The sequence below is a fragment of the Leucopleurus acutus genome (genome assembly GCF_964270905.1).
Source record: "Leucopleurus acutus genome assembly, chromosome: 3".
NCBI lineage: Eukaryota > Metazoa > Chordata > Mammalia > Artiodactyla > Delphinidae > Leucopleurus > Leucopleurus acutus.
In genome coordinates this window covers 48,774,511-48,904,615 of record NC_139145.1, presented here as the reverse complement: position 1 = coordinate 48,904,615, position 130,105 = coordinate 48,774,511, and the positions used below count along the sequence as shown (strand labels likewise).

Sequence of the window (130,105 nt, the reverse complement as noted above, 5' to 3'; positions counted from 1 at the left end):
TTAATTAATTAATTAATTTTTGGCTGTGTTGGGTCTTCGTTGCTGCATGCAGGCTTCCTCTAGTTGCGGCGAGCGGGGGCTACTCTTCATTGTGGTGCACGGGCTTCTCATTGTGGTGGCTTCTCTTATTGCAGAGCACGGGCTCTAGGTGCGTGGGCTTCAGTAGTTGTGGCATGTGGGCTCAGTAGTTGTGGCTCACGGGCTCTAGAGTGCAGGCTCAGTAGTTGTGGTGTGTGGGCTTAGTTGATCCGCAGCATGTGGGATCTTCCCGGACCAGGGCTCGAACCAGTGTCCCCTGCGTTGGCAGGCGGATTCTTAACCACTGCGCCACCAGGGAAGTCCCAAAGATGCTTGTATTTATGTTTATACTTGGTCATGGTTTTTCTGTGTGCTTTGTCAGATTTTGGTATCAGAATCAGGATATCTTTGTATAAAAAGTAGGGAAGACTTTCTTTTCTCTCTAGGCCTGAGAAGAGTTTAAATAGCATCAGGCAGACTTGAAGGGTGGCAAGGAAATCCTGCTTTGCTCCTGAATCACCACACAGTCTCCAGAAACCGCCTCTTCAGTTCACAGCTGATTTATTACTTATAAAGAGAGGCTGTGGGGTTTCTAATTTTTTAAAATGTGTAATCCACTGGACACATTTTTCCCATTTTTACTTTAACCACCATCATTCAAAGGTCTCTCCTGGGCTCTCTACAAAGCAGTGAGGAGTGTTGGTGTGGAAAGTCTTCAGTCCTGAACCCATCTGTCACTACATGTTTGATCGTCAGCAAGTTATTCAATATTTCTAAGCCTATTTCCTTATCTGAAAATGAGAACAATGACAATACATACCTCATGGTTTCACTGTAAGGATTAAATGAGATAAGCACATGCAAAACACTTAAAAAGTGCTCACTGAGGAATGGAATGATTTTCTCTGATCCTTGATTCAAAAGCAAGCTCCCAAGGTTAAAGAATCAGTAGGGGGGTAGGGAGGGGGAAGCCTCTGTGTGTGTGTGTGTGTGTGTGTGTGTGTGTGTGTGTGTGTGTGTGTGTGTGTGTTTGTAAAAACCCAGTATCGAACAATTAAAAAATTTTAATACCCCCAACACTCACACAATTCTAATAGTTGGTATCTTTAGTGTTGCTGACAATTACTAATAAGTCTCCCCAGATTGCTTTTATTGCTTATATCCATGTTGCTAAATTTCTTTCTTTCTTTCCAAGATTTAACTTTAGCCAGACTGGTCTAAATGATAAGATTAACCTGATCATCTTACACAGTAGGGACTTGTCCTTGGAGAATGAGAGTGACCATTTTTTAATAACAGAGAAAACAATCTTAAACTTAGCAAGGTTGGGTGGGGTGACAGTTGAGCCAGGTGGAGGAGACAGGGTCAGAGAGAGGAAGACCACTTTGCCAAGCCTCTGAACCAATTGGTGGAAGTCCTTTGGGTCTTTTACATTTCTGATGTAGAAATGATGACCCAGCTCTCTGGCCAGGTAGGCTGTGGACCACTGCAGAGGCTATGAGTGTCCCATCTCCCAGCAGGTACTCTGCAGACTATGGGATCTGGGTGTGGAGCTTGTGTTCATGAAGTACCTTCTGGAATCCAGCAGGTAGAAAGTAACACACAAAAACAGGAGACCAGGACTTAGGAATTGGGGCAGACACGCCCCTCACCCCTCCGTAACTTCCCTAGGCTGCAAAGGGAGGATGATGGATAAAAATAAGCAGGAAAGGGCTGTTTAAAATGGTATCTTAAAACTGAGGCTGAAACAAGCATGGGTCACTTTCCAACACCATAGAGAGCGTAATAAGAAACATCCTTACCCCCCACTAAACTACAGATCTGCCTACAACATCTCATTTATCTATATGCCTTTCCCCAATTTTAGTGATTTTAGGGAGGAAGGAGGGAGCCATCACCACCAAGAAGGGTGAAGTGCTGTGTTGGGTTGAGGGGCTCCTGGCTGTCAGCCAAGGTCAGACATGACAAAAGGCACGGGAATGTCAAGGCAGCAGGATTGAGTGGAAGGACGGTCAGATTCAGTGTTGGGAGACCCAAGTTCTACTCAAAATCCAGCTCTAATGGTGCCACCGGTGGAAAGACATGCTCAGTACTCCAGAGCAGTTAGTGTCCCCCTGCCCTCAAACGGACCTATGATGGTATTAACTTAGTTGATGACCTGTCATTATTCCCCAGTGGAGAGCAGACTAGCTGGAGGACGGAGATTCTTTTCTCACTCATTAGTGTATCCCCTTTAGAGAAATGTATCCGTTAGCTTTTGCTGCATAAAAGCTTCCACATCTTATGGCTTAAAACTAAAAACATTTATTATTTCTCATAATTCTGTGGATCATCTGAGCAATATTTATGGTCCAGGCCAGCTTGACTGGGGCTGTATATAGTCTAGGATACTTCACTCACGTGTCTGGAAGTCGGCAGGCTGGCTGTTCTGGGAGATGGGGCTCAACTGGGATGATTCATTTCTGCTCCACATGGTCTCTCTTCCTCCGGCAGGCTAGCCCCGGCTTCTTCACTTGGTGCTCTTATCTACACAGAGCATCACGATGAAAGTTCCAATGCATTAGCCATCACGAAACCTCTGCTTGCGTCACATTTACTAATGTCCCATTGGCCAAAGCAAGTTACAAGGCCAAGACAAGTTTCTAGGGGTAGAGATATAGATTTCACTTCTTGATGGGAGCTGCAATGTCACATTGTCAAGAGGAATTTGTCGCCATTTTTGCAAACTATTACAAGAACTTTGACCTATGCTTGGCGTGTGGTAGAAAGAACGCTTGTTGCAAGAATCAAGAGGTTAAAGAAAAAAAAGAATCAAGAGATAAATAATGAAATAATCATTGTCCATCCCCACCCTACCGCCCCACCCCCCGCCACTGGCACATCCATTTCTGTGACGACTGTCCCTTGTTGAGATCTTTGAATTGGGCCAAAACTTTATCCAGTTGTTTAGAAAGTTTATTGCCCTTGACTTAAATATGGTGGTTCCTTTCTGTCTGAGAGTTGCAGCTCACCATGGACCTGTGGATCCTGTCCATCTTGACGCTGGAGCTGTGCACACCTTGCTGGATTATGGATTATGTCCCCACTCTTAATCTTTGCTCTTTAAACAGATCTGGAAAAGAGGACACCCTTTGTCTACCAAATCACCATCAGCCTTAGCTGGCTGCACCTCCTTCTGTCAGGTGCTGCCTCTTGGATGCCCCCTGGTGGCTTCCTCTTGCATAGCCCCACTCAAGGTGTGAAATTCATCGTGTGAATTGCCAAAAGCCCGAATGGAATCAAGAGCCTTCAGTGAGAGAGCTCTCAGTGTAGTGGAAAGCTAGAGACGGAAAGAAAATAAATTTAAAAAAAATTTTTTTAAATTATCATCTAGACCTTGTAGCTGGTGAGTCCGTGCTTGTTTCACTGTGACTTGACTCAGAGAAAGGTAAAGCAGCAAAATATAGATAATGCATATAGAAGAGATTTATATCATTAACTGTCAGGTGCTGGTGGGTAAGAAGCAGTGCCATTTTCACTGAATAAAAATGGTGGAGTTGGAAAAGGTGAGAGGGTCTTCTGACTGGATCAGCTCTTCCAGGGCCTGGTAGGTCCCCATCACAAAGCCCACGAAGCCCAGGATGCTGATCAGGGCGTCCTTGATGATGGTGATGGGACTCATGCCCTCTGAGTAGTAGGTGGTGATCTCCAGGAGGGGTGGGATGATGAGGGCCAGAGCACTGCTGCTCAGGGAGCCCACCAGAGAGAGGACCAGGTCCAGGCGGGGGATGAGAATGGCCAAGATGCCTGCGGGAGATGATACGGGATAGAAGGCTCTTCCCAGGCTTAGCCAAAATTTCAAAGTTTGTTTTAAAAATCTTTCTCTTAAAACATATACCAGTTGTTTCTCATACATTCAGTTACTTAAAGAAAAAGTTGAAACTCCTGTAATAACCCCCAATCACATTCACTAGAGGTTTATACATTAAAATTTTGGTGTGTCTCCTTTCAATCATTTTCAACCAATTATTGTTCAAATATATACATTCATATTGTTGGGGAGAAAAACCTTCCCTCTTCCCATTCAGGTTCAAGTGTTTGGGGGCCTGAGAATTTAACTGACAATTAGGCAATTAACAGGCGGAAAGACAAAGTTTATTTAGGGCTAGGGAGCCTTCAGATGAATTGGCTCTCCAAACAAAGAAGGGGAACTGGATGGGGGAGAATTAGCTTCCATGCAAGAACAAGTGGAATGTATGACATTCTCTGATAATTTAAGTAATTACTCAGTCTGTGATGATGGTTAGCCTTCTTTCTGATTGAAAATCTCCCAGAAAGGGGATTTATGGTGCCTGTACTTTTCAGAAGTTCCTGCTTAATTCAGCAAAGGAAGTTTAGATAAGGGTTTGCACCCCCTGTGGCTGCTTGTTCTAATGCTTTTAGCCTAAGATAATTTTTATGCCACAGAAGTACATTTCGAATCTCTACATGTTCAATGATTAAGCTCTTACTTAATAAATAACACTAAATAACAGTGCTGGGAACTGTCCAGCTGTTTGGAATGTGTCAATGTACAAAATAGACAAAAAAAAAAAAACCCTACCTTCGTGGAACTAACATTAATAAGTAACATGACTGCAAGAACCTCTTACTTGCAAACAATTAGAATGTGAAATTATTTCTACAAAGGGGTCTTCAGTGGGAACAAGATCACAGGGTCCCTCTAAAGCAGAATCTTCTCCAGGTTTTATATACATGTCAGAAAACATCTGACAAAGAAACACTAAAAGCTAAAATAAAGATTTTGAAATTATATATATAATATATACGTATATGTGATTATATAATTATATTTTATAATTATATAATTATAATATGTAATATATAATATATAATTATATGTTTAAATTTTTATATATAATTATATATTATTTACATATGTATATAGTTTTTTTTGTAGGCTGTTTTATAGGCCTGGGCTTTTACATTTTTTATTTTACCTGATGGACAATTTTCCTAGTTACAAAGAAAGCCCAGAAGGCTCCCCCAGGTCTCCTAGGATGGAGTGTGGTATAACAGAACAAAACAGGACTGGAAGGCAGGATTCTGGTTTCTCCCTGTGTGGCCTTGGGTAAGTCTCCACCCGTTGCTCAGTTTTTTCCCTCATCTGCCAAATGGAGACGGTAGCTATCCTTTTAGGTATTATGGTTCATACTGCAAATGGTGTTAAAGTTGTTTTTTGGTTTGTTTGTTTTTTTGCGGTACGCGGGCCTCTCACTGTTGTGGCCTCTCCGTTGCGGAGTACAGGCTCCGGACGCGCAGGCTCAGCGGCCACGGCTCACGGGCCCAGCTGCTCCGCGGCATGTGGGATCTTCCCTGGCCGGGGCACGAACCTGTATCCCCTGCATCGGCAGGTGGACTCTCAACCACTATGCCACCAAGGAAGCCCAGGTGTTAAAGTTTTAAATGAGTTAATTCGTGTAAAACACTCAGAAAAGTTACTTTTGTTATTATTTCATTATTACTTTATTATTATTACTTGTTTGCAAGTAACCGTTTGCATATGTACTGACTGGGGCAATGCATACAGAAGCTTAAGGAATTGTTATCTTCATATCTGGGGCAAATTCATTGATCTTTCTGGAGTCTCTAATATTCTGAAGGGTAGTGTCCCTGCCTCCTAGGAGAAATTGGGAACAAATAACTTCAAAGGAAGAAAATCAGTGTCCCATGATTTATATGGGCTGGTCTAGCACAGCAAGAATCACAATTAAAAGGAGGCTTAGGGACAGCTGGGCCATGGCAAACACAACACAGGAATCTCTATCATCTTCGCCTCCACTAAAATACTTACAGAAAGGGGCACCCTGGATCACAGGGCCTGGAGCACAAGGAGGGCTGCCGAGGGGGTGAGTGGGGACAGTTGAAGCCAACAGGTGAATACCAGCCCATCGGAGGCCAAGGCACTGCTGCCAATGGGGATGTGACCCTAGGTTTGCCAAATCATTTTATTTTTCCCCCCAAAATTAGAAATCTGCATTTGTATGTGAGACCTCTCCCACATTTTTAATGTTGGCCCAGATTTATACAACATTATGAGGGTGAAACAACATACCTCTGATGCCAGATTAGACTCACTGGCCACCATTTTCAACCTCTGTCCTGGAGGTGAAGGGTGATGGGCCTGGACTTGGGTTCAAATCCCACCTCTGGCACTTCCTGCCCAATTACTTATCACTCTCTGCTTCAGCTTTCTCATTTACAAAGTAGGGTTTATCACAGTCCTACCACATAAGAGTTCCTGCAAGGACTGAATAAAATACTATGAAATATGGCACAGAAAGAGCTTAGCACAGTGGCTGGCACATAGTAGGTGGTTAATAAAAGTCAGTTCTTATTGTGATTATTATTTGATAAGTTGTCACTCCCTCAAGCTGGACACCGGTAAATCTGTCTAATTAGGTACATGTAAGAATTAAGTTGCCCCTAAAGCATAAATGAAATGAATTACTACTTGGAAAGCCTTAGAATGGTCCCTGAAACACAGTTAGTATGCAATCAATGCTGGTTATCATGACTATTGTCTACCATCTGGCTGATTCCTGATAACCCTCAGGAAAACAGCAACGAGGTGCTCTGCCTCCTACTCACATGTCAGGCTGACCATGGCGAGGCGGATGAACAACTCCAGAGGCAGTGCCCAGCGCTTTAACACCTGGGAGGTGGCGAAGGGAATGATGATTTCTGCAGGGACGTAGAACTGCAGGGCGTAGGTGCACAGGATGCCAATTATGTAGAGGATCTTGACCAACTGGTACAGCCTGCAGGACAAACCAGAGCAGTGCTCTCAAGGCCAACGTGCTCTGACACCTGACCTCCTTGTTATTTTGTTTTTGCTTTTTTTTTTTTTTGGCCTCTCTGCAAGGTATGTGGGATCTTAGTTCCCCGACCAGGGATTGAAAGCCCCCTACATTGGAAGTGTGGAGTCTTAACCACTGGACTGCCAGGGAAGTCCCTGGCCTCCTTGTACATTAACCTCTGACCTTGGAACAGTCCCATGGGCAAATGTTTCCTTGTCTGAAAATGATGGGGAGGTACCTTCTATGAGAGGAAGTCACAGCAGAGCATGCAGTGGAAATAGAGTGAACCATCACAGATTCAAATGGAAACCGTTGAGAGGGTCATCTCTACATAAAAAGAATCTCAGGTATGGGTATATATAACACCTTCATAAACCATCATCACTTGATGCTGAATTTTAGATTTTAGGAAACAGAGCCTCAGGCCCGGTACCTTGCTCAGGGAGATACAAGTGATAAGGGGTGAAGACCAAAAAACCTGGGTCTGAAAGATCTGGTCTTCTGTAATCTCTTTTCTTAGGAATTCTCTGGATCCCCCTAAGCACCTGGCATGTAACAGGCTCTCAACAAATGCTTCCAGGTGGTTGAATGAACTGCAGAATCCCAAATCCTTGAGGGAAGAGGTAGTCTACACAGAGGATTGTGTGAGGGTTGGGGGATAAAAGGAGAGGCAGGGTTACTTGCAGGCCTCAGACTCGGGGCCGGAGAGCATGTGATGGGGGATGCTGAGTTTTATCGATGCCTTTTTTGACCAATGGAGATAAGGCTTTTTTCATTTAGCCCACTAATGTGGTAGATGCATCTGGCACGTTAAATAAACCTGTATGACTGTGTCTGTGTATATTTAGTCCATTCCTTAAAAAGGCAAACTTCCACATCTCTGTGTTTCTTGCTCACACTATTTCTGCTGCCTGGAACACCCTCTCTACTCCCTTTCCATCTGTGCAAACCCCACCTATTTTTAAAAATTCTCATCTTCAGAGGAGGTACTACATTGCAGATGCTTTCAGGCATGCCCAACTTAATCCACATGATAACTCTGCTTTTTAGAAGAGGAAACTGAACATCAGAGAAGTTAAATAAACCATCCATGACCATGAGCTAGGAGTTGGTGTAACTCGGTCTTGGATTCAGAGGTGCTGTCGTTGTCCTTGTTTGGACGGAGTTCTCATTGGACAGGGAGATTCCCTATTCTCCCATTCCAATGTACTTTCTTTCCTTGGGAGTCCCCAAGTCCTCTCCACTATTCTGGAGGGCTTCTTTTTCTGTTCTATGTTGTATTTGTGTACGTACACTATCCATTCCCCATTCCCATTGGACCATGAGCTGAGGAAGATAGTGAAGCTCAAAATCACAGTCTACTCACATCAGCACCCTCCACACCACGTGTCTAGACTGGCATCTGTGTGTAATTGGGATGCAGTAAATGATTGATGAATGATATTGATCAACTTGGGAAAGGAGCCCCATTTAGACAAATTAAGCCTCAGTGACCCTTAAAAAGACAGGCACCTGGTAATTAATGACATGCCTCAGTGTGGGAGAAAGTGCTGCACAGTGTGATAGGGGTTCATCTGTCTATTTAAATATCCAGTGTTGAAGTCTGGGTCAGCTAACTGTTATATGAATTGGGTCACTTGATATAAACATTTTCCAGATTCTAATGGTCTTCCCCAATTGGTTCCTGTTTTACTACTTTTTCATCCTAGCTACTCTGCAGGACTTGGTAGTGCAGCCTTAGTAAATGTAATTGGAGCCACCCACCGGCTCCACTCTCTGCCTCTTGCCCTTCTCTGTGCCCCTCCTTTCTCTCTTTAGGTGACCAAGGACTCTGACTTCTCCCCTCTCTTCCTAAATCATGTCCTTCCTCATACTAAGCTAGCTATCAAGGCCTCACTCAACATGGGAGGCTGTTGTTGAAGAAGAGCTCCCTGGACAGAGAATCCAGAGCCCACGGTTCCAGTGTCAGCTCTGCTTCTCCCTGTGGAGACCCTCCAGACCTCAGTTTACCTTCTGCGGAAAGGAGCAGAAAGTGACCTATATGTTCCTGTTCCCACTGGCCCTGAGTCCCTACCGCCTGAGAGCCCATAGAGTTACCAGCAGTTGGGCAGGTTAAGGGTTATGCTGGCCTTGATGTCATTTCCGAACCGCAGGTAGCCCAGAGTCCCGATGCTGATGTAGAGGGCAGTAACGATGGACATTCCCAAAGACAGGATGACTGGGAAGCGGCGGGCATCCTTCATCTTGTTTTCCAGGGGCAGAACCTACAGAAACGCCCAATGTAAGAAGAGAGGAGGAGAAAGAGGAACACAAGCATAAAGAAGAAAGGCATGCCCCTTCCGGGCGTATGTGCACAAAAGAATCGGAAGCAGGAACATGCACAGATATCTGTATACCCACGTTCATAGCAGCATTATTCACAGTAGCCAGAAGTTGGAGGCAAGCTGAGTGTCCACCGATGAAGGAATGGATAAACAAAATGTGGTCCATACATACAATGGAATATTATTCAGCCTTTCAAAGAAGGAAATCCTGACATATGCCCCAACATGGATGACTCTTGAAGACATTAAGCTAAGTGAAGTAAGCTAGTCACAAAATGACAGATACTATGTGATTCCACTTACATGAGGTAACTGGAGTAGTCAGATTCAGAGTCAGAAATTAGACTGGTGAGTCCCATGGGCTGGGGGGAGGAATAAATGGGGAATTATTGTTCAATGGGTACACGGTTTTGGTTTTGCAAGATGAAAAGAGATGGATGGTGATGATCTTTGTACAACAATATGAATGTACTTTATGTCACTGAACTGTACACTTAAAACTGGTTAAGATGGTAAATTTTATGTGAGGTATATTTCACCACAATTAAAAAAAAAAAAAATAAGAGGGACTTCCTCGTGGTCCAGTGGGTAAGACTCAGCGCTCCTCATGCAGCGGGCCCGGGGTTTGATCCCTGGTTGGGGAACTAGATCCCACATGCATGCTGGAACTAAGAGTCCGCATGCGGCAACTAAGAAGTCCATATGCCGCAATGAAGATCCTGCGTGATGCAACTAAGACCCAGCGCAGCCAAAATAAGTGAATAAATAATTAAAAAACAAAAAGAAAGGAAAGGAAGGCCTGCAGTCACAAGATGATCCCTGGACCGTTCAGAGCTGGAAGCACCCTGCAGGTTGACCAGACCAAGGAGCTCAACTCCCTGGGGCGGCCCGATCTGGCCAGCAGGTGCATTTTGTTTGGCCAGTCTTTCAGAGAACTGAATATGAATGCCTTTAAGCACAACATTCTTTCTCCACCTACCAGGCCCACCTCTCCCTCGCACACTGACATACACCTGGCTTCTCCACCCACGTTGTCTTCCAAAAGCACTTGAGTTTGAGGCTCCCAATTCTAGTGCACTTGCCCCTCTCTGTACGGATGGGAAGGCCAAGACTCAGGTTATGCAGTGGGCTGGCAGCAGCACTGGGACTAGAGCGCCCTGGCTCCCCAGAGGCACATTTCCCCACATACCATGTTCTCAGGATCCTTCTTCCCCAGATGCATATCTGGCTCTAAGAGAATCCAAACTGCGGCCAGCCTGCCTCTTGGGCCTGTTGGGCATCCCAAGGTCTCTTCTATCTTTGGTACCAACTCTTTGGCCTCATTTCATAATTTCCTCCTCAGACTTCTACTGACCGAGGGCCCACCCTCACCTTCCCCTTCTCCTTGATCCAGCCATGTGCTAAGCACACTTCATGCACCATTAGGGTGATCTGTGCCTCAGTTTCCTGATCTGAAAACTTACCTGTTAGAATCTTTTGGAGAAGTACATGAGCATTGAAATGGCGCACAGTAAGGACTTAGTAAATGTTAACTACAATTATTTTGTAATACTGCAAAGACCACAACTCTATGAAGCTGGTACTTGGTGTAATTCTTATTTTATAACAAGGCTCTGAAGATGATATAACTTACACCAAGCTATACAGCTTGGAAGTGGCAGAGGAAGGCTGCAAACCAGGGCTGTCCTCCAAAGTCCAAGTACTTCTACCCGATCTTGCCTAAACTCCCACAGCCCTGGGCTTGTTTATTACTCAGTGAGAACTTAGCACCTATTCCTTTGTATTGTTAAATCCTTCTCTGTCCTGTATGCACTTCCCCTCCCTCCCCATGTGAATGGCAGACGCTTGAGGGGAGTGCGTGTCTGGGACTTTCCACTTTCTTCTGGGTTAGGTGCACGTTCCTAGATGCAGCAGGTGCTTGGGAAAATGTCCAGGGGATTAGGTGAAGAGCAATCCAACGTGAGCTTTCCTACCCTGCAATACATTTTTGTTGCATAAATTCCCCAGGCTAAAGATGATCTTTTTACAAGGCCAGCTCATACTAAGTACAGTAAGTTCCCTACATAAGAGAGAGTTTCATTCTGAGAGCGCGTTCATAAGTCCAATTTGTTCATAGATCCAAGAGAGTTAGCCTAGGTACCCAACTAACACAATCGGCTATATAGTGCTGTACTATAATAAGTCTATAATACTTTTCACACAAATAATACATAAAAAACACACAAAAAATAAACATTTTTAATCTTACAGTACAGTACCTTGAAAAGTACAGTAGTACAGTACAGTACAACAGATGGCATACAGGGGCTGGTATGGAGTGAACAGGCAAGAAGAGTTACTTACTGGAGGAGGGAGAGGAGGTGGGAGATGTAGAGCTGAAGTATCGTCAGCAATAGGAGACAGAGGGCAAGCTGCACAGTTTCACTCCTTGCGTTCGCATCTTTGAAAGTTCCCAACTTGAAGGTTTGTATGTAGGAGATTTACTGTAACTGGCTTTCTCCCTCCGCCCCCCCCCACGCCTCCCCACAATCAAAGAGATTAAATGGCCATTCACGTAAAGTGGGAAGGTCTCTGGCTTGGGAGTGAATAGTACCAGCTGTAGCAGTTCCCAGCTGGTGACGCAGCTCAAGACCCTGTCCCTCTTTGGGGTGAGGCTCCTCTTCTGTAAAATTAGAGACTGGAATAGAAGGTTTCTAAAGGTAATTTGAACTCTGATACTAATAATCATTAGCACATAGTAGATGTTCATAAACACTTACTGAACATGTAGAATCATCATCTTATAGATGAAGAATTAAGGTTCAGAGATTAGCCTGTGACTAAAGTTAAGATTTCAGCACATTCTGCCTCAAAAGTCATTTGCTCAACCACTCTTCTTTTTGCCATGACTGTTCAAAATTCTATATATAAAGTGCTTCTGGTCCCATTAAGATGGTGTAAGCACATTGCACCATATCTCTCTCACTAATTAAAACTAAAAGCCCTGGACAGAATACATAAAGCAACTATCCATGGACTCTGAAAAGTATATAATAGAAGGTGAATTGCTCAAAACCAGTAAAAATGGCCATCATGGCAGTGAGCTTCCTGATTTTTTTTCTTCTTGTATCTCCTAGTTTAGACTCAAGGAGAGCCCAAATCCTAAAACTATGTAGTGGATGCAGAGAGAAAAAACTCAAAAAGAAACCCTCTTTCTGGCCAGAGGGACCTAAAATAGGGGACCCTGTGGGACAGAGAGCATGGAGAAAATCCCTATTATTCTGTTTCCTTTTTTACTTTCCAGGCCATACTCCCCAAGGCAAGTCTCAGTCACAAAGCAGCAATCTGTTGTATCAGGGACTGTGGTGGTTACGTAGGCACCTAAAAATCTGAGACAAGACAAACTCTTTCTCTTGGAGCAGAGGAACAGGGAAAGAGGACTTTGGGAGTCCAAAGAGTAAAGGGGGAATCGGATTGGCTACATAATTTGTGGGGCCCAGTGCAAAATGACAATGCAAGGCTACTTGGTCAAAGATCAAGAAATTCAAGATGATGAACACAGGGCATTAAACCAAGTGTGAAATCCTTTTAAAGGCAGGGGCCCATGTGACCACACAGTTTACATGCCCAGGAAGCCAGACCTGGAAGGAATCCCTATTGCTCTTTTCTTCTCTTTTTACTCTCAGTGGTCACCCTCGAGTTAGGCCCAGTCACAAGAAGTGTATAGGAGTATAAGGAGGCTAAAACCCTGGCTTTGTAGCCAGAGGACCAGAAAAAGAAGCTGCTGGGTGAATGTGCAGCACACTGGTGAGTGTGCAGGAAAACACGGAAAGGAGGGAGCCAGAGAAATTGATTCCTTTCATCCCTGTGAATGAAGTCTGGGCTTAGCCCTGAGCTGTACATGTATGGAACTGATGTGAAGCATCAAAGTAAAGGCTTTGAGAACTACTGTGTAGACAGACCACGGTCTGGCCCCTGGGTAGTATATAAGCAAGGTGAAGCCAAATATCACTTCAAAGTCTTTGAAAACTAATCTGATACTAAAACCATGGTCTACTGAAGGTATATCAGGACTTGTAGTTTGAATCTAATCAGATTGACTGCTCGCTAAAATACAAAAGTCAACATTCTCCAGAGGATTTTAACAGGCTCCAGAGTCTCATAAAATAATATTCAAAATGTGTAGGATACAGTCTAAAATTAATCAACATACAAGGAACCAGGAAAATCTCAACACTGCTCGAGGGAAAAGACAACAGATGCCAACCCTAAGATTACAGAAATTATGAAAATATCAGACAAAGACTTTAAAGCAAGTGTTATAACCATCCTCTGTGAAGTAAGGGAGAACACTGTTGAAACAAATGGGCAGATATAAGTTCTTGGCAACGAAGCTGAAGGAATAAGAACCAAAGAACCAAATGGAAATTTTAGAACTGAAAAACCCCACTGGAGAGGTCCAATGTAAATGACAGAACACAGTCAGTGAACTTGAAAATAGATCAATAGGAACTATTGAATCTGAACATAAAAGAGAAAAAACGATTTTAAAAAATGAATAGGGCCTCAGAAAATAGTGGGACATATATCAAAGTGTCTAACATTCAGGTCACTGGAGTCCCAGAAGGGGAAGAAAAAGAGATTGGTACAGAAAAACATTTTTGAAAAAGAAAACTTCCCAAATTGTAAAAGACATATATTTACAGATTCAAGAAATTAAGTGAATTTCAAACAGGACAAATTCAAAGAAAACTAATCCAGACAATACAACTGCTGAAAACCAAAGATTTTTAGAAAAGTATCTTGAAAGTAGCCAGATAAAAAACAACATCACATATAAGGGAACAATGATTCAAATAACTGCAGATTTCTCACCAGAACCACTGAGGGCAAAAGGAAGGGATACCATATTTTCAAAGTGCTAAAACTAGACTGCCAACCTAGAATTCTATATTGTGCAAAAACATCCTTCAGGAATAAAGGCAAAAAATAAAGATATTCTGAGATTTAAAAAAAATGAAAAAAATTTGTCACCAGTCTAAAAGAAATAATGATGGAGTTTGTTCACGTTGAAGGGAATGATGCCAGAGGGAAACTTGTGATTTCAGGAATAAGGAAAGAGCAACAGAAATGGTAGGTACCTGGATAGATACATTAGACTATTTTTCCCTTAGTAAGTTTATCAAAAGGGCCATGTGGCACTACTGAAAGCAAAAATTATAACATTTTTCTGATGGGGTTTTGATATATTTAGATGTATTGGGTTGGCTGAAAAGTTTGTTCGAGTTTTTCCTAAAAAAACCCGAACGAACTTTTTGGCCAAACCAGTAATACAGATGGTCATTACAACAAACAGGGGGGAAAGAAAAAAACCTCTACAACTATAAGATTTTTATAGTTTACTAGAAATGATAAAATATTAACTGTAAGTAAACTGTGAAAAGTTATATATGTATACTGTAATCCCTAGAGCAACCATGAAAAGTATTATATAAAGAGATATAGTCAAACCTCTGATGGGCAAACTAAAGTAGAATACTAAACAGTATTCAAAGAATCCAAAAGGAGGTAAAAAGAGAAAATGGGAAAGCAAAAGGAAGGGTAGAACAGAAAACAAATAATAAAATGCAGACCTAATAAACATAATAATTACATTAACTGCAAATGGTCTAACCACACCAATTAAAAGACAAAGATTGTGGTTGCCAGGGCTGGGAGCAGAGGGGAATGGAGACTGACTGCTTACTGGGCATAGGGTCTCTTTTTGGGATGATGAAAATGTTTTGGAATTAGACAGTGGTGATGAATGCACAATATTGTGAAGGCAATGAAAACCACTGAATTATATATTTTAAAATGGTTAAAATGGTGAATTTTATCTCAATAAAAAAATTAAAAGGATGGAAAAAAATGTATCACACAAATATTAATCAGGACAAAGTTGGAGCTCTAATATTACATGATTTTAAGGTAAAGCTTGTGTTATCAAGATATTTTGGTATCGTGAAAGGAAAGACACATTGATCAATGAATCAGTATAGGAAGTCCAGAAATTGACCCATATTCATATATCGATTAGCTTTTTAAAAGATGCAAAGGTAATTCAATGGAGAGTAGATAGTCTTTTCAACAAATGATGAAGGAATAATTGGCATCCTTAAAAAAACTGAACTTCAACCTATAAACACTTTTAACAGAAATTAACTCAGAATATATCATAGATCTAAATGTACAATGAAAACAAAACATTTAGAAGAAAATATAGGAGAAAAGTCTTCGTGACTTTGGAGTAGGCAAAGTGTTTTAGATAAAACTAAAGTTTTAGATAAACTAAGTAGGATCCATAAATGAAAAATTTTGATATGTTGAACTTCATCAAAATTAAAACTTTTTCTCTATGAAAGACAATGTTAAGAGAATGAAAAGACAAGCTACAGACTAGAGAAAATATTTGCAAATTACACATCTAATAAAGGATTTGCATTTGGCATATATAAAGAATTTTTAAAACTCAGCAATAAAAGACAACAACTCAGTTCTTTAAAAATTCGCAGATTTGAACAGACACTTATACCAAAGACGATATACAGATGTCAAATAAGCCCATACAAAGATGCTCAAAATCAATGGTCATTAGTAAAATGCAAATTAAATCACAATCAAATAGCACTACACACCTATTAGAATGGCTAAAATTTAAAAAAACACTAAAAACACAGATAAGAACCAGCAAAGAGGCAAAGGAATTCTAACACTCATACATCCGGTGGGAATGCAAAGTGGTATAGCAATTCTGGAAAACTTGGGCACTTTTCTATAAAGTTAAACATACATTAACATGTCACCTGACAAACCTACTCCTAGAGAAATGAAAACATATGTTCACACAAAACCCTGTACACAAATGCTTACAGTAGCATTACTCATAATCGTCAGAAACTAGAAACAACCTAAATGTCCTTAAACAGGGGATGGTTCAACACATTGTGGTACTGCTCATACAGTGGATGCTCAGCGGTAGAAAGCAGCAAGCTCCTGATGCATGCAACCACGTGGATGACTGTATATGCAGCTAAGTGAAAGAAGCCAAGCTTAAAAGGTTACATACTGTATGATCCCATGTGGATGGCATTCTGGAAAAAGTGCAACAATAGAGACAGAGAACAGAAGGTGGATGCCAGGGGTTAGCGGGAGTGGGGGAAGTTGACTACAAAAAGGGCAGCACAAGGGAGCTTTTTATGGTGGGGGAATTGTTCTGTGTTCTGATTGTGGTGCATCTATGACTCTGCACTTCTCAAAACTTAAAGAGATGTACACCAAATAAAAGTGAATTGTACTGTATATAAATTAAAAGTAAACTTAAAAAGCATAGAGGTACAAACTACTACTTGCAAAATAAATGAGTCACAGGTATGAAATGTACAGTACAGGGAAAACAGTCAATAACTATGTAATATCTTTGTATTGTGACATTTATCATAACTAGACTTACCATGGTGATCATTTTGAAAGCCATAGAAATATCGAAGTACTATATTGTAAGTAACAGGAACTAACATAGTGCTGTAGGTCAATTATAAATATAATTAACACTATTCTATATATGAAAGTTGAGTAAATCCTGAGTTTTCATCACAAGGAAAAAAATTTTTTTCTATTTCTTTAATTTTGTATCTATATGAGATGATGTATGTTCACTAACCTTATTGTGATAATCATTTCATGATATATGTAAGTCACATCATTATGCTGTACACCTTAAACTTATACAGTGCTATATGTCAATTATACCTCAATAAAACTGGAAGAAAAAAATTATACACAGCACTATCCTTCCTCAAGTGTGGAAGTAGAGACTATATAATAATCCATTGTAAATAAACTGTACTTTCCAGTTTAAAACTCCTTTATGTTTCATAAAAATCCTGTAATTTAAGTTGTACACCTCCATTTATCTTGATTTTTAAAGATTAATAAAGACATGTTGATATGAAGATAAATGTTTAACAAATGTACTGGGACAGGAATAAAACTCTCCCGACTGCTCTAACCTCTCTGCTATAACCTACTTTCTCCTGCTGGTCCAAAGTGAGGTCAGAGGTTAGTTTCTCCACCTGACCCAAGTGAGGTCAGAGGTTAGTTTCTCCCGTGCACACAGAGCCCAGAGCTCCCAGCTCCTGTTCAGAAGGCCACCCACAGCACCTTGGAAAGTCTACCCCAATTGAAACCTTACCACACCAATGCTTTCAAATGAAAAAACGGCTGTTCCGAAGAAGAGCGAGTAGGTCTTCCAATTTGCTACCAGTGGCAAGCGGCTGGGGTCTGGAATTCCCTATGGGGGAGAGAAATGTGGTAAAGACATTTTCTCTCAAAGCATGTTTGGGATCCCTTAAGAGAAGAGTATTCTGAGAGTAAAGCTGAATTATAAAAAAAATTGAATATCAAGCAATTCAGAAAACTTCACAAGGAAGTAGGCCACAATCAGAGTTGATTTTAACGCTTCCCAATAGCAAAGAGCCAGAGGAAAGAAAGATTAAGGTATTCTCAAAGTACTGAAGGATCAGGGATCTCACAGAGGGAGTCTGGTTTATCAGAATCCTCCAGAAGACAATCTTGCCCACCACAGGTCAGTACTAGCCTAAAGTGCCCAAGAACACTTTGAATGTACCAGTGGTTATAGACGTGGGAAATTGCTTTGACTATAGTTACAGTGATATTCTAGGGAGCCCAAAGTAATTCGTTACATATGAAAGTCCCCTTTTCTACTTCAATGAGCTGTAAACAGAAGAAGAAAAGTGTGTGGAATAAATATTTTATGTACCCTGTGACCTAGTATGTGAAAATAATGACAGAACAATTTCTCTAATTGAGCAACCTCTGGAATAGTCCAAAAATAAATCAGAGGCAGCTATTTCATTGGGAAATTCAATTTTGTATAATCTATCAATATTGCCTTAAGACTTATCTGTGGTTATCCTAAAATATTTGGCTCATCCCTTATTTTTACTAAATTCCATGGACAAAATAACGTTTTTTTCTTGTGACTGCTGAAAGAGGAAAACATCTGAAAGGTATTAGGCATGCCAAGGGTCTTCTGGATTTAAATTTCTACGTAGGTTTGTCCATTATAAAATGAAAATTAGAAAGGAGAGAAAAGTGGGAAACTGAGGGAAAATGAATATCCATACTCAACTTCAAAGACGTGTGATTTACATCATGATAGATTTGTCTGTGGTCTTTCAAGACTTTCTATTTATACCTCTGTGACTAAATATTAGTTGTTGTTGTTTTCTCTTGAGTTCCCTAGGGGTAATTTTGCAATTACTTGGAATTATAGCTTAGAGGATGTAAGACTAGTTCAATAAGGTTTAGCTGTGGTAGAAAATCCTGCTTTTTATCTGCCTTTTGCTGCTATCCAACCATTACAGGAATGGTCTGTAGTTAACCAATCAAGATATTTTCCTTGCAAAGCATAATTTTTTTCTAAAACCAGGATTTGACATAAAACGAGTATTGGAGAAGCAACATCAAAGAGGAGATACCCAGAAAAATGAGAGTGCGCAGAGACAGCTTTGTGGAAGAAATGTTACAGTAAAGTGGGCTCTAAGCTGAAGAGGGAAGTGCATATATATCTACCCTCAGGGCTGGCCCCAGGTGTCAGTCTATCACTGATAAAAGGCTCTGCCCACTAGAGGAGTGAGGAGTGTGGTGTGCTAACCTGGATGATGGACTGGGTGATGATGATCAAGCTGACCAGCATGGTGATGTTGGCCAACAGGGAGAAGATGGACAGGGCTCGGAGGTTTCTGACGAACACCAGAAGCACCAGGAAGGGCAGGAAGGCGAGCATGTAGAGTCTCGAGTCCATGGTGGGCGTCAGGATCACTGTCCTGTTGTAATGGCAGTTGTTGGTTGTGCTATTAACCGCTTCCACTACCTGGGAGACGAATGGGAAAAGCAAGGAGAAGATTCGATGAATTTTCTGGCCACATCATTAGCTCAGAGCCTGGCCCATAATCAGACCCCCTCACAAAGAGCTGGCATGTCTCACGTGCCAGGGTCTCAGAGTGAGTTAGAGTGACTTTAGGATTTCTTACTGCAAATCTTCTGCACCATACTTCCTCAAAAGAGGCTGCAGAAATAACTTTAATAAAAAACGAACTTAATGAACATAAATACCTAAACTTAGAGTGGCCATTCGTTAGCTTTTGGCAACGCAGAATCCATTCCTCCTGATTTTCATTTATTTTTGGTGCATTCTCTCTCACCTGAATACAACCTTGGTGGACTGTAAATCACAATCATGTGGCAGAGCCAAAGCACTGCCTTTGACTCAAGCACAGGCACTCACATCTCTCCCTGGAATATGAATCTAAATAACAAGCAAAGTGACACAAGGCAGACCTAGAAAAGGGTAAACAGTAATTACAATAGGGAATCCCTGAGGAGACTGCGCATCAATTCTATTGACATCCCCCTAGCTGCCCTGGTTCTTGTTCCTGTCCTTTTCTGAGACCCATTTTTTTTTTTTTTTTTAGTTTTCTCTGTCATTTTGGAAGTTAGCTAATATTCTTCCACTAAACTCATTTTCTGCTGAAGTTCCACTGAATCTGTTTCTTTTGCTTATAACCAAAAAAGCTCATCACTTACTGCTTCTTAATTGGACCAATACTGACATTTTGAGTGAGAGAACTCTTCCTTGTGAGCATCTGACCATTCATTGCAGGACATTTAGCATCTCTGGACGCCACCCAGTAAAAGGTATTAGCATCTCCGCGTCACTGCGACAAACAAGGAACACCCCCTGCACGCTGTACAAATACCTCCCAGCAAAGTGGGGGTAGGAGGGAGGGTACCACCCTCCTTTGGAATCAGCATGACTTAATGGCTACAGTCTTATTGTGCAAGCAACACAGTCCACTGCAGAACAATTAGCAACTAGATTTAAGCAAGAAGAAAATGTAAAATCAATGATAATCTCAGTACCTATGGGTTGCCATGGTAATGCCTTGCAATATATTCATCGGTACATTTTCTACGCAGTATCACAAATTACATGTATTACACACATCCTTTTTATTTTACAAGACTGAAATTATAGTATACACTCTTATTTTGAAATCTCCTTTCTGGGATTTCCCTGGTGGCGCAGTGGTTAAGTATCCGCCTGCCAATGCAGGGGACACGGGTTCGATCCCTGGTCCGGGAAGATACCACATGCTGTAGAGCAACTAAGCCCCTGTGCCACAACTACTAAGCCTGTGCTCTAGAGCCTGCGAGCTGCAACTACTGAGCCCATGTGCCACAACTACTGAAGCCTGCATGCCTAGAGCCCTGCTCCGCAACAAGAGAAGCCACCGCGATGAGAAGCCTGCACACCGCAACGAAGAGTAGCCCCTGCTCACCGCAACTTGAAAAAGACCATGCACAGCAACGAAGACCCAATGCAGCCAAAAATAAATTAATTTAAAAAATAATAAATCTCCTTTTCATTTAACACATCATGAATACTTAAATAAATCATTGTCTTGTTTTTTTCTGATTCCTCACTACAGTAGGAAAAATACTTGGAACATTAGCCAGGTATTCAAGGCCTTCCATAAATGGACCCATTCAACCATGAAAGCTCTTCCTCTCCCAAGGCCCACACCTTCTTCTACAACCACTTGTATTGCCTCTCCTGAGCAAGTCCCATACATTCTTGCCTTCAGGTGTTTATTCCTCCTCCCACCTTGGCTGCCACTACTTCTCCAACCTGCCCTTCAATGGCCAGCTCAGGTGCCTCTCTTCAAGGGGGGCTTCTCTTGCTCCAATGATCTCTCCTGCTCCCATACATTTCTGCCCCTTAGTTCACAATGAAGCATCCCCAACCTCAGGGTGTTAGTGGAGTCCTGACCCAACACCGACATATTATATTGATATTTAGCCTTTTATATGTCTTAGAGCACATCCCACTTAGTCTGCAAACTCCTTGAGACAGTGCTTACCTTGTCTCTAGACAGATGATTGATAAAGTTCTGCTAATGTCAGATTGATTTCCAAGCAGCAATCTGGCAATTAAGAGCCTTCAAATCAAATTCCTTGACCCAGTAATTTTACTTTAAAAATACATATACTAAAGTAATAAAGGGTTATACAAAGACTTGTACAGATTATAGTAGAAAAACAGAAAATATCAGATGATAAAAGACTAAGTCATCTGTATGATGGAAAATTATAAAACTATTAAAAATTACACTAAAAAATTTAAGGACATCTAAAAATGCTAATCAGTTAACACTCATTTAAAACCATCCATGAGTGGTGGGATTAAGAATAATTTTGTCTTATTTTGAGAAGCAGTATAGCATAGTGTTTAAAAACTTGAGCTGTGATGTTAAAAAGGCCTCTGTTTTTAACCTTTGTTCTGTGACCATATTTATATACATTATAGAGTTCATAACATCAGTTTTCTCATCTGCGAGATGGGAATAACCATAGTATCTACTCTGATAAGACCATGGAGAGAATTAAATGAGGGAAAACTTATAAAATGATCACTGCACCTGACACATAATAGAAGCTAATTCTGAATTCTTACTATTTTTTTCCTTCTTTTTAATTTTTTGTTTACATTTCCAAGTTTCTGGTATTACTATAAACAGAAAAAGAGCCCTGAAGAATAGTTTTCTTTTTTAAGCTTATTGATTAAGGATAGCCTCTGTTATTACCCACATTATTTTGCTCAAATTGCTCCAAGATAAATATTGGGTTAGATCAGAAGAATTTCTCGGGGACAAAAAAACTGTTGGGCTTCCCTGGTGGCGCAGTGGTTGAGAGTCCGCCTGCCGATGCAGGGGACACGGGTTCGTGCCCCGGTCCAGGAAGATCCCACATGCCGCGGAGCGGCTGAGCCCGTGAGCCATGGCCGCTGAGCCTGCGCATCCGGAGCCTGTGCTCCGCAACGGGAGAGGCCACAGCGGTGAGAGGCCCGCGTACAGCAAAAAAAAAAAACAAACAAAAAAAACTGTTAAACCAAGGAGATTAAACAGCTAAAGGTAGATACAGATGTCCCAAAGATTAGGTATTATTCAAAAAGACCTGTATCAGTTTAAGATGAGTTAAGGATGATTACGTACCAAGGCAGGACGATTGACAAAATCCAAGGTTACTTCCAGCTCAATTTTAAAGACCAACCTTGAGGACAGGTCCAGTTTTAGAGACAACTCTTGGACAAAGGGTACTGTGGATAAAGTAACCACTTACAGAAATCTGCAGATATGTGAACTGGGGGAAGCCTGGGTTCTTTGATAACACTCAGTTTAACTTTCTTCATTGGATGATGAGGATACTAGGGCCCAAAGAGAAGAAGCTATTTGTTGAACAACTAGAAAAAGAGGACCCTCCTTTTCCATGTTCTTTTCCCTCCCGCCTTCTCTAGAAGACTCTACCTGCTTTAAATTATCAGCCAGAAACACAATGTACACGCAGCAGAAGCCCATCTGGGTGACTATAAGAAAGAAGCTCACGATACGCCTGAAAGAGAGGAGAGAGAGAAAAAGAAAAAAACTTGTTATAAAAGAAGAGCTGGCTTGTCATTTCCATTTCTGTTCCCAGGGGTTGGTAACCCTCGACCAGCACCCTCGGTCCTGCTACCACAATCAACAATGGGGCAGTAGAAGGGATGTAACAATAGTTCTTTGAAAAACATGTTTCTCAACCACCTCCACACTCTCAACTCAGCAGTGGTAAAATTCTTCATCATCAGGAACCTTGCCCCATACCCAGCTCTGTGTTGATACTAACTGATGTAAGGCAATAGGCACAACTTATTAACAATCATTAAAATTTTTTCCTACCATGTGCCAGACACCATATTCGGCACTGAAGATACACAGACAAATAACACATGGTCTTTTCCTCTAGCGGTTTAGAGACTAGTGGGTGAGATGGATAAAAAATAATATGGCGGACTTCCCTGGTGGCGCAGTGGTTAAGAATCCACCTGGCAATGCAGGGGACATGGGTTCGATTCCTGGTCCGGGAAGATCCCACATGTCGTGGAGCAACAAATCCCACGCGCCACAACTATGGAGCCTGTGCTCTAGAGCCTGCGAGCCACAACTACTGAAGCCTGCACGCCTAGAGTCTGTGCTCCACAGCAAGAGAAGCCACCGCAGTGAGAAGCCCGTGCACTGCAACAAAGAGTAGCCCCCGCTCGCCGCAACTAGAGAAAGCCCGCATGCAGCAACGAAGACCCAGTGCTGCCAGAAATAAATAAGTTAAAAAAATAATAATATGGTACTAAGGGCCATGGTAAAAAGGGCATTTTATCCGAATTAAAGAGCAGACAGCCTTCTTAGAAAAAACCAATACCTGAGCGGGAGTCCCTTGGGAAGAGGAAGAAAGAGAGTGAGAGAAGAAAAAAAGGAATAAAGAGGAGGGGCAGATGGTGAAGAAGTAGTGAGGAAAAAGCATTTCAGCAGAGGGATTAGGCAGATTTCTCTAGCTGCCATGTGGAGAGTCCATTGGAGGGGGCAAGACTGAGGATGGGAAGACCAGATAATGGAGGTGAAAGATGGCAGCCACCTGGACAAAGACGTAGCTGTTAGGGTGAGAGAACTGAAAGCATTTTAAGAGATACTAGGGAACTAGAATTTACAGAACCTGGTGACTACCTACATCTAGGGGAAGGAAAAAGGAAGTGACTTAAGGTGAGTGACAAGTTTTTAGCTTGGACAACAAAATGAACTGGAAAACTCAGAAGGAAGAACAGGTTTTAGGGGAAGAGGAAGAAATGGCACATTCAGTACCTGTATTGTTGAGCTTGAGGTTCCTACAGGAGACATTCAGGAGACAACCACATATTGGGGTCTGGAAATGTTGATTTGTCAGTGATGGATAAAGCCTTGAGAAGGCAAATTAGTGTTGGAAAGTGTGCAGAGTGAGAAGAGAAGGCAGCATTCCAAACCCTAGAGAACACCAACATTTAAAGGGAGGACAGAAACAAAGAAGCCTGCAAAGCAATGACCAGAGAGGTAGGTGGGAAACTAGGATGAAAAGGGTTTAACAGAAGCTAAGTGAAGAGAGAATGTCTGAAGAAGAGAACAGTCAATTGTACCCACTGCTGCTGAGAGGTTCTCTAGGGCAAAGAACGTACAATAGGGAGGTCCTTTAGGACATTGGTGGCAAGGACTTCAGTAGAAGTATAGGACAGGAAAGCCAGGTGACCCATGAAGGAGGTGTGAATGGGGTGTATGGATGTAAAATTAGAGGGTGGGCTATTCTTTCATAAAGCTAGAGTGTGAGTTCCAGTCTTGAAGGTGCCCGTTTTGTTCATCGTAGTAAACCCACTGCCTAAAGCACTTCCTGACACACTGCAGGTATTCAGTAGATATCTGTTGAATAATCAGGTAATGAATATGAGACAGAGGACGGTATAAGGTCCAGGAGGCTTTATTAATTTATTTTATTATTTTTAAGATGGAGATACATGAACACATTTCAATGTTGAGAGGAAGAGCCCATAGTTCAAAAAAGAAGTTCAAGTTATAGGAGAGGAGATAATTAGTGGAGTGAAATTCCTAAATAGAGCAGGAAAATCTACCTTACATGCCCAACAATAAGTAGAAGGATCTGACGCATTGCGACAGGCAAAAGCCACCTCTCACAATTGGGAAAATACTAGAAATCATCCCATAGCCTTCCTAGTCTGCTCATAGGCTGAATTTATTAATTCAGTATGTGAATGGGCTTTGGGTCAAGAGACGTGCCAGACCCATGATGCTCATGAGCAAGGCACGCCTCAGGTAGTGCAGTTTGGGGTATCACAGTTCAAGAGAGACTTTGATAATCTAGAGGTGAGTAGAAAAGAGTAGACAGACAGGGTGGGGAGAGGTGGGAAAACAAAGACAAAAGGGTAGATTTAGTCCCAAGTACCAGGAGTCAGAAGGCGTTGACTGTTTCCATCATCTCCAAAAGCAAAAAAGTGGAGGATGCAGGAGGTAGACTTCAGCTCACCAAGGAACCCTCAACGTCTTGGTCTTTTTCTCTCTTTTCTTCTCACTATATACTCTCTCCCTAAGAGACCTCTTTTGTCCCCTGGCATCACAGCTGATGACTTCAGTGTCTCCTGCATGAAGACAGGTTCAAACCTATACATATAACTACCCACTTGACATCTCTGCTTGAATACGCGAAACAGAAGTCATCAGAAGCCTGAGTCAACCTCGACTCTTTCTTTCCTTTCCCCACAACCCCGGGGCCCAAATCATGACCAAATTCACTTTTCTCCATCCCCACTGCCACCAGCTTGGACCCAGCCATCACTGTCACCTGCCTGGACATTGTCAACAGCCTCTTCATGGGTCTAAGTCTATTCTTGCTCCCTTACAATCTCTTCTCCTTACAGAAGCCAGACAGATCTTCAGACAATGCAAATATGATTAAAACAGGAAAGCCTCTGATTAAAACCCTCCAATGGTTTCCTGGTTGCTTTTAAGAAAAGAACAAGACCTTAAAGAGGGTCTAAAATGTACAGCTTGTTTGGGCCCTTGGATCCTTCTTCAGCATCATCTCCCGATCTGCCCTCAAGCTACCTGGTCGTTCTTTACCCTGAAACTGTCACATACTCCTTCTTGCTTCAGGACCTCATAGCTTGCTCCTCTTCCTGGAAGGCCCTTCAGGCTCCCGCCCACTTTTCCCTAGGTAATTCCTCATTCCTAAGAATGCCTTCCTTCAGAACTCATCTCAACTGTTCCATCCTAGGAAGCCTACCTGCACCTACGTACATCTCCTTACCTACTTGGTAGCAACTAGTACTTCTTTCCTTCATGGTACTTATCCCAGTGGCTATTAAGTAACTGTGTCCTAAACTGTTTAAGGTCTGTGTTTCCCATTGGACTATGGATTCTGCACAGGCAAAGCTTTGTTTGCCTTGCTCCCCACAGTATTTCTAGGGCCTGGTACATAGTCGCAACTAGATAAATGTGGTTTAATAAAAAAGTGAATGATATTCAAGTTGCATAGCAAAGGAATGAGAACCCTGTATATACAAGGAGTGGGGCTGGATCAGGAAGACTGCCATTGAATCCCTTTCATGTGAAGTCCGGCGTTCTGTGTTACACGAGCCAACTGTCCAGGGAGGAGAGCATCCCTGACAGCCACATGTCTTCCCTACTTTGGGCAAAGCAAAAACAAGGTACCTTCCCCAGTGTGCGTGGTTCCGGAGCCAGGTGCTGGGGCTGGCTTCTAGTCCATGCATCACCGTATCCCCGTAGTCCATAAAGGGCTTGTTAAGTCTGCAGGAGAGACTGCATACAGTTACCAAGAGGCAGTTTAAATTAAGATAATATACTGAAAAGTCAGGAGACACATAGCAAGACAGAACCCAGCTAGAACGGAAAGAACACTGGGGCAGAAACCCAAGTTCTAGTTCAGGTTTTGACACCTGGTGGTATTTCCTCGGTGGCTTGTTTTCCTTACCTGTCAAGTGGGATGGTGACTATATAACATGGGTAATAATACACACCTCGCATGGGTACAGTAGTTCTCATATCCTTGATCCCATTGGATCCTCACGACAATTCTCTGAGGCAGGGTTAGGCATGGATTGTTTATGCCCAATTTACAGATGAGCCAAGCAGATAAGCACAATGGCCTGATTGAGATCACCTAATGAGTCATGTGGTAGAGCTGCATTTAGGTCCCTGCCTCAAATGCTTTTCTCTTTTTCTTGGCCTTGTTGGAAGAAATTAAGAAGTGAACTCTTGTTATATGTGGGATGCTTCTGGGATGTCCCTGAGAACCAAGTACCAAAGGAAGTGACAAGAGGATGGTGTTTTCCTCACCTGTGGCAGAAGCGCTGGGCACACCTGACCAAGATGTGCATGCAGTGGCAGGAGATGAAGCCCATGGCCAGCAAACTGAGAGGGCCCACCTGGAGGAAGGGCAAGGGGCAAGGGAAGAGAGAAGAGAATGGACTTGTGAATAACTCGGCCAGGAGAGATTTGGTAGTGCAGATAATATTCCGGACTCAAAGAATTTTCTAGCAAACTGGTTTGCAAACCCTTTTCAGCAGTAACAGCGATTCTTTCTTTTCTTTTTCCTTTCTTGAAGTATACTTGACTTACAATGTTATCTATTCTTGCAAAGATGCTCTCAAGTCTTACTCTGGGAAAGTGCAAAAGGCAATCACAATGGGGTATTGTGGAAGGAGTAAGGGCTCAGAATTGCGGTCCTTAGTGGCCTCTGAGGTGCCCCTGAGAGCGAGTGCTCTACAGAGCACAGCTGGAAAACTAGTCATAGTCCAACCCTTGCATTCCACAGGGGAGGAAGCTGAGGCCTGGACAGTGGACAACTGACTTGCTGAGGCCACTCAAAGTCTGTGGCAGGGTCAGAACTCAAACCTAGGCTAGATATCTAGACTCCAAGTCTGGACCAAGCTGCCTTTCCGAAAGATTGCTCACTGTAGGCTACTAAAAACCTTTAGAGGCTGTCCTCCTACCTCCTTGCTACCATCCAGTTGTACTGGCCCCACCTGTGGCAGCCCCTCTTACCAGGATGCCTGCATTCTTCATAGCCAGGGGTAGTCCCAGGACCCCTGTGCCTATGTTACCTTTCACCAGGTGAACCAAGGCCTGGAATGCTCTAAAGGAGAGGAAAAAGACATGAGCATATGGGTGTGCAGAGGTGAGGCGATCCAACAGGCATTCTGTCCCAGCGTGCCCACACCTGAGCTGAGCTGGATAGGTGGGCTCCTGGTTGTCTTTCAGTCTCCACGGCCTTTGCTGGCACTCTGGGTCTCGTGTAGGGTGACCAACCATCCCAGTTTGCCCAGAACTGTCCTGGTTTTATCAGCTAACACTCGATATATGCCATTAGAACACTTACTATATAACAGACATTATGCTAAGGATTACATGTATTATCTCATTTAATCCTCTTGTCAAGACAAAGAAGCAGGTTATTGCCCTTATTTTGCAGATGAGGAAACTGAGGAATAGAGATTTTTAAAAAATGACTTACCTAAGGATATATTGGGGAGCCAGAATTTGAACCCAGAACTGCCTCAGAGTCTTTGTTCTTCACCCAATTTTACTGGACTGCCTCCCGGAAAGGAGCCCAGAGAGATGGGTTAAAGGGACAGCCCCATTTCATAATTGAGGGAAATAAGGCTCAGAGAGGGCAGCGAACAGCGCAAGGTCATAATACTGGTAGCAGATATAGGACTGCACTCAGAGAAAAGGAGAAAGGGCAGGCAGCAAAGAGAAATCATTGTGACTAATGAAGAGGTCAAATGACTTGGTCCCCAGATGGGGTCTGTTGGGACAGGGTTGTTTAGGGTTTGGGCTCCAGAGGGATCTTTTTTTCCCTCAGGCCAGGACATCAAACTGGGGAATGGCAAGTCTCCTCCTACCTCCGGCAAAAACAAAACCCAACACTCAGACTTTTAAGACAGATGTGAAGGTGGTCCAGAAGACAAGGTCTAAGCCAGCCGGGGTAAAGTTCTAGGGAGGTATCCTCTCTGGTGGTGAATTAACTAAACAACCTACTTTTACACCTCTTTGTACCTGGACAAGGTTAAACTAAGATGAGTATCGGGTTAACATTTATAACTTGAGAAACCTTGGAAATTCCCCATGACAGCCTTCCAAGTGAAGAGACTTACTATGAAGAACAGCAGAGGTATTATGGAAGGAGCCTGGTCTCTGGGGTTGGACAAACCAGGGATTAAAACCCAAGGCTGCACTTCCCTGGTGGTCCAGTGGTTAAGACTCCACGCCTCTACTTCGGGGGCATGGGTTTGATCTATTACTTAACTAGCTGTGTTATCTTGGGCAACATGTCCACTTTGCTGAGCCTCTATGAATGTTAGGAGGAATATTTTTGGAAGAACTGCCTCAAACATTCAGGGATTAATATAAATGTTCTTTATATTAATCCCTGAATCCTCTAGCTTCCTGAGGACCTGCCCATTTATTTGTTAAGGGTTAAAGAGAAAAACTGTGGGAGAAAGAGGGTGGAGAGTCTCTGCGTCCCTTTCTCTCTCCCTGTGGGTGTCAACATCGCTGATTGAGCACTGCACCCCACGGCCCTCCAATGATGGACTTGTTTTGCAACTAGGGTCAAAGGGTCACTTGGAACTTTCTAACTAAAGGACTTAGGAGATCTGAATTTAACTTTGGGCCACTCAGACAACTTAATAATGTGGTGAGCTGTGCAAAGCACTGGGCTGGGAGGCAGGAGACCTGGGTTCTAGCCTTAACTCCTTTGGTGACTTCGGAACGTCACTGTAGTCACAGAAGTCGGCTTACGGGCACTAAGCTTGGGGGCTTCCTGCACAATTTGTCTTTGCAGCCACCCTGGGAAGGAGCCAACTGTTATCTCACAGGGGAGAAACTAGAGTACTACGTTCTATCACTTGCTCAGGCTGGTAAGTAGCTAAAGTGGGAATTCAAACCCCGGTGAGCTAACTCCATAGGTACCATGCTTACCCAACCTGTTTATTGCCTCCCTCCAAGCCAGGAGCTAGTTCTGACTTGCTTTCTTTCTTTGATTCTTAAGTAGCTAAAGTTGCCATCAAACCGTATCTTATTGGGTTGGCCGAAAATTTCGTTCGGGTTTTTCCATAAGATGTCACTATTCCAACCCAACCGTTCAGGACTGGTTCCCTCAAGGCCTCCGATGGAGAAATAGCCCACCTCAGCAGTGGACGGCCCCAAGGCCTGGAGATCTCACCCTCAGGATCCTGAATTCTTAGCAACCCTGGGGGACTAGTCCTGGGGCAAGTGAACCCGGCCACAACGTCAGTCATTGTGTCCATCCCTGAATGGTCCCACAGCGTGGCAGTGGGAGGAGCTTTGCCTGCCTCTTTCTCCCTCTTTGCTGCACACTCTCCCCCGACCCACACAACACTCAACCTTTCAGATGTAACTGCCACAGGCAACCTCCTTAAATTCACAATGTGTCCCCATTTTGCATATGGGGAAAACTGAGGCTTCAAGAAAGAAGGAGCAGACTCACACCTTGGATGCAAGTGACCTTTCTACTACACCGACAGGGTCAACATTTCCGTCATCAAGCTGCGGAACCTGACCACCACGCCAGCCAGTCGCCCCACCCATTTTCCTCAGTGAACTAGCCACGCTGCTTGAATGGTGGAGGCGAAGGGAGCTGGAGCTTGGCTTTCCTGCCAAAACTCTTTCAGTACACCCCTCCTTATCACGGTCTGAAAGCCTCATGAGTGACCCCCCCCCACTTCCCCCCAAACATACCCCAGGGAGGTGGAAGAAACTAGACTGTTCTACATACTGTGCTTTTGATGTTGTCACTGCAGTTGTCAATGGAAGTACAGGCCCGGGTAACTGCAGGAAGGAGGCAATGCTTGGTTGTCTGTGGTTTTAGCTCAAGTGTCACCTTCTCCACCAAGAGGCTGGGGATTCTGCCCCTCTCCCGGACATTACCAGGACTGGCCAGGAGCAAAACTGACTCTAGGGCTATACTTCAATTAAAAAGAAACAAACAGACAGACAGACAGACTCTAGGGCCAGCACTGGAGTCCAGCCCCCATCCTGCCAATGAGCCAGTGCGTGGCCTGGGGTAACTTGCCTTAGTTTCCCCACCTGCACATGTTGGGGGCTACATCACTCTATCCTAAGGGCTTTCTGACAGTCTCCCCTCCTGCCCCTTTAAGTTCTCAAGTTGACTCAGTCTCTGACTGTACCTTTTGCAGCTCTGGTTTCCCCAAGGCTGCATGATGGGTTGGGGGTCAGACACACTCGCCTCAGGGTTTTTGCCACTGCAAGCTTCCAGGCTGGAAGGCAGAACTGGGGATGGCAGTAAAGAGCACTCACGTTATGCCCTTGGTCGTTTCCAAGTCCGGCGACTCAGAAGGGCTTCCATCCAAGAAACTGGAATCCTTGTTCTGCAACTTCTTGGCACTTTCGGAAGAGGGCTTGAGGTCCAGTTTGAGGTCAACAGCTCCCTGGGGACCCCCGGCACTCTTTGTCATGGACATGGCTGTTCACAAAGAGAGGGCTCCCGGTGATGGTGGGGTCTGCACTGAGCAGGAAGGTGTCCAGTCAGGTGCAAACCCCAGCTCAGCGGCGGCTTGTGCCCTTAGCAGGCGCTGGCCAAGCGGGAACGAGGCCCCGCCCACCTCCGCCGGAGGGTGCGCCTCCTGCCCCGAAGAAGCCCAGTGGAAGAGGAGCAATGGCCAGGAGGAGGAGGAGAGGAGGGGAGGGCACTGCGGAGGGAGTCATCCCCGCTTACCTAGCAACAGTAACGGCAACAGCGACTACGACACAGATCATTTTGATAACTACTATTTATTAATCACTTCACTAAGGGATAGATGTTCTTCTAAGTGCTTTACCTATATTTTCTCACTTAGTCCTATAAATTAACTAATGAGGAAATCAGGCTCTGAACTAAAGGGACCTGCCTAAGGTCACATAGCTAAAAAAGTGACAGAGTAGGGACGAGAGCCCAACGCGTCAGGCTTTTTAGCCAACAACCTATTTCTACATCCAAGAGAATATCTATCCCGCCCTGCCACCTCCGTTGGGGCAGGGGCTCTGCTTCTCACTGGCTGCATGCCTGCTCTAAGGCAGCCTTCTGGGAGCTCCCTTTCTTAAGCTGGAAAAAAAGGAGCACTTACTCACCTCGAACTGCTTCTTAGCTTCTGTGAGGCTCCAGGGAGAGAGGAGTGGGGATTCTTTTGCAAAGGGACGGAGAGGCAGAGATTGTTCAACCCTTAGCCTAGTGCTGGCCTCAGGAGAGGGTGTGAGTTGCCTAAGGTCACATGTGGCAGTCAGGACAGAACTCTGCAGCTAAAGAAGGCTTTGGAGGTTTCCGTTCTCTGTCATTATCTCTGCTTCAGTGACAGATGAATGGGCCAAAATTTCCTCCTCCCTCAAAATCATAGCATTTACTCAAGCCACACCATTCCCCACGTCATCATCTCATGTGCCACGAGCTTTATTTAAATGGTCTCACAGCTAACTGGTAGCATTCAAGACAGATTTGTCTGGGCCCCTCCCTCACACGGGACCCTTTCCAAGGTCCTACATGCAATTTTGAATTTGTAATTTTGTGTTCTTTTTCTTAAAGAGGCGCTCTCCACCCCTTACTGCTACCCCCAATCCCCTTCCCAGTGGTATAAGCTTCAGACTCCACAAAGCCTGTCTACTTCTCTGGGTAGCACTGTTATTTTGTTTTTACAGATGTGGAAACTGAGGCTCAGGGAAGTAAAGAATAGCTTGCCCAAGGCCGCAGCAAATCCTCTGCAGAGCCCAAACTCTACCCTAGTCAGATCTTTCTATCTCTGAAGGCTGAGGCTTTGACCACTACACTGACCTATTGGTTTGAATCCTTGCCCCACTCTTCAAGTTTCTTGCCCTGAATCAACTGAAACACTCACTGTGGTTTGAGAAACATCCTCTATTCCCTTGTCCAGCACCATTTACGTGGCAGTATTCCTGGCCTGTGGGGCGGCAGAGATTCCATAATGTGATGTTAATCTCAGATCTCATCCACTGATAGTTCTTTATTCTTGTTCAGGCAACAAGATCAGTAAATAAGATTGTCTTGAGATGTTCAGATATAAGAATAGTTCTTGGGGGCTTCCTTGGTGGCACAGTGGTTGAGAGTCTGCCTGCAGATGCAGGGGACGCGGGTTCGTGCCCCGGTCCGGGAGGATTCCACATGCCGCGGAGCGGCTGGGCCCGTGAGCCATGGCCGCTGAGCCTGCACGTCCGGAGCCTGTGCTCCGCAACGGGAGAGGCCACAACAGTGAGAGGCCCGCGTACCGCAAAAGAAAAAAAAAAAAAAAGAATAGTTCTTGGGACTTCCCTGGTTGTCCAGTGGTTTGGACTTGGCGCTTTCACTGTGGTGGTGGCCCCAGGTTCAATTCCTGGTCAGGGAACTAAGATTCCACAAGCTATGTGGTGTGGCCAAAAAAAAAAAAAAATACTAGTTCTTGCTTTCCTCTCCAGGTTTGGAGAAGAACCCTGAGTTAATCTTCAAGCCTTTGGGAACAGGGCTGCTGGAATATCAGAATTTGGCTGGGGCCCTTCCCAGATATCATCACCTACAAGAAAACCTGCAGGGCACTGCCTGCAGACTTCCAACTTGTACCACCTGTCAGCAGGCAAGAGGGATTCTTCCAGGATGAGAGCCTCCAAAATAAGCCCATCTAACACTGGTCCAGGCATCTGTAGCTCTGGGTTCCACTACAGCTCTACCATTGTGATCCTGGGAAAGGTATTGCTCCCCTTTCCCCCTTGGTGAAATAGGTACTAGATTATAGAGGGCCTCCAAGGGACTGAGGACCCCAGGGCCTGTGCTTTTCATTCCCACTGGATGCTGAGACGCAGGTCCAGCTCCTCTTGGGTTGGGGCACATACAACTTACGTGAGGACAGCCTGAACTGCCTGACCTCTCCATAGAAGGTGGAACAAATGGGATTTAAGTAATGAGAATCTTTATGACCCTTTAAAGTAAACAGAGAACCTTGTGTTTTTTATTCTTTTATCGCAGTTTGGAAAGTTGGTGTGTTATCAGAATCACCTGGGGAGATAGTAAAGCACACAGAGACCCAGACTTATTGAAGTAGGGAGAATTCGAGCCTTTCTATTTTTACCAAGTTCCCCAGGTGGTTCTGATACTGGCCAGAGTTTGAGTTCCACTACTCTATGGACTAGGAAGAATTGCCCCTCTTTAATAGATTAGAGAACTGAGGCAGACAGCCGGGGAATGCTTTGCCTGAGGTTGTACTGAGTTGGCCAAAAAGTTCGGATTCCTGTAAGATGTTACGGAAAAACCTGAATGAACTTTTTGGCCAACCCAATATAATCTGGTGGAAATGAACACAAGTACTCTTTCGGGCTGGAAGTTAGGGACTTCAAAAACAACAATGAAACCAATACTCAGGTGGAATTTATTACCCCATCCTTGTTTCCTCAGCCACCTTTTCATAGCCTGTGGTTGTTTACTATGGCTCTCCTGTTGCCTAGATAAAAATGATAATACACTCACATGTGCCTAGCTCTAGACTAAGTGTGTTACATAAGGTAGGCACTCTTATTATCCTCATTAGATGAGGAAACCGAGGCTCAGAAAAGTTTACTTCACTTGCCTAAAGGCAGGGCTCTGATTTGAATCCAAGACTCTGAAGCTGTAGTTTAGTTATTCCCATGTTCCCTTATATCCGTAGTGCATAGTAGAAACTCTAGAATTAAAACAAAACAAAACCAAACCCTCCCATGTACATAGTTTATGTGGTTCAAGACTTTGGGGTTTCATGCATCAATCAAGTTTCCAAATGAATTTTAGGGCCTGCCATTCCAGTTCTGCAAGGATTAGGCCATTAGCCACTGCAGTCGCCCACTGACAGTTCACCCTGAAGGAAATTCAGGAAGCATTCTGTGCTTTGACTGGCTCTAGACAGTTAAAATGCATATCTAAAGAATAATTTCAATGAACTCAGATGCTTGCATCTTCCCATACAAAGAAAAACACTAAAATTGTTAGCTTGAGACGTGTGTTCTTTGTGATCATCTTTTGATGTTTGACTATGTGTTTTTTTGTTTTTCCAGCAAAAAAACTCATATGTCCTGGCGCCTCCCTTATCTCTTTGGATAAGATACCTCAGAGGTATCTGAGAGGCTGTCTCTTGGGCTACAGTCCTCAGTAAGGTCCCTGAATAAAACTTAACTCGCAACTTTTACGTTGTGCATTTTTTCTTTCAGTCAACAGTTTTGGTGACCATGAAAGGATTCAGAGAAGACTTTTCTCCTTTGAACTCTATGAGGATCCAGAGTCTTGGTACTAGCAGATGCCCCTCGTGCCTGTCTGCCTCGTCAGTGATTCCAGATGAATTTGGTTGGGTCTCTCCTGGGTCCTGGATCTCCCATTATTGGCTGATGATCCTAAGTTTTATTTGGTGGTGGATAAACCCCTCCCTGTGAGGAGTAGGTCTTCCTTGAACTTAGTTTCAAGAAGAGGTACCTGGGTTGCCCCAGTTGAAAAACACTGAGTAGGTTCAGACTGAGTGATTAGGTAGGAGACTGGCCTGTTATTTTCCCTCGAATTGGTTACTTTAATTGAGTTTGTCAGAATAAAAGTAAAAATGTTACATGAGAGTTTTCAGCTCTTAAGAAGAAAAGGGACATCTCCTCCTGGCCAGCAATGGCTTTCTCAGGCAACTGAGAAACTTGCAGGAGTGGTGGAGGCAAGTCCTCATACCAGGTAGCAGTCCCATAGGGAAACCCAGTTATTTAATTTAAAAAACTTGCTCCTCTGGGGAACCACGTATAAGAGCTGGCCACTCAGTGATCTGAGCAACCACGGCGGCCTTAGATTGCCAAAGGGAAAAGCCAAGACATGTAAAAGAGCTGAAACGACTCTAGGGTGACACCTAGAGGAGTTAAGCTCACAGACAGCACCTTGGCCCACCACACAATCATCTGTAGCAGTTCATCCTGACAAACCAACCCAGAATGGGAAACAAACATTTCAAAATAAAAAAAAAAGAAGCAACAGATTGCCAACCTCCAGCTAACACCCCAGCTTGGTTCATGTATGCTACCTGTGAAAATTATACTTACAAATGCTTACTTAATTGGGGAAAATATACTAAAGGAAACCTCAACCTAAAATGGCCAAATTGGGGCTCTTTTCACGTTTCAAAATTAATTTGTGTGTGTGTGTCTACAGTTAAAGAGCAGACTGAATGGAATGCTTATTTTGATTGGTATTTAAAAACTTCTGGAAGAGGAAATGATAAACTATGTTCTTTGTAGGAAACCAACCAAAAAATTGCTTGAAACAACATCAGAATTTTTAAAAAGTTGCTCAGGTTAACCATGCCTCACTCTCTGCTCCTCCCTCATATCCTCTTTTATATGAACTGCCTGATCCAGATGCCATCTCTCTCTCTCTCTCTTTCATCACCTTTGCCTCCTGCTGCTTCCTCTTTCCCCAGTAAAGGAGAAACTTGCACTTCTCTCCCCATGCCTTTAAGATGTAAATGTTCTAACTGATCTTTTTAGGCATTTTGTTCTGTGTTTGGAGAGCTTGGTCTCTGCCGTCCAGAACGTACACATACATTTGGCAGTCAGTCAAACAGACTGGGATTCCGAGCAGTCTCTTTAACTGTGCCAATTTTCAGGGAAATTTATCAGAAGGGGTCCCAGCCCATAAGGAGCCTTTGTCATCTCAGCCTTTGTTGCATCGCCTCTACAATGCAGGCCTTTACTTTCTTAGACTATTTTGGGGAGTAAACTTTCTGGATCTTTGTGAAGGCTGCATCTGTAACAGGGAAGAGCCAATTCTGAATCCATGTTGGATTTGTTTGTTTTACTTTAACTTTTCACTGCTTTTGTTATTATAATCACTGTCTAAGGCTGTAAGCATCCTGCCACAGGGTACCAAAGTGTCTTTGCTCAGCTCACAGAGACATTTTGACCCTACCCACCTGCGAATGGCTGCAGAAAAGAAGAAATTAACAGATCCCCTCCTATTTTGCAAGATAAATGGCCTTTTTACTTTATTTCCTCACCTCTTCTCCCTCTCTGTTCTATAAAAGAAACTGGCATCCAGACCCTGATAAGATGGTTTTGGGGGACCCTAGTCTGCCATCTTCTTGGTCTGCCGGCTTTCCAAATAAAGTCGCTATTCCTTGCCTCAACACCTCGTCTCCTGATGTATTGGCCTGTCTTGTGGCGAGCAGAGCGAGCCTGGACTCGGTAACACATCCTCTGAATTCTCTCTTGAGGATGACTCTTGTGTCGTCTTGGTTTGAGTTGCTATTAAAATACTACTCATCGATGGCCAGACAATGGACCCTTTAAGTTGGAGAAACTTCTAAATTGGTAAAATTTTAGAGAGTTCTCTTATAAATAGCTGTTTTATTGGTACCATGGAAAGACCAAATTAGAAGCTAATCTTAAGAACACCCTTAATTTAAAACAAATTAAACAAACAAAAAGTGGTTTAGGAAGCCTTATTTGTGGTCTTGGCTTCCCTTCAATGGGTCTTAGAGATGCTAATAAAAATATTAGATTAATTAATGTTAATTAAGTTGATTAACAAAGAAGAAGCTGAGGAGAAAGTCAAGAGACTTCTCCCCAACAAGGTGGAAATTTTAAAAGTACTCCTCCCAACAGGACAGAAATCTTTAGATGGTTATTAAGCAGTGGGATAAATAAAATGAGTTGATGGGAATAAAACAAAGGTTTTGATACAACACCACCTAAAGTTGGATGAGCCAAAGAGACCCTATTAGCATTGCCCCCCAACATTAAAGGGACCCAAACAGGTCTGCTCTATTTACCCCAGTTCAAAAAAATTTATAAGGCTGGAAGAAAATTACACTGAGATACTTGAGCAGCAATTGTTTGGGCCAACAGTTAGATCAATTAATCAAGTTAAAAGATTGACAAAAGGGCCTGAGTCCCTTGGCTCAACCCATCACTGTGGAGCCCAAAGCCTTTTACACAAAAATGGATAAAATGGCCAGGGGATAAAAATGAAAGTTTCTGAGACTCCTTGTAAGACCAAGTCTTGTTAATGGGTCCTAATGGAAGCTAAAGTTAAAGGTATAAGAGTTAATAGAACTGAGATGAAAGTTGATAAAAATTGATGGGCTTTATATAAGATAGTTACATCTCTTTTGCCTAATTACATTGTGGGATAGACATTATGTCTCACTGGGGAGTACTTGCACAATATTCCTGGTACTAGAAGACAAGGCGTATAAATCTGCCCCCCAATCAATATTAATTAAAATACTAAAAGAAACGAAGAGAGTTACCAGAGTCCACACAATATGAAGTAAAAACTGGGGGCTAATATTCAGGGGATAATAAAAGCAATAATGGAGACTTTTTTCCCCTAGGGTAAATTGCTCTGGGTTTAACTTGTGCACTCAGAAAGTGGGCCTTTGTTGAATGCTTTGTGCGAACTTCTGGAAACATAATAAATTGAATCCTAAAGTTCTAGAATGCAGAGCCCTTGATTTTCAGTTTAGTGGGAAATATACTTGCTGATATTAAAAAAAAAAATCAAATTAAGGAAAATGTAGTCTAGCAAATCAATCTTCTGATATAATTTAGGTGGCAGACCAGTTCTTTGGGGGAATTAAAAGCAGGTATCTTTGTCTTGCAAATCTATACAAATCAGAAATGTAAATATAGCCCACAATGACCTGAGACTGAGCCTAATTAGCTCAATCAGATAGAACCTGAAACCAAAGGGGGAAAAAAAAAAAAAGGGAAAAAGAAGGTTTTAAAACTCAAACTGCTAGAAAGTCTCCCTCACCCAAAATCTTAATTCACAGGCTCCATAAAGATTTATTAAGAACAAATACAAACCTTAAAAGTCTTCTCCACAGGACTTCCCTGGTGGTCCAGTAGGTGAGACTCCGCGCTCCCAATGCACGGGGCCTGGGTTCAATCCCTGGTTGGAGAAATAGATGCTGCGTGCATGCTGCAGGATGCTCTAAGCCCGCAGGCCACAACTGAGTACACATGCCACAACTAAGAGTCTGCATGCCACAACTAAAGATCCCACATGCCACAGTGAAGATCCTGTGTGCCACAACGAAGACCTGGAGCAGCCAAAGTAAATAAATAAAAATAAAATTAAAAAGTCTTCTCCACAAATAGTAAAAAAGCCTTAGTCATCTAAGCAAATAAATTTAACTTATTCCAACGGTTATTTATAAACTAGTAAGTTTAAACTGTATCATTAATACCTGATTCATGACTAAGTTTTAAAATGAAGCTATGAGATCTCTGAAAATATCTGTTTATATTCTGTGTGTCCATTATACATGTGATATGTCTCTACCTTCAGATAGTATTATCAAATCAAATTTATAAAAGAGCTCTATTTAACTGACTTAAAAGTGCTTACAAATTAAATATTTCTAAATGTAACAGAAACTAACCCAAATGAATTTCAAGTTCACATGATCTAGGAAATATTCAATATTAAGTTAATATTTGTTATTAGAGTTTGTTGGTTTAATTAATACAGGTTTACTAAAAGTCAAATAAGGTTATATTATCCCTCTTATAAAATTCACCAGTAAGGGGCTTCCCTGGTGGCGCAGTGGTTGAGAGTCCGCCTGCTGATGCAGGGGACACGGGTTCGTGCCCCAGTCCGGGAAGATCCCACATGCCATGGAGTGGCTAGGCCCGTGAGCCATGGCCGCTGAGCCTGCGCGTCCGGAGCCTGTGCTCTGCAACGGGAGAGGCCACAACAGTGAGAAGCCCGCGTACCACAAAGAAAAAGAAAAAAAAAAATTCACCAGTAAGGACTTCCCTGGTGGTGCAGTGGTTAAGAATTCGCCTGCCAGTGCAGGAGACACAGGTTTGAGCCCTGGTCTGGGAAGATCCCACATGCCACGGAGCAACTAAGCCCGCGAGCCACAACTACTGAGCCTGCACGCCTAGAGCCCGTGCTTTACAACAAGAGAAACCACAGCAATGAGAAGCCCACGCACTGCAATGAAGAGTAGCCCCCGCGTGCTGCAACTAGAGAAAGGCTGCGTGCAGCAATAAAGACCCAACGCAGCCAAAAATAAAATATTAATTAATTAATTGATCAATCAATTAAAATAAATAAATAAAATTCACTGGTAAGAAAAATAGCTTAGAATGATGGCTGAGTTGGTCTAATGTCTCATAAAAGTTTCATGGGTAATCTAAACATAATTGTTGGGAACAAGTGAATTAAATAGATATAAATGGGGTAAGAGCTTTCAGGTGATCTCTTTAAGAATACTTACATGTTATGGTATGTCTACTTAAAATTAACTTTCTCCAGATTTTTGGTAACTTGAAACCTGAGAGTTTTGCTAAGTTAAGTTAAATGATGGAAGTTAAATATTAACATTAAATATCTAGATCATTCCCAAATAAGATACTGAAACATTAATTACTGAACATAAGCTTCCTTTTAAAGAGAAGTTAAAGATATTTAGGACTGAAATTTCAGTGTAGCACCAGGGTGCTACAGTGAATTTTTTCTATAAAAATAGCACATTAAAAAAATCATAAATAATATTTATAAGTTTACCAATCTATAGAACGCTAATGTAAAAGACAGTTCATAATTGCTTCCTTCTTGGTTTTCACTAGAAATTAAGTGAAAATAAGGAAAACACTTTTATATGAAAGGAAAAGGTATACGGAATGGAAATGCATTTTGCTAAGAGAAAGTAATTTTGTCCTGGAGAGAGACAAAGAAAGGGAAAACACAGGACAAAATCTCAAGGTGAAAAAGAAAGTTTTAGAAGGTTTGTGGGAAAGGAAACCCAAGAAAAGTTTTGTACGCGGTCAAGACTGGCTAATATTGGCCTCTCGCCTTCTGAGATGGCCCACACTCTGTCTGTGGAGTGTGTATCTCCCTGAATGAGGCTTCTTTCACTTTAGTTCACCCTTGAATTCTTTCCTGTGCTGAGCCAAGAACCCATACTCAGCAGCCATCCTAGGGATTCGCCTGAGACCTGGGTGGGATGTGACCACCCTCTCATGCCCCACTTTCTTTCCTGCACTAATTTTGTGATCTAAGCCTGGCTGCAATGCTTGTCCTTGAATAGTTCTCAGTAACTAATGATCTTAAGGGAACAAAGGAATACAGGAACAGAGAAATGGCAGTCAAACAATCGTGTGCTGGTAAAGCAGAGTCTTAGTTCCTCCCAAAGGATATACATAATAATACATCTTTGAGCTCTGCAGGAACTGAGGGCCCCCCACCCATGTGGAGGACAGAATGATGATGTGGAACCTCTTGATTTCAACCAACTAAAGCTTGCACTCTGTCAACCTCTGCCCCAATTCTATGCTGGATTTTCCTCTGCTGAAGCCCCCTCATGAATATGCATGTACCCTTAGCTTAAAATGTCCCCAGTTTTGCTGTCTGGGGAGACACTGCTGTGGGAAAGATCCTCAGTGTTCTCCTTACTTGCTGCAAGTAATAATTAATCCTTCCTTCTCTCGGGAAAAAAAAAAAAGAAAGACTGGATAATAGTGAAATTTAATTGAGCAAATAAATTTTAATATTAAAAGTAAGCTGGTACAAAAACTAGAATTTGGTTTTCTCTCTATGTTAAGAGAACAAAGTTTTCTTAGAATACTGATCTGCTTTTGGTAACATATTGTAAAGTTTCTTTACCGTTTAAGCAATCTGGTATAACTTTCTATAGCTGTCTTTAAAATCTTTTATTGTCACTTTGGTTGAATGAATAAGTATTATTTCACAGTGACCTGCGATCCCATTTGACCAAGTGTTTTAAAACCTTTTGTTATCTTTGACAAACTTTCCCAAGTCAAATTCTAAATGAAGTTGTTTTTTTGTTTTTTTCTTTTTGCGGTACACGGGCCTCTCACTGTTGTGGCCCCTCCCGTTGCGGAGCACAGGCTCTGGACGCGCAGGCTCAGCGGCCATGGCTCACGGGCCCAGCCGCTCCGCGGCATGTGGGATCTTCCCGGACCGGGGCACGAACCTGTGTCCCCTGCGTCGGCAGGCGGACTCTCAACCACTGGTAAAAAGTAAAAGTCAAGAGCTGTGGATAGAGCTCGTTCACATCAAAAGGAAGGAAGGAAGCCAATACACAGAGTCAACCTGAGCAGAGGCTCGGGAAGCCCTGATATGACCTGACTCCTGGGTGTGTCTGCTCCCACCTCTGACTGCCTCAGGATCCTTCCTGGGGCTTGACCGTTCCATGAACATTCCCAAGATCTTTCTCATACAGTCTCCTTTTGTTCCCCATTTACTTTAGGTTGAGTTGAATGAGAGCCCTTATTACAGTTTTTCCCTAAAAACAAAATACCTAGTTGTTGTGGGGAAAAGAAACCCTTCTTAATATCAGTAACCTGCTCCTAAAATTCTGACCTGTGCAAACATGCCTGATAATCAAGTTCCTATTATTTTGAATTGGAAAGATTATGTCACATGACACATCAACCCAAACACTCAGCCAATTTTTGAAACATAACTAAAACTCAGTAGAGTGTCGCTATGTACGTAATTAACTGATGTTAGGCTATAAATGCTTACAATGTGATTCTGAACACAAATTAACGTGCTTGTTACAAAAAGTTGCTTTGTTTACAGTAACATCTTCCACATCCTCTTTGTGGACATTTGTTCTGTGTTCTAAGCTGTCTGTGTGGGATTCTAACATTTGGCTGTGTCTGGGATGTAAGACAGTGTAAGAAATATCTCAAGATATTTCTCACAGATTGTTTTGTTAAACCTGTTGTATTGAGTCTGGGGACGTAAATGTAAATGTTTCCTAAATAAATATTGTACAGAAAAATTATAGTGGGAGAGATATATTTATGCTATGAAGTTTGGGCATTAAAAAATAGTGAGGGACTTCTCTGTTGGTGCGGTGGTTAAGAATCCGCCTGCCAATGCAGGGGACACGGGTTTGAGCTCTGTTCCGGGAAGATCCTACATGCCGCGGAGCAACTAAGCCTGTGTGCCACAACTACTGAGCCCGCGTGCCACAACTACTGAAGCCCACGCGCCTAAAGCCTGTGCTCCGCAACAAGAGAATCCACCGCAATGAGAAGCCCGCACACAGCAACGAAGAGTAACCCCTGCTCACTGCAACTAGAGAAAGCCTGCGCGCAGCAACTAAGACCCAACACAGCCAAAAATAAATAATTAAATAGATAGATAGATAGATAAAACTAGTACCTTACCTTAAAAAAAAAAGAGAGAAATATTCCATTAGGTGTTGACTTAAAAAATTATTCACAACCTAAAAGTTGAGAGTTAGGTTTTACTCGGAGGGAATTTTTCGGACGTCAAGCCCAGGAGGCAGCATCTCAAGTAACCCTGAGAGAACTGCTCTGAGGAGGTGAGGGGGGGAGCCAGGTTACACAGAAGTTTTTGCAACCAAGGGCAGGTAGTCGGGAACATCAGAAGATTATTGTTAATTAAAGAAGACCAGATATCTCAAGTTAAGGAATTTAGCGCCTTTCTATGTATGGGAAGGTGCAAGAGTCTGGGCTCCCTGAACTCATTCCTTGGATATGTACCTCAGCTATCTGGGGCCAGTATCCTGTATTTTCAAGTCCTGAGTTTCCTCAGAGCTCACCGTAGGGAGTGGCCCCAGTCTGATGGCTGCTAGATGGCAGGTTACAAACCTTCTATATAACCTGCCTGTTCAGAGCAGTTTCTCAGAGCTATCTGAAACTCTGTCTCCTCGGATGCAGTGCTCATTTTGCCCCAAATAAAACTTAACTCACAACTCTCACGTTGTGCATTTTTTTTTAAGTCAACAGTTATGGTGACCATGAGCAAGGGACCCAGAGTGGACTTCTCTCCTTTGCCTGAACTCTATGAGGAACCAGAGGCTTGGTACCAGCAGAGGCCCCTTGTGCCCGTCCGCCTCCTTGGAGAGTTCAGACGAATTTGGGTAAGTCTCTCCTGGTTCTCGGATCTCCCATGTTGGTTGATGATCCTGAGCTGTATTTGGTGGTGTATAGCCGGTACCTGCCCCCGCCCAGGCTTTGGTTGAAAGATACCAGGGAAATACCCACCCAGTTGAAACATACTGGGCGGGGGGAGGGTAGGGTGGGGGGAGTGCCTGGTTGAAAGAAGCCAGGGTTTGCTCAGTTGTAGGAGACTGAGTGGTTGGCTGAGTAGTTAGGTAAGAGGTTGATCTGATGCTTTTCCTCAGTTTGGCTGCCTTAATAGAATTTGTCGGGATAAAAGTGAAGATATTACATGACAGCCTTGCTCGAAAGAAAAGGGACAAGACTGCCCCCGGCCGGTCACAGCTTTCTCAGGCAACTGAGAAATTTACGGGAGTGGTGGAGGCAGAGGCCTCACACCGGTGCAGTGGTCCCATAGGGAAACCTACTCATTCATTAAAGCACTTGTTCATCCAGGGGTTGTGGATAAGAATTGGCCATTCAGTGATCCAAGCACCTGCAGTGGTCTTAGACCACCGAAGGGAGAAGAGGGCTGAAATGACTGTAGGGTGATGCCTAGAGGAGTAAAGCTCACAAGCAGCACACTGGCCCACGATACAACTTCACTAGTAAATTTCATCCCTGACAAATTCAACTTAAAATGGGAAATAGCATCTCTCAAACAGAGAAACGAGGGGCATCAGAAAACCGACCTCCGACTAACACCCCAGCCAGATTCATGTACAACACTGTACAGAGCTCATACTTACAAGTACCTAGTTAATTGGGGAAATTATACTAAAGGAGAGCTCAACCTAAAATGGCCAAATTTAGGTTCTTCTGATATTCCAAAATTGCTATATTTGTGTGCACAGTTAGAAAAAGCCGGCCATAAGACCAACTAGACTGAATGGAAAGCTTACATTGATTGGTACCTAGAAGCTTCTAAAAGAGAAAATGATAGAGTAACTTTTTGAAACCATCAGAACTAAAAAAGGCTGCTAGCACTCTGTCTTTGACTCTGTCTCTCCCTCTGCTCCTCCCATGTATCCTTTCCTATCAGAATTCCCTGGCCCAGACGCTATCTCTTTTTCTCTTTTAACTCTTCCACTTCCTGCTGCTCCCTCTTCCCCAGCAATGGAAGATAAAAAATCAGAAGTGATTATAGCTCTCTTTAAGGAGAAAACTATTACAGGGAGAGGTGAGCCATCCTTGGTGCTTAGGTACACACCCTGGACCGAAACAGAACTTAGAGCCTTGGCTAAGGAACTTCCCGATCCAAGTCAAGATCCATTGGGATTTGTTGGCACTTCCCTGGTGGTCCAGTGGGTAAGACTCTGCGCTCCCAATGCAGGGGGCCCAGGTTCGATCCCTGGTTGGGGAACTAGATCCTGCATGCATGCTGCAACTAAGAAGGCCGCATGCCGCAACTAAGAAGGCCGCATGCTGCAACTAAGAAGGCCGCATGCCGCAAAGAAGAAGGCCACATTACGCAAATAAGAGCCCACGTGCTGCAACTAAGACCTGGTGCAGCCAAAATAAATAAATAAATATTAAAAAAAATCCATTGGGATTTGCTAAGGAATTTGAGTTAACCATCTGGACCTATGAGCCCGGGTTTTCAGATCTATATCAATTAGTATTTACTTAATTGGAAATTAAAGTAAATCTCGACCTAAAAATGAAGAGGCCCTTTTAGTGCAGAGGCAGTTAAGTTAAATTAAGGTTAAAAAGCTGGCTTGATAAAAATACCTTTTCAGAATTCTGACTTTAAACAAAGTCCTTGTAAAGGGAAACCTGCATTTCTCTTTCTGTGTCTTTGAGATGTATATGTTCTACCTGATCTTCCTAGGACATTCCATGTATGTCTATATGTGTATGTATATGTTTGGAAAACAACCTCTGCCATACTGTTTCTGAGAGTAAACTTTCGTATTTTACCTTGGTTACAATCTCCCCCACTCTCTTATGGGGAAGCCTCTTGCGTCTTAATGATTTGAATCACTATAAATATATATATGTTTTTAATGGCCAAATGATGGATCCTTTTAAAACTGGAGAAACTAACAAATTGGTGAGTCTAGTGCACTCTTACTATAAACAACTGTTTTACTGGTACCTATAAAAATAAAAAAAATCAAATTAAAGGTGGAAAAAAGAAATACATCTAATGATTAACCTAAGATCTTCTTTAGTTTAAAACAAGTAAGAAAAACTGGTTTGGGAAACTTCATTCCTGATCTTTGCTTTCCCTCAGTGGGTCTTACAGATGCTAATAAAAACATTAGAATAATTAACGTTAACAGGAAAAATCCTGTAAGGAAAGTCTGGATACTATTTCCACCAAGGTAGAAATTTTAAAGGAATTATCTCAAATAAATCAAGAAATCTTTAGATGGTTATTTAAAATGGGATAAATAAAATGGACATTTATGTAATTAAAACACAAGGTATCTGACAGTACTACATGACCTAAGGTTAAATGGGTCAAAAGGGACCCCCCCTACTGGTCCCCAACATTAAAAGCCAAACAAGTCTGTTCTATTTACCCCAGTTTTAAAATATATTTAAGGGGCTAGAAAAAAAATTTTTTTTTAACGCTGAGATACCTGACCAACAATGATTTGGGACAACAGCTAGGCCAAAGGGTCTGAGTTCCTTGGCTCAACCCCACTCCGGGGATCCAACAGCCTTTTATATAAAAATAGATAAAATAGACAGGGAACAAAAAAAAGAAAAACTTCTAGAACTCCTCCTGTAAGCTTGTTGATTGGATCCTAATGAAAAGTAAAAGTATAAAGCTGACGGCATTGAGATGCAAATATATAAAATTGGTATATTTAAATGGACTTTATATAAGATGGATACATCTGTTTTGTTTAATTATATTGTGGGATAGGCATGCTTCACTAGAAAACACCTCCCCTACATGGTATTATAAGACAAGGCATATAAATCCGCCCCTCAGGAAATATTAATTGAACATACTAAAAGACACCAATAGTGTTACCTGAGCCATAAAAGTAAGTAAAACTGGGAAGTAACATTCAAGGACTAATAAAAAGAAAAACAGTGATTTTGCTCTGGCTTAACTTGTAAACTCAGAAAGAAGGTCTTTGCTGAATGCCTTATACAAACCATTAAAGGCATGAGAAATTAAACACTAAAGTTCTCGAACACAGAACTCGTAAAATAAATTTCAGTTTAGCTAGAAATCTTGTCACTGAAAAAACCTTTCAGTATGGTTTAGGTAACAAACCTGTTCTTTGGGAAACTAAAAGCAACTGTCTTTCTGTTGCAAATCTCTACAAACTGAAAATGCAAATACAGGCCACAAGGAACTGAGACTGAGCCTAATCAGCTCAGTCTGGCAAGACCTGAAACCAAGGAAAAAAATAGCAAAGTGGCAGTTTTAAAATTCAAACCGCTGGGAATGCTCCCTCAGCTAAACTTTACAAATAGTAAAGCCTTAGTCATCTGAGCAAGCAACTTTAACATATTCCAACTGTTCTTTGTAAACTGGTAAGTTTATATTGTAATACCTGATTCATAACTTTTTTTTTTTAAAGTGAAGCCATGAGCTCTCTAGTTTTGCCTGTTTATGTCTATGTACACATTATATCTATGAAATATCTCTACCTCTGGAAAGTATTATCAAAATTGAATTTATAAAGAGCTCTATTTAATTTTAAAAGAAAGTGATTACAAATAAAGAAACCGGCGAAAATGACTTTCAGGTTCACATGAACTGGGAAATATTCAATATGAAGTTGATATCTGGTATTAAAGTTTGTTGATCTAATTAATAGACATAGCCTTAGTCATCAACATTAAGTATAATGCTTTATTACCCAGGTTTAATAGAAGTCAAATAAGACCTTATTATATCTGTTGCAAGGAAATAACTTGATATGCTGAAACTTTAAAGTAAATGTAAATGAGATAAGAACTTTTGGGTAAACTCTTTAAAATTAATTATATTTTAGAAATGTCTAGTTAAAATGATCTTTACAGATACTTGATACCTTAAAGTTCTAGAGTTCTGCTAATTTAAGTGATGGAAGTTTATTAAATAGCTAGATAATTTCCAAAAAAATAAGATACTGAGACATCAATTACTAAATAGAGAAACTAAAGGTATTTAGGACTATTAATGAAAATGTTTGGTGCCACCCTGAGATGTCCTCTATAAGAAAACAAATGTTTTTAGAAATCATCACTGGTATTTATGTCCACCAATCTACAGAATGCTAATGTGAAAGACAGTTCATAATTGCTTACTTCTTAACTTTCACTAGAAATTAAGGTTTTTAAGAGTTGAGGATTCCAATTTAAACATGTAATTAAAGCTAACAGGAATAATACGGAAACATTTCAGTGTACAGTAGGAAAGTAGAATGTGCGTTTTCAGTAAAGAAGGTTTGAGGAATGGAATTACATTTTATTGAGGGAAAAGAAAAAAAATATGTCTTAGGGCTGGTTGGTTTATTTGGATAAAAAAATAAGGGACAGGCTGATATAAAGACAGAAGTGATGAAAGGTTGTGGAAGAAAACCCTGAGGGGGGGAAAAAGTTTTATACACGGTCAGGATTAACTAAATTTAGATTGAAGTTAATTAAGTAAATAGATTTTGTTGTTAAATAAGCCGGTACAAGACTGGAATTTGAACAAAGTTTCTCAGAGTGCTCCTTTTTGATAACAGATTGTGTGAGTTTCTGTGCCCTTAAGTAATCTTTTTGTGACTTTGGTTAAATGAATAAATATTGTTTCACAGTGACCTGTTATATTTTAAAATGTTTTGATATTTTTAACAAACTTCCCAAATATTAAAATCCAATTAAAGCTCTTTTAGCCTCCAGCTGACTCTGGGATGCTTTGAAGGAACATGTCAGACATCTTAGAGAGGAATGTTAAACTAAGTTTATTTCGTATGTTTAATTACTTCAGAAACAATGTCAAGTGACTGGAGATGAAAATTAGGTTATAGTGTATGGATAAATGTCATTAATATAGATATTCCAAAATTTATATGGAATTCCTAACATTGGTATGCCCTGATATAACGTTATCAGTCATAATTCCGGTTATTCTAAAATGTTATATGTCACAGAAATAACCACGTTTCCTACTAATTGCCTTGTACTCAAATCTTTAACCACGTTATTTTAAGTTTTGTCCTGATGCTTTTACAAAATGAAGATTTTCAAGACTCATAAAAAGAACTTTTTTTTAACAAACATAAGTTTCTGATGGCCTTTACTGTGTAACAAATGACGGAAAACCTGATTACTTCATCCAGATCAACAGGAATCAATTACATGGGACTGAATGAACTGATGAATATGATTTATAACTTTTATGACTTTGGGAAGTATACTAGCTTTAATCTTTGTTTTTCAGAAAAAACTTTTCTCTTATGCTATGACATACAACTTGATAAAGTATACCTTTGTAAACAAAGATAAAACATTTATCTTTTTCTCTGTACCTGATCCTGCCCATAATTTGGCTTCTCCAGCTGGCTCTCCTATGGACTAGATGGTTTATTACAACTAGTTATACTAATCCTTGTTTTAATTTGTTCCTTATTTCCGAATTGTTGATGATTTGTGTCTCCCTGCTGCACTATGACTTTGTCAATATTACTAGCTGCATTACTTATATCCTGTCTATCTTATAAGATTGTTGTCTCTTACAGTACTTAGTGGGTAACCAGGCCTCCAACAAATTTGATGATGGCTAAACATCTTGAAAAAATAAATCACATTTATGACTCTTATAAAATAATTGTAATAGTGTGATTCTAGGTATGGGAAGAAACGATAAGGAAAAATATTTCCTAGATCATAGTAGACTAGTAAGACAGAGGATCCAGAGAATCTTTTTTTTTTTTTTTTATAAATTTATTTATTTATTTTTGGCTGCGTTGGGTCTTCGTTGCTGCACATGGACTTTCTCTAGTTGTGGTGAGCGGGGGCTACTCTTCGTTGGGGTGCGCAGGCTTCTCACTGCGGTGGCTTCTCTTGCGGAGCACGGGCTCTAGGCGCGCGGGCTTTGGTAGTTGTGGCACATGGGCTCAGTAGTTGTGGCTCGTGGGCTCTAGAGTGCAGGCTCAGCAGTTGTGGCACACGGGCTTAGTTGTTCCACGGCATGTGGGATCTTCCCGGACCAGGGCTCGAACCCGTGTCCCTTGCGTTGGCAGGCAGATTCTTAACCACTGTGCCACCAGGGAAGCCCCCAGAGAATCTTTAATTACCAACAGGGCCTAATCCAAAAATTACACCTGGAATGGCATAGCAACAAGAATTTTCTCCTGATCTGGGATGAGCCTCCCAGCGCTGTGGGACAAAATTTGGTCATGAAATGTCTCCCAAACATTGATCAAATTTCTGACCAAAAGGAGGGACTGATAAATGGAATATTTAAACAAAGGATGTCACACTCATCAGTGATTGCAGCCCTCCAATGTGAGCGGGTGAGCCCTGAGGAAACTCAGGAAGGAAAGAATACCTGCTATCAGGCAGCCATCAGATTGCAGCCACTCCCTACTGTGAACCTTGAGGAAACTAAGAATATGAAAATATAGGATACTGTCCCTAGATAGCTGAGATGCATATCAAAGGAATGAGTTCAGTGAGCTGAGACTCTTGCATCTTACCATACACAGAAAAGTGCTAAATTCCTTAACTTGGGGTATCTGGTTTTCTTTAATTAACAATAATCTTTTGATGTTCCCGACTACCTGCCCTTTGTTGCAAAACTTCTATATAACCTGGCTCCCCCCCTCACCTCCTTGAAGCAGTTCTCTCAGGGTTACTTGAGGTGCTGCCTCCTGGGCTTGAGTCCTAAAAATTCCCACTGGATAAAACATAACTCTCAACTTTCAGGTTGTGAATATTTTTTAAATCAACAGGTGATTGATGGAAACTAAGCTTTTGGTGGTGAGAAGTCGAAATATAATGTCCTACACGTGAAATTTATATAATGTTAAAAATCAATGTTACCTCAATAAACTAAAAAAAAATTTTAAATAAATAAATTAAAAGAAAAATAAATCTACCTCTTTTTTTTTTTTTTAATAGGGTTGAGAATTGAGAAGGGAAAAATAAGGTGGCGATTCTGCTGTGTGGATCAGGGAACAAGACCCAGAGGAGGTGGGCATGTAGAACGGGTGTAATTTAGACCAGCAGTCCCCCAACGTTTTTGGCACCAGGGACTGATTTCGTGGAAGACAATTTTTCCACGGAGCAGGTCGGTGGGGGGGACGGTTTCGGGATGATTCAAGCGCATTACATTTAGTGTGCACTTTGTTTCTGTTATTATTACATTGTAATATATAAGGAAATAATTATACAACTCACCATAATGCAGAACCAGTGGGAGCCCTGAGCTTGTTTTCCTGCAACTAGATGGTCCCATCTGGGGGTGATGGGAGACAGCGGCACCCGAAGTGTGTTGCTTATGTGTAGTCTACTCCATGATCTTGTTTTGGTTGCTGTCACTGCAGAAAACTCTGCTTCACAAAGACAGGATGTTGGAAATGGAAGCAGGCTTTTCAGTGCTTTTGTGGCAATCTCAAGATATTCCGCCTTGACCTTAATACAGAATGTATGGAGATTTGAAGTTGTCTCACACATGCTTTTAAGGCCACCGTCATTTGCGATCTCAAGCAGTTGATCCTCTTCTAGCACGGACAAAGTTGATTCACCTGGCTTATTCACAAATGGGTCTCAGATGCCTTCCTTCCCATTTCGGGGGTCTTCTGTGGTTGGGAAATTATGCTTAAACTCTTTTGAAAGCTGAGATAGGTGATCATGCACCAGCTGGGAGAAAGAAGGCCCTGGCTCAGCCTCTTTCAAAATCTCTGCTAATGTTTGAAACATGTCAACAATCCCAATGTTCACTTGTCGCCCCCCACCCCCAATTCCAGTTTGGCTTTGAATGCAGCCACTTTATCTGCCGACTTCAGCACAGTTGTCGTTCTCCCCTGAAGTGACAGATTGAGTTCGTCGAGCAGGTTGAATATGTCACACCAGTAAGGAAGTTTTGTGACCCATTCTGTGTCACTGAAATGTGCTGCCAGTGGTGACTGTTTTTCTAAAAGAAATCTCTGGAGCAGCTCTTGTAACTCAAAAATTCTAGGCAGAGATCTACCTTCAGAAGCCATCTCACTTCTGTGTATAAGAGAAGACGTGTGTGTGTGTGTGTGCTCTGTGTCCATCTCCTCACAGAGCTGCGCGAACAGATGTGAGTTAAGGGCATGTACTTTAACGTGACTGATAATTTTAATCACATCCTCCAAAACATTGTTAAGTTCAGGTGACATTTTTTGGCTAGCCAGCACTTCTCTATGGATGACACAGTGCATAGACTCAATTCAGAAGCGACCTCTTTGACCCGAGTAGTGAAACCAGAAAGCCATCCAGTCATGGCAGCTGCTGCATCCGTGCATGTACCGACACAAAATGACCAATTCAGTTTTCCTGACATGTAATCATTCAAAGACTCGAATAGTTTTGCAGCTGCGGTGTTGACTGGCAACAAAAGTGCACATAACATATCCTCATGAACATCCTCCTGAAAAATATATTGCACAAAAACAAGCATTGTTGTCTTGTTGTCAACATCGGTAGACTCGTCAACCTGGATTGCATACCATGGTGACTCATTAATCCTCTCTAACAATCGTGCCTCAGTATCCTCTGCTATTTCATCGTCTAGTTATGGTGCTAGCCGAAAGAGGAACACATGCCACCTTTTGAACTGCAGCCTCTCCTAAATTTTCACGACAGATGTCCTTAGCAGACGGCAGGATCAACTCTTCGCCAACAGTAAAGGGCTTCTTAGCTTTAGCAATGCGGTTAGCCACTAAGAATGATGCTCTCAGTGCAGACACATTTGATGGGGTGGTGGCCTTCAATAATTGCTTCTGTTCTTCGTGTTCACGTGTTTTTCTTTTGAAAAACTCCAAAGACTTGTCTTTTAATGCAGGGTGCTTGGTCTCCATGTGGTGAAGCAGTTTTGAAGTTTTCATGGCTTTGTTGGATAGCCAGTTGCCACATATTATACAAAGCGGTCTTGGAGAATGTGAATCACCTGTTGCAATGAACCTGTAATTTAAGTAGGACTCTTGGTATTTTCTTTTAAATGCAGCTTTCTTTTTGTTGGAGGTCTTAGAGTCTTCTGCTGTCTCATCATTGGGTCTTTCCCCCTTTTCAAAGAAGCTCCCCAGCGACATTTGTTTTTCACTCATTTTGGCTAGGGTTAGCTTGAGGACTTACCAAAACTGTGACTGAGACAAGTGTGCAGTGTGGGAAAGAGGCGTGGATGGAAGTGGTAAAGAAAATAATGGGCAGGCCACACCCGAGCTAAAATAAGTGTCAGACTCTGACTTAAAGCCTGCCATCAGATGCAGCTGTACAACTGAAGTACTTCAACTCACTTGCCACCAGATGCAGCTTAATTGTCACTTGCCACTCACCGATAGGGTTTTGATATGAGTCTGCAAGCAATTGATTTACTATGGTCTCTATGCAGTCGAACCTCTCTGCTAATGATAATCTGTATTTGCAGCCGCTGCCAGCGCTAGCATCACCACCTCAGCTCCACTGAAGATCATCAGGCATTAGATTCTCATATGGAGCGCGCAACCTAGATCCCTCACATGCACAGTTCACAGCAGGGTTCGCGCTGCTATGAGAATCTAATGCTGCCGTTGATCTGACAGGAGGCAGAGCTCAGGTGGTAATGCGAGTGATGGGGAGCAGCTGTAAATACAGAAGAAGCTTCGCTCACTCACCCACCACTCACCTCCTGCTGTGTGGCCTGCTTCCTAACAGGCCACGGACCGGTACCTGTCCATGGCCCGGGGGTTGGGGACCCCTGGTTTAGATATTTGGAGAGAGAGTGGAGGAGGAAGGACACTGCGTGTGAGAAGAACAGCAGAAGTAAAGGCTCAGTGGTGGGAAAGAGGAGATATATGTGGGAGCACTAGAGAACTCACATTTTGGAGCATAGGACACATACAGAAGAGAAGTGGAAAATCAGGCTGGACGCTAGGTGGGGGCCAGGTCGCCCAAAGCCTTATGAGCCAGATATCCTGTGCAGTAGGGAGACCTTGAAGATTCTCAAGTAGAAAAGGTATGCTCGGGTTTTATCTGTTGCTGCTTTGAGATAAGGACTGAATTGTTTAGGCTTTCAAAAGCAAAGGCTCAATTGTTTAGGCTTTCACTAACTTGGTTGATTGGGAGGGAGCTGCTGGAAGCTCAAGCTGGCATATCTCCTGCCATCTTGCAATTCTGCTCCAGGGCTTTGCCCTACCTGTTTACAGTTATCTACCACAAACATGAGGAACACAAAGAAGAATCCCAGCTAGTCCACAAGCAGGAGGAAGAACATGATTGCATGTGGGTGTTGGGAGGAGAAGATTATTGGTTATAAAAAGAAGAGAGGCAGAGAGAATATGGGGCCACCCACTGTGCTAGAGTTATTACCCTCTGCCTCACCTGTCTTGCCTGGGTGCCCTTGCTACCCACAGCCTTAGGTAGGAAGCCTTGTGGCAGCCTCAGACCTCTTGCTGCTCAAGAAGAGGCAGGGATGCCCTGGCAGGCTCTTTTTACATGTGTCCAGGTATGTTCCCAGGCAAAACCTCTGTGTCCAGGTAGTTATGGAGCCGAGGGCCTGCCTTGGCCTCCCTATCCCATTATCTGCTGCCCAGTCTCATCTGCTTGGAGAAGGAAGGCTCTGACCCCTGAAAATTCTGACTTGACTTGGACACTGAACACTCTGCTCAGTGTTAGGCCATCTCTTGCCACATGGAATGAATCTGTTTCTTTTGGCTCGCCCATCTATGATCCATGCAGCAGCTATAGATATCCTTTAAAAATTATTGATTATGGGGGCTTCCCTGGTGGCGCAGTGGTTGAGAGTCCGCCTGCCGATGCAGGGGACATGGGTTCGTGCCCCGGTCTGGGAAGATCCCACATGCCGCGGAGCGGCTGGGCCCGTGAGCCATGGCCGCTGAGCCTGCGCGTCTGGAGCCTGTGCTCCGCAACGGGAGAGGCCACAACAGTGAGAGGCCCGTGTACCAAAAAAAAATAAAATTATTGATTATGTCATGCCCTTCCTCTGCTTACGACCCTTACGGAGCTCTCCTCTACTCTTGGAATAACATTCTAGCACATGATTGGCTCCGGCCTCCCTTTCCCTTCTTCCCTTCTACACCTCTTCCTCCTCACTCAGATGCATCACCAGCTTCTGGAGGACTCTCAGCTCTTCCCACTCCATGGCCTTTTGCTGATACCATTCCCACGCCTCTTCATTGGGTCGGCTCTTGTCCTTCATATCTTGGCTTAAACTTAACGTCCTCAGACAGGTTTTCCCCATCCCCCTGTAGCTCTTATCCTAATTCATGATTATACATTTACTTCTTATTTATTTTCTGTCTCTGCCGCTAGGTCATGAAACTCCATCAAGGTAGGGATCATACCTGTTTAATTTATCCTTATCTCCCTAACAGCTAGCGTGGTGCCTGATCTATAGTGAGTACTCGATTGACACTTGTTCAGTAAATGGATGAATGAACTAATGAGTGAACGAGATGCTGGTTTCTCAGTGGATGCACTGATCTTCTAGGAAGTACACACAGGATCCGTCTGACTTTGAGTCGCTGCATGCTGTTCAGGATCATGAGCCATCTTATACTGCCCTTGGGCCTCCTTAGCCTGGCCCCTCTGCCTTTTGTGCTTACCTGCAACTTCTAGCTTCTTGGTCCTGGCTGCTGAAGCCAGTGGAGCTGAAGGGCCTCCATCGCCCACATCCTACACTTTGGTCCTATCCTGCCTTGGCCCTTGGCTCTTTCTGTGTAGGCTGGTCCACAATTAACAGAGTCAGTAAGGGTGAGTAAAGATGTTTGCAGAGCACCTCAGATCACACGGCTGATTCAAGACCTGACCTCACGTCTCCTGGCTCCACAACAGTGATTTTCCTATTATACCCTGCTGCTTCCCAGACACCACAAAAATTGCTGGTCTTTGTGCTAGCAATGAAGATTATCATACACGCTACCCCTTACTACAACAGTTTTTACCAGGAGTGCAGGGGTTCATACTCCCACGGGCACATCAGAATTTCAAGGAAATGAGAAGTAATGTGACTTTTTTCCCATTTAGTTAAAAAATATAGTGGTGATGAATGATTATTATACAACGGTCAAATGGTACAGAAGTATATACGTAAAAAAGGAGCATCTGTATTCATACCCCTCTCCCCACTTCAACCCAATCTAATTCTCCTTCCCACTTCTTTCCTCAAAAGTAACTACTTTTAACAGTGTAGTGTGATTAAGTCCAGGTCTTTTTAATATATTTATAAATATTATGTATAAATAATTTATATACATATATATTAAATAGGTTATTTTTTAAAATCCTGTAGAGTTTTAAACACATATTCAATATTATTTTTAAAATTGTGTGTGTTGGGACTTCCCTGGTCGTCCAGTGGTTAAAAATTTGCCTTCCAATGCAGGGGAAGTGGGTTCGATCCCTGATCAGGGAACTAAGATCCCACATACTGTGGGGCAACTAAGCCCACGTGCTCTGGAGCCCATGCGCCACAACTAGAGAGAGGCCCGCACGCCACAACAAAGAGCCCTCTTGCCGCAAGTAAGACCCGATGCAGCCAAATAAATATTTAAAAAATAAATTAATTAAATAAAACTGTGTGTGTTGAAAGTGAAAAAAGGACACTACTTTTGTGATGGAACAAACTCTTGGCTGATGGAGCACAGGCAAGAGGCCTTGTTCTGGTATGTGTATAAAGAGATGGCAGGAGAACCAGCAGAACCTGGGGCTAGAACTAAAGCAAAGGAAGTCTTCTTTGTGAGATGGCTTGGAGGCTCTCACCAGCAGCAAAAGCGGTAGGCACAGTTCATTAGGACACCCTTGTGCAAGGCCACAGTCTATCACCTACAGTCTGACAGGACCGAGATGGAGATGACGATGTGGGCAGAAGGAAGGGAGTTGAGTAGGTATGTTAGGATGAAAAACAGGACAAAAATGGATTTGTGAAGACAATGAGAAGACAAGCCATAGACTAAGAGAAAATACTCGCAAAAGCATATCTGAAAAAGGACTGTTATCTCTCTTAAAACTCAACAATAAGAAAATGAACAACCCGATTAAAAAATGGGCAAAAGACCTGAACAGACCTTTCATCAAAAGAAGTGTACAGAAAGCAAAAAAAGCATAAAGATGCTTCACTTCATATGTCATCAGGGAAATGCAAGTTACAACAACATGGAGATATCACTACACACCTATTAGAATGGCCGAAATCCACAACACTGACAACATAAAATGCTGGTGAGAATGTGGAGTGACGGGAACACTCACACTGCTGGTGGGAATGCACAATGGTATGAAACAGCCACTTCGGAAAACTGTTTGGTGGCTTCTCACAATACTAAACGGATCCTTACCGTATGATTCAGCAGTTGCATTCCTTGGTATCTTCTCAAATGAACTGAAAACTTTTGGCAACACAAAGACCTTACACGAATGTTTATAGCAGGTTTATTCATAAATGCCAAAACTTAGAAGCAACCACGACGTCCTTCAGTAGGTGGACAGATAAACTGTGGTATATTCAGACAGTGCAGTATTATTCAGCAGTAAAAAAAAAAAAAAAAAAAAAAAAATCAGCTATCAAGCCATAAAAAGACATGGAGGGCTTCCCTGGTGGCACAGTGGTTAAGAATCCGCCTGCCAATGCAGGGGACACGGGTTCGAGCCCTGGTCCGGGAAGATCCCATATGCCGCAGAGCAGCTAAGCCCGTGATCCACAACTACTGAGCCTGCGCTCTAGAGCCCGGGAGCCACAACTGCTGAGCCCACGTGCCACAACTACTGAAGCCTGTGTGCCTAGAACCTGGGTTCTGCAAAAAGAGAAGCCGCCACAATGAGAAGCCTGCGCACCACAATAAAGAGTAGCCCCCGCTCGCCACAACTAGAGAAAGCCTGCGTGCAGCAACAAAGACCCAGTTCCGGCAAAAATAAATAAATAAAATAAATAAATAAAAAAGAAACAAAGTCTATTAAAGAAAACCCCAAAACCTCCAAATATTTAAGACATGTAGACAGGGGTACTAAGAACTCTAGTTTGATATTAATGATGTAAGTATATGACTAGTCTCACATGGACAGACAACAAGGTACTACAGAGAGTAGGCTGGAGCAGTAAGTAGCCAAAAGGAAAAGAGAAACAGGATAAAGAAAGGGCACCAAGCCCTCCTATCAGGGGCTCCATCAACACACTAGAGACTAGTAGTATACTAGCTGGCTGTACATATTTGTGCTCCTGATACCTGCAAATAAAAAGATGCTAACCATTGTTTTAAAAAAAAAGAATTTGTAACTGCCCTTCTCCCCCATCCAGTGGGGCTTGTGAGGCATAGGAGCTCCCTGTGCTGGGAGCTCAGTGCCCAGTTTTCACCCTGGTATTGCCTCTGGTTTGCTGTGCAACCTGGGACAAGTCCCTTCCGCTCTCTAGGTCCATTTTCTCTTTGTGTAAAGTGGGCTTGCAATTCTCAAGGGTCTCTTATTTCTTAAGGTTTTATGCATTATTTCCTGGGAGCAGAACTTTTTGAACATTTCCTAAGATAAGGGTAATTAATTAGACTAACCATTGATAAGGGTAATTAATTAGACTAACCATTTACTAAGTATTATTGTCTCATTTAATCTAGAGAACAACTCTCTACTATTAGCCCTGTTTTACAGATGGGGCAACTGAGGCTTAGGGAAATTGACCAATGCCACAACGCTGATCAGTGGTGGCATCAGGATTGGAAGAAGGTATACTCCTCTGCCCTCCCTCTCCACCACTCTGCAGGAAGAGCCTCTAGGTTCTGTGGCCTGGGAGAGGAGAACAGAGAATATAAAATAAAAGCACTTTATGTTAGACAGGAAATGGGTCTGACCTTGGACACTCTCCCAGTTACCTCTAACATCACTGAGAACAATGGCAGAGCCCCGAGGGCACAGCAAACTTCAGAGGATGGAGGGTGTGGAGGTTTCAACATCACTGGTGAAGGAAAGGCAGAGGACTCTAGGGGCTGAACTCCGGATATAAGAATGCATTTAGGGGAAAATAATATGGACTTATAAAACAAGGGAAAAATTAAAAGGGTTATCACTCCACTAGACTGTTCAGAAAATTTACAACTTTTCTTCTTTTTGTGAATCACAAATTTCTTTTTCCTTGAGATAAAGAATTGATCCTCTCAGAGAAAAAGCAAACATTAATCATTAAACTTTGCCTACAATTTCATGACGTTTATCAAATTCCTTAAGAAGACCCATGGCCTAGGGAGACTCCTAAGAATCGTTAACCAATAATTATGTTAAAAGTAATAGTGGGGCTTCCCTGCTGGCGCAGTGGTTGAGAGTCCGCCTGCTGATGCAGGGGACATGGGTTCGTGCCCCGCGCGTCCGGAGCCTGTGCTCCGCAACGGGAGAGGCCACGACAGTGAGAGGCCTGCGTACAGCAAAAAAAAAAAAAAAAAAAAGTAATAGTGGAAACCAACCATTTAAGTGTCAAGTACTCTAACATTTACAAAATAACTTTGCATACATTACTTAATCTTTCCAATAAGTAGGCTGTTAATCCCCACCCCACCCCACCCCTTTATTTTTTTGGCCACACCGAGCACAGCACGTGGGATCTTAGTGGGATCTTAGCTCCTCGACTGATAGGGATAGAGTAGGATAGTACTCTTACTCTATCCATCACAGGTAGTTGTAGAAGTCCCAGCAGGGGATTATAGATAGAGAGGGAAACCTAGGGAACTTTGGGAGACCACTGTAAGTTAATGATCGCTCAAGAACTATCGGGAACGTCGTGGAAGGAAGCAGCCTTGTTTAACTATAAAGCCATAAATAAAAGCATGAGATATGCCCCGGTTATTAAGTGAAAGAAAAAAGTGAGGTCTGCATTCTGCTGGTGGAGTTCAGCAAGACAGGGATCCTTAGGACCAAGGACAGGAATTTAAGGGAAAGGTGACATCCCAAAGTAGGAGACCCTGATTATACAGAAACCTGAGACTATTCAACATATTTTAGTATATGTTACCACCCTGCTGCAGATTTGAGTAAGCGCTATGACAGTGCTAGTGTGACCTCATAGGGTCAAACAGTCTCCTGCCTGATACAAAGGAGGAGCCAGTGATGTAAGCCTGATGTCTACTCGAAGAATGAGGAAGGTGGTCTTTTCCCCCTTCCCCACTTTCCTTTGACTATAAAAATGTAGCCTGCTTAATCCTTGGGGCAGAGCCCCCTCACCTGCCAGCTTGTATCCCTCACAAGCATCCTATGTTAATAAATCTACTTCTTGCCTATCACTTTGCCTCTCGCTGAATTCCTTCTGCGCTGAGACACAAAGAACCTGAGCCTCAGTTAAGTCCAGACACAGGTGAGTGACTCTAATTAAAAGACTGGGTTCAAGTCCCAGTCTGGGTTTAGGTTGGGTTTGAGTCCCAGCACGTGGGTTCAAGTCCCAATCAGCGGCACACGGTTTCACAACCAGGGATCAAACCCGTGCTCCCTGCAGTAGAAGCGCAGAGTCTTAACCACTGGACTGCCAGGGAAGTCCCACAATACCCATTTTTATAGGTCAGAAAACTGAGACTCAAAAGAGCCAGGGAAGGGGTGACTGTACTTGGGCAGGTTTCTTTTAGGAGGGCCACATACGCTTATACCCTTTATACAGTATTAAATTCACTTCTACCTTTACTTTTTTAAAGAACAAGATTGTCGCCATCAGTGTGTAACAGATGTGGCTCATTCTTCATTGTTTTTACAACTGTGTAGTATTTTGTTAGAGGCTGCATCATGGGTTATTTAACCAGTCCCCTACTGGTGAGTATTTTGGCTCTTTCCTGAGCTGAAACGGGTAATTATGCACACAAGATTTCCTACATATATGAGAATTTGCCTGTTAGATACATTCTCAGAAGTGGGTTTGGTAGGTCAAGGGCATATACTTTTAAAGTTTTCACAGTAACAAATTATCCTCCAAGGGGTACCACTGATTTGCTTTCCACAAGCCGAGGGACTGTTTCTGTCTATCCCAGCAAGCGCTGGGTGCCACACTTCTCACCCTGGATCGGTCTCTGAAGAGTGCAAGTGGCAGCTCCTTGTGGGGCTGCACTCCTGGACTCGGTTCCTATTCCTCACTTTATCAAAGATTTTGTACGACTGGAACCTGTCTGAAGGTGAGAGTTAAGACGTCAGGGCCCAGGAAACTATGTCTTGGAGAAGCGGTTGAAAGGACTCTGTGGAAATTAGGACAGCCAGACTCATGCCCTGCCCCTCCTTGAAGGGCTGTCATTAAGATAAGGGAGCACAAAGTGCTGTGCATCCAGGTGGGGTGAAGGTCAACAGCAGGTATGGTGCAGCAGCTCTCCTACTAATCTAAGAAAGCCCTCAGGGACATAGAGAATAGACTTGTGGTTGCCAAGGGCAGGGGCGGTGGGAGAGGGCTGGATTGGGAGTTTGGGATTAGCAGATGCAAACTATTATATATAAAATGGATAAACAACAAGGTCCTACTGTATGGCACAGAGAACTATATTCAATATCCTGTGATAAACCATAATGGAAAAGAATATGAAAATGAATGTGTATATATGTGTATAACTGAGTCAGTTTGCTGTACAGCAGTAATTAACACAACATTGTAATTCAATGATACTTCAATTAAAAAAAAAAAAGCCCTCAGATCTCGCCAACATTCTCCCTAGAAGACTGCTGAGGTAGTGAGCTCCCTGTCAGTAAGGGTATTCAAGCAGAGACCAAGGTATGCAGGACAGGGTTGACTGGTAGTTTCTATTCCCACATCTTTTTGGTGTGTCTTCCTCTATTGCAGAGGCTGGAAAGGGAACAGTTAGTTACATCTCCTATACTCCTGGAAGCTACAGTTCTGTCTATAAAACAGGAAGGTCAAAAGGTGGTGGAGGATATCTGCTGCTTCAGGCTGTTTTCTGCTGTCAGGGGAGGCTGTAGCGAGGAGGCGTTTTTCTATAGAGTCATCCTGGCTTTGTTCTCGAGGTTGTCTGGAGGCATGCTGTGGCAGGCCCCAGGCCCAATCCCTGGGACACAGCAGCAGCCTTGGGTTCCTGACCACAGTGATTCCAGGGGTCTCCTGCTTCCCTACCTTCCTGATTATGGGGGAGGTGGTGACTCCCCGGGTGCCACTTCAGAGGCATTGTTCTGAGAATCCTTCCTGTAAGTCCAATCTACAGCCCCCTCCTCCGACCCTCCTAATGGCTCTGTAAGCCCCTAATTCCCATTATGAAATCTATTTCTGGTATTTTCCTGCGTAAAATACGGTTTCCTACCCTAACCCTGACTGATGGGAGGCAGGGATGTGCAAAACCTACAATGTAGTTTCATACTCTCAATTTCTATGACTTTTCCACATTGTTCCATGGCAGAAAAAGCAGTACTCGAAATCCGATGTTTTTACTGAGGGACGTGTGGCGATGCTGGCAGGAGAAAGGCGCGGCCCAGCTCGCCCCTCACTTCCCTGGCTGCATCTCCAGGCCCTGACTTGCCCAAGCAGAGGTGAGTTTGATGTGTCCCATGGCTTCTCAGATCTACTCTCTCTTGTTCCCTTGGCACTGATGCTAAGTCTGGCCCTAACTGTACTCAGGGTTCCAGGACAGGTGGCCTGACCTTAACTTGGGGGTTTTCTGGGGATAAGTGATAAAGAACATTTCCTTCCTCTGCTGCCTTGTGGGCTCTTGAGGAGAAAGCTCCCCATGAAATGGGTAAAGTTGTGACAGAAAATTCACAGGATGCCAGAACCAGACTTAGCCCTGCCCACAATCTGAGGGAGAAATCCCTGTTACAAGCGCTACCCACATTGTGCTTAATACCCATTGTCTCCTTTAACCCTCTCAACAACTCTAAGCAATAGGACTTATTCTCACCATTTTACCTATGGCTCAGAGATGGGGACAGCTTGCCCAAGGTCACACAGCTAACATGGAAGTCACAAAAGCAGGATGGGAATGAGTGTGTTTTTCTGTGATCTTAACTACAGGTTGTCCAGCATCCTAGAAGCCATCTAGTTCAACCTTCTCTCCCCTCCCATAAAATGCTTGAAGGTTTCCTCTTCCTTGTGTGTTATAATCTTTCCAATAGACAGTGGAAAATAAGTATTAGATGGAAATTAGCACATTTTGACTAACAATTTTATATTTAGAAGTTTACCTATAGGATATAATAGGGAGTGTTCAAACATGTATGTAAACTCAAGGGTACTCATTACAGCCTTAGTTATACTTGTAAAATTATAAGCAAGCTATTTGTCAAGTCATAATGCTAGGGAAATTAATGATGATACATTTATCCAATTGAATGGTATTCAGTTATACATGGTAATATATATTGAAATTAATTGATATGTAAATCCAGGTTTTTCAAAAGTTAATTTGTCCAGCAGTTACTGAGTATCAACTATGTTTGAGGCACTTCACCCATGTCATTCTCTGTTATTTCAGTTTTGTGTGTACATCTCTTCCTCCCAGGGCTGCGAGAGCCTTAGAGGCAGGGACGTGAATGATGTCACGTGCTCACTGCTGTAGCCCCACGATGCCCAGGTGCTCAGTAATGTTGAGTAAATGGACCCCTAAAGAGTTATGCTTAGGATTTTAAAATTATTTTTAAGGAGCATTATTTTTTGCCACCAACACAACTTCTCTAAACCTCTCTTTGCCTGTCTGTCAAGATTTAGCTCCTGGAGTTACTGGAAAGAAGAAGGGAAAAGTTCCCATAAAAGTCTCCAGGTGCAAGATCTCAGGCCCAGGAGCTCCTGTCGGGGAGGTAAGGAGACTTACGAGATCCCGCTGACCTCCTCCGGGCAGGAGGAGACCTGGTGGAGATGCTGCTAGACACTCCCCGGGGGCCACCGGAGCATTCCTTGGGCTGCTGAAGGAGGTGCCTCCCGCCCCAGGCAGGCAGACACCTCACTCTTGCGCTCAAGCACCGTGCGGGTGAGGGGCCGGGAGTGGTCATGGCTTTGGCAGGGGTTGAGCAAGCACAGGTTTGGCATGCAGGAGCTGCAACGCCCAGCTCTCAGCTGTTTGAGCCATAGAAGGCTCAGGAGCTTAAATACTGCACTGCCTACCTCGCCTGTTGTGATGCAGGCTCTGCTCCTCGGGAAGAACAAACGGCCAAAGGCATGAATGGATGGATAGATGGGCGTCTCCTACCCTCAACACGGAGACGCCTCACAGTTGCTCTACAAGTCTGTTCTTTCTCTTCCTCCTTCCGATGAAGCACCCCCATGCTGGCCACTCCGCTGCGTGCTGGGGATCCACCGGGGCCAGGGTGCAGTCCCTGCCTTCCGTGAGCTTAGCTGGAAATCATGAATATCAATCAGGGTTTCCCATACATAAATTAAAAAAAATTCAACTGTGATAAGCGCTCTGAAGGAAAATTTAGCAAGGCTGAGTGTGTGTAACAAAAGCAGTTACTCTGATAAAGGGGATCAGGAAGGTTTTCCTGAGGAAGAGGGAAGTCCCCTGCACAGCAATGTTCTCTTCGCCTTGCTGCTGTAACATGTGGCTTCCCCCTGAGGTCACTGCTTCCTCTGCAGGCCTCTAAGAGAGGGCTGCTTTCCTCTCTCCTCTCTAAGACAGCTCCCTTGGAACACATGGCAGCAGTCCGCAGCACCTCTACTTGTTGCGGCATGCACAGCCCTCAGGGCCGCCCCCTCTTCCACTTAACACCCTCTTTCTCTCTTTTTCCCTTTCCTGCCCTCTCTCTCTCCCTCCACCATTTCCCTATGATCATTCTTGATTAGTTCAACCACATAAAGGAATCACCTGTACTCCAGCCTCTTACGTCCTTGACCACCTTTTCTTTCAGGTTGTCCTCCACACACTGACTCCCACCATCACACCCCAGACCTTGTCATTATCAAAACCTGCACCACTATTCTGAAAAAAGTTTTATTGAAGTATGGTTGATTTACAATGTTGTGTTCCTACACCACTTTCAAAGTCTCTATTTCAAGCATCCCATTCTCTGGGTGCCTCACCAACACCTACTGGTCCATCTCACATCCACTAATTTGCAGACCCTACCAGATCTTTGACCACGTCAGGGCCTCCTGTCCACTGATGCTGCTCTGAGACCCAGCCACTGCTCTTCGCCCCCTCATAGCTTCATTCCCCTTTTTACCCAGTGATTGGTCAGTTGTGGAGTCTCCCTGCCATACACTCTCATCCCTCTTGTCCCTCTCCTTGTATTGTATCCACCTTCCAAAGCCACAACACTGACCAGATGCACCTTTGCCTCTACTTTGAGACTACACCCAAGTAGTTGAATGTGGCTAGAGAACAACAGCCGGATTTGCCAACCCGTCACATTTTAAATTTATGAAAACCTCAGGTGGGTCCTAGCACCGCAGGGAAAATCTACTCTTTGTCTTATTTATGTGGTTCTTCCACTCTTCAAGAGGACTATTTCCTACCACTTCTCTCTATTCAAACCTCCATTACTCTCCCCTTTTCACTGTCAGCCGATGGCATTGTTCTCATTTCATTGAGAAAACAGAAGCAATCAGAAGAGAACTTCCTTATCCTCCAGCCACTAAATCTATCCACTGACCTGTGTCTGAATCCATATACGAGGCTTTTTCTCCCATGAACGTGGCTGAGCCATCCTCATCCTGTCCTAAGTCCCTTTATCTTGAGCACTGGATCTCATCCCCTTTCCTTCACCTACTCAAGAGTCTTCCTCCTGCAATGATCCTTCCCTCTCTCTTGCACCATCAGCCCTTCCCTTTCTACGGCATCATTCCCATGAACATATAAACATACCATAGTACCTTTAATCTCTCATCTCTCTGCTCCCTTTCAGAGCAAAACTCCTTAAAAGACTTGTCTCTATTCACTCTCTCCAATTTCTCACTTTCCATTCTCTTGAATCTACCTCAGCCGACTTTCATCCTTATTATTTAACTGAAACTGCTTTTGCCAGTGGCAACTATGGTTCCTGTTGCCAAATCCAATGGCTAAAACTTAGCCCTCCTCTCAGTTGTCTTGACAGGAGTAGACATTTCAGTCCCCACCCCCCCTTCCTTTTGGCCGTGCCACGCGTCATGTGGGATCTTAGTTCCCCGAACAGGGATCAGGGATCAAACCTACGCACCCTGCAGTGGAAGCGCAGAGTCTTAACCCCTGGACCACCAGGGAAGTCCTCAGTCCTTTTTACACACACTCTTTTCACCGCTGTGGTGATAGACTCTAAGATTCCACCTCCTTTGATATTTATGGTATTCATGCCCTTGTTTATCTCCTCCTCTTGAGTGTGGGTGGGACCTATGCCTGCTTCTAACCAATAGAATGTGGCAAAGATGATGTAATGTCACTTTCATGATTACATCGTCATATAAGGTCTTGGTTTACTAGCAGACTCTAGAGACTTCAAAGTTAGTTGGCTTTAAAGAAGTAAGTGGTCATGTTAGGAGGCCCATATGGTTAGGAGCTGAGGGCCAGCGAGAAGCTGACAGCCAGCAAGAAGCTGGGGCCCTCGGTCCTACAACAGCAAAGGAATTAGTTGTGCCAGAAACCTGAGCGAGCTTGGAGGAATATTATTTTCCAGTTGTGCCTCCAGATGAGACTACAGCTCAGTCAACACGTAGTTGCAACCTCTGAGCCCCTATAAGCTTAGGACCAAGTTAAGCCATGCCTGAACTTCTGACCCAGAGAAACTGTGAGACAATAAATGTATGTCACTTTAAGCCACGAAGTTTGTGGTAATTTATTACACAGCAATAGTAAACTAATATAACCATTCATCTTCTTTTATATGGTTATGTTTTTTCCATAGTGGCATCTTATACTGTATTTTTAAAAACTCAGACGCAGTTATTTGCATATTAAACAGGTACTATTCTGTACCTTCATATGGTAAATCATGACCACGGAACCCTAGGGTCTAAGTGAGGGGTCAGAAGAGAACCCAATGGTTCTCACACTTCTTACCAAGTGTGACCCTGACCAAACACCTTTGTCTCTCTGAGGTTCAATCTCCCATATATAAAATGTATAGGAGATTTCCCTGGCAGTCCAGTGGTTAGGACTTTCACTGCCGTGGCCTGGGGTTCAATCCCCGGTCAGGGAACTAAGATCCCGCAAGCCAAGTGGTGTGGCTAAGAAAAAAAAAAAAAATGAATGGGTTGCAGCAGACCATCTCAAAGAAACTCTAAAGTGTAATATATAATGATTCTGTGGCTGACTGAGGGCCTGTCCAGTCTTCTTTGGAGGGAGGGATGTTGCTGAAGCAGGGAACAGAAGGACTCACAGAGCTGAAAGATTTGGGAGATGAATTTCTTCCCCTATTTCATCAGTGAGAAACTGAAGCCCGGATGAAAGGGACTTGCTAGTACATGGCAGAGCTAGCCTCAGCCCTTTCCTTTGGGCCCCTACATCAGTGTGTTTTTGGCAACAGGAGGCAATTCTCTCTTCTAAGCTCTCCCAGGTCCTTTGTTACCGTTGTGAGGTAACCCCAAGGTCTGCCTGCCCTACAGGGGCTTAGTGGGTTTGCCCCAGATCTCTTAGAGGGCTTGGTCCCAATCCTGGGAATATTCCTCACCCAATGCTGCCTTTTCCTGCCTTATTTCAGGAGGACCTACCAGTTGGCGCTGTCTTATGCCGAGACTGAGATCAAGGAAGCTGTTGGGTGAGTAAGAGGTTAGGGGAGGATCTGTGGGTACGATGGAAGCTGTAAGTTGGTTTCAGATAGATTGGAAGCTAGAGCTTTGGAGAACCTGAGCCCAGTAAGCTCTCGGAGGCTTCCCACCACACACTCCTACTTTAAAAATTAATATTCATGGGGCTTCCCTGGTGGCGCAGTGGTTAAGAATCCACCTGCCAATGCAGGGGATACGGGTTTGAGCCTCGGTCTGGGAAGATCCCACATGCCGCGGAGCAGCTAAGCCCGTGCGCCACAACTACTGAGCCTGCGCTCTAGAGCCCGCAAGCCACAACTACTGAAGCCCACATGCTTAGAGCCCGTGCTCCGCAACAAGAGAAGCCACCACAAGGAGAAGTCTGCGCATCCCAACAAAGAGTAGCCCCCGCTCACAACTAGAGAAAGCCCGTGCGCAGCAACAAAGACCCAACGCAGCCAAAAAAAAAAAAAAAAAAAAATTAATATTCACATTTTTAAAAAGACGTCCATAGTTAAACCCTTAATTTTTTTAATCAAAGGATTTATAATTAAAGCTAGAGTCTCCTTATCTGACCCTCTCCATTCCTCTTTCTGGGGCTAGCCTTTTTTTTTTAATTGGTTTTTTGTTTTAGTTCTTCAGTTCTCCATCTCTTCGTATAATACACTTTAATGATATTTCTCAACTAATCAACATGCTGTTAGATGAAAATTTATGCCTGTCAATCTCCCCCACTCCTCCTGTCAATATAATTATTTCACTTTTAGTTCTTTTTTACTTATCTTTGTACTTTTAAAAATTATATAAGCATAAAGATAAACTTCTTAAATTATAAAGAGTATTTGTGTTAGTTTCCTATTGCTGCTTTAGCAAATTACCACACGTTTTGTGGATAAAACAAGAGAAATTTGTTGTCTTACAGTGCTGGAGGTCAGAAGTCCTAAAATCAAGATGTTGGCAGGGCTGTGTTTTTTTCTGGAGGCTCTAGGGAGAATCCCCTTCTTTGCTTTTCCAGCTTCTAAAGGCCTCCCGCACTCTCTTGGCTTGTGGCTCCTTCTCCATCTCCAAAGCCAGTAGAGGAGCATCTTCTCTTCTCTGACCTTTCTGCTTCCCTCCTATAAGAACCATTGTGATTACATTAGGCCCGACTTGGATAATCTGGTATAATCTCCTCTTGTCAACATCTTTAACTTAATCACATCTGCAAAGTCTCTTTGGCCATCTAAGGTAACATATTCACAGGCTGTGGGGATTAGGACCTGGACAGCTTTGGGGGCCATTATTCTGCCTACTCCACCATTCATCCCAGTTTACCTGGAACAGTCCCACTATATGCCTGGTGTCCTGGTGTAACTATTAATACAGCTCCCATTGTAAAGCAATTATACTCCAATAAAGATGTTTAAAAAAATATTAATACAGCCCCTTTTATTCTCAAAGGTGTCTCCACTTGAACAAAAAATTATAACACCCCACTTATGCAATGTTTCCCAATCTCTTTTATACCATAACACATGTGGAAAACGATAACATTTTATAGATCCTCAGGATAAAAGAACAAGCCTACTCATGACTAGAGGTAATTGTCTCAGAAGCTCTGGCCACGTTAGGACCCAGCTGGCTGCTCCAAGGGGCAAAAGTATCAACATCTCAGCACCCCTATAACCCACTTATGGTACGCCATTGGCCACTGCATACCACTGCAAAGTCTTCCTTACACTAAAGCAATATAATATGTTTTTTTTTTTAACATCTTTATTGCGGCAATATAATATGTTTTAAAGCCTGTTCTTCTGATATGCTCCTGTGTGAGCAGCATTTAATTCCAAGGAGTGTACCCGGGTTCTCATACACATGCCCTGACGCTCCTGTCATTGCAATCCTGCCTGCAGGTTAGTTCAGGTTGTCAGACTGCTGGCATCTTTTCCCATATGCCCTCTGGTTCTGTGTCCCTGCAGAATTCCCCATCCCTCGGGCATTCTCCCAGGCACCAAGAGTGTCAGTGTTGGTGGCAGAGAGGTCCCGTCGGATTCTCTGGATGGGCTTTTTAGACAGCTTGCAAAATTTTTCTCTGGGTCTTCAGAGTGCATACGTCTCTTAACTTTGTAACACATTTTTTTTTACTTTAAACATACTTCGTTTACCACAAAGCCGTTAGTGGTAAAACATTTTATCAACATTACCTCCTTTCTAATCATCAAAAGTCACAAGAGCTTGGCTCAGAGGCACGTTGTAGTGTAGATATGGCACCAGCACTTTTCCTAGTATCTGAGCTGCTGTTTGTTCTCTTAGTGGGGTCCTTGCTTTAACGGCTGCTTTTCATTTCAACCACGTTGCTAATTTACTGAACAGGATGCACCTTCCTTGGTCATCACCATGTTACATAATGATGGTGTTTGGCTTTCTTTATAACAATTCCTAATTTCTATAGCCATTTCTAATTTCCATTCCCAAATTAAGATTTTTTTTTTTTTTTGCATACGCTGGCCTCTCATTGTTGTGGCCTCTCCTGTTGCGGAGCACAGGCTCCGGACGCGCAGGCTCAGCGGCCGTGGCTCACGGGCCCAGCCGCTCCGCGGCATGTGGGATCTTCCCGGACCGGGGCACGAACCCGTGTCCCCTGCATCGGCAGGCAGACTCTCAACCACTGCGCCACCAAGGAAGCCCCCAAATTAAGAATTTTTAAGTGAACTTTTTGGCACTGTGCCACTTAATGAATTCTTGAATTATACTGTTATGGCTTACAGAATATTTTAAATTACACTAACAAAGAATGCTTATACTACAGATAATTACTCAATCCACCCATAGAAGTTCCATGTGAACAACGGCATTTCTCTCTGGTTTCTGACAAAAATGGGTGGGCACTTCTGTGTCCCAGCCGAAGTGTAGCACACTTTACAGTTCACTCTTTTGAACATCAGTCAGGCTATTATAAGATACCTCGTGAAAGTTTAAATTTGGGTAGGATTCTAAATACTCTAAATTCTGCATACGAAGTAGGACTTCATTAACATTTTTATACCACACCATCTTAAATACATGTAATGCAGCTATGTATACAGAGACCGTGTTGTGTACCCTGGGTGTTTTTGTTTTTTCCTTAACCAAATGTGCTCCTTCTACATGTGCTATTTTGTAACTGCCATGTATGTGGGGGCCAAGGGCTGGGAAGCCAGAACCAAGAGACACATGACGTGTGTGACTCTGGGTGCGTTGCCCCTCCTCTCGAGGCCTCAGTTTTTCCACTAAGGATGAGAGGTTGGACTCACTGACCCAAGAGGGGCTTTCCAGCTCTGATAATCTAGAGTTAAAGGAGGCTCCCTGGAAGAATCCCTCATTCTCTTTATGTCTAGGGATGTAAATAGAAGAAAAAGAGAACAAAGGGGAAGGAAAAGAAACAGCTACAAGAAAAAACGGGAAGGAGCAGATACGTGTTGATAAAAGAAGGGGAAAGGAAAGAAGCAGCAAGATGCCTAGACTCACAAAGTGTGAGTATGGACTTCATTTATTAAAAAATAGGTTTCAATTCCCAATGTTTTTTAAGAACACTGGCTGTGGAGTTATACAGAGTTTGACTCCTGGCTTTATCACTATATTCTTGTGTGACTTTGGGCATAGTTTTCCTGTCTCCTTGCCTCAGTTTCATCTATTAAGTGGAATGAAAAATAACGACCTCATAGGATCTCAGTGGGGAGTAAATGAGTTTGTAAAGCATACAGCACTCAGTGAATCAGAGATCTTACTGTCATTGTCATCACTTTTCATGGAGTCCCTCTGAGACAGCGGGGGCAGGAATTCTCCTTCCTTTAAGGTGCTTGTAGGTCGCCCTTCCCCTTCCCATCCTCATGAGGCCAAACAACTCCCACTTCCTGAGTGAAGAACCCAGAGAGGCGAAGCACATATGTTCCCCCCATGCTACCCAGGTCTGTCCCTCCACTGGACGTGGACAGTGAGAGTAATGAGAATCACCTCTTGTGTGGATATATTGATCCGTACAGTGTGCCAAGTGCTCTGAAACCCATCAGACCCTCTTCTGGCTGAGAGATGAGGAGGCAGAGGCTCAGGGAGGTTAAGCCACAAGAGGTCATGTCATGTCCAGGGGTATAGGAGGCTGGGAAGCTGTATCTCAACACTTTTGTCCCAGTACCCATAACCTGGGGAGGCGTTCGCTCAGCTTCTCCGGGGAGGCTGGGCTCCTGCATGTTCTCTGCCCTTTGATGGCGTTCCCCACCCTGCTGCTTCACTAACCGTGGGTGCTGCTGAGTGGTGGGTGCGGTGAGATGGTCAAGTATGTGGTCACTGGCACTCTGGCTTCAGCAATGATCAGCCGTGCAACCCTAAATGTTTTAAATCTTTCTAAAGCCCACTTTCCTCATCTGTAAAATGGGGATAATGCCTTATGCCTAGAATGAGAAGTTGAGACAGGGTTTCTTAAGAAAGTGATTTACTAAGGGAGTGTTCTCAGGAGAAGGGGTGTGAGGGAAGCAGAAGGGAAGAAAAGGGAAAAGCTAAGTGAGGATGCAGTCTCAGGTGGAGACTAGCTTCAGCCTGATCCCACAGGGAGCTCTGGAGCACAAGTTGCATCATAAGCTGGTCCCACCTTAAAGTCAGGGGACTGACCTTTGGTTCCCATCCCCCTTAACTAATTGGCTGTGGACTGCACTTCCCCCATCTGCCATAGAGTGTGAAGGAAATGGATCGGGGACCCAAGGGATCCTGAAAGAAGAGATGGAGAGAAAAAGGGGAAATTGAGCAGGACTCATATGACATACACAATCAATAAACATATACCCTCTCCTTTTTATACAAAAGGCTGTATCACCATTCTCTTCATATTTTCCCTTAGGAATATAACTGGAATTTGCTTCAAAATAATTTAGGGTGCAGGGGCATTAGGTGGGAATAGATAATCGGGGGGGGGTGGTGGTGGTGGTGATGGTATTGGGTTGGGATACAGATAAATAATGTTGGCCAAGAACTCTCTCCAAACAGAGTTGGTTTCACTCCCAGCAGCCAATCGAATCTGCTCTTCTGAACACCATCAATGGTCATTCTTTACTAAACACAATGGTCTGTTTTCAGTCCTCTTCTTATGTGAACAAGCAGTAGCATTTGACATAGGTAGTCTCTCCCCTCCTTGAAAAACTTTCTTCACTTGGCTTCCCAGACACCACCACTTCTGGTTTGCCTCCTAGCTCAGTGACCGTGCCTTCATGGTTCCTTCTGCTCATTCCTAGTCATCTTTCTATGCTCTCCTAGACTTGATTTTTGGATTTCCTCCCATAGTTATTTGCACTCACTTCCCTGGTGAGCTCATCTAGTCTCTTTGCTTAACTACCATAAATATGCTGACAATGGCCAATTTTTTATCTCTAGGCTGGGCCTCTCTACTCTCCACAATCATCCCAATGCCTACCTGACCTCTCCCCTTGGATGTCTAACAGGCGCTTCACACACAACAGTCTCCCCTTGCTCCCCACCAAAACCTGCCCCTGCCACTGTCTTTCTGTTCTAGTAAAAGGCAACTCTATCTTTCCCGTTGCTCAGGCCAAAGTGTTTGGCTCCTCCCTCTCATACTCCACTTCCAGTCCATCAATGTGTCCAACCTACGATAAAATTATTTTCAGAAACTGACCACCTTCACTGCTGTCACTCTTGTCAAGTCATCACAATCTTATCCTGGCTTACTACAACTGCCTCCCAACAGGTCTCGCTGTTTCTGCCCTTGCCTATATCAACCCAATAGACAAAGCATCCTTTTAAACCCAAATCAGATCATGGCACTCCTCTGCTGAAACTCCTCCAGTATCTTCCCATCTCACTCAGAATAAAAGCCAAAGCCCTTAAAGTGGCTCACAGAGCACTATACAATTTTCACCCATTTGTTGTTGCTCTGACCCAATCTACTTCTCTTTCCCTAGCTCTCTTTGCTCCAGCCACAGTGACCTCCTTGTCATTCTTCAAACGGATGAGGCGCAGTCCCACCCCAGGGCCTTAGCATATGCTATTCCCTCGGCCCAGAATGCTCTTCCCAGTGTTCACATGGCCTGTTTCTTCACCTATTTCAGGTCTTTATTTACATTTCATCTTCTCAGTGAGAGCTTTCTTGACTATTTAAAAGTTGCAATCCCTTCCCTCTGCCTCCAGACTCCCTCTTCCACTTTCCTGATTTACTTTTCTCCATAGCAGATACACCGCTGACATATGTATATTACTTAGTTATTCTTAGTTATTTCTGTTGCCTGTCTCCTCCCACTAAAATATAAACTGCACAAGAGCAGGGGTTTTTGTCTATTTTGTTCACTGTTGTATCCCTAGAGCCTGGCGCAATGATACTCAATAAATACTTATTGATAAAAATATGAACACATTTCCTCATCCTTATCTTCTTACTGTTTGATTTGATTCTTAATTTCTGTTATTATATTTTCAATTTCCAAATTTTAATTTAAAATTAATTTTAAAATATAAAATTTATAATTTTTTTCAGAATATTCTTTTTTAAAGCATATTGTTTTTATTTCATGATTGCAACATCTTATCTCTCTGAGGTTTTTTTAGGGCAGCATTTCTCCAACAAAAGGCAACATCAGAATCACCTGGAGGGCTTATTGAAACAGATTGCTGGGCCCCACTCCTGGAGTTTCTGATGCAGATTCTGGAGTGGGACCCCAGAATCTGCATTTCCAGTAAGTTCCCAGGGGATGCTGATACTGTTGGCCCAGGGACCCCAGTTTGTGCTTGTATGTTTTGCATAGTTTCTTCCAACGTGCTTTCATGTGTTTGTGCATTCCAAGGTGCTTTCATGTGTTTATGCATTTGATTCTTCTTCTTAGAGGCTTTTCTCAGATGTCTGGTAATCTCTTTCAAATTTTAAAATTAACCTTTTAAATACAATAAAGTTCATATATTTTAATTGTCCAGGTAATGGCTTTTGACCAGCGTTTAAGCCTACGTAGCCATCATCCCAATCAAGATGTAGCATTTTAGCACTGCCCCAGAAAGCTCTCAAGTCCCTCTGCTGTCAGTCCGCACCCCACACATCCCAAGCAACCACTGATCAGTTTTCTGTCACTAGATTAGTTTTTGCTCATTCTCTATATTTGTATTAATTGAATCATGTAGCATGTAGTCTCTTGTGTCTAGCTTCTTTCACTTAGCATAATGAGATTCATCCTTATCAGTAGTTCCTTCCTGCTATATATGTCACAATTTGTTTATCAATTCATCTATTGATGAATATTTGAGTTGTTACTAATTTAGCTTTAGTAAGCTGCTTGCTGTGAACCTGTTATTACAAGTCTTTGTATGGATCACAGCCAGGACTAGGGTGAGGCAAGCCGGGAAACCTAGTTCACAAAATTTAAGGAGGCCCTCACTCTTGTGTACCTATAAGTGCCAACTTTGCACTTGCACAACCCTGAGAGGGAGCCCCTCCTTAAATTTTCCACCCAACGCACCAGGCTCTGGGCCCGGTGTGGATATGCTTCTATTTTTCTTGGGTAAAGAGTGAAACTGCGGGCTTCCCTGGTGTCGCAGTGGTTGAGAGTCCGCCTGCCGATGCAGGGGACACGGGTTCGTGCCCCCGTCCGGGAAGATCCCACGTGCCGTGGAGCAGCTGGGCCCGTAAGCCATGGCCGCTGAGCCTGCGCGTCCAGAGCCTGTGCTCCGCAACGGGAGAGGCCACAACAGTGAGAAGCCCGCGTACCACCCCCCCAAAAAAAAGAGTGAAATTGCTCCATCATAGGATAGATATGCATTTAACTTCGTAAAAAACTGCCAACGAGTTTTCCAAAGTGGCTGCACCATTGTACACTCCCACCAGCAAGGGATGAGAGTCCCAGTTGCTCCACATCCTCACCAACACATGTATTTCCACTCTTTTCTTCTCTGTTGCCACAGATGGACTGCTGCAAATATGGCTCACCCGTGCAGCTCTTTCTGTCATCCTCATCTCTTTGGCTTTCCTGATCCAAATGAGATTCAGGAGAGTTTTTGTTGTTAGTCTTGCTGAACTGTCCATGAGCGCTGTTTCAAACAAAGGCGATATAAGCTGTGCAGCTCTGAGTGAGCTCTTCACCTTCAGAAAGAGTTTTTATTGATGCTTTTCTGAGATCTGCCCTCTCCCCTAACCCCCTACCCTGGGTCCCCTCACTCCTCTCTGAGTTTCTTCTCCTTTCTCCTGCACAGCTTCTGTCTGATCTCAGCTGCTTTTGCTGGTCCTTACACGTATTTTGGTAACTATGGATTATATTTCTCTTCTGGCTTTGCTGTAAATAGAATTTGCATTTTTTCCCTTTTTGCTTTTGTACAGTTTCTAAGAGTAAAAGTCAAAGTGGTTATTTACACAACCATTTTGCACTAGAAATCTTTATATTTCTGAGTAAACAGTGGGGGCAGAGGTGGAGATTTGCATATTGGGGAAAAGTTATCTGGGAAAGATAAGGAGATGTTATTGTATGCTAGTTTCTAATTAGGGCTGCAAAATGATAAGGCTGATAGAGTCCTAACAGGATCTGAAAATTGTGCAGCCTTTTCTCAAGGGTCTCTCTGATAAAGGTGTAGTGGTCACCCCAGAAGTAAGAAACTTGTCTAGAGTCAGTGCATCCCAGGTGCAGATGGCAAAGTCCCACCTCCATCAGTAATTCCAATAGGGAGCTATGTGGTTCTCACAAGCTCTGCCTTTCTGGGGTAAAGCATTAGGAAGAGCCAAAGAATCAATGAAATTTGAGGTGGGAGATGACCTAAAGGGGGCATTCCTAGACTTGGACTCAGCAGCACTCCAAGCACAGCTCCTGGCACTGAGCAGTCAATGAACTGGGGACTTCTACCAGGGATGGGATGAATTCATTCATCCTCATATTTTGACTACATTCTTTTCTCTTTCCCTGCTGAAATGAATCAACTGGAATAGATTTTTAAAAATATATATATAGGTTATGGAACATATAGAGATTTTAAACATATATACATAAAGTAATATATGTTTATGAAATAATTTAAACAGTACAGACAGTGAAGAATAAAAGTCTTAAGGAAAACAGTAAGTACTGGTATTCATGGTTCTAAATTTTAACACCACACATCTGTACATGCCTATATATAGATACTTCTATAAATACATGGCATAGGGTTTGGAAAACAATACTCAAATGCTGGTAACTGTAAATCTTTGGAGAGGAGAGTGAGTTTGGGAGAAGGGAGATTTTCACTGTTTATATATATCAGGGAAGTCCATGTTCATTATCTTGATTGTGGTGATGGTTTCACAGGTGAATATATATGTTGAAAGTTATCAAATTATACACTTTAATTATGTGCAGTTTATTGTATATAAATTAAACCACAATAAAGCTGTTAAAATATTCAGTAAAAATTATATAATGCAGTAACATATTTTTATTAGAAATGTTACACAAGAATTTCCCTGGTGTTACAGTGGTTAAGAGTCGGCCTGCCAATGCAGGGGACATGGGTTCAATCCCTGGTCCAGGAAGATCCCACAGGCCACGGACCAAGTAAGCCTGTGCGCCACAACTACTGAGTCTGCGCTCTGGAGCCTGTGAACCACAACTACTGAAGCCTATGGGCCTAGAGCCCATGCTCTGCAACAAGAAAAGCCACAGCAAGAAGCCCGTGCACCACAACGAGGATTAGCCTCCCCTGCTCACAGCAACTAGAGAAAGCTGGTATGCAGCAATAAAGACCCAACGCAGCCAAAAATAAATAAATAAATAAAGTTATATTAAAAAAATTTTTTTTTAAGATAATGAATATATTTGTCACCTTGAAAGTTTCCTTATGTCCCTTTATAATCACTCTCTCCTCTCCTGATCTCCTCAGCCATTCCCAGGCAACCACTGATGTGTTTTCTGTCGGTGTAGATTATTTTAAAATTTCTAGAATATTATATAAACAGAATTTTTTTTCTGGCTTCTTTCACTCAGCATAATTAAGATGTATCCATTCTGTACCTGTTTCAATAGCTTTTTTTTTTTTTTTGCTCCGTAATTTTTAAAAGTAAAATCTGCTAGGAGGAGGGAAGAGGAGCGTAGATAAGACATACACCCCCTGTTGCCACTAAAAAGTTATTTACATTTTTTAAATATATTAAAAAGAGGGTATTGACTTACCTCACTGCCCCATTTCCAGTCGCAACCACACGTTTGGGCAAACGTTTAAAAGTATGACGAAAGTTTGGAAAAGATGCATTATTTCTCGATTATTAAGCGCAACATATGCTCGGTGAGACGTGTTAACGTACGGCTAGGGTAAAACTGAGCCACCTTTCACAAGCCCACAGCTCAGGGTACCGCGCTCTCCGACTCTGGACTCGCGGCCGGGCCTGGATCTTCGACGCGCGGCTCACGCCCAGATCCCGCGAGCACCGTCCTTCCCGCAGAGGCAGCTCCCGCCGCCAGGTGGTGCTGCGAAGCCGAGCCCCCGAGCCCCGCGAGAGGGGAGGAGCAGCAGCGCGCGGGAGCATGTGATCCGGGCCTCGGGTTTGGGAGCCTGGATCACGTGATGGCGCCCGGAAGCGGCTGCCTGGGCAGCGGAGGGTGGGCATGGCTAGGGCTCCGAGCTGAGGCAGGGAGTGGTGGGCTGCTGCGCTGAAGCTGGAGCCAGAGCCGGAGTCGGAACCCGAGCGGTGAGTCCGCGCGCTGATGGCCTGGGGCTGGCGGCCGGTCGTCGCCTTCTGCTGGACCCACGTCGCCTTCCTCCGGGCTCAGCGGATGCTCCGGGTCAGGCACCGACCGGCTTAGGCTGCGGGTCCGAGTCTCCTCGGTATCCCGATCGCAGCTGCGGTGCGATGCGGGCACTCCTCCTGGATGAGGGGAGGTGGAGAATCCCTAGTCCTTCGCGCTGTCTCCTTTGACCTCCCCGACCTGTTTGACAGGTGTGGAAACTGAGGTCCCGAGACGGGAAGAATCACCGAAATGACCAGCTAGAGCTTCTGTTGAGCGCTTTCTAGAGGGGTCCGGACATCGCGGGCAGGTGACCCGCCAGCTGCGGGAACCCTGCTTGGGACTTGCTAATAGCGGGTCTTTGGGTCATAGAATACCGAAACTACCACGATGCAGCGAAATTATCTTTTGCAACCCCTTTCTAGAGCTGTGGGGAAATCGAGGTCCAAGAAGCGGTGGGGGTTGTCTAAGGTCATCCTGTGAGTTAGTCGCAGCCCTGCGACTAGAATCCAAGTCTCCTGAGCTCCAGTGGCTTTTTGCTTTTCACCATACTGCCTCCTGCAGAAAACTTGACAGGTGAAAAGCACGCTTTTCCTGTCCCCTTTTCTTTCATTCCTCTCCCTTTTTAGCTCTGCATTCTCCATCGCCGCGGGGATCGACTTGGCTCTGGGTGTGGTTCCCTGATTCAGTGTTCACTGATTTTTCTGCAAACTCATCATTCTGTAGGTTTTGTTTCTAAGCGTTCTGCAATTTTGTGTAAGTCATACCAAAATATGAAATAAGAAGCAGAGTATGCTCCTGGGAGGGTAGGTGGCTCACAGCTGAGGTTGTGGAGAGCCCTAACATTAACTTGAAGAATGTCAAGACCTTTGCTTTATTTTTAATATAGCTTGTTAGATTTGGGGAATGCTGGTCATTCGGATGCATGTTTTGCTTGCCAAAAGAAGATAGCAGCGTGGTGTAATGGAAAGACCTGAGACTGGGGAATCAGGAGATTTTGTTCTAGTTCTGACACTTGCTTTGCAACCTTGGGTGACTCCCATCCTTGCTTGGGTTTAGGTTTCCCAGTCTGAACAGTGATGGGGTGGAATCCCTAAGGTCTCCTTCTGCTGTGACATTCTCTGCATCTCAGTTTGTTTGTTGTCTATTCAGAGAGATTTTTTTCTCCCGTATATTAGTATTTCCCTTGCAAAAAGGTTTAATTCAGTTGTCCAGGAAGCAGTTTCTCTACCTATTTCTAGGTTATCATGAAATCCACCTCTTCTTTCTACCTATCTCTGTATTATATCTAAGCTAAATGCTGATAGCTGAAAATGGTTTTGACTTTTATTATTTTAAATATGATCAAGGCCCTCTTTGATTCTTGTTGAGAGGCTAGTCTACAGTAATTAACGTGATTGTATGTTTAGAGTGTGTTTTCTTAAAAGATGTTCTTGAAGTCAAGAGGACACAAAAGACTTAACCATTCCCTCTGGGTTTGAGACTGTTTGGGGTGGAGGCCTTATGCAATAGAGCCTGCTCTGATGATCATATTAAGGCTCTCTCCCTTTGTTTTCTGATTGTGCCATTTATAATTGTCTGCTCTTGAGTCCTTGTTTTCCCTTTAAAGCATGTATCTGTTCATTTGGCCTCATCCCTGCGGCAGCTTGAAGTGCTCAGAGCTTTGTCTATTTTAAAGGCAGTGTAAGGAGGTGGATTCCATTTCTTTTGTAATGTTCCAGAGACCACAACTGGGACGGTGGATGGAAGTACCATAAAGGAAGTGGTTTGGGGGTGAGCATAAGAACTTTAAAAGAATTAGCGCTCTAGCATGTTGCAACACAGAGCATGGCAGTCCCTGTCTCTGGAGGTCATTGTCACTGGGCAATTACTTTTGGGAATGTTGTAGATTAGGTCATTGTGTTGGGTAGAGGGTCAGACTAGATAAAATTTTCAGTTTTCGGGCTTCCCTGGTGGCGCAGTGGTTGAGAGTCTGCCTGTAGATGCAGGGGACACGGGTTCGTGTCCCGGTCCGGAGGATCCCACATGCCGTGGAGCAGCTGGGCCCGTGAGCCATGGCTGCTGGGCCTGCGCGTCCGGAGCCTGTGCTCTGCAGCGGGAGGGGCCACAGCAGTGAGAGGCCTGCGTACCGCAAAAAAAAAAATTCAGTTTTCTTCTAACTCAGAAGTTCTTTGAAATTCTAGGACTGGACTTGTTAGCATGTGGAATGTGAGGTAGAGTAGATGGAACCAAGGTGCACTTTTGTGAATGCTTTATTTTTCCCCTTTGCTCAGATAACAATTCTCATGTTAAATATTCCACTTTTTCTTTCCTTTTATCCCTCCTCTCTTCCCCAGTGAGTGTCTCAGTTCTTTAAGTTCTTGATACCTCTTCCAGGGTCAGATGCTGAAGAGTCATTTCTGTTAATGGTATATTCTTTCTTTCCATCCTGACCTGAAGTGAGATCCTAGAGCTGGGCTGAGTGAGTGGACTTTGGTTTCCACTTTTGCTGACTGGTCCTCATACTTTCTTCCAGAGGTGTGTGACTACCCACTGAGTCCTAGGCTAGCTTTCTCTTTTTCCCATAGAGGAAGCTCACATTGTCTTAACCCAGATCTTGGCGGAATCTTGTACCTCCTTCCTTTGGCCGGGCCTTACTGGGTCTGAGCACACAAAGCTAGTCTCTATTTAATGAGTGTGGGGTCCAGTGGATAGGATATTCTGCATATGCCAAAAGAGAAACCTCCTGATGCTGTATTTGGTGCTGTCTCTTCTTTTTCCTTCCATACATTTCTCTTGGAATCCCTGACACCCGGGGCCAGTTCTCAATGACCCTCTCTAGTAGGAAAGACTCCTCTGTGCTTCCCTTTTCCATGAAGTTCAGGAATCTGTCTACATGGGTTACTGGGATGCTCTTGGCACATAGATCACTGTTTCCGAGATGGAGACCTGGCTCAGCTCTCCAGAGTGATGGAATGGAGGAAGTCCTGCAGCACTTTATTTGTGTAGTGACTCCCTGACTTGAACTTCTGACTTCCGTCCTTGAACTTCTCTCTGGTAATAACACAGTTGCTGCCATTAGTGACAGTCCATTATGTACCAGGCAACATAATTAACATCTTTTCCTTCTACCTTGTAACAATATTGTGATGTAAGCATTCTCAATGACATTTTTCAGATGAGGAAATTGAGACAAAGGGAGATCAGGGTCACACAACTAGGCTCTGAACTCGTGTACTTTTTATTATTCAGGATTCCCCCTGTAGACCTAATCCTGCCCCAGTTTTGTTCCCAGGGAGATTTTGGGGAGAATAGATGGTGTGTTAGAAAGAACACTGGACTAGGAATCGGATATGCTGTATTCTAATCCCAAACTGTTAGCCAGCTGGGGGCTTGGTTTTCTCACCTATAAATGGGAAACTGGAGCTTGGTTACCTGTCAGTCATGCCTGGTCCTAACATTTAGAGGTTTTTATAATTGTGGGTAAAAAGTGAGTGTGTTTGCTCTTTCAGCTGCTTCCGTGCAGAGCCTGCTGATGTCAGCAGCTGTTTTGCGGCTGTCCTTGCACCAGAGCCTCTCAGGCAGGAGTCTCAAGTTAGGGAATGTACTTTTTTGGTAGGTCAGATGGAGTCCTATCTGATGTCCTGTAAAATAAATCTTGTGGATGTCAGAAATGTTCACTTCCCTCCCTGTAGACCACATATAGGAACACAGTCTGTGTCCTTGTTCATGTTTTTGGAATTCCAGCAACAGAAGAGAACGTATATCTAGAGAATTCGCTGTTTCTCTGGGTTCCAGAGAATGTAATTGTTTCAGAATAATAGGTAGCACTTTTAGTCTGTGTATTATCACCAATCCATGAACTTTGGTAGGAGGTGAGGCCTGTGGTATACCTATCATAAGATCATATATATATATATATATATATATTTTTTTTTTTTTTTTTGCGGTATGCAGGCCTCTCACTGTTGTGTCCTCTCCCGTTGCGGAGCACAGGCTCTGGACGTGCAGGCTCAGTGGCCATGGCTCACGGGCCCAGCCGCTCCGTGGCATGTGGGATCCTCCCGGATTGGGGCATGAACATATGTCCCCTGCATCGGCAGGCGGACTCTCAACCACTGTGCCACCAGGGAAGCCCTATATGTTTTTTTTTCATAGTGCTTTATATAAATCTGCCTGTAATCGGGATCATCTAAAAAGCTCGTTAAAATTAAAATGCTCAGGCTGAATCAGATTGGGCCCAGAAATCTGTTTTGGGTTTTTTTTAGCAGTTTTATTGAGATATAACTCACATAGCATACTATTCATCCATTTAAAGTGTACAATTCAATAGCTTTTCCACTGAACTCACAAAGTTGTGCAACCGTCAACATAATCAATTTTAGAACATTTCATCACCCAAAAGAAACTCTGAACCCTTTAGCTGTCACCCCCTAATCCCTCCCAACTCCCTACCGCAAACTCTAGGCAACTACTAATCTACTTTTTCTCTATAGGTTTCCCTATTCTGAACTTTCATATGAATGAAATCATACACTATATGATCCTCTGTGACTGACTTCTTTCCCTTAGAATAATGTCTTCAAGGTTCATCTGTGCTGTAGCATCTATCAGTATTTCATTTCTTTTTATTGCTGAATAATATTCCATTGTATGAATATTCCACATTTCATTTATCCATTTATCAGGGGTTTTTTTGGCTACTAGGAACAATGCTGCTATGAACATTTGTGTGTATGTTTTTCTATGGACATACATTTTCATTTTGGTATGTACCTAGGAGTGGAATCATTGCTGGATCATATGGTAACTATGTTTAGCCTTTTGAGGAACTGCCAGACTGTTTTCCAAAGTGATTGCACCATTTTACATTCCCACCAGCAGTGTAAGAGGGAACCCTCTACAATTTGTCTGCATCCTTGAGGATACTTATTATTATCTGTCTTTGAGTCTAGCCATGCTGGTGGGTGTGAAGTGGTATCTCATTGTGATATTTGTTTCTCATTTACCTGATGGGTAAGGATATTGAGTATTTTTACAGATGATTATTGGCATTTTCACATCTTCGGTGAAATATTATTCAGATCCTTTGCCCATTTTTTAATTGGGTTTTCACTTTATTATTGAAGTGTAATATATTTGCAGAAAATTTTTCCCATTCTGTGGGTTGTTTTTCACTTTCTTGGTGGTATCCTTTGAGGCATATACATTTTAAATTTTGATTAGGTCTAATTTACATATTTTTTCTTGTGCTTCTGCTGACATATATAAGAAACTCTGCTTAATCCATGGTCACAAAAGTTTATACCTATGTTTTCTAATAAGAGTTTTTATAGTTTTAGCCCCTACATGTAGGTCTTTGACCTATTTTGAGTTAATTTTTATATATAGTGTGAGGTAGAGTTACAACTTCATTCTTTTGCACGTGGATATCCAGTTGTCCCAGTGTCAATTGTTGAAAAGACTATTTTTTCCTCCATTGAATTGTCTTGGCACCCTTGTCAAAAATCAATTGACCGTAGGTATGAGAGTTAATTTCTGGACTGTAAATTCTATTCTGTTGATCTATCTGTCTGTCATTATGCCAATACTGTATTGTCTTGGGGTCACTGTAGCTTTGTGTAGCAATTGGGAAGTCCTCCAACTTTGTTCTTTTTCTCCAAAATTGTTTTGGCTAATTTGGGCCTCTTGAATTTCCATATGAATTTTAGAATTGGCTTGTTAATTTCTACAGAAAGGCAGCTGGGATTTTGATAGGGATTCAATTGAATCTGTGGATCAATTTAGGGAATGTTGCCATCTTAACAGTATTAAATCTTCTAATTCATGAATATTGGGATGTTTTTCATTTATTTAGGTCTTCTTTAATTTCTTTCAACAATGTTTTATAGTTTTCATGTACAAGTCTTACACCTACTTGGCTAAATTTCTTCCTGAATATTTGATCCTTTTTGATGCTATTGTAAATAGAACTGTTTTCTCAATTTTGTTTTCAAATTGTTCTCTGAAAGTACAAAGAAATACAACTGATTTTTGTATATTGATCTTATATCCTGCAACTTTGCTGAACTTATTAGTTCTAATGGTTTTTAGAGGATAATTTTTTATGTGTTTACAAGTCACCCTTAGAAGTATTGTTTAAATTTTAGTAATGAAGCTAACACTTTAGTACTGCCTCTCCCTCCCTCCTCTCTTTTCCTCTCCCCGACCTTCCCGTGTGCCCTGAAAGAGACCTACAAACTCATACAGATGGATTCTCCTTCCGTTATTGGAATTTATCTTGTTTATTGTACTGAATTTGGAATAGAATTTAATCACTAAGTCTTAAATAGCTATCTTGAGAACATTTTAGCATATTCAAAAGTAAGTTCAAAAATGAGTTTAGTATTTCCAAAAGTATGAGTCTGGTAGGTGGGGGAAAGATGCTCTTACAGTTTTTATTATCAGTGGCCTTTGTTGGAAATTAAAGAAACGTAAAATAAAATAAATACAAGGAGCCACCCATTCATCAGAAATAGCAAAAATAAAAATGATAAAATCCAGAAATTCCCCGGCAGTCCAGTGGTTAAGACTCAGTGCTTTCGCTGCTGGGGCCCAGGTTCAATCCGTGGTCGGGGAACTAAGATCCCACAACCTGCGTGCACAGTGTGGCCCAAAAAAAAAAAAAAAGGTAAAATCCAAAGTTGGCAGTGTTATGAAAAGATAGGCATGTCCATATATTGCTAGTGACACTGTATGTTAGTTCAGTCATTTGTATGGTGATAGCCATAGAAAAGCCTATTCATCTAGCTCTACTCCAAGGATATGACTTGAAAACTAGAAACTGTAGGAATTTTTTTAGCTATGATGTAAGATAGTCCAAAAAAAAAGCTCAAAAGCCAACAGTTGGGAGCTAGTGAAGCAAATTATTTTATTAATATAATGATGGGCCATTATATTACTATATTACAACTAAAGATCATCAGTGTGTGTACTGCATACATTCAAGGAAGAGTAGATATAAAATAAGTGGAACAAAACCTTAAAATAATGAGAATATTGATTAATTAAAAATAGTTTATATAAGGAAATTTATCAGGGTTATACAAATAGTTGGTATTTCAATGCAATTTTGGTTGAATGTACACTTGAAAAAAACAATATATACATATATATGTTTGCCAGTAAACATGCAGACTTTTCTTATGTAGTACACTTTTTTTTTTTGGCTGTGCCACGTGGCATGTGGGATCTCAGTTTCTTGACCAGGGATCAAACCCGCGCCCCCTGCACTGGAAGTGTGGGGTCTTAACCACTGGACTGCCAGGGAAGTCCCTTAGTACACTCTTTAGAGTCTAAATATCTTATGGAGATTTTACTTTGTGTTGATGGGCCACACATATTGTATAAACTCTGTCCATTGTCCTCAAGAACCTGAAGGAAGAGCTGGTCTTGAACTCTTAAATATTACAACTCTTAAATATTAACTGTCCATACTCATTTGGACAGTTAACAGGGTCTAATAAAATCTCCCACAGGGCAGGAAATGGCAATTATAGCACTAGACGGTAGAAACCAGGTTTCATCACAGAGAGCCCAAGGCAAGGTGTCCATGGAGGCTTACACTCAGTGGGGACAGCTAGAGAGAAGAGGAGGACGCCTTGGTTGCCAGAAAGAACCCTAGAAGGCACTCCAGGGAGTGACCGCACCCACCCTCTACAGTGCTTCAATTCCTGCTTAGCAGCTCTGAGAGGGGTTTCTGCTTGGAGCTTTCCAGGGATAAGGAACTATCTCCTAGAGCGATCTATCTGGACAACTCCCCTTTTTTTTTTTTTTAAATAAATTTATTTATTTATTTTTGGCTGCATTGGGTCTTTGTTGCTGCGAGCGGGGGCTACTCTTTGTTGCGGTACGCGGGCTTCTCATTGCGGTGGCTACTCTTGTTGCAGAGCATGGGCTCTAGGCGCACGGGCTTCAGTAGTTGTGGCATGCAGGCTCAGTAGTTGTGGCTCATGGGCTGTAGAGCTCAGGCTCAGTGGTTGTGGTGCACAGGCTTCGTTGCTCCGTGGCATGTGGGATCTTCCCAGACCAGGACTCGAACCCACGTCTCCTGCATTGGCAGGTGAATTCTTAACCACTGTGCCACCAGAGAAGCTCTGGACAACTCCTTTTGATAATTGTCTTTCTTATGTCTAGCCAAGGACCTGCCTCCCTTTACTTTCCACCTACTGATCCTGTTTCTGAGTAATCTTTGAGGCTCCACAGAGCAAATCTGATCCCTAGGACAGATTTTAAAGACAGTTTTTTTACCTCCCGAGTTGCCAGTTCTCCAGGTTGAAACTTCTCAGGGCTTCCAACCGTTCTTTATTTAGCTGGTTTTCTTCCCCCTCATGACCTTGGTGCTGACCCCTGGCTATACCACAGTTTATCATTATCCCCTTTATAGCGTGCTGCCTGGAACAGAGTACAAGGTATGGCAAAAAAGAACAGTCTGTCATCTCCCTGGGGTTCTCTCTTGTTGTAGTGCAACCAAGAATTGCATTAGTTGAATTGGCATCTATTATGATATCATTGATTTCTGTTGGGCTTATCAACTAAAACCCATAAGTAGCATTTCTTTTTCCTTTTTCAACATGCACACAGTTGCCAAGCCACATCTTCCACATCCTGCAGTTGTTCATTGGACTTTTGATCTGTAGATTTCAGCTGCTTTCTGAGCAGTTTTCTTAGTGATAATCTGCTGTGGGTCACAACATAAAGAGGCCTCTTTACAGTGTTTGAAATAAATTGAGCGTCTGTGCCAAGTAAGCAAGAGTGGTTTTTGGTTGATGGGGAGGGATTGGGGAACTTGTCAGTGCCTGTTTTCTGTCCCTCTCCCTCAGTAATATGCAGGGTTCACCTGGAAGGCTCTGTTCCTCAGATGCTTTTGGTGTATTGGAAGAGACTAGAAATTAGCTGCTGTTTGCATGAAGAATTGCATTAATTGATTCCTGGAATATTAGAGCAATAGTTTAGTACAACGTACCCCACACCCCCGCCTTTTTTTTTTTTTGCGGTACGCCGGCGTCTCACTGCTGTGGCCCCTCCCATTGCGGAGCACAGGCTCCGGATGCGCAGGCCCAGCGGCCATGGCCCACGGGCCCAACCGCTCCGCGGCATGTGGGATCCTCCCGGACCGGGGCACGAACCTGCGTCCCTTGCATCGGCAGGCGGACTCCCAACCACTGTGCCACCAGGGAAGCCCCAGCCCCGTCTTTTTGAGCATGTGGAACTAAGACCCGAGAGAAATAAGGAGAATTGTTCCAGGCTACTGAGCAAACTGGTGTTAGAGGCAGCTTTAGCACCCAGGCCTTCTGACATTCATAGCAATTAATTTAATTGCTTTTGCCTGAATAGCAGCTTTCAGCTGTTCATATTGAGATACTAAATAGATTTTTTGTTTCCTGGCCCTCTTAAGAATTTCATTGCCCCAGAGCTTAGATGACTTCCTTGAATTCCTCCACCACGTGAGTAAATGATGCTGACTTAGATATCTAGCAAAGTCGGCTATGGTGGTGAAGTGAGGCAGGATCCTCTCTGGGACTTCCAGGCCCTTCACTGGCTTTGGAAGCACTTTCCTCGTGAGATTACGTGGGGTCCTTCCTCCATTATAGTTGGTGGGAGAAAATGAGATCAACCTTGGATCACTCAGGTGCTAGGTGGGGTCCGTTTCCAAAGAGTCCCTTGGGACTGGACCTCTGGGAGCACTTGACACTGAGCTGTCTATCCTCTGGCAGCTAGTGATGGGTGTTGGGCGGGACGGTGTGTTGTGATGGCCATCAGAGATCCTGTCTCTTCACCAGGCATCTGAGACAGCACATCAGACTAAGGATGGGCATCCAGCCACGTGCTGGGGGAGAACCCCTTATAGGCAGCTGGTTGTGCCAGTCTGCCAAGTGTCGGAAGGATTTTTATTGATAATTTTTAATGTTCATGAGCCTTTTCTTCCTTACTTGACTGCGGATTCTTGGAGGAAGTTGACTCTCTTTCATTATGATATTCCATCACTGCAACTGGCAGTGTATTCAGTAGGTGTTTCCAGATTTAGGCAGGGCGTCGGGATGTATGTTTACGGCTTGGTGCTACCTGGCTGTAGCAGAGCAGGTCCCTTCATCTTCTGGGGGAACGATTCTTCATCTGTGAAATGAGTAGTTTGGTATGACCTCCGAAGGCTCTTTTAGCAACCGTCTCTGGGATTCTGGGAGCCTACACAGCTCTCAAAATGTATCCTTATAGTGTATCTTAGCGAAGTCCTTGTATTTCTCTTTTCTGGTGTATAATTATTAAAAACTCCACTCATGGGACACCACCCTCACCATCCTTCCTCAGCACACAATAGGAAGGGTTTCTTCTTGCACCAGCTTTTGAAAAATTGGCAAAAAAGGAGAAGGGTTGCGTCGGGGAGATGTTGCTACAAGGGCCAGTGGTGAGCACGTCTCATGCTCCTGGTCATCCTTTGTGCTGCTTTCAGCTGCCATTTCTCAGTATGCAGGCTGGTTGCAAGAAAAGAGTCCTAGGATGAGGGAATGAGCATCACTGATGACCTCCAAAGAGTATAGGACATACCAGAAATCACGGCAGAGAGAAAGAGAAGGTCATCTGTGGCTCTGGGGCCTGGTGGCAAGTTTGAGCAGAATTAGATGATCTAGAAGGGATTTCTGGAATGCAGAAGAGGCTCTTTCTGGACCGAATGCAGAGGAAAAACAGAATACAGCTAGGAATATTTAGGTTCCCATCCTCTGAGAGCTTGCTCTTGGAAGGTGGATGTAGATACAATGTCAGTATTGTTCAGGGTCCAAGAAATTAGCTCAAAGGAAGGGGTCGTTAATCCCAACCTAAGGAATGGGAAAGGCTGCCTAGAAGTGCCTGTCTGTGTCTTCCCCCATCCCTCCCAAGCTGTGCCTCACCTTTGCTCTGTCCAGGTGTGCGGGCAAATTTAGAAACTTATGAGTGTGGCACCGACTAGATAGGTTGCGAGGGAGAAGCCGAGAGAGCTCAGCCCGCCCATGTGTACTTTGTACCTTTTTCATTTCTCTTGGTATCAGGCAACCTCATTGTACTTAATCCATAGTGCAGCTGTCACTGGGCTACTGTGGCAATGGCTGCTTCTGCCCCAGAGCCGACTCCAGGCTTGGAGCTAAAGGCCCCAGCCACTGGAGGTCTTAGCACTGCCCCTGTCCCCCCAGTTACCATGTCCACGCAGAGACTTCGGAACGAGGACTACCGTGACTACAGCTCCACCGACGTGAGCCCGGAGGAGAGTCCGTCCGAAGGCCTGAACAGCTTCTCTTCCCCGGGATCCTACCAGCGGTTCGGGGAAAGCAACAGCACAACGTAAGTAGCTGTTCCTGTCTACCCTCCTGGGTGGGGTTCGTATTCCTAAATTCTGTATTAGTAACGTAATCTCCATTAGAGTTATTTTTGCTCCCCTATTTTTATCAGTTCCCTACTTTACAGGTGAAAGTAAGAGGTAAAGAGATTGAGTGAGTAATGGTGCTGAGATTTACGCTTCTTGTCTGCCACTCTCTAGTCTGTTTCTTAGTCTTTGTTCATTTCACCTGTGTGGTCCCAGAAGGCTGGTGCCGAGTAAGAGCCTGAACATCAGAAAAACTTCTAGAGAGAACATTCTCTTAATTTAGAGCCATGAGTCGTCTGTGCTAGAACCTTACATGCCTCCAAGTCCAATTGGAAGCCTCCTTTGCAAAGTCTCCCCCAGACTTCCGTCCCCATCACCAATCAACTAGGACATTTGGCGGAAGAAGTAGTAGGAAGAGGGAGGAATAACTTCTCCTGCCCTTAAAACATTCAAGGCCTTGTTAAAGGTGATCTGCTTTGCATGCCCTTGGGAGGGTTTAAGTCTTACCCCTGGAAACTGAATTCCAAGTCTCATCTGGGTGAGTTTGGCCCTCTATGGGCCTCAGTTTTTCCAAATGTAAGATAAAATTGAGGACCCCCCTACCCCGTGAAGCTATACCGACTCACTGTTCAAATGAAAAGATTCAGAGGAGGGTTTTCTACTCCACTGAGTTGTCTGGCTCAGTTCTGAAAGTCAGCAGAGCCCCGACATTTTCTCTGGACCCCAGCATTCCATCTTTTGCAGCCCTTCTCTTTATTCCTCAAGCTTTGCCATCACCTGCTCTGTGTTCCCTTGTGGGTTGGGTGTGACTTAACTGAGGGATCCATTACGTTCTTGACTCACACTGTCCCACTGTGACTGCCCAGGGAGACCATGGAAGCTTCTCTTGGAGTTCATTACTGGGGAAGCTCCACCTAGCTGCAATCTCTCCTTGTGCAGGGCATTTTCCCTAGTGAACTCAGAACTAGAGGAGATGGTTGGCCCACGTTATAAGCCCCTCTCCACCTCTAGCTGGTTTTCTGCTCATAAAGATTCAGTCTCCATAACTTCTTTCTCCTGTGGCATGCTATTTTAGATTCCCCCATTTGCTTTCAGTGTTAGCTGATGGAAAATATTGCTTAGACCACAACTGGCAGCAGTGAGGACTGTCTTTCCTCTTTTTTCCCTAACCTTACCTACCTAATTGGCTTCCCCCAGGTGGAAGGAGTGTCAGATGCAGCCAATGACATTTGATAGCGTCCCTTCAGAAGTCACTCTTGTTACTGTGAAATACTTCTTCCAAGCTTCTCTCTCTCTAGTTTCCTTTCCAGTTTTTGCTCCTTGTTCTTAGGCATCAGCTTGTCTGTGCAGTGCTTGCCGTATGGGGTCTAGATTTTCATATTTATTTTTTCTTTTCTTTTTTTTGTCATTATTTTTTTTGGCCGCGAGGCTTGCGGGATCTTAGTTCCCCAGCTAGGGATTGACTCCGGGCTCTGGCAGTGAAAGCGTGGCGTCCTAACCACTGGACCGCCAGGGAATATGGAAAAAGTACATGGAACGAAGTACAAGAAGCAAAGTATATGTACTTCGTTCCATGTACAAAAAGCGTGTACACACCAGGCACTTCTAAGGGTTTAGGGCTCAGTAAAAATCTCTAATCAGGGGTGCAGATAGGAACCCCAGATGCTTCCATGATGATGTGTTTGGTGAGGGTATTTCCTAACACTTGAATGTTATCAAGCTGTCGACTGCTTTGATGACAGCCTCATTTTTTACTCTTTTGGGTAAAGTTTTCTTGTTGCCCTATTGAGCTACATTATCCTGCTCTTGATCAGGCTTTGGTACTTTTTCTCCAGGCTGGCAGGCTGAGAAACCAGTTGACTGAAACCGGTTTTCTGTAGGTGACCTGGAGCAGCCACTTGCAAAGAATGGTCTTCAGACCCTTCAGGGCTCCCAAGCCCATTTTAAGAAGCTCACGAAGTCAAAACTGTTTTCATAATAATACTAAGCTGCGATTTGTTTTTCCACTGTGTTGACATTTGCAGTCACAGTTCAGAAGAAATGATGGGTAAAATTGCTGGCGCCTCAGTGTAAATCAAGGCGGTGGCACCAAATTATGCTTGTCATCGTATTTTTCACCGTCACACATATACGTATACAAAGGATAAGCCGGTTTCACTTAAGCACGTCCTTGATGAAGCAGTCAAATTACTAATTTTGTTAAATCTTGACCCTTCGGTACAGGTCTTTTAATATTCTGTGTGCCAAAATGGAAAGTACACATGCAATACTTCTACTGAAAAAAAAAAAAATACTTCTACTGAACAGCTAACAAAGTATAGGTCATTCAGACCTGAGTACTGGGCAGACATTTTCTTGAAAATGACAGTAATGAGACCGTCGCCTCAAGAAAAACAATCAGTAGTATTTGTTGCCCACAATGAAATTTGAGCTTTCGAGCAAAATCAGAAAAAAAAAACAAACTCGTATCTAGCACTGTGACCTTGACAGCTTCCCTCTACTCAAAGACTTTTCTGATGAGATTAGGAATGATATTAATGAATGTGACTTTTTTTGATATCGTGTAATGAAATGTGCCAGCAGTTGGAAGATCCACATAGCTCAGGGAATCAGTATCTTCCCAGATGACCAAAGGGCGATGTTAGAAAATTGTGCGTGGGTAAAAGATCCATCCAAGGAGCAAGATTACCAGTGGGTTTTCGTGTAAGAGAGGATGAAAAGGTCAGATTCCACATTACAACTAGCTTCTAAGACACTCCATGTGTCGAGTTTTGGTGTAGTATCAAAGAAAAATTATCACAATTGTCGGAAGAGGCTATTAAGATACATACTGACTACATGTCTGTGTGAGGACAGATTTTCTTCAGGTACTTCCACCAAAACAACATATCACAACAGCTTGAATGCAGAAGTAGATAGTCCAGATGTGAAACAAGACATTAAAGCGATTTGCAAAGAAGGAAAATAGTGTCCTTCTTCTCACATTATACTTTTTGGAAAATAGATTACTTTTTGTTAAAAATTGGTTATTTATATTAACATGTAATAGGTTTATTGTTATTTTAAATTAATGTTTTAAAATTTCTTGGTTTAATTTATAATATAATATATGTCAGCAGACATAATCCATATAAGCAAAAACTGTTTGGGATCCTCAATAATTCATAAGTGTATAAAGGGGACCTAAGACCAAACAAGTGTACAAGAACAGATTTGGAGCGTAAAGAGATGACAGAGATGTGTGAGGCTTATTTCTCCCTCCCACCCCCTGCAGTTAAGACTCTGCAGTCCATGGAGTTGATTTTGTGATAGGTCATATGGGTTTGGGTAATCCCAGCTCATGGCCATTGATTAAAAAGCATGATTTTGGTCAATTGCCTGGAATCCTGCTGTTTCAGAGCTGAAGTGTGGTGTTCTGGTCCAGTCCCCTCACTCGACAGATGAGAGAACAGGACCGGAGAAGGGAAGGGAATTGCCATATGGAGTTAATGGCAGAGCCAGGGCTGGAGGGACCTGATCTCCCATGAAACCCAGCTCAGAGGCATTTTGGGGAGGCCTCTGGTAGGCAGGTGGTTTGGATACAGTGCTTATCTTTGCCCTTAAGTGGATTAAACATTGGCCAAGATAGAAATTTGCTTAGTCCATCATCCTGCACTTAATCTCCTGGTCACTGGCCACTGATAATGAATGAGTCACCCCTGGACCCTTACTGTCCTTTAGTTTAATCCAGGAGAGCGCTTGCCTCTTCTCATTCAGACTTGAAGCAGTTTTCTTCATCTTGCCTGAGAAGCTTGGGAGACGGTAGGAAGGTCAAGAGATTTTCTTCCTGGAGATAGAGGGAGAAAGGTTACCGAAAGTAAAATTCCTTTCCAGAGAGTGTAGATGGGTCTTATTTATTACGGTCTTTACAAGTTAACACATGACTTGCTTTCAGTTTCTACTGAATTGCAGATTTGAAGAAATATGTGGAAGCATCATTTATGACGTATTTAGGTTATTTGCACAGAAGAATTTCCAGACAGTGCCAGGGGCCAAATCCTGATTAAGTCTGTGGTACCATGTTTGATCTTTTCCGTATCCTGCTGGAGTAACAGAGGATGGAAAATGCTAAAGATGAGGCCACTGACGTAAGTCCTTTGAGGAGCTCCCATTCTGTATGGAATGCCCACCCTCACCCAACCTGAGCGGCCACAGAGCTGATGCACTCCTCTGTGTTGGTGCTCACGCCTGTGTCTGGGCGAGTGTTCCCAGGCTCTTCTTCCCTGTTGGCACACACACAGAGCCCTACGTAGGGCCCAGCTGGGCTCAGCTCAGGTCTCTGCACGCTACAAACCCTCACCTCCCTGCCCCTCCCTGGGCACTGTTCCTGGACTCTTCCAAGGACAGGGATCTTTCTACCTTGGGTGGTTGTTAACGTGTCTGCTTTATCTCCTTAGAGACTTTTATTAGTTTTTAGAGACTGAGGTCCGTATCTGGTTCATGCTGATTTCCACCATTGCATTAACACAATGTTTTACACATTATAGATGGTATTTGTTGAGTGAAAAAATAATGAGGACACTTGAGAGACTTTACAGTTGCAGCTTCAAGTGGACAGTCTGTACAACAGATGAGGGAAAACTGTGTCCTCAAGGCAGAAGGATAAACTAGGTGACTGTGTGAAGAGGGCTTCTCCAATCTTAGGCATTTGACTTTTTTTTTTTTTCAATAAAAAGTACACCAGGGACTGCAGACCCCCACTGTCCCTCTGATGTAATCTCCAAGAGAGGTGGACTTTTCAGATGCTTCAGGGAACAGAGTTTATAGCCCAGTGACTAAGAGAGTGGGCTCAGGGGCTAGACAGCCTGGGTTTGAATCTAGGCTCACACTCAAGGTACGTGGCCTTGAGCAGGTTGCTCCCTCATGCATAAGGTGAAGTTAATACCTATCTCATAGGGTTGTTCTGGAAATTGAATGAGATAACTCATGAAGGCACTTAGCACAGTGCTAAGTGCTCAGTAAATGCTAGCTCTCATTATTGTTAACATGCCCTTGTCTGCCTTCTTCCCACTTCAGATGGTTCCAGACCCTGATCCACCTATTAAAAGGCAACATTGGCACAGGACTCCTGGGGCTGCCTCTGGCCGTGAAAAATGCAGGCATCTTGGTAAGGGTCTGTGTCGGTGCAAGGAAGTATTGTGACACATTTTAGGAGACAGTGGTTTTATTTTCATTTACTTCATGGAAAACATTTTAAAATGGGAAGCTTTTCTTTTTCAAATTCAGTTGAGAAAAAGCAAAGTTCAGGTGTTCATTCATCTAAAGATATATATATATTTTTTACATCTTTATTGGAGTATAATTGCCTTACAATGGTGTGTTAGTTTCTGCTTTATAACAAGGTGAATCAGTTATACATATACATATCATCTAAAGATATTTATTGAGGATCTTCTGTGTGCCAGGCACTGTTCTAGACTCTTAGAATATTATCAGTGAATAAAAACAGACAATGATTCCTTTCCTCATGGAGCTTACTTTGAGGCGAGGAGGAGGTACTTGAAAAGTTTCTGGAAGTTTCTATCAATAATATTAACTAATGAGTTAGTAGCAGAAGTCTGTCCATTTTCTACACAGTCCTTCCATGCCCTACCCTTAGATGGCCAACCCTGAGAATCTTATTTTTTTCCTTTCATGATTCTCCCCCTATAGGCTGCCTATCCAAAGCCATTCTGGTTTCTTTTAAAGTTGGAGAAGCTTAGAGACGGGGATTGTCCTCCGCTAAGGACGGTGTTGTGGCATTGCTCTGGAGAGAACTCTCCCCCTTCCACCGCCCCTTAGCCTGTCTCTTCTTCCCACGCAGTCCCAGGAGCCTTCTATTCTGCCGATTGGCAACAGTCTCGGAATAGCCTTATCTTGCGTCATTCTCCTCTGGGAGATTAATTCTCTAGAAGGCCTGCTGAGGTTCAGATGATGCCCGTCCTACTCAGCTCACCTCTGTGAGCACGTTTGTCTCTCGAAAGCTCTGCCGGAAGTTCTGTCATTGGAAGGTTCCCTAGTAAAGTTCTGATCATTTGCAAATCCAGTTCTAATTCTGTCTGCTTGTCTCTCCCCCTCTTACCCACAACGCCTGTCTGCAGATGGGTCCCCTCAGCCTGCTGGTGATAGGCCTCGTGGCTGTGCACTGCATGGGTATCCTGGTGAAGTGCGCTCACCACTTCTGCCGCAGGTGAGAGCCCTCCGAGCCACTTCTCGAGTGACAGATTGTCCTTTGGGGTTCCGTTGCCAACACTGAAAGTGAGCACTTAACACAGATCACTCTGGACTCTGTGCCGGCTGAAGGTGGCTGCTAGTCATCGCAGCACTGCCTTTCCCTGGCGATTTTTGTGTTCTTCTTTAGCTTGCTCTCATCTGTCGCACTTACTTATATCCAGTGGACAGAGACCACATTCTGGTTTTACGTGCTTTGTCATATTTACCCCATTGAAAAGGTTTACCAGATGGTTGTTAATTATAAGGGAAGTAATCGTCCCATTGACATAAGACTTCTGCTCCTTGAAAGCATCAGACCCAGGACTCAGCGGTATGCCTAGGGTGGCTGATGGGGAACCGGCCCAGGTCTCCCGTGAGCTGTGTTTGTTCTGTTGTTGTCGTTGTCTGACCCCTGCACTCTGCCCTTCCTCTCCCTCCCCTCCTCCCAGACTGAACAAGCCCTTTGTGGACTATGGGGATACGGTGATGTATGGCCTGGAAGCCACCCCCATCTCCTGGCTCCGGAACAACGCCCACTGGGGAAGGTAATGGGTTTCCTTTTTCTTTGCGGCTGTGGCCGCCGGGTGTGGAGGCCTTCGGATAGGGAGGTGAGGTGTGGGAGACAGTGCAGCTCGTGAGAAGAGCATTGCTTGGGTCTGTGGACTTGAGTTCTAGCTTAGCTCTGCCAGTGGTCATTTGTGTGACCCTGGGCTGTGTGACCTCTCCTTTCCGTGGGCCTCAGTTTCCTCATTGGTAAAACTTGGGTCCTGCCCTGAAAGATATTGAAGGGCTCTCCCAGCTTTGACAGCCTGTGACCAGTGATTATATTTCATCCCCTTGTTTGGTTAACAGATATATTTAAGCATACTCTTATAAGTGGTACAAAACAATTTTAGGTATAGGGAGGGGGGTTTCCCTGAGGGATATTATGTAGTCCTGGCACTCCAATAGACGGAGAAAGATGCATGGGAATCTTGAGAACAAGAGATCAGGAAAAGGATATACCAGTAGAGAGAGTCATGAGCTAGAAATACACCGCAGGAGCCCTGAGAGGGAGGAGCCCTAAAGACGCTCTTGTCCGCCGTGCTGTGGCAGATGAGAAACGCATGTGATAGGAGCTTTCAGGGCAGGGTACTGGGCAGGAGAAGGAAGGCTTCAAGGAGGAGGTGAGGTGAGCCAGAACAAATGGGTCTGTTAGGGAAAGAGACGTTTCAGGAGCTGGGTTGGGAGGTGTTTGGAAGTTTCTCCTTATGGTAACTTTTCAGATGCCTGGAGAGAAATATTCTACTGTTTGTTTCCTATTTGAGGAAACGGTACATGTAGATGTAGAAAATTGATAACATCGAGGGCTGAATCCTTTTTTTAAAAAAAAAGTTGAATCACCTTAAAGTTATGTTCTCCAGAAAAACTCCTTGTTGTGGTCATAGGGAGACTTTTACCTTCACACATAGTCAGCTTCTTCCTGTGATGCAGGATTATGTAATTCTTTCAGCAAAGTCGTTTTCTGTGCCTGGGAGAAGCCAGATTGCCAAGTGACCACTGTTGGTTGGTTGGTTGTTAGTTGATTCTTTCTTGACCTCTCTTCTTCTCTCCTCTTCCTTTCTTCATCTCTTTTTTCCTCTCTCCTCCTCCTCTCTTTCCCTCTAGCCCCATACCTTCCCCCTCCTTCCTTACTCCCTCCCTCCCTGCCTTCCTTTAATAAAATTAATGTGTGCTTGTGGTTAAAAAAATTTTTTTTTTTTGGAACAAGATAGGAGAACATAAAGTGAAGAGTAAAAGTATATCCCGGTCACAGTTGCATGGGTTTTCTTTTGGAATTTTCTGAATATATACAAACATACACACATTCTTAACATTTTTTACACTAATTACCATACTATGCATACTGACTGGAAACTTGTTTTGTTTTTTTCCCTTAAAGGTCTTAGACATTTCTTTATCAGCACATGTAGATTTAACATATTCTTTTTATCTGTTGTATTCTGTTTCATCTCATAATGGCCTATAATTTAATCATTTTCCTTTTGATGACCCCTTAGGTTGTTACCAGCTGTTGTTGCAACAGTGCTTCAACCAGCAGCCTGTTTTGGTACATCAATTTCTGTGTCCTTATGTGAGAGTCAGTTGGTTCTTAGATCCAAGTTATAGAAAGAGATCTGTGAAGGGGTCCACTTCTTGGGCTTTTATGCTGAGGGTTCCCTGTAGCTTTAGGACAAACAGTGTGAGAGGGGATAGGAGGGCTATGGGAAGCGGGTAGCCAAGGGGCTGGGTAGTGGTCCTGGTGTATGTGCTCCGCCCCGGCCAGTGCAGTCTCAGGACTGTCTCGAGTCTGCCTGACCGCGTGCAGCATTCCTGACATGAAGCCAGGAAGGGGACCTCGGGAACCACACAGATAGCACCTCCTTCACCTTCCTCTAAGGCTCTAGACCAGTGGCACGTGGCACATTTTCTCCTCTTTCCTGGGCACACTCATCCTTGTCACCTGATGGGAAGGGTCTGTGATGACTTGGGAATAAGCGCTGTTCAAACACCTGTCTCTCTGGCAGTCTTGCTTGCTATCATTACGATCTTTGTCTTCCTTCCTTCCCCACCTGCAGGCACACTGTGGACTTCTTCCTAATCGTCACGCAGCTGGGATTCTGCTGTGTCTATTTTGTCTTTCTGGCTGACAACTTCAAACAGGTAGGCCCTGGTAAAAAGAGAGACTGGCAAGAGATGGGTGGACTTCCTGTTTAGGATCTCTTCCAAGCCAGTTTTGTTCAACACAAGAATTGAGATCTTAACACTTTACGTAGAACAGTGTCAGTGTCATTTGATTTTATCTAAAGACCCGGGGCGTGGGACTTCCCCCGTGGTCCAGTAGTTAAGACTCAGCAGTTCCACTGCAGGGGGCACAGGTTCGATCCCTGCTCAGGGAACTAAGATCCTGCATGCTGCATGGCGTGGCAAAAAATAAATAAATAAATGAAAATTAAAAGAAAAAAAATACTTTAGAGAGACCCAGGGCATCGAGAAACCTCAAGATGTCTTGCTGTCCTCCTGTCTTTAGGTAAGATGTGATCAAATCCAGTTCAGACATTCAGGTGGCTAACAATTACGAAGATCTCCAAAGACAGTTCACCGACCACTAACTTTCTATGTGGCCTTCTTCACACGCTGAGCCGTTAGCCAAGAATCCCTTCTGGTGGGAGGGCCACTGGCCTTTGTCATTTGAGAGGGTTTCCCTGCAGCTTTTCTTCCCCTCGTTCTAGGTGATAGAAGCAGCCAATGGGACCACCACCAACTGCCACAACAACGAGACGGTGATCCTGACGCCCACCATGGACTCGAGACTCTACATGCTCGCCTTCCTGCCCTTCCTGGTGCTTCTGGTGTTCGTCAGAAACCTCCGAGTCCTGTCCATCTTCTCCCTGTTGGCCAACATCACCATGGTAGTCAGCCTGGTTATGATCTACCAGTTCATTGTTCAGGTATGACCCCAGGCTCCCCACTCCACCTATTAAATAATCAGAGAAACAAAGAAAGTGAGTAAGTGGAACATAAATAGGGGTTTGTTACTTCTGAGCAGTGTACTTGGGTTAGGGCTTCTCAGCGTGGGCACTGTTGACGTTTGGGCTGGATAACCCTTTGTTGTGGGGCTGTTCTGTGCATCGCGGGATGTGTAGCAGCATCCTGGTCTCTACCCACTAGGTGCCAGTAGCAACCACTCCCCAAATTATGACAACCAAAAGTGTCTCCAGACGTTGCCAAATGTCCCCGGCGGGGGCGGGGGCAAAATCATCCCCACTGAGATCACTGGTTTAGACTTTTTCCCAGTTAGATAATTAAGACATGATCATTGTATAAGATTGGAAAATAGAGAAAAATATTAAGATGATTCTTATATTAACCTATAACGTTTATATTCTTATATTAAATAATATAAGAATCATCTTATTATATAATATATTGTAATAAGGAATATTATATTATTATTTTACCACTCCAGTTTTATATTTATTCCAATAGTAAATAATTCCTTACCACTCCAGTTTTATGTTTATTTGTCAGAACTGTAAACCCGGTGATTATTCCACCTCACGTAGCCCACGTGGGCAGGTCTGTGGGGAGGTGCAGGAGAGGACATCTGTATATAGATGGGTAGAAGATCAGGCTGAGGAAAATGTGCCCTTAAACACTGGTTGATTATAGACATTTGCCAAGACTTGAGAAAAGGAAGAAGATGAAAGCATGTGAATAAAAGAATAACTTTAAAAAAAGGTATGTAAATTTAATTCCCCAAATAACTCATCAATACATACTTACGAAAATACAGACAACACAAGTACCTTTTGAACACTCCACCTCCACCCTGAGTCTCCTCCACTCTGGGACCCACTGTGTGTGTTTCTCAGTCCTGCGAATGCATTTACACACTGTATTCCTACGTAGAGAAATATATAAAGCAAAAATTGGTTTTGTGCGTTTTTTTAACATAATTAAAAAAATTATTACACGTAGTGTTCCTCTGCCTTGCTTTTTTTCTTTGACAGTATCTCAGAAAGCCTTCCATGCTGATATACCTGGTTTCATCTCATTCTTTTTAATTGCTAAATAGTATCTCAGAGAATAGACGTGCTGTAGTTTCGTAGCCTGTCAAGTCATGTATCATCTGTAGTGTCATTTAGTATTATGACAGTGAATATTCGTATGCCTTCCTTCTTGTGGACATGTATAAATACTTCTCCAAGATAAGCATCTAGAGGTGCTTAGAGACGCAATTGCTAGACAGTGTGCACTGTAGAATTTTTTATATTGCCAAGTTGCTTTTTCCAAACGCTATTTACCAATTTCACATTGACTCCCTTCCACAGTTTGTAAGCAACCCCTTCTAGCCACACTGTGTCGATCTTTTAAATCTGGCTCAGTCTGACAGGTGAACATTACCTCATTTTCACAGTCTGCTTAACAGTGACCCGGTTACCCCCTGATGAGGTTTCTAGGAAAACAGTGGGTCATAAAATACAAGGACTTCCTGTACTGAGGAAACGGCATACTGAGTTTAGACTAACAGTGTAGTCATTGAGCATTTACTGGTATTTCCTTCTCCCAGTAAGTCAGGTGGATGGCAGATGTTGACTCTTCTCCTGCAGAACTATTTTCTTTTTTTTTTTTTTGAATACAAATTTTTATTCTGGGTACTTTTTACCATTTCAAACATCATAAATAGCTAAAGACAAACAAACAAACAAAAAACATATTGCAAAAACAATACAAAAAGATTTAAAATATATAATTTACATATAATAATCATGTAAGTATATGGCTTCATTATATATATTTTATTCATAATTTCGTTTATAGCTTTATTTTAGTACCTTTTATGGTTCTAGTAATGTAAGTGATATCCTTTATAAAAAGCCTTGCAATATTCTTACTAGCAGTCAAGGTGCAAGAATACCAAATCAAACTAGCCAAGGATCTAAGCAGAACTATTTTCTAACGCATAAAATAGACAGCTGTCCATGTCCCATTTTTTTATGGGACTGGAAGGAGGACCTGTGAACACATGAATGACAATTTCCAGAGAGTTTCTTTCCCTATCTGGCCAATTAAGTTAAAACAAGCAAGGGTAAATAAATGTATGATTTAACTTTGTAATTAGAGATCTCAGTCAGTGCCTAGGACACACTGTGGTGAACGTTAAAGACAAAAACGGGTGATGCCAGCTCACGTAGACACCGCATTTAATTTCAAACCACTGCAGGTTGTTGGACTGTGGTCGTTGCTGTGATCAGAGGGCTGGGATGGGAATATGGGTTCCATAGCATCTCAGTCCCCCCTGAAAGTCCATCCAGGGCATTGCCTGTGCCTCGTACAACCTGCGCTTTTGGATGAGGCAGCCCTGCTGACTTCCCGAGAGCGATTCTGAGCCTGTCTCTGGGCTCAGCCAGGAGGTAGGCTGTGATCCGATGGTGCTCTCTGCCCGGGTCTGGCTGTGTGTCCAGGAGCTTCATTTTGATGTGGTACACAGCTAAAGATGTCCCTCTGGGTTGCTTTTGTTGTTGCTGTTAGTTCTGTCCCATCTTGGCATTTGACCCCCTTTACCTTGATATTTCCTCCTGCTGTCCAAAGTTCCTGAATTTTCACCTAAACCCGAGCCTATACGTGACCGATGATCTTGCGCCTCAGGCTCATGCCATTGTAGGAAGTCGCCTGATGCCTTCCCCCCGAGCAGCTGTCTTCATCATGTGCATGACAAATGGCACAGTTCTGAGCAGAGTGCCTTGCCCAGAAGGGCTCCCAATAAATCCAATAAATGTGTTATCACTGCATATCCTGAATTCTTTTTTTTTTTTTTTGGCCGCATCGCACAGCTTGTGGGATCTTAGGTCCCCTGACCAGGGACTGAACCCGGGCCATGGCAGTGAGAGCTCAGAGTCCTAACCACTGCGCTGCCAGGGATATCCTTGATTCTGAGATGTATTTTTTCACAGTTAATAACGTTTCCAAAATTGGAGTACATCTGACAATCCTTATGTACATTTAACAGCATTTTTTCAAAAAGCTGTTACAATTATATGATAATGTGGTACAAATGAGGAGGTAATATGTTGCAAGTGAGCCGATTTTAATTTGTACATTTCTTTGTAAGTGAAAGTTTTTCCCCAAGTTTAATTCGTTGGGGTGTAAGGCAGTAGCAGTCATTATGTATGTAGAATTATAAATTCCTTCTGCTGGTCTCATTCACACCGGTATCCCCAGACATGTATTTTGAAATTCCCTCTCTGATATCTCAGCCCGATCTGATATATCACTCTGGGCAGTAGTCATCCATTAACCAACAGATCCAGTAACTTCCTGTTTTCAGGAACTTTAGTTACACTGTGACTGAGGGATAATTACGGGGTGATCTCACCCTCATATTTCATCAAAGAACAAAAATATTTACGAGTCTTGTCTTCATTCTAGGAACTGAAGTGCTTCTTTTTTCTTTTTTATTTTTTGGCTGCGTTGGGTCTTCATTGCTGCGTGCAGGCTTTCTCTAGTTGTGGCAAGCAGGGGCTACTCTTCTTTGCGGTGTGCGGGCTTCTCATTGCGGTGGCTTCTCTTGTTGTGGAGCACAGGCTGTAGGCGCACGGGCTTCAGTAGTTGCAGCACGCAGGCTAAGTTGTTGCGGCATGCAGGCCCTAGAGCATGCAGGCTTCAGTAGTTGTGGCACATGGGCTCTAGGGCAGGCAGGCTTCAGTAGTTGTGGAGCGCAGGCTCTAGAGCACAGGCTCAGTAGGTGTGGCACACGGGCTTAGTTGCTCCGCGGCATGTGGGATCTTCCTGGACCAGGGATTGAACCTGTGTTCCCTGGCAGGTGGATTCTTAACCACTGCATCACCAGGGAAGTCCCTGAAGTGCTTCTTATGAGAGATCTAACTGATTTCTTAGCAGGGGCTCAGAAAAAAAAAAAAAAAAAAAGCATTTAAAAAATCCTTTTTATCTTAGGAAGACTATAATATAATTGCTTTGAAATCTTTCAAAGAGAAGCCTATTACAGAGAGGAATAGTAGATCTCTTTTTTGCTCTCTGATATTATTCCATCACACTGTTAGAACATTCCCCATCTCTCTCTAGAGACCTCTTTAGGGAAATCAGTTTTAAAAGATTGTAAAAGGCAGTTTTAAAGTCATTTTTAAATCTAAAGGCCAAATTCTGAAAGGATGGCAGCTTCTGCCTCCTCTGAGTCCTGCTCCTTTGATACTGTCCATCACTGGGGACTCTTGCCCATTAGTCAGCCAGGTGGGTACATACTTACATTGTACCTGCAGTTATCAAGTGCCTTCGTTTTTATTTGCCTTCTTTTTAAAATGCTGTTTTTGCTATTTTTTCCCCATATGTGCTGATACTCCTGTCGTGTGCCTATCAAAAATATTTTCCAAGTGTTGATTTATAGAATTTTTGAAAAAAGAGAGAAAGAGAAGTAGAGAAAATGCTCATCTAAAAATCTACCACCTTTCCCTCCAGCTTTATCTGTGTGGAGTGTTTATGTAGTTGTATCATGGTGAATATATAAATTTTACAAATATTTTTCTCGTTACTATTTTATAAGCAGTTTTCATGTACTACTTAGTTATCCCACTCTTTACTTTTTAAATAGTGCATAATATTCTGTGGTGTATTGGATGTGCAGTAAACTACCTGTTCAGATGTTTGGGAGCATTTAGGTTGTTATCACTTACTGTTAAAAAGCCTTGCTCAACTTTTTTCATATTTTCATCATTTTTTTTCTACTTAGATTATATTTCTGGGGATGGGATTACCTAGTGAAAGAACATGATTCTTTTTATGCAGTCTCTAACATTTGAGGGTTTTTTTTTATAATAACTTTAGTTTTTTAGTTTTGGCTGCATTGGGTCTTTGTTGCTGTGTGGGCTTTCTCTAGTTGTGGCGAGCGAGGGCTACTCTTCCTTGTGCTGCACGGGCTTCTCATTGCAGTGGCTTCCCTTGCTGCAGAGCAGGGGCTCTAGGTGCACGGGCTTCAGTAGTTGCGGCTTGCGGGCTCTAGAGCGCAGGTTCAGTAGTTGTGGGGCATGGGCTTAGTTGCTCGTGGCATGTGAGATCTTCCCAGACCAGGGATTGAACCCACGTCCGCTGCGTTGGCAGGCGGATTCTTAACCACTGCGCCACCAGGGAAGTCCCAACATTTGAGTTTTTAATGGTACTTTGGTGTAGTCTTTCCCCAAAGCAAGTAGGGTTTTCTCAGCGATGGAAAAAAAAAAGAAAGAAAGAATATAAATGTCCCCAAGTCACCTGTCCCAAACTTAGGAAAGGTTTGACCTGTCTGATGCTGGGGTTGAAATCATGAATCTCTGTATAGCCTTTGATCTGTTTTATTTTCTCTCTTTCAGGATATCCCAGACCCCAAATTCCTCCCCTTGGTGGCATCCTGGCAGACCTACCCTCTGTTCTTTGGCACGGCCATTTTTGCATTTGAAGGCATCGGGATGGTAAGAGTTGCACTGTGATTCTCTGGTGCCCTCAGTGTCCTTGAGGTCTGCTTTAAGGAATGCTGAGGAAATGCTATTAGAAATTATCTTCTGAGTCTTATTGGCCAGTTAATGAACAGCGTTTCAAAGACTCCACTGAAGTTTCCCAGCTCCAGGTTTTGGAAGTAAGTTGTATGTAATTTGAGAATGTTTCCCTTCAAGCCCTCTCTGTTGCACACTCATCTCCTGTGTGTGCAGTAAGCTGCAGTGCAGGGCAATTCTGAACACAGGATCTAGATTCAGACTGACTTGGGGTGAGTCCTGGCTCTGCCAGAGAGTAGCTGTGTGACCTTGTGCAAGGACTCGCCTGCTCAGAGCCTTCATTGTTTGCTTCTGAAAAGTGGGCTTAATGTTTAGTAGTTGTTAGGATTAAATGAGATATGTGTAAAGTGCTTTGTACGGTCTCTGACATACGGTGAGCATAAGTACTTTTTATTTTCATTAATAATACTATTGATTTTATTGTTAAATCAATAAACCTATGAACGAATTCTCTGCCCTGGAACACTGTTGAGCTGTATTTTCCTTGTATAAATGAGTGGCCTTTAATCCTAGCTCAGCTTCCCCATGTTGTGTGCTCTTCTCCTAAAGGGAGGGATCTGTCACTCAGGTGTACCTATTTTGGTTTTTATTTGTGTTTTTCATAATAAAGGTCCAGTATTCTCTGAAGAAAGTTATTAGCTCTGCTGGCCTAGGGCTTAGGAAATGGGAAGACACTTCTTTCATGGAATATCTTTTTGTCCCCATCTGATTGTTCTGTCACCTTATACACTTTTAAGAAAACCTAGAAGCTGGACATTTTTTGTCACAATTTGAGGAATTGCCCAGGTGGTGTCCATGGAACGTGAGGCTCTGACAACATGGGGGAAGCTTTTCGAGTGGTTGTGTGTACGTGGTTGTCCTGAGGTTTTGAACCTTTCCCTGTGCTTGCTCTTGGGGCTTCTCATTGCCCAAGAAGAATGTCTCATCTTTTTTTTTTTTTAAATAAATTTATTTATTTATTTTATATTTGCATTGGGTCTTCGTTGCTGCGCGCGGGCTTTCTCTATTTGCGGCAAGTGGGGGCTACTCTTCATTGCAGTGCGCTGGCTTCTCACTGCAGTGACTTCTCTTGTTGTGGAACATGGGCTCTAGGCGCGTGGGCTTCAGTAGTTGTGGCTCGCGGGCTCTAGAGCGCGGGCTCAGCTGTTCCGTGGCATTTGGGATCTTCCCAGACCAGGGCTCGAACCCATGTCCCCTGCATTGGCAGGCGGATTCTTAACCCCTGCACCACCAGGGAAGCCCCAGAATGTCTCATCTTGATTCACAGACATATATGGTTTCCCTGCTGCTGGGGCAGAGGCCTGAAGGGGCCTGTATTATAGCAGGAGAAAGAGGTCCCGAGCACTCGGGACTGGAAGGAAGAGGCTGAGTGAGTGCGGAAAGATGCCCGGGTTTCTTTAGGAACGTTGTACTGCATTTGTCAGTTTCCCCTAACAGCACAGGGCAGAAATTGTTCTTTGCTTCATTTCATTAGCTGAGGCTTGGATACAGAGTGATTCTGTAATCGTCATTATCTGTTACTTCAAGATTTGTCCATGTTTTCTCTTTTTACAATAGAGACACTGCTGTTTTGACTGTTAGTTTGGATCTGAGGGCTGTTGGGCATGACGGGTAAGAGCAGTGGACTCACTGGGATTTCCCGTGCTCTCTCTCTTTCTGCACCATTGACCTGGGCTGGCTGGGCTGGAGGAGATGGGCACCCTGCCCTCTGGCTCCTGAGACTCTCCATAGAAAGAAACCGAAGGAAAGCTTAGAAACTGTTTCTCATTGGATGTGGATCAACTGAAGCTTGAGCCCCTTGAGCCGGGCAGCGGGGGGGTGGGGGTGGGGGTGGGGGCGGGGGGCGGGGTTGCTGAGGGCCAGTTGGAGATACAGAGCAGTGATACGCCTCAGAGCCCCAGGCCGGCAGCTGGCTCGAAGGGTGTGTCTGGCTCAGACCTGCTCTGCCTCATTTCCCTCAAGGAAAATGAGCATAACTACAAGATCAAAGACAGTTGGGACGGGCGGGGGTGGGGGGGGGTGGGGGGGCGGGGGCAGTTTGATGTTGCCGTGACTCACGTTTTGGGAGTCAGGCCAGCCAGGGGCGGTTGACAGCAGATCATGAAGGTTGTCACAGTCACACTTGCTATTTTCCCTGTCCCTATACGAACCAGCCTTCATTAAGGGCCTTTCCTAACAGTATGGAGGTTTCTCAAAAAACTAAAAATAGGGACTTCCCTGGTAGTCCAGCGGTTACTCCTCGCTCCCAGTGCGGGTTCGATCCCTGGTCAGGGAACTAACATCCCACATATTGCAACTAAGCCCACACGCCGCAACTACTGAGCTTGCGCACTCTAGAGCCGGTGCGCCGCACCTAGAGAAGCCCACATGCCGCAACGAAGACCCAGCACAGCCTAAATAAATAATAAATAAAAATAAATTTATTGAAACAAAAACCTAAAAATAGAGTTGCCATGTGATCCAGCAATTCCAGCAATTCCACTCCTGGGCATCTACCCAGACAAAACTATAATTTGAACACCCCTGTGTTCATAGCAGCACTGTTCACAATAGCCAAGACATGGAAGAAACCTAAATGTCCACTGACAGATGAATGAATAAAGAAGATGTGGCATACACACACACACACACACACACACACACACACACACACACACAATGGAATGTTACTCAGCCATTGAAAAGAATGAAATAATGCCATTTGCAGCAATGTGGATGCAACTAGAGGTTATCATACTAAATAAAGTAAGAAAGAGAAAGACAAGTATCATCTGATATCACTTATATGTAGAATCTAAAATACAACCCAAACAAACATATCTACAAAACAAGAACAGACTCACAAATAGAGAGAACAGACTTGTGGTTGCCAGGGGGTCGGGGGTAGGGAAGGATTGAGAGCTTGGGATTAGCAAATGCAAACTATCACATATAGGATGGATAAACAACAAGGTCCTACTGTATAGCACAGGGAACTGTATTCAATAACCTGTGATAAATCATAATGGAGAAGAATATGAAAAAGAATATATATATGTATGACTGAGTTACTTTGCTGTGCAGCAGAAATTAAACACAACATTGTAAGTCAAGTGTACTTAAATGTTTTAAAAGAAAATTTTCATAATAAAAATTTTAAGTGTTAAAAAGGGGCCTTTCCTTGGCTTTGGCTAATGTTAAAGAAAGTCCTGGGCTTCCCTGGTGGTGCAGCGGTTGGGAGTCCGCCTACCAATTCAGGGGACACGGGTTTGAGCCCTGGTTCGGGAGGATTCCACATGCTGTGGAGCAACTAGGCCCGGGCACCACAGCTACTGAGCCTGCACTCTAGAGCCCGCGAGCCACAGCTACTGAGCCTGCATGCCACAGCTTCTGCAGCCTATGCACCTGGAGCCCGTGCTCCACAACAGGGGAGGCCACCACAATGAGAGGCCCGCATGCCATGGCTGGGGAGAGCCCGCATGCAGCAGCAAGGACCCAACGCAAGCAAAAATAAAATAAATAAATTTAAAAAAAAAAAAAAAAAGAAAGTCCTCTGCTATGAGGGAGAAGACCGTGAGGATCAGTGGTTTGAAACAGGAGTCTGGAAACGGGGTTTTGTTATACATCTCCACGAGCCTCAACCTCCAGGGTCCTCTCGGTTTCTCTAACTTGGAGATTTCACTTGTCACTGCTAGTGCCCACCCCTTTTGAGGTAAGGAAACAGTTTCTGGGAACTGGAGTGGCAGTTTTCCCTGACCTGCATTTTGCATTCTTGGGACAGGTTAGTAGAGCTGTGATTTCAGGTGAGGTACAGCTGGCTTGGGCCACCACCCGTTGTCTCCTCCTTGTTGCGCTGGGTGGGCATGATGCGAGAGGGCCTGCTGGGTGCCATGCCACCTGCATTTGAGGAGCAAACAGCACTCCCAGCCCACAGGGATCTTGTAGCCGGAGGCAAAGAGCCAGCCTGTGCCAGGAGTCCTGGCTTCCGGGCCTGCCCGCCCTTACCTCCCGGGACTTCCTGCTTAGACAGCAGGCTCCAGAGCTCCTCCAGCTCGGCAAGCGTAACTAATGAGGAACAGCTTGCATTTGTCTGTCTAGTCAAGGACAGATGTGCTTTGGGGGAAGTTGGGGATAGAGAAGTTACTTTTTTCTGAGAATATTACTTTGTTGTTGTCATTGGCCATTAATGTTGCTTTATTCTATGCTTTCTCTTCTCTCACTACTCTCCTAGGTTCTGCCCCTTGAAAACAAAATGAAGGATCCCCGGAAGTTCTCGCTCATCCTCTATGTGGGAATGGCTATCATCACTGTCCTCTACATCAGCCTGGGGTGTCTGGGGTACCTGCAATTTGGAGCTAACATCCAAGGGAGCATAACCCTCAACCTGCCCAACTGTTGGTATGTTGGGGAGGATGGAAGCCTGGGAGCACTGGCTTTTTAAAAAAATTAATGAGGGTCAGAATGTGATTTTTTCCTCCTCCCTATCTCTTAAATCAGCCGACTTCACTTTTTTAAAAAAAATTATTTATTTTTGGCTGCGTTGGGTCTTCGTTGCTGCAGGCAGGCTTTCTCTAGGTGTGGCGAGCGGGGGCTACTCTTCATTGCGGTGTGCGGGCTTCTCACTGCAGTGGCTCCTCTTGCTGCAGAGCACAGGCTCTATGCGCATGGGCTTCCGTAGTTGTGGCACGCGGGCTCAGTAGTTGTGGCTCGCGGGCTCCAGAGCACAGGCTCAGTAGTTGTGGCGCACGGGCTTAGTTGCTCCACGGGATGTGGGATCTTCGCAGACCAGGACTCGAACCTGTGTCCCCTGCACTGGCAGGCAGATTCTTAACCACTGTGCCACCAGGGAAGCCCCAGCCCATTTCACTTTAGCTCTCACTTGCCACCAGCCCCTAGCCTAGCACCATCCCTCCTTGGCTGCCCAGTAAGCCTTTTGGCTGGTTTCCCTGCCTGGGTCTGACTCTCTCTCCACATCTGTTCTCCTCTTGTTACCCCTGTGAGCCATCTAACCCTTAATGCGGTCATGCACTTCCCCATTGAGAAGGCTCAAAGGCTTCCTTTAGTTCTTATGATAAACAGGAAACCTTCAGGTACAGTCAGGGCCACTCAGACTCTAGCCCCACCCCTACCTTATTCCTTCTCAGTGAGGAGGACTCAGCCTGGGCGTCACTCTGTTTGAGAAACTTCTCTGATGTCTCAGCCGCAGCAACTTCAAGTCTAGGTCAGTGGCCCTCCTCTGCTGCCCTGGAGTCCCGTGAGGATCCTGTCCTAATTCTTCTCCCATTGTGTTGTAGTTGTCTGTTTACTTGTACTGTGATGTCCCTACATTGTAAGCTCTGAGGGCAGCAACTGTCCAGTTCTTCATTTTACTCCAAGCCCCTGGCACAGTGCCTGGCGTACGATCAAAACCCAGTGAAAAGTTTTTGAATGAAAAGGAGGACTAAGCGCTGAGACTGTGAGGCATTTATAAATGAGGAGAGGTTACCAGGAAGCCAGTGGGGCCCAGAGGATAGAGGTGATCTGCCGTGTCCCAGCTCTACGGCCTTGGACAGATCACAGCTTCTCACTGCCTCAGTTCCCCTTTCTGGGAAATAAGAACAGTCATTTCTGCCAGGATTGTCAGGAAGAGCAAAAGACGTGTGTGAGCTTTCTAATACTGAACTGGCGCTATGGGGAAGTAGGAGGCTGCAAGAGCTTTATGCTTTGCGTGAGTCATCCCGATGGAAATGGACGCTGCATGGATTGGCTGATCCCCTGACTGACGGTGCCATTTCTCTCCGGAGATCTGAGCCCAGAATGGTCAAGCATCCAGTCCATTGACCTTGCACCGTTCTAAATAGACGGAGAAAGAGGAGGGCAAACCTGCCTGGTTCCCAGCTTCTGCTGTGCCTGTCCCATGGCTGTCACCTGCTCCACGTGCAGGTGCAGATGGAGCCTCTCACCGTGGGCCCGGGATGCCTGGGAACCCTTCTGTATCTCATTTTCCCTAAGTCATGGTTGCTGTATTGTAGAGAAGCACTGAGACACACTGAAATGCTTCCTAAAAAGGTAGATGTCACAGGGTGTGTCTTCAGCAGCAGTTCTGTTCGGAAGATTACAGTTTCATTGCAGAGAGCAGCCGTGAGCAGATTCTGAGAAGCTTGTCGAATGCCCTAGGGATCAGAATAACCTTTCAGGCCAGTCTGGTTTTAGAACTCTGATCAGTGAGGCATTGTACAAGGACAGATTGAGAAAATCGAGAAAAACATCTTTTCAGGAGTATCAGCGTTTCGCACAGGACACCCTAATCAGCAGGGCTTTGGGGACTAGGTTTGTTGTATGGCCAGCCAAGTGGTAGCCCTGAAATGGGCTTTTGTTTTCTGAAAGTCTTTCTCTTTCCCTCTGATGCCTGCTTTTAAATTTCCAAATGTTCCTGCCCTTTCAAAAGAGAAGAGTCGGGTGGTAGCTCGCATAAGTGAAGATAAGTGGATCAGGGGCCGCAGAAGCAGCCCACATAATCTGAAGCCATAGCTGAGCATCTGTCTTCTTTCCTCTGATGTTTCAAACCCAGCTACCCTGATCTTTCTGCCTCCATTCGGGTGTGATTTATTTGGCCATCCCAGCAGGTGACTATCCTGATTCTAGACTTGCCAGCAGTCCAGAAGGCTTCGGTGCTGCACTGAGTTTAATTATAGAGCCACTAGCTGTTTTTTTCCCCAAGGATTTTTATCATCTCTTCTTGGAACAAGTAAGACATTTTGTCAATCTCAGTTTCTTCCAGGATGTTCTGCTCATAGCATTAGAACATCTTCTAGGTATTAATTTCGACCACAGAGGAATTCAGTATGCGTCATGCACAATATAATCACCACTTTTAAATAGATTTCCAAGGCAGGAAGGTCTGTGTTTCTCACTTCATAATGCATGAGGGTCTTATGTGAAGTGGAGCTTTGCTTAGGGGCAGTGTCCTTCCCTTTAATGATCAAGTCAGATCTGTGAATACTTACTGATGATACCTTTTTACTCCTCTGCACAGTCCTAGGCCTGGGATAAGATAGACATGTCCCATGGTGAGTCAGCAGTCTCCCTGAGAAGCTACACATGAAGCAGTAGTAGGATAGTAACCCTAGTGGAATGCAAAGATGGATTTTGCTCCTGCCTCTTGCCCTGTGTGGTCACTGTCCGATTCTAGGGAGCACTGAATTAAATGGGAAGGATATAAATAGGCTTGTTGGAGTTATATTGCATTTTTTTATAACATCTTTATTGGAGTATAATTGCTTTACAATGGTGTGTTAGTTTCTGCTTTATAACAAAGTGAATCAGTTATACATATACATATGTTCCCATATGTCTTCCCTCTTGCGTCTCCCTCCCTCCCTATCCCACCCCTCTAAGTGGTCACAAAGCATCGAGCTGATCTCCCTGTGCTATGCGGCTGCTTCCCACTAGCTATCTATTTTACGTTTGGTAGTGTATACATGTCCATGCCACTCTCTCACTTTGTCACAGCTTACCCTTCCCCCTCCCCATATCCTCAAGTCCATTCTCTAGTAGATCTGTGTCTTTACTCCCGTCTTGCCCCTAGGTTCTTCCTGACCTTTTTTTTTCCTTTTTTCTTAGATTCCATATATATGTGTTGGCATATGGTATTTGTTTTTCTCTTTCTAACTTACTTCACTCTGTAGGACAACTCTAGGTCCATCCACCTGACTACAAATAACTCAATTTTATTTCTTTTTATGGCTGAGTAATATTCCATTGTATATATGTGCCACATCTTCTTTATCCATTCATCTGTTGATGGACACTTAGGTTGCTTCCATGTCCTGGCTATTGTAAATAGAGCTGCAATGAACATTTTGGTACATGACCCTTTTTGAATTATGGTTTTCTCAGGGTATATGCCCAGTAGTGGGATTACTGGGTCATATGATAGTTCTATTTTTAGTTTTTTAAGAGACCTCCATACTGTTCTCCATATTAGTTGTATCAATTTACATTCCCACCAACAGTGCAAGAGGGTTCCCTTTTCTCCACACCCTCTCCAGCATTTATTGTTTGTAGATTTTTTGATGATGGCCATTCTGACTGGTGTGAGATGATATCTCATTGTAGTTTTGATTTGCATTTCTCTAATGATTAATGATGTTGAGCATTCTTTCATGTGTTGTTGGCAAATCTATATATCTTCTTTGGAGAAATGTCTATTTAGGTCTTCAGCTCATTTTTGGATTGGGTTGTTTGTTTTTTTGATATTGAGCTGCATGAGCTGCTTGTAAAGTTTGGCTTTGTCAGTTGCTTCATTTGCAAATATTTTCTCCCATTCTGAGGGTTGTCTTTTGGTCTTGTTTATGGTTTCCTTTGCTGTGCAAAAGCTTTTAAGTTTCATTAGGTCCCATTTGTTTATTTTTGTTTTTATTTCCATTTCTCTAGGAGGTGGGTCAAAAAGGATCTTACTATGAGTTATGTCATAGAGTGTTCTGCCTATGTTTTCCTCTAAGAGTTTGATAGTGTCTGGCCTTACATTTAGGTCTTCAATCCATTTTGAGTTTATTTTTCTGTATTGTGTTAGTGAGTGTTCTAATTTCATACTTTTAAATGTACCTGTCCAGTTTTACCAGCACCACTTATTGAAGAGGCTGTCTTTTCTCCACTGTATATTCTTGCCTCCTTTATCAAAGATAAGGTGACCATATGTGTGTGGGTTTATCTCTGGGCTTTCTCTCCCGTCCCATTTTTTTTTTTTTTTTTTTTTTTGCGGTACGCGGGCCTCTCACTGTTGTGGCCTCTCCCGTTGCGGAGCACAGGCTCCGGACACGCAGGCTCAGTGGCCATGGCTCACGGACCCAGCCGCTCCGCGGCATGTGGGATCTTCCCGGACCAGGGCACGAACCTGTGTCCCTTGCATCGGCAGGCAGACTCTCAACCACTGCGCCACCAGGGAAGCCCTAGTCGTTTCCCTACAAATTGTGAAAGTTTTTGTTCTAGTTCTGTGAAAAATGCCAGTGGTAGTTTGATAGGGATTGCATTGAATCTGTAGATTGCTTTGGGTAGTAGAGTCACGTTCACAATGTTGATTCTTCCAATCCAAGAACATGGTATATCTCTCCATCTATTTGTATCATCTTTAATTTCTTTCATCAGTGTCTTATAATATTCTGCATACAGGTCTTTTATCTCCTTAGGTAGGTTTATTCGTAGATATTTTATTCTTTTTCTTGCAGTGGTAAATGGGAGTGTTTTCTTAATTTCACTTTCAGATTTTTCATCATTAGTGTATAGGAATGCTAGAGATTTCTGTGCATTAATTGTGTATCCTGCTACTTTACCAAATTCATTGATTAGCTCTAGTAGTTTTCTGGTAGCATCTTTAGGATTCTCTATGTATAGTATCATGTCATCTGCATGATACTACATCTTTACTTTTTCTTTTCCGATTTGGATTCCTTTTATTTCTTTTTCTTCTCTGATTGCTGTGACTAAAACTTCCAAAACTATGTTGAATAATAGTGGGGAGAGTGGGCAACCTTGTCTTGTTCCTGATCTTAGTGGAAATGGTTTCTCTTTTTCACCATTGAGGACAATGTTGGCTGTGGGTTTGTCATATATGGCCTTTATTATGTTGAGGAAAGTTCCCTCTATCCTTACTTTCTGCAGGGTTTTTATCATAAATGGGTGTTGAATTTGTCAAAAGCTTTCTCTGCATCGATTGAGATGATCATATGGTTTTTCTCCTTCAATTTGTTAATATGGTGTATCACATTGATTGATTTGCATATATTGAAGAAACCTTGTATTCCTGGGATAAACCCCACTTGACCATGGTGTATGATCCTCTTAATGTGCTGTTGGATTCTGTTTGCTAGTATTTTGTTGAGGATTTTTGCATCTATGTTTATCAGTGATATTGGCCTGTAGTTTTCCTTCTTTGTGACATCTTTGTCTGGTTTTGGTATCAGGGTGATGGTGGCCTCGTAGAATGAGTTAGGGAGTATTCCTCCCTCTGCTATATTTTGGAAGAGTTTGAGAAGGATAGGTGTTAGCTCTTCTCTAAATGTTTGATAGAATTCGCCTGTGAAGCCATCTGGTCCTGGGCTTTTGTTTGTTGGAAGATTTTTAATCACAGTTTCAATTTCAGTGCTTGTGATTGGTCTGTTCATATTTTCTATTTATTCCTGGTTCAGTCTCAGCAGGTTGTGCATTTCTAAGAGTTTGTCCATTTCTTCCAGGTTGTCCATTTTATTGGCATAGAGTTGCTTGTAGTAATCTCTCATGATCCTTTGTATTTCTGCAGTGTCAGTTGTTACTTCTCCTTTTTCATTTCTAATTCTGTTGATTTGAGTCTTCTCCCTTTTTTTCTTGATGAGTCTGGCTAATGGTTTATCAATTTTGTTTATCTTCTCAAAGAACCAGCTTTTACTTTTATTGATCTTTGCTATCATTTCCTTCATTTCTTTTTCATTTATTTCTGATCTGATCTTTATGATTTCTTTCCTTCTGCTAACTTTGGGGTTTTTTTGTTCTTCTTTCTCTGATTGCTTTAGGTGTAAGGTTAGGTTGTTTATTTGAGATGTTTCCTGTTTCTTAAGGTAGGATTGTATTTTTATAAACTTCCCTCTTAGAACTGCTTTTGCTGCATCCCATAGGTTTTGGGTCACTGTGTTTTCATTGTCATTTGTTTCTAGGTATTTTTTGATTTCCTCTTTGATTTCTTTAGTGATCTCTTGGTTATTAAGTAGTGTATTGTTTAGCCTCCATGTGCTTGTATTTTTTTACAGGTTTTTTCCTGTAATTGATATCTAGTCTCAATGCATTGTGGTCAGAAAAGATACTTGATACAGTTTCATTTTTCTTAAATTTACCGAGGCTTGATTTGTGACCCAGGATATGATCTGTCCTGGAGAATGTTCTGTGTTCTCTTGAGAAGAATGTGTATTCTGTTGTTTTTGGATGGAATGTCCTATAAATATCAATTAAGTCCTTCTTCTTTAATGTATCATTTAAAGCTTGTGTTTCCTTATTTTCATTTTGGATGATCTGTCCATTGGTGAAAGTGGGGTGTTAAAGTCCCCTACTATGATTGTGTTACTGTCGATTTTCCCTTTTGTGGCTGTCAGTATTTGCCTTATGTATTGAGGTGCTCCTATGTAGGGTGCATAAATATTTACAATTGTTATATCTTCTTCTTGGATCAATCCCTTGATCATGATGTAGTGTCCTTGGTCTCTTGTAATAGTCTTTACTTTAAAGTCTATTTTGTCTGATATGAGAATTGCTACTCCAGCTCTCTTTTGATTTCCTTTTGCATGGAATATCTTTTTCCATCCCCTCACTTTCAGTCTGTGTGTGTCCCTAGGCCTGAAGTGGGTCTCTTGTAGACAGCATATATACAGGTCTTGTTTTTGTATCCATTCAGCCAGTCTGTGTCTTTTGGTGGGAGCATTTAATCCATTTACATTTAAGGTAATTATCGATATGTATGTTCCTTTTCCCATTTTCTTAATTGTTTTGGGTTTGTTATTGTAGGTCTTTTCCTTCTCTTGTGTTTCTTGCCTAGAGAAGTTCCTTTAGCATTTGTTGTAAAGCTGGTTTGGTGGTGCTGAACTCTCTCAGCTTTGGCTTGTCTGTAAAGGTTTTAATTTCTCCATCAAATCTGAATGAGATCCTTGCTGGGTAGAGTAATCTTGGTTGTAGGTTTTTCTCCTTCATCACTTTAAATATGTCCTGCCAGTCCCTTCTGGCTTGCAGAGTTTCTGCTGAAAAATCAGCTGTTAACCTTATGGGGATTCCCTTGTGTGTTATTTGTTGTTTTTCCCTTGCTGCTTTTAATATTTGTTCTTTGTATTTAATTTTTGATAGTTTGATTAATATGTGTCTTGGCGTGTTTCTCCTTGGGTTTATCCTGTACGGGACCCTCTGTGCTTCCTGGACTTGATTAACTATTTCCTTTCCCATATTAGGGAAGTTTTCAATATAATCTCTTCAAATATTTTCTCAGTCCCTTTCTTTTTCTCTTCTTCTTCTGTGACCCCTATAATTCGAATGTTGGTGCATTTAATGTTGTCCCAGATGTCTCTGAGAGTGTCCTCAGTTCTTTTCATTCTTTTTTCTTTATTCTGCTCTGCAGTAGTTATTTCCACTATTAATATCTTCTAGAGAATTTTTATTTCATTTATTGTGTTGTTCATCATTGTTTGTTTGCTCTTTAGTTCTTCTAGTTCCTTGTTAAACGTTTCTTTTATTTTCTCTATTCTATTTCCAAGATTTTGCATCATCTTTACTATCATTATTCTGAATTCTTTTTCAGGTAGACTGCCTATTTCCTCTTCATTTGTTAGGTCCGGTGTGTTTTTACCTTACTCCTTTATCTGCTATGTGTTTTTCTGTCTTCTCATTTTGCTTATCTTACTGTGTTTGGGGTCTCCTTTTCACAGGCTGCAGGTTCATAGTTCCCATTGTTTTTGGTGTCTGTCCCCAGTGGCTAAGGTTGGTTCAGTGGGTTGTGTGGGCTTCCTTGTGGAGGGGACTAGTGCCTGTGTTCTGGAGGATGAGGCTAGATCTTATCTTTCTGATGGGCAGGTCCACGTCTGGTGGTGTGTTTTGGGGTGTCTGTGGGCTTATTATGATTTTAGGCAGCCTCTCTGCTAATGGATGGGGTTGTGTTCCTCTCTTGCTAGTTGTTTGGCATAGGGTGTCCAGCACTGTAGCTTGCTGGTCGTTGAGTGAAGCTGGGTCTTGGCGTTGAGATGGAGATCTCTGGGAGATTTTTGCCGTTGATATTACGTGGAGCTGGGAGGTCTCTTGTGGACCAGTGTCCTGAAGTTGGCTCTCCCATCTTAGAGGCAGAGACAGCACTGACTCCTGGCTGGAGCACCAAGAGCCTTTCATCCACACGGCTCAGAATAAAAGGGAGAAAAAATAGAAAGAAAGATAGAAGATAAAATAAAATAAAGTTATTAAAATAAAAAATTATTAAGAAAAAAAATTTAAAAAGTAAGGAAAAACAAAAAATCGGACGGATAGAACCCTAGGACAAATGGTAAAAGCAAAGCTATACAGACAAAACCACACACAGAAGCATACACATACACACTTACAGAATAAGGAAAAGGGGAAAAGTAATAAATCTCGCTCTCAAAGTCCACCTCCTCAGTTTGGGATGATTTGTTGTCTATTCAGGTATTCCACAGATGCAGGGTACATCAGGTTGATTGTGGAGCTTTAATCCGCTGCTCCTGAGGCTGCTGGGAAAGATTTCCCTTTCTCTTCTTTGTTCTCACAGCTCCCGGGGTTCAGCTTTGGATTTGGCCCCGCCTCTGCGTGTAGGTCGCCTGCGCATGTCTGTTCTTCGCTCAGATAGGACGGGGTTAAAGGAGCCGCTGCTTTGGGGGCTCTGGCTCACTCAGGCCGGGGGGAGGGAGGGGTACTGATGCGGGGCGATCCTGCGACGGCAGAGGCCGGCGTGACGTTGCAGAAGCCTGAGGTGCGCCGTGTGTTCTCCCGGGGAAGTTGTCCCTGGATCACGGGACCCTGGCAGTGGTGGGCTGCACAGGCTCCCGGGAGGGTAGGTGTGAACAGTGACCTGTGCTTGCACACAGGCTTCTTGGTGGTGGCAGCAGCAGCCTTAGCGTCTCAGGCCCGTCTCTGGGGTCCGCGCTGATAGCCGCGGCTCGCGCCCTTCTCTGGAGCTCCTTTAAGCGGTGCTCTTAACCCGCTCTCCTCCCGCACCAGGAAACAAAGAGGGAAGAAAAAGTCTCTTGCGTGTTAGGCAGGTCCAGACTTTTCCCTGGACTCCCTCCCGGCTAGCTGTGGTGCACTAACCCCTTCAGGCTGTGTTCTCCCCGCCAGTCCTCTCCCTGCGATCTGACTGAAGCCGAGCCTCAGCTCCCAGCCCCGCCCGCCCCAGCGGGTGAGCAGACAAGCCTCTCGGGCTGGTGAGTGCTGGTCCGCACCGATCCTCTGTGCAGGAATCTCTCAGCTTTGCCCTCCGCACCCCTGTGGCTGCGCTCTCCTCCGTCTCTCCGAAGCTTCCCCGCCCCCCGCCCCGCCCCCCCGCAGTCTCCGCCCACCCGCGAAGGGCTTCCTAGTGTGTGGAAACTTCTCCGCCTTCACAGCTCCCTCCGAGAGGTGCAGGTCCGTCCCTATTCTTTGTCTCTGTTTTTTCTTTTGCCCTACCCAGGTACGTGGGGAAAGTCTGAGGTATTCAGCCAGCGTTCAGTAGATGTTCTGTAGGAGTTGTTCCAGATGTATATGTATTTCTGACGTATTTGTGGAGAGGGAGGTGATCTCCGCGTCTTACGCTTCCGCCATCTTGAATCTCCTCCACCTTGTATTTTTAATTGTTTTTATTTTTGAAAGGATATATGCCTGTGGAAAAGACTCCAGATGTTCAAAGGGCATACAGAAAATGTTAAGTTTCCACTTGCCTCTCTAGGACCCCAGTTTTACAATTTTCCATTTCAGGGACAACCATATTACCAGTTTCTTATGTTTCCTCCTGAAGATGTTTGGTATATGTAAGAATGTCACATGTATGTGTGTGTGAAGGGGAGTGCTTTTCCCTATTTTTCCTTTTTTAGACAGTTGGTACCATACTGTCGACACTGTACTGCTTCATGCTTTTTTCACTTCATCATATATCGTGGAGCTCGTACCACATCAGCGCCTGGAGTTCTGTCTCCTACTTTTTAACATTTATATGGGGGTGCCATGATCTATTTAACCAGTTCCCCGCTGATTAACATTTAAACTCTTTTCAGTCTTTCAGACTTAAATAATGCTGCAGCAACTTATTTTTTATGTAAGTGTATGTGCGCATGTGTAAGTATATCTACAAGATAAATCCCTAGACCTGAAATTTTTTGTCCAAAGGACACGTGCGCTTGTAACTTGGATAGATATGGCCAAATCACCTTGGGACTGTTTTGCACTCTCATTGCTGGTGTATGAGCGTACAGAGCCGGCTCTGAACGTGTCTCGGCTCTCTCTGCAGGCTGTACCAGTCAGTTAAGCTGCTCTATTCCATCGGCATCTTCTTCACGTATGCCCTCCAGTTCTACGTTCCGGCCGAGATCATCATCCCCTTCTTCGTGGCCCGTGCACCTGAGCATTGCGAGCTGGTGATAGACCTATCCGTGCGCACCATGCTGGTCTGCCTGACGTGTGAGTAGAGGACAAGATCATTGCCTTGTCTGTTTTCTTCCAGAGGGCATCGAGTCGCCAGGGCTTTCATGAGAGAGAACTTGTATCATAGTGAAATGGCCAGTGCTGTGTGAGCAGAGAACTTGAAGTGCAGTGTCAGCTTCAGAGTTGAGGCACGTCCGTGAAGGGAGTGAATTGATTATAGATGTGCTCTAAAGGACACGGGAATGGAAACGGTGCTTTATTTATAGATATGGCCTAAAATGCAATGACGATGGTCATAATTCATGCTAAACATGTGCAATTACTATGCCGTATGAAATATGGCAAAAGTTTAAAAGAGAGCCATTTAACCCATATGCATAATGAGTACTATAGGTTACTTTGATAGCAGGTGTATGTTTGTTTGTTTTTTCAAATAATTGTGTTTCCAATGTGACAGTCTATTCCTTGGATTTCATATTGAGACTGCTTGATACTATTCCAGACACTTTTGGATGTTGGTCTTAACTAAATTGTGTTTCTTAGAAAATTTCTGTTGATTAACATAGGTGTTTGACTTATCACTTTGTGTTTTATTCCTCTTCCCTGACCACACACCCAGGAGCGTGAGTTGAGAGACGAGATATCATCCTATTTGTTCTTGGTTAAAACTGGTATAAGTTCAAAAATAAAAATAAATTCTTTTTTTTTTTTGGAAGATTCTGTGAATTGATAGAATAGAGAATCCTTGAATAAATTGGTCTGTAATATCTAATTTAAATTTCTAGGCGATTTGCAGTTCCTTTCCAAATTGAATGCTTGAATCATAGATTTCTCTTCTTGGCTGTGTTTAAGTTTTTTTTTTTTTTTTGGGAAAGAAACGTCTTTCCTTATTATATTGAGACTTCCCTGGGACTTTCTTTAAATTATCCAGTCCGAGCCTCTGTCTCTGGAGTAAAGATAGTTCTATGTGATTTTTTAACTAGACCAGAATGGAATGCTTTAGGGATGAATGATGTGAATGTTGTCTAGCATGCACTCATAGTATGGAAAGTCAGAAATGAGTTTATTGGTTAACTGTTAGCAAGAGGAGGACAGGGAAGAGGCTGTCCATCCTTACCCAAGCAAACGTGGCGATCAGACTAGTGCCCATCCTGGAATGGACCTCCTCAAGCCACCTGCAGTTGTCTTCCTGATATTACTTCTAGGGCAGTGGGTGGAAGCTCAGCATCCTGGATCTGCGTGGAAAAAACTCACTGGAGCTGAGGAACTAAAGACTGTCCCTTGACCTTAATCTTGGGCAGCTCTCCTGCTGAAGATTTCTTATAGGGTGGACCTGGGTAGGACCTTGGGTACCTTGGATTCCCCAGCCCCAGAGAGCTGATGGCAACCAAGAATCTGACTTCTTGTAGCCTTTATTTGACAGCCCTTCCGGCTCTCTCCTAGACCAGCCTAGAGAAACAACCCACTGGCTGCAGGCCACTGCTGCCCCAAAGCGACTGAAAGGAAGGAATGTGATATAGCTTGCTTTTCCAGTAAATTGCCTTAAGGTGTGATAAGATAGGATGCTTAGACTCTTCTAGATTTTACTCCTGTCTCCTGCTGGCAGCTCTGGAGGCTTTGATCAAATATGTATGTTTCCTCTGTGGATGGATTAGCTCTGAGTGTTGAGGAGACAGCTTGCACGTGAAAAGCATTCATAATGTCAACTCTCAGGGCCCTGATTCTTGAATGCAAGGGGCATTGGAAGAAAGGATAGGGATAGCTCAAATAACGAGCTTTGTTTCAGAGTGGTTCCTCGAGAGAAGGTAGGTCTGTCTGGGTACAATGTGCTGTCTCTGCCGGAAGAGCTGGGGCACTGAGCTGGCCCTGACTCCTCTCACCGCCCCATTTTCTTCTCAAGCCTGGCTTAGCCTCCGCTACCATATGTCGCGCTTCCTGCCAGGTTCCTCTCTGCTGCGCCCTGCAGGAACCAGCAGTCTCTGATTCACAGACCTCATACTATCCTTAGATGCCTCTTGGTTTTCGCTTTGCTTTTCCTGGCACTGTCTGCGGGTCTCACCTCCCTTCTACAGCGTGACTCTCAAATGACATGAGCCGCTTTTGATCTTCAAGCGCATCAGGTTGTTTTTCCCTTCTTCTGTGGTCGTTTGTGACTTAGCCTTACATTGTCATCCTATTAAAGGGTGCAACCCCTTCATCTCCCAGCCCTAGGCTTCTCTTGCTTTCCCTGGAGACTGTGAAGTAATTGTGGGATTCAGGAGAGGCATTTTACTGTAGCACCAATTTAATTGCATTTATCTGAGTTCATTTGTTTTTGTTCCTCTGTACCTTCAGATCCTTTTGCAGAAGGTTAATTGGTATATGATTTTAGATCTTTGATATAACTGATTGTTTTCAATTATACCTATAAATTTTAATGGCAGCTCATTTTATTGCCATTTTGGGTATTTTCTCGTCATTTTCTCAACTTTCTCTCCTCTTCCTCACCCTCGTCCCCAAGGAAAGCAGGAGCATTTGGTCAGCCTCATTTTTTTTTCCACTTGGAATTCAACCATCTCACCACTCTTCCCCATCCACCAAAGATGGTTGTGCCTACTTTTTTAAAAAAAATAAATAAATTTATTTATTTATTTTATTTTGGCTGTGTTGGGTCTTCACTGCTGCACGCGGGCTTTCTCTAGTTGCGGCGAGTGGGGGCTACTCTTTGTTGCGGTGCACGGGCTTCTCATTGAAGTGACTTCTCTTGTTGCAGAGCTTGGACTCTGGGTGCCCGGGCTTCAGTAGTTGTGGCACACGGGCTCAGTAGTTATGGCTCATGGGCTCTAGAGTGCAGGCTCAGTAGTTGTGGCGCACGGGCTTACTTACTCTGAGGCATATGGAATCTTCCCGTACCAGGGATTGAACCCATGTGCCTTGCGTTGGCAGGCGGATTCTTAACCACTGTGCCACCAGGGAAGCCCTGTGTCTACTTTTTGATGCTTAATTTCACAGTGTTGGAGAGGAGAGGAAAAGAAAATAACACACGTCAGAGACTGGTGCTCATTTTCTTATGATTTCATGTGGGACAGTAGTTACTTCCAGTCTGTATGTTTGGACATGCAGGCTTAGCAGGCCACCTTATGTCCAGAACTTGTGTAGAAGGGGCTGGAAGAGGCTGGCTCCACCTGAGGGCAGCCGGGGCTGTACGAAGAGTAGTTTCTTTGGATTCCTTGAGTCCCTAACCTGTCCTTCAGTGGTTCGAACTGATTCTCTGTGGCATTTGCCACTTGAAACATTTTACTTCAGTTAGGTATGAGAATGTCACAAACCTGTTATTGAAGATAGAATAACAACAAAACCACCTCAATTAAGAAGCCTGTTTAGAATAGAATGTAAAACATGCCAAGCAGCCAGACCCTTTAGAGCATGAAGCTTCCAGGTCCAAACAAAGTGTTTTTTCAATGCCTTTTGGCCGTTCACACGTCTCAGTCTTGCAGCTATAAAGAAAAAGGGCAGCAGCATTAATACCTGTACACTGTGCCCCCTGTCCCCACTGCGGGGACCGTTGTAAGGCTTCAGCTTCTTCATCTGTAAGATATGAAGGGTATCCGATCGCCTCATGTCTAAAATTCTGTGATGCTGCACAACTACTTTGAGCCTGATTTTAAATTTCTACCAAAGTATTGCTCGAAAAAAGAAAGTTAATGTAAAAACACCTGAAGACTGTCTAGATCTGGAGTAAGTAAAAATGAAATTCCCAATATCCCAGTGACTTAAAATAATTTTTCTTGCATTTTATCTTCTGTGTTAATCCTCATGGGCGCTTTTTTTTTCTTTTTTAAAATTTTATTTATTTTTGGCTGCATTGGGTCTTCGTTACTTCGCGTGACCTTTCTCCAGTTGCGGTGAGTGGGGGCTACTCTTCATTGCGGTGCATGTGCTTCTCATTGCAGTGGCTTCTCTTGTTGTGGAGCACCGGCTCTGGGCGCACGGGCTTCAGTAGTTGCAGCAGGTGGGCTCAGTAGTTGTGGCTCGCAGGCTCTAGAGCACAGGCTCAGTAGTTGTGGTGCACGGGCTTAGTTGCTCTGTGGCATGTGGGATCTTCCCAGACCAGGGCTTGAACCCGTGTCCCCTGCATTGGCAGGCAGATTCTTAACCACTGCGCCACTAGGGAAGTCCGTCATGGGCGCTTTTTACAAAAAGTTGCAATTCTAGTGTACATATAACTTGGCCTTTTGCATTTTGTTTAAAATTACATCATGAATATACATATCCTTCATAAATATTTTTATGACCGCATGGTATTCCATTTTATTGATGAATTGTATTTACTAAACTATTCCTTTAATGTTGGACGTGTAAGTTGTTTCCCGTGCTTTTTGTATTATTTTTAAAATTTATACTCCCACTAAATGAAATTGTATATCCTGTCCAAGGCTGCTATTAATTTAAAGGCAGATTTCTAGCAATTTAAGAGTCCCATAGGTGGGCCTCGCCAGCGTTGATCATAATAAATAACAGTAAGCACTTCTGGACACGGGAGCTGTAAGTGTCCAAGGAATTTCTGTCAGTGCGTGTTTGTCTCTCAAGTGCTTGCTCTCCTCTTGTGCATAAGTCAGCTCTTTCTGCTGCTGGTCTACAACCACAGGCTCCAGAATCCCAATCAGCTCCTTCTCTGAACACGGCCATTGGCCTCCTGCTGCTTCAGTAGTTAAAGTTACATTCTCAGTGTTTCTTAACCCAAAGGGAAGATGTTTTGTAATATCACTGGAGCCCTCTTCACTAATCATGTGGTCTGGTTATCCTCAGGGCCCCCTTTCTGTTCATGCCGCAGCTGGGCTAATGCAGAGGTCTGGCAAGTGCCAGTTGGGAGTTTGTGGGCTTCCTCTTTGCATGCGGTGCTCTTTTCGTGGGGAAGTAGGGATAGGGTATCCCCGGTTGGCTGCTTTCTGAGATCTCAGCCTTCTTGGGTTTCTCTTTCTAGAGGGCTTTATTTTAACTCATGGAGTAAAGACATTCAGTGCTAGAAGAGGTTTTAGTTGCTCCTATATCTTTCCCAAGTACTGATTCCCGCCTATGGAATTAGTGAAAACTAGTTTGTCACATTTTGCCTTGTAGGTAAACAGATGCCTTGGCTAGTGAGCCCTCAGTTTGGGCCCCTTTCTCTTCCTCTTCCCCCAGTGTATTAGCGGGAGGCTCACTCTTCCTGCCTTCTTCCCCCATTATCTTTCTCCAATGTCAGCCTGTATTTTGGTTCAGCTAAATATCCAGTCCAGCTAGGACAGGAAGACAGTGCTCCATTTGCAACCCTGTGGCCCTGGCTTTAAAAGAAAAGTTTTTGCCCTTTTAAAAATATTTCTATTAAGGATATTTTTGCTAAACATACTTATCTTGTATATCTGTTGTAGTAAAAACAAGAACAAGTATTTAGATTGCTTTTTAAAGTCATGATGAAATGGAACATCTCCGTCCAATCTGAGAAAAGATTCTGATCTCACAAGCTTCTGTTTCTGTTTTCACTTAATTCTTATCAGAGTGGAGCACGAGTGACTTCACTTAACTCGTATCATGAAGTACCCATCTGTCCTCCGGGCTAATACGAGAGAGGGAAGGGGAGAAAGGGAAGGGAGAGGACAGACTGTCAGAGCTGGGAGGGCTGGGCAGGTCCTCTGACTTATCTCCTCCAGGGGCTCATTGCCTCTGCTAAAATCCTCCCTTCTCTTGAGTGGGCTGGAGCATCCTGGGGACCAGGAGGAATAACTCACACTCCCTTTAACGGTACAAAAGCAGGCAGGCTAGAAGCTACGTTTTTGGCCCAACCATGTGTTCTTAGAGCGGAATCCCGTCTCTCCGCTGTGCCACTCTGGAGCAGCACACGTTGCTTCCCAGTTGACAGTGAGTTGAGGGACATATCCCAGAACACATTCCTACGTGACTAAATCTACATTGCACAGTTCCTTAAAATTTCAGAGTCGAGTGTGACTTGAGTGATCATCCAGTGTTAATACAATCACCATACTTCATGGGTACGTGAACTGAGGCTCAGAATAGGAACTGATTTCCCCCCCAGGTCACACACAGCCTACTACTGAGCAGGGACGGGTGATGCTATTAGCTGACATGTATGAAGCACTTGTTATGTGTGTAGTACTCTAGGTTCTTTACGTGAATGATCTCACTTGACCATCCCTTTTTAGCAGTACGAGAGATGAGTCTTAAACAGGTTAAGAAACTGGCTGGTTAGTGGTGGATTGGAGCCTAGGTTCTGAGTCCAGACCCTTAACCACACCCAGGCTTAGGTCTGATGGCTGCCTCAGCTGTTTCCACCCCACTGCTCACCCAAACTGGAACATCTGGAGCCACCACTGTGTGGTTAAACATTAGGCAGAGAGAGACCCAGACCCCAGAGAGGGCAAGTGTCTTATTCCAGGTCACACAGCAGATCAACATTTGTTGAGCGTCAGGTTATCCATGATGAGAATGCCGTTTTGTCATCAGCCTACAGACACTTCACTTCCACCTTTCCTCCATATTCAACCCTGAAGGTTTGAGGGACATCACCAACTCTATTTAGAAGTAACTAAAGGCTGAAACAGACTATTTTTAACTTGCAGAGCAAGTTAAAAGCTTATCCTTTGTTTAGACTTTCTGAAGGCTTCAGAACAGTGAGGGTATTCATGGATAATTGCCATGGTGGTTGAATATAGAAGAAAGAAAGAGGAAGGGATTGCCCCAGGGCTATAAAACCCTGGGCAGCAGAGGCAGATCTGAGACTCATTTTCCTTGTACCCCCTTTTGTTATCCAGGCTTCAAAATCCTTGTCTGGTGTCCTCTACAAAGCAGAGAGAGGTCAGGGCTGACCTGTACCGGATTCCCTACCACATGATTGTGGTGCATCCCTGGGAAAGCTAACCTGATATCAGACTCCCCCAGTTCTTCACAGACAGGATCTTTCCGCCGATCAGCCAGATCCCCTGTTCTCCCTCCTGCTGCATGTATCATTCTGTATTTTCTTTTTTGGCTGCATTGGGTTTTCGTTGCTGTGCATGGGCTTTCTCTAGTTGCAGTGAGCGGGGCCTACTTCATTGCGGTGCGCGGGGCTTCTCACTGCGGTGGCTTCTCTTGTTGCGGAGCACAGGCTCTAGGTGCATGGGCTTCAGTAGTTGCAGCACGCAGGCTCAGTGGTTGCAACATGCGGGCCCTAGAGCGCGTGGGCTTCAGTAGTTGTGGTGCTTGGGCTCAGTAGTTGTGGCTCGCGGGCTCTAGAGCGCAGGCTCAGTAGTCATGGCACATGGGCTTAGTTGCTCTGCGGCATGTGGGATCTTCCTGGATCAGGACTCAAACCCGTGTCCCCTGCATTGGCAAGCAGATTCTTAACCACTGCACCACCAGTGAAGTCCCATTCTGTATTTTCTTGATCATCAGGTCTATGATGTGACTGCAGCAGGGGCTTAAGGTCCTGGACTCTAGTCCCAGCTCTGTCACTTTCTACCATTTGAATTCTTTGGACCTTTCCTTCCACAGGGACCATAATAATGTGGAGTTCCGTACCCGTGGAGCGGAGGGAAATTCAGCTCAGTGGATGCTTCCCAGTGCTGTCTACTAGACACTAGATGGTCTGTGTGATGGGAGTGTTCTAGGTGTGCTGTCCAGGAAAGTAGCCACTAGGCACAGGTGGCAGTTGAGTCCTTGCAATGTGGCCAGTGTGATTGGAGAACTGAATTCATTTAGATTTAGATAGCTAGTGACTGCGGCGTTATCGGACAGCACAGCTGCAGAGTGAGTGTAAGACAGGTGACGTGACCCTGCTCCTCCCCTGCTACATCCCGGCTCCCAGCATGCCTCTTCCTTTGCCGCATGGAGTGGTATTCCAGTTTAAAAGTAGGTGTTTCTCACAAAGCCTGGCCTCTAAATGCAGCCCACTGCTTTCGTCTGGTGCTCAGCCAAAGAAGCAGCGATCGATTCAGGCAATCCATCTGGAGCGTAGAAAGGCTATATGGGACTCTGGCCAATACAAGACGTTCTGGTCTCTCACCACTGTGATGCCTTCCTCAGAGCAATTTAACTACATTTCTGCTTTATGAAATGAAGTGAGAACTGAAACCCCCGTGTCTAGTGTGAGTCTCTCATAGGGATCAGTGAGGTAACAGACGTGCCCTGGATCACTGTCTCAACGCGCAGGACCTCCGGCTGGAGCCCCGCAGCGGGGAAGACAATCCATCAGAATACATTCGATGACTAACGAGTTAACAATGCACTTTCCATAAGCAACAAGATGTATACTAGTGATGAGTAATATTGACTGTATTATGTGCCTGGTGTACACCAGGACTCTAGTTAAGTGCCCGTGTAATCTCCTCTGATCATCGCAACATCTCTGTGACGTAAGAGCTTTTTGTATCCCTGTTTTGCCAACAAGAACGCTGGGAAATAGAAAGGAGCCATGTGTCACTCAAGGCAGAGCCAGGGTTCACACACAAGTGCCTAATTCCAGAGGCCATAATCCTCAATAAACCTGTGAAACATTGGCCTTCACCCCCAAGCTGGCTGGTGGTACAGGCGCTGGTGTGCTCTGCAAGCCGATGGCGTTTCCTCATGCAGCCCCCACTCATCTTTTTTTTTTTTTTAAGCCAAACACATCAGGAGCTTTTTTGTTTCAGGCAATAAATCCGGACGGCAATGGCAATTCAGTTTCTTTTTTTTTTTTTTCTTAAATTTATTTATTTATTTATTATTTTTGGCTGTGTTGGATCTTTGTTTCTGTGTGAGGGCTTTCTCCAGTTGTGGCGAGCGGGGGCAACTCTTCACTGCGGTGCGCGGGCCTCTCACTGTCGCGGCCTCTCGTTGCGGAGCACAGGCTCCAGATGCGCAGGCTCAGTAGTTGTGGCTGACGGGCCCAGTTGCTCGGTGGCATGTGGGATCCTCCCAGATCAGGACTCGAACTCGTGTCCCCTGCATTAGCAGGCAGACTCTCAACCACTGCGCCACCAGGGAGGCCCCTCTTTTTTAAAAATATTTATTTATTTATTTATTTTTGGCTGCACTGGGTCTTAGTTGCAGCACGCGTGATCTTTGGTTGTAGCATGCAGACCTCTTAGCTGCAGCATGTAGACTCCTAAGTTGCGGCATGTGGGCTCTTAGTTGCGGTATGTGGGAACTAGTTCCCTGACCAGGGATCAAACCCGGGCCCCCTGCATTGGGAGTGGAGTCTTACCCACTGGACCACCAGGGAAGTCCCCCCCATTCACCTTTATCATCAGTTGCACCTTGCTCGTGTACACCTGGGCTGAGTTTCAGGTGTGGGAGCCACTGGTTTGTCCTGGCACAGGGACGCAGCCATCATGGGGGGCCTTGCTTCTGAGGTTGGCCTACACACAGACCTGCTTCTCCTTTCCCTGTGTGAAAACGCTCTGTGCAATGGGGCTGATATGGGATCGTTCCAGAAGAAGGAGGGTTTTCTCCCCGTTTCGTTTCTTGTCATTCAAGTAGAGTGGTTTGTGTTGGAGGTACCCTCAGTGGTAAGAAGATGAGCAGTCGCTCAGGAAAGGTTCACCTCCTCTTCTGCTCTCCACTCGCTCTCCTTTGGTAGGACCGGGTTACCCTGGAATGTAATTTGGTTCCTTTTCCTCAGAAAGGTGGAAATCAAGGACTGTGGCAGGTGAAGCTGGGAAATCTGGTTTCCAGTCCCAGTTCTGCCATCCTTGCTGTGAGACCCGGGTCATGCCACATCTCCGGGCATCAGTTTTCTCATCTGTGGAATGAGAGATTGGACTGGATGATGTCTCAGCTTCCTTGGAGCTCTCCATACTATGAGAAGAACACTTGCTAAATTTGCTGAACAGTGAGGTGGTCTCTCTCAGCTCTGGGCAGTCATCAACAGGCGTGTCCTCTCTCCCACAGGCGTCTTGGCCATCCTCGTCCCTCGCCTGGACCTGGTCATCTCCCTGGTGGGCTCCGTGAGCAGCAGTGCCCTGGCCCTCATCATCCCGCCCCTCCTGGAGATCGCCACCTACTACTCAGAGGGCATGAGCCCCATCACCATCGTCAAGGACGCCCTGATCAGCCTCCTGGGCTTCGTGGGCTTTGTGGTGGGGACGTGTGTGACCCTCTACGAGCTGATCCAGCCCAGCAGCGCTCCCATCTTCGTCAACTCCACCAGTGCCTTTGTATAGCGGGCTGGGTGCGTTCCCTGCACCGGCCCACTCCGCCCTGTATGTTCCCCAGCACCTGGCCCCAGAGCCTCAGGTAGGGTCCAGGCTCTGGGGAGAGGCAAGGTTGCCATCCATGTACCCTTACCTGGCACCTGGGTTCCCTGAGCCAGATAGGGTTGAGGGCAGGTAGAGAGTCGGCAGCAGATATGTGGGAGGTACCTCTAGGGGCAGTGCCA

At 43.8% G+C, this 130,105-nt stretch overlaps 2 protein-coding genes across 2 annotated transcripts; one reads left to right on the top strand and one right to left on the bottom strand.

Moving 5' to 3' along the window:
* Positions 1-3,532: 3,532 nt before the first annotated feature.
* SLC36A2 (solute carrier family 36 member 2) lies at positions 3,533-31,159 on the bottom strand (the record flags this gene model as incomplete). Its single annotated transcript, XM_082835926.1, has 10 exons — positions 30,994-31,159; positions 27,697-27,787; positions 26,989-27,077; positions 26,344-26,439; positions 22,591-22,675; positions 18,879-19,097; positions 17,394-17,492; positions 8,955-9,121; positions 6,649-6,818; positions 3,533-3,804 (listed from the first exon to the last, which is right to left on the bottom strand). The coding sequence occupies exons 1-10, from the start codon at positions 31,155-31,157 to the stop codon at positions 3,533-3,535; spliced, it is 1,452 nt and encodes a 483-aa protein (XP_082692052.1). The 5' UTR covers positions 31,158-31,159.
* A 46,742-nt stretch (positions 31,160-77,901) lies between these two features.
* SLC36A1 (solute carrier family 36 member 1) lies at positions 77,902-129,890 on the top strand (the record flags this gene model as incomplete). Its single annotated transcript, XM_082835215.1, has 11 exons — positions 77,902-77,972; positions 89,193-89,340; positions 94,418-94,508; positions 95,482-95,570; positions 96,043-96,138; positions 98,191-98,275; positions 98,845-99,063; positions 104,473-104,571; positions 108,863-109,029; positions 119,606-119,775; positions 129,619-129,890. The coding sequence occupies exons 2-11, from the start codon at positions 89,198-89,200 to the stop codon at positions 129,888-129,890; spliced, it is 1,431 nt and encodes a 476-aa protein (XP_082691341.1). The 5' UTR covers positions 77,902-77,972; positions 89,193-89,197.
* Positions 129,891-130,105: the final 215 nt, after the last annotated feature.